The sequence below is a fragment of the Crocodylus siamensis genome, chromosome 7 (assembly GCF_052110815.1).
Source record: "Crocodylus siamensis isolate JL-2025a chromosome 7, ASM5211081v1, whole genome shotgun sequence".
NCBI lineage: Eukaryota > Metazoa > Chordata > Crocodylia > Crocodylidae > Crocodylus > Crocodylus siamensis.
This window is the reverse complement of record NC_143401.1, coordinates 13429879-13550959: the sequence shown is the minus strand read 5'-3', so window position 1 is coordinate 13550959 and position 121081 is coordinate 13429879. Positions and strand designations below refer to the sequence as shown.

Below are 121081 nucleotides of genomic sequence, written 5' to 3'. Positions count from 1 at the left end.
CTGCTCCTGTTACAAAGGCAATGCATGAGAAATGAACTAGGACTGGTCCCAGAGCAGAAGCCTGGGAGTTAAATATCCATAAAACTCCTGCTGTTGCCACTCCATTGTTCTCAGAAGTCAAAGGTATGCCATGTCTGCTCATCAACCCCTTGGCTGCAGAGCTCCAGCACATTACAAAACCGTTGAGTTGGGAAGGGACTGTACGCTTGTATAGTACTGAAGTGCTCTGAATTAGGAGGAAGGCAGGATTTTAAGCCTGTATGTTTGTCCAGACCCTTACAGTGTCAGTGCTATAAACAGCACAGAAGATAATGTCTTCACCCAATGCCCTGAATAGTAAGCACCTTATTATCAGAGAGTTATTCCTTCACACTGAGTGCACTGACCTCCGATATGAGGACAGCAGCCATTAAAAACTCCAGGCAAAAGAAACATTAGTTGTGAAGGTCAAGAACTACAACCTCCCCTTGAAAAGTGAACGGTCTCCTCCAGCACACCCTGCTTTGGTCCTTCTCTTGTTGATCAGGCTGGGGCTTTAAGGAGTCCAAGGGCCATTGCACTAAATTGCCTTTTCAACTGTCCTCTCTTTCTTCCTCTCCCAGTGCTTCTCATTCAGGCGTCATCTCGTCTCATTCTCCGTCTTTTCATCTTTTTTAATCTCTTCTCCTCTTCACTTGTCTTGCTTTGTCCATCCCACGTGTGCTCTATCTTCTACTTTCATCTCATCAGTCACCTTCTTCACCAACATTTGGTCATAGGAAAGCAGGCCTGGAAAGGATCTTACAAGGTCATCCCCCTGCTCAAGGCAGGAACATTTCCAACTAAACCATCCCAGTCAAGCGTCTGTCCGGCCTGCCCTCGAAAATCTCTGGGGCTGGAGTATTCCACAGCTTCTCCAGATAGCCTGCTCCAGTGCTTGACCACCCTCATAGTCAAAAAGTACTTCCTAATCCCCAACCTAAATTTCCTCTGCTCTGGTCTGAAGCCATTGTTCCTAGACCTGTTCCCTACAGCCACAGAGAAAGTGCTGTCTTCATCCTCTTTGTAATCCTCCTTCAGGTATTTGAAGAGTGTTATCAAATTCCTGCTCGGTCTTCTTTTCTCCATACTGAATAGCCCTAATTCTTTCAGCCTTTCCTCATAAATCATGTGTCCCAAACCCTAATAATTTGTATTGCTCTCTGCCAGGCTCTTTCCAATCTGTCTGCAGATTTCTTGAAAAGTGGGACACCAAACCAGACACAGGAGTTCAGGTGAAGCTTCACCAAAGCCTCATCTCATCATCCAACTACCCATCCTCTTTTGTCTTGTGTAACAAGGCTCAGCCCTGTTACTATGGGTGTGGAGGAGCCCGAATGGCCCCACACCCTGGAAACATTCCCCATGCCCACCCCAGGCCTGGAGAGACTCACCTTGTTGGGGAACCGGGGGGGGAGGGAGGAAATAAGAGACACTAAAAGCAGCCTCTGGGGGATGGCTGCACCAGCAAAGGGGCAGAGGACGCAGCTGCCCTGAGCCTGGGGTAAGATGAAGTCAAATAGCCCTGGAAAGGGCCATAAGCAAGGCTTCTCTTTTGTTTATTTTGTCTGTACGGACCCCATGTGGGCTTTGTTCAAAGCCTCTGAACAGCAAGAGGCAACTGGGGAGTGAAGCATGGGAAGAGCCTAGCAAGCCAGAGACATGGAGTCAGCACCAAAGCTAAGTAAGCAGGGGTTGGTTGGGGGGGGGGGGGTTTGTTTTTTTAATCTTTCTTTGTTTCTTTTGCATTTCTTACAAACCCTCATGGCAGTATAGACTAACTCAGCTGCAGGAGAGGGGAAGACACTGAGCAGTGGGTCCTTAGCTAAAGCCAGCAGCAAAAGTACATGTGGTCAGCTCAGGATGCCTGAGCAAACATGCCTTGCTCTGCTCTGCCTGAAAGCTCTCTGTAAGAGCTTGTCCAACCCAACCATTTATCTTCTTCATATCTTGTCCTATTTTCTCTTATCCTGTCTCATCTCAACCGCTTCTTTCAATCTGTCATGCCATCCTCTCTTATCTCCCTTTTCCATTCCATGCCATCTCACTTTACCAAATCCAGTCACATCCAAGTCTCTTATCATCCCATCTCGCATCGTCTTCTGGTCTGCACTGGTGCCATTTCATCTTGTCCTCTGCCCGCTCTTCCTCCCTTGAATTGTCACATCTTTTCTCATCCTGTCTCATATTGTCTTTTCCTGTTAAACTCCAGTACCTCCAGATTCTTCTTTATGTAACCCTTCTGCCAGGCACTGGTCAGCAGCAAAGAAGGCTGGGATCACATTTTGGGGTACCAGATAAATTATACTAGTGGCTCAAGCCCCAACCCAGAAATCTGGGAATGCTAAATTTGCTGGGGTGTCTTGTGTAAACAAAACCCCCTCCTCACAAGTAGTATAAACACAAAAACCCAATTTAATTACAGAGAATAAAATAAACAAAAACACTAAATATAATTTTAAAAACACAATTAACTACAGAACAAAGTTGGCTTCACCCATACCCAGGCAATCTAGTAGTTCCAGGGGCCTGAACCCTTATACCTGCCCTTTAGCAATGGGCTGGAGAGGGGGACCCACACTGGAGAGTCCTATGAGCTGCTCCTTGGGTTCACTGCACTGTGGGGAGCTGCTTGAGAGCATGGGTCTTTCTGTGTTGCAAGGGGCTTCATTGCTCATGGAGAAATAGTAGAGCACTAACCTCCACTTCTGCGTGTTGGCTTTGAGAGGTTAACTGTGGCTTTCATCAGCATACCACACCCCAAAACTCTTAGTCCCAATCCCAGCTCTGTTGGGCAGAAAACAACAGAACTCAAAGGAAAGGTCAGGACCATCTCACTGGGCCTGAACTGGGCAGCAAAACCCATCCAGGTCTATACTGCACTGAGGACTAGCTAAACAAGTGCCAGATCTCACCCTGGCTCAAACTGTGCAAGGCTTCACCCTGGCCCAAGTCTGCCAGTCAAACATATGGCTGAAATGAAATAGCTGTGAAACAGCACCAAGAGCCCAGGCCTATGGCTGCATCCTGGACATCCAGATCTCCTGCTGGGAAGAGCCCGGCACAGCCCTGGCCCCAGCCTGCCCCACCCCACCCCATCCCACACAGATCCAGAGGCACATGCCCCCCCCATGCCCTCCCAGACTAGTGGCAGGACCAGCAGCAGGAGCTACCAGATAAGCAGATGAGCACCAGATGAATGGTACCCAGACAAGCGGCATGCAGCAGCAGAAACCACCCCGTTCCCTCCCCTTGCCTCCTGGATGAGCCACAGCTCCATCCTGCACCTGCCCCATCCCAGCTGAGCAGCGCTTGCCCCAGCCCTGCCCCAGCCCCACTCCCTTCCTTACCATGGGGGCCTTGATTTGTCCCACGACACCCTTCCCTCCCCTCCCCCCACACCAGACTTACCAGCTGCATGCAGTTCTCCAAGCTGCCCAGCTCTGCTCCTCACTGCCTACATGCTGCACACATGCACTGGCCATTTATCAGCCAAATTATCATCCATATCAGGCCAATGTCCAATACAGACAATTTTCTTTACAACAGTTGTGATCTGATATCGGACTGATGTATCAGTGCACCTCTACAAAACACAATACACAACCAAAAGACACACACTTTAGCATACACAAACCAAGTGTGGGTGTGCAGGTATTACATTTACAAGAAGACATACAGAATTAAAAAAAAGAGAAAGGGTAACAGTTGTTCTCATGTGCAATTATACATAAAAAGGGATAAACTCTGCAGCAGAAAGAAGGAGAGAAAGAAAGAAGTTTGTAAGAAATAATTCAAGCCTGGTAGTTATACAAATGTCAGTTCTTCGTCTGTTAGATGAATAATGATAGTGAGGGAACAGCACATTAAAAAGGTACTCTGTACAAATACATCTGTCCACTTCATGCACAGTAAGTAAACACTTCTCTAATATTATTGCAAGTTCAAGGCATTGATTGTCTAGAAGATGTACTTATCATTTCTCCACTTTCTTTTCTGTGTCAGGTTATGTTACTATCAATAGCCATAGGGCAGTGCTTTTCACCTTCCAAGTGCTTTACAAAACATTCAAAGCAATTACCCCAATCACAGGTGTATTAGTAGATGGGCTGCTGATAAAAGAGGCAAAAGACAGGCCTATGGCTAAGATTGTTTTCATGCACATCCCCAACATACAAGATATACACTTATTCTAGTTTACATCTGGCTACTTGCAGCCACACAGTATAAATTATCACCTGTGCTGCCAGGAGAGACTTGACAGAAGAGAATAGTAGCCAGACTGGTAGCAGATTGTCTTAGATCCACTGGATTCATTGATTTTTTTCCTTTTTCTCCACTCCACTATATTTTTACATAGCTTACTTTAGCAAACAGTCTCCAACACTCTCCAGCTGGGAATAATCACTTCCCTCAATCTGCTGGCAACACTCCTACTAATGCAGCTGTGGAAGTCATTAGCCTTGTTGGCAACAAGGGCACACTGTTGGTACATATTTAGCTTATTGTCTACTGTAACCCCCTGGTCCTTTTCTGCAGAGCTGCTGCCCAGCCAATCAGCCCCCAGCCCATACTGGTGCTGAGGAAACAGAATAGGACAGCTCCTAGGCACTAGGTGATGATCACATCAGAGTTAGTCACAAACTACACTCTGGCTGTCTACTGGGTGAAATAATGACTATGAGCAAAGCACAAAATCCTATTTCCTTTCCTGGAGATTATTTTACATTTTACTCTGTTGTTTAGTATTTTATACCCGTGTCCTGAAAAGCAGAGATTATCTACAACTTTTGTTGCTTCTAGAGCTGGCACCCCCATTGCTTCTTCCCTTAATGCAGGACTGAACACAGGACCTGCTCCCAGGGAGCCATGGCACAGCCTAGTCCTGCCCCAGTCCAGTCTAAGACACTGCCCTCTCTCTCTTTTGCCTGCTGTCTCGGTGTTATCAATCTGCTAATCAGGGAGGCAATCCCCAGAGTCTGTATGTGGGCTTAATGAGTCCTGGCTTGGCCTAGCTCACCGGTTCTGTTGGTACCCTGTTTCTGCATGTGCTTCAGTGCCCTGCCTCCAGCAGCTCTTCTTCTGTACCTCACTGGCACTGGTGCCCCAAGTGTATGAATTGGGGCCCTACCAATTCAAACTGTGCCTTAGGAACACTAGTTGTAGCCTCCAGCCACACCTATGCTTTACAGATATTGCACCAACTTTATTTTCTGGGTCCCCTGGCTCTGTCTTTAAAACATCTTACCCCTACTCTGGGCCCTGCAGAACTGTCCCTTTATTTCCTCTCCCTCTTGTAGAGCTCACAGCATTAGGTGCCTTCTAGGCACCTCTTGTGGCCTCCAAACCACCCCCATAGCCACAACCCAAGCCTTTGGTAGAAAGAGAACACAAAACATCAATCAGCTGATGTCCAACTCAACACAACCCCCATCTTGGGTCTTTAACTGCTAGAAAACAAACCTTTCCCCACAAACTACAAAAGCTCGCTTTGAGGCATTCAAGCACAGCTACATGTCTGCAGCCCCAGAAATGGCTGAGGCTGGCAACAACAGCTAGCTCTCTTCCAGCCCTTTAGGATACCTTCCCAGGTTTGCTTTCTTGCTCACAACTTCAGCTAGCAGAAGCTCCTCTCTCTGTCTAGGTCAAGGCCAGATTGCCTGCTCTGGCTCCAGCACTGGGTTTATCTACTGCACTGACTCCACCTCCTTCCTGTCACCTGTCTTCCTGTGCCTGGTTAAAAGGACTGATTTTCTATACAACTAGCTTCTTCTTCCAAGTATCCTTTTGCAGTCTCACAGCATTTGACTCTGGGCTACAAAAGTCTAAGCCTTAAAGGGTTTCTGCTCTATTCTTTTGTCTTCATCCCTCTGGAGGTGATAGGGCTAGGGTTCCCTGTTACAAGGACAGTTAGCCTTTCAATGGGGAAGTAAGAGAACATATGCTATGTGTTTGCAGACCGGCTAAACTGAAAGTGGGGCTTTATCAACTTCAGTGATATTTATTCAGCTCAGCCTATTGGCCAGCTATAGCAATACATTTACTGGGTAGACATATCTCAGGCTTTTAGGCAGAGTATTTTTCAGCTGGCTGTAGCATTCTTTCCCTTGGTGAATCAGGGGAAGTCAAAGTCAATTGGGATCAATAAGTATACATTTGGCACCCTGGATAAAAGGTCCATGTGTTTTCAGTCTTAATTCTCTTTTCAAGGATACCTGGGCTAATGGCCTGGGGAAGCAAAACCAGGCCAGGAATATGAGTGGGCCCTTCCAGGGATGGCTTTGGTGGGTGCTGGATGTAATGAATGCCAAGACTTGAGGCTTGTGCAGAAAGGAGTCCCACCAGTCAGCCTGGGAGACTGGAACCAACTGGAGTCACCCCCTGTCTAATGCCCATAAATGAGAGTCTATAACAACCTGAGAATGGACTTCAACACTGTCTGGGCATTTACCTTCTGCCACCCATCCCTTTCCTTTGGTCATCTGGTCTGAGCTGAAGGCCAGGGTGTCTGGCTAATTGCAGAAATGGGTGGAGATATTGTAGTTCCTTCTCCTTTGGGAGAGGGATCTAGTCGTTAATCGGCTGGTCAAGTCCAAGTTCTGGTACTGCGTTAACCCAGTGTACCTGTTCCTAGTGATCCTGAGTAAGTTCCAGAGGAAGATCCTGGAGATCTTCTGGGCAGGTCTGCACTGGCTCTCTGAACAGGAGGGAAAGCTGAGAGTGAGGCATGTTTCTGGCCTCTATTCACAGTGTACAACCATCTGAGTGCAGTAGAGAAAGAAAGACTGTTTCTACAGAAGACAGGAAAGAGAAGGCATACCAGCAAAATGACATCTCTAGCAGTTTATGAAGGAGAGTCAGAAAAGAAATGGAGTGCATAGGGCATTTAGAGTCTCATTCCTTCTACAACTGTTGAGAGGGGTGTTCCACCTTCAAGAAGTACAAAGCACAAGTCTAGCTGTCACAAGTTTCTGATGTGTTAATGATGATAAAAGAACCCGGTCCCAAACTACAGATCTATAGGAAGCCTGGATGGGAAAGGAACTTCCAGGTAGAGCGGCGGGAAGTCTTGTAAAAGAGAATGGGAAATAGGAAATGCCATGATGGTAAGAAGAGAGGAGGAAAAAGTGCCTTTGGGTGAAGTGTCTCTTACATTCTGCTCTAGGCAGCTGAATGCCCTGCTTTAATAAGGATACTCTATTGCAACTAGTCTGTGAATGTGAACCCTTAGTAAAGTACCTTGCTGTTGTAACAGCTATGTTGAATTGTGGGAGGAATGTGATAATGAGCCCTTACAGGAGCCCTTATGAAGCTTCTTTGCTTGTGAGGGTATAAGAGCTGGCACTATGGCAGGGGCAGGGGTATGGGCAGGGGGGAAGCATAGAGGACTCCTCGGGAACTTCTAGTTCTGGAGGTACCAGCATACATGGGTGGACGGACATGCTCAGCCCCACACGCCCAGGGCCATGCATAATTGCAGTATAGAGAAGTGGCGAGTGCTAAAGTGTTACACTCAGGCTAGGGACAGGAATTACACATAAACTGGTATAAGTGATGGGAAACTGGTTCAAGTGTGTAGCACAACAGAAGTTTAGTGCACATAAACCATTTTCAAAATGGCCAAAACTGGTTTAAACCTGGAGAGATGAAGTATCAGACAAGTGATTTAGGTTAAATCCATTTATTGAACTTTTGTCCCAGATCTCTGCCAGATCTCCTCCAGATTGAAGTTAACTCACTCCACCAGCATCCCAGGATGCATTGCACCTCCCATAAACTCCCCCCCCCCCCTTGCACGGTGGGCAGGCTAGCCTTGGCCCAAGCTGTCTGCTCTAGGCAGGCGTGCTCTAGTGCCCCTGGCCTGGGCCACTGCAGGAATATGGCTGCATTTCTAGAATCAAAAGTGAATATCTGTTTACTTGCTTTTCGGGTCAATTTATGCAGCTTAGGCTAACCTGCAAAGATTGAATTGATTCAGCCTTGGGCTTTTTGACTGCCTGTACTTAGCCCTAGGGCTAGGTCTTACCTGCTTGCTCTTCCAATTTCCAGCTGAAAGCATGCATTTCAACTCTACTTGTTGCACTCCTTTCTGAGTAAAGAGACTTCCTTCTCACTGCGTATCTTTTCCTTAGTAGTGCTTCCTGCTCCTTAATCGGGCAAGGTGGTAGGAAATTAGATCCTCTTATGAGTTTGTACATTTAGGTCTATTTGAAACTTCCAATTAGTTTGATAAATTCACATTGCTTCTAGATATCTGGTAGGGGTCCAGCTGATACCTCCTTAATTGAGGTCAGAAACAACAGACAAATGTTTCCCTACACTAGCTATTTGTGGAGACTTCTCCAGTTGTCTGGAAAATTGTAACACCAAGTTTTTTTAAGGGATCATCTGTCCCTTTGTGGAAACTGGGGATCGTCATCTTCCATTAATGAAGTCAGAGTTTTTTCCAAAGACAAAGGGAGAAGAATAGGGAAAAGGGCTAGAGGTGAGACACAGACAAATGTTGAATCCTTCTGCTGAGCTATTTCTGTTTGTGAAAAGGTTTACTAACTAGAAACAGCTTCCCAGAAACTTCAGATATGATGCAGAGCACTTTTGTCGCAGAGACCTGTATTCATGCCATAGCAGGGATGTTCTTTTCCTCCTCCTTCTCCCCTCAAAAGAAAGTTCTGAACATCTGATAATGACCCTCTCAACATCCCATGCTGAATCTGGAAACATTTTCTTGTGGCAAAAGTCTAATAGCACCGATTATTCATAAAAGAGCATTCAGAAAAAAACACCTGTAGTAAAATAGCTCTGCCATTTGGTAGAGATCTAGTTTTATGTTTCCAAATTCCTTTCCTAAAAACAGAAAAACCTTTATTTCCCTTCTTACAGGAACAATGAGATGAAAAAAATTGGTATTTTCTTTAGTGTTGCAAATGCCCTGTTTCTTCTTCATTATCAGAAGATATTGAATTGACTTCCGAGAATTAACTTTCAGAGTTTACCCTGCACACCACAGCATGGAGAACATCTGAAAGTGTGTAAGGTAACATGAAGAAGAATGGTAATGTTATTTGCTACATAAGACAAACTTTTGCTAAGGAGAAAAAAAAGAAGAGGTTGGATTTATTTGAATCCAACATGCAAACCTTGTAACTGTTTCAGAGATGATTTTATTTCCCTGTTAGGAAGGAGGAAATATCTTGTCCAATTAGTTCCTAATAATCCCCCCTTCCCCCTGCCAAAATAGTATCATACTATAGTGCTTAGGGTCGGAAGGGACCTAAACAGATCATCAGTTCCGACCCCCTGCCCCGGGCAGGAACAGGTGCCAGGGTCATATCACCCCAGCCAAATATCTGTCCAGCCCTCTCTTGAAGACCCCCAAGGTAGGAGAGAGCACCACCTCCCTTGGGAGCCCATTCCAGAGCCTGGCAGCCCTAACTGCAAAGTAGGGCACTTAAAGGAAATGAAAATAGCTATTTTGTCTTCAGATATGGAAGACATGAAGGAAGCATATCAATTTTGTTTCAAGAAAGCTAGCATTCTTTTTTCTTTCTTTTACTGATTTCAGTGCAAGCTTAGATAACTGTAGTCTGCCCTTTCACAAGTGCATCCCTATTTCCCAGCTTTTAGCAATTATTTTCCCTCCTTGCAATGACATTAGTCATATAGTTCTTTATGAAAGAAGAGGGCTTTTTATTAATTCATTCCACCTACTTACAGAAAGCAAAATACAGATGTGCTTTTTATCCAAAATATGACTCATGAGTTGTATGTTGAGCTAAAAGATAGAGTAGTAGTACTCAGCTTACAGACCTGTGGGGTGGATTTGGCCTCCAGGGCTGCCCATGGGTCTGCAAATTTGGTGATCAGGGAGAGGTAGACGAATTAATGTTGCCACTGTTCCTCCCCCCCCCCACACACACACATTTCTGGATGCATGGGGACCCCCATCAGCCAGATGGCATTGCCCCATGTGCCAGATGGGGTCATGCCATGACTAGATCTAGGGCATGGGGGCAGCCAAGGCTGGAAAGGTTGAGCACCACTGACATAAAGCAAGAAATCTGCATTGCTTCCCTTTGCCATGACTCTGAATGAAAGAGGCACTTTTTCTCCAGGGAGAGAGAATCCAGGAAAAACATGTGACTATGTTTGTGAAAGAGAGAGATTTGTTTCTGCCCACTTTCAAACAGGGACATTTCACACGAGACAAATATAATAACTATGACACTGCTTTGCTGTTTCCCAAAAATGAGCTAGTGAGAATGGATCTCATATTACAAACCCTTGCCACCACTTCCTGCCGCTCTCCATCATTAATAATGAACCTAGATGTGGCAGGAAAAAAAACCCACTTAATCTACATACGCTTTCAAAAGAAAACTTGAATTCTCAGTAAAAACATTTAGTGATCATCACATACTGACCTAGACCCACAGTGCCCAGTCCATTTAACCCTAGCCTCATGTGGGATCTTGGCCCCATGTGCTGGATCCAGGTCATGGGCAGTAGATTGTGAGCCACTGACATAGATGATAGAGAGAGAGAACCATTCTCTGTCCCTTGCCATGTCTCTGAATGAAAGGACCCTCCTAATTAGGAAAAATAAAGAATCTAGGAACACTGATTGACTCTGTACAAAAATCAGAGAAGCTGTAGAAGGGCTGTAGTGTATAAAAGATTGCAGGATCTGAAAGAGATATTGGCCCATCACTTAAATTAAGAAGTTTGTTAGGATTTCTCCTTTGGCTTCCAGGCTGTGTTGGGGTGGTGAAGTGGTGTAAGCGGTCAGACGCAAACCTGGTCTTCTCCTCTTGCAGTAGAGCAATTCCATTTCTCATTGCAGCGCAGCAGCGCACCAGGGTAGAACAGCTCTGGTTTAGCACCGTACTCTGAAGTAGCTAGAAGACAAATGGGAGGCAAATTATCTACATTTCTGAGACCCTGTAAATACAGGTGTAAGGGCTATGCCATGCCAAATGTACAACCCAGCTGTGTTTGCTTCACACACACACACACACACACACACACACACACACACACACACACATATGTGTGTGTGTGTATATATATATATACATATATGTGTGTGTGTGTGTGTGTGTGTGTGTTTTTTTTTTATATATATATATATATATATATATAAAAACCCAACAGCACCTAGTGTGGGTACCTGGCATCAAATTTTTCTCAGTGAATAAGAATGAATATACAAAAATATTTCTTATTATAGTAAAAGATAAACTCATAACAACCGAACAACAAATGAAAACCTGACAAAGAAAATAAAATATTAAAAAGCACAATATATACACATATACATTATATTGCTCTTTGGTAGAAAATTAGCTGGTAGAATAAAATAAGCTTGGTAGACAATAAGCTTCGCTGTCCCTGATTGATATTCTTCATATTCTGAGTCTGGTGAGCAGCACACTGTGAATCCACTTTCTCTGGAGCCTCTGGATGGGTCCAACATGCTTGCGTTATTCCTTCTTCCCAGCAGGTGCCCAGGTCAGGATGCACATCTCTGGCTGAGAGAGAAGTCATCCAAATACCCCCACAACCTCCTTCAGTTCCTGGGACATTGGACAGATTTCCTTCTACCTCTACCAGTGGGATCCAGAGCTCACCCAGCTCTGACCAGTCAGTGTTTTCAATAAGACAGCTTATTACAGTCTCCTTTGTCTTGCCCCGGTTCACAGAGAGTTCTCCCACAACCCTCCCCTCTGAGCCACGTGCCACACAGACTCCCCCCCTTGACCTCAGTGCTACACCCAACATGGCCCACAGACACCCCATATCCCCATTAAGCATGTTCAAGAGGTTCATACTGACTTTCTCAGGATGGGTGCATCAGGAAAGTTCCCTTCTACAGTACAAGTGGGGTTACACTCATATATGCCAGCTTCTCCTTGGAGGCCAGTTGGGTAATTTGCTTCCCAAAAGCAAGACAAGGGAGCAAAATGGCAGTAAGACATGGGGCCTTTGCTTGCAGCCTTGTCCCCTGCCACCGAAGTCAGAGCTGGGGGTAGGAAGGTTCTTCCGAAGTCTAGCACCTCGAATTGCGAAGAATCCTAACAAACTTCCTAAAGAAGAGAGATGGTTTCCCCTCCATGAAAACCAGGTTGGAAGAAAATGCAAACACACCAAAACACAGGAAGTCTTGCCTCGCCCTCACATTAGTGCGGCAGCTCTCATGTGATTGTGTGTCCGAGTAGCGAGCTCCCACAGGGATGCAGGACACCGGACTCTCACAGCCTTTGCCAAATGTTGTATGGTGGACAAAGCAGTGTGGTCTAGCTTCTGCTCATACTTCAGGAACAGAGTTGCAAAGGTGGCACCCTGCCATTCCTTCTGCCAGCCTTCAGATGATAATCCTCTTTGAATGATCCCTTTGAATAAACACTTCAGCAGAGAATGGAGCGGGCAGGTTCAAACATCTTCTTTATTTGTTTTGTTTCATTGGATGGTGCTTTGTTTCTGAACGTCCTTTTATGTGAGCAATACAGGACTACTTCCTTCAGAATAGCACCACTCTTTCTTCATTACAACTGGCGTGCCCACAACGGGTTCTTCTTAAAGGCAGCTGGAGTATTGTGTCCAGTTCTGGGCACTGCACTTCAACAAAGACATGCTAAAGCTTGAGAGGGTCCAGAGGAGGGTGACCCGCATGATCAGGGACTTGCATGGCAAGCCATACGAGGAGAGGCTGAGGGATCTCGGACTCTTCGGCCTACAGAAAAGAAGGCTGAGAGGGGACCTGCTTGCGGCTTACCGCTATATCAGAGGCGTACATCAGTGGCTTGGTGAACCCTGGGGGAAAACTAGAAGCAATGGCCACAAACTCCTGGAAGATAGTTTCAGGCTGAACATTAGGAAAAACTTCCTTACAACTAGGGTGTCCAGACTGTGGAACAAGCTCCCCGCAGAGGTGGTGCAATCATCTACCCTAGAGGTCTTCAAGAGAAGACTGGACAGCCACCTGGCTGAGGTCGTCTGACCCCAGATGTCTTTCCCACTCATGCAGGGGGCTGGACCCGATGATCCTTCGGGGTCCCTTCCAGCCCTGTGGTTCTATGACCCTATGTATATTCATTCCAGCCTCTAAACTTGGTAGGGTAATATCATCAAGGGAATATTCCCATCAGGGAGCATTCTGAGAGCCAGTCCAGCCAGAAGTTTTCCAAAACTGGAGACAGTTATGGCCTGAGGCTACTAAAGAAGCAAGAGGGACTAAAGCTTTTGAGAGCTTCTGGTCTCAGATCAGGCGGCAGTTGTAGAGCTCTTCTGAGTATCTATATAGTCCTCAGGTTCTCAGGAAACAGCAGCTGGACTTGGAGGCAGGGGTAGTCAGAGTGTAGCACTGAAGAACACTGGGCCAATAAACTGCTTTAGAGATGTTAAGGTACCTAAACCAGGCCTCTGCCTGATTAATTCAGGAGTTCAACACTTTGCTTCAGACAGTAGAGGATACTAATTGGGATTGGACATGGTACACAAATAAGTCTTCTGCTTAGCTACTCATACTGGCAGCAACCCAACTAGCTTAGTTGGTAGCAGCTGGGACTCATGCCCAGAGTCCCTCCTTCTGGCGCCAGGTGTGATTTTTCGTATTCTTAGTTAGTTCATTGTTGTATTAATTAAATCTTTGAGCCTCTTACAATTCTGCTCTCTTTATCTGAATCTGGAAACATGATATTCCTACAAACCCATGGAAGCATTGGTTATTCATAAGAGAGAGTTCCAAGGGCAGAATCCGCATTCAAGTTGCTATGAGATGTGCTACAGCTCCAGATTTGTATTTCTGAATGCCAGTTCAAAAGCCAGGCAGATTCACATTCCCGTCTCACCGTGGCAATGGAAAAGGAAAATCCCAAGTGTTTTTTTTTCTTTTTTGAAGTGGTACAGATGCCCTGTTTGCCTGAAGGGGGAACTAAATGGAATGGGGAATTGTATGTACTACATTTATGGGTAAGTCCTAGACGAGGAGGAAAGATGAGTTCGGAGAATGGATTTCCTCTAAGCTGAATGTGCAGTCCCTTGATATTGTCACTGTGACATCGGAGTTGATGTAATATTTTTTTTTCTGCTAGGGAAGTTAAGAACACGCCTATGCAAGTGTTTTTGTTCTAGTGCAAGCTAAGCGTAGAGGCCATCAGGGAAGAAGTCTTGCGAACACTCGGGGACTAATGGCCAAAGGAGGGACTTGGTCCTTTGTGGCTGAAGGGGGATTTGTCTGCCAAAGGTTGAGCTGGAGGACATTTCCAGGTTAGGTTCGGCTTCCTGCTGTCTTCCTTGCCACTGGTTGAAAGAAGCACTGGAGAAGGGCAGATGTTGCCTGATGTCACAGAGGAGACTAGACAGTCACCTTGCTGGGGTTGCCTGACTCCTAGGTATCTTTCCTGCTTGGTGCAGGGGGCTGGACCCGGTGGTTGTCTGAGGTCCCTTCTGGCCTTACAGTCTGTGAATCTATGAATCTAACAGCAGCCTATCCCACCAGTGTGAGAGGAGCTGGAAGGCAGAGCCATACCTGGTGTATTGAATGATAAAGTTGGACTTTTGAAAAAAGGGAGACAACAAGAAAAAGCATAAGAAAAGTACTGAGTTAAAGACATGGTTGGGGAACACCTGGCATTGTCCTTTGAATTTTGGATATGAAACACCAACCTAACTTTTCCATCTCGGCTGCATTTGGTGGTAAGCCACGTGTTGACATCCGTCATCAGCTCCAGGCAAGGAGATGACAGGGATGCTGTGCCTCTAATACAGTTGCTAGCATGTTCCCATGATGCAGCTAAGTCGCCTTCTTCAAAATCCTGCCTCAAGGAACGGGGCATTTTCCCAATGCTTCAAAATACATGTCGAGGATTTGAGCATCCAAATTAATTGGCCACAAAATATCTCATTTGAATGTCGGTGTTAGACCAGACATTTATAATTCTCTACATATTGCCTAACCAGCTTCTCCCTGTAAATCTCCAGTGAAGGAGATGCCAAGGTTTCCCTGGGCAGCTTGTCCCAATGTCCTGTTGTTCTAACAGCCAGGACGTTTCCCCTGAGGTTGAATCTAAATCTCTTTTGCTGCCATTTAAAACTATTGTCTTGTGCCCTGCCATCTGTGGCAAGGGAAAACAATTGTTCTCTCTTTTTACAGCAGCCTTTCAGCCACCTGAAAACTGCTGTCCTGCCCTCCCCTCACCTTGCTCTCTTTTTCCCCCCAGATTCATCAGATTTTGTTACTTCAACCCTTCCTTAGAGAGCTTGCTTTCCAGCTCCTTTATTACTTCTTTCATTTGTCTTTGAATTTCCAGTTTCTTGATGTCCTGCTTAAAATACAGTACCCAGACTCAAAAACAATACTTCACCTGTGGCCTACTCAGTGCCACAGGTAGCATAATACTATCATGTACCATGCCTTATATACAATACCTCTGTTAATGCAGCCCCAATTTAGATTTTCTGTCACTGTATCTCATGCCCCCAGATCGTTCTAGGCAGCACTGTTGCCTAGGCAATTATCCCCTGCCCTGGATTTGTGCACTCAGTACTGGTATTTCTTCACTAGATGTCTCACCTTACAGGTGTCTTGGCTGAATTTCATTTTGTTTTTTAGTAATTAACCCTCCTATTTATCAAGATCATTCTACTTCCACCCTCCAGACCACTTGAAACTCCTCCGAGTTTTGGGGCATCTGCAAACTTAATCGGCACATTCTCTATTCCTGCATCTGAACTGTTAATACAAATGTTAAGCACCAGACCCAGAAGAGACCCGTGAGAAGCCCCACTTGAGATTTCCTGCCATTCAGACAGTGGTTCGTTTATAGTTCAGTGTTGTTTGGAATTATTCAATCCATTAAATATCCACCTCATTGTCATTCTTTCTAATTCACACTTCTCTCATTCACTTGCGAGAATATCACAAGCCTTACCAAAGACCATATATATAATGTCCTTTGCATTCCCTCATCCATCCATCAAACTAGTTATTCATGTAATAGTAGGAAATCAAGTTGGTTTAGCATGCTTTGTTCTTAACAACTCTGTTGGCTGCTAGTGATCACCGCTTCCTCCTCCAAGTGTTTGCAAATGACTGTAGAGTTTGCTGCACTCACTTCCCAGGTATTGAAGACAGACTGGCCAGCCTATAATTCCCCAGGTCCTCCTTTTCCCCCTTTTTAAAGATGTTATACCTATGTTAGCTGTACTCCAACCCTTTGGGACCTTTTCTGTCATCCATGACCTTGCAAACATTATCAGTGGCTCCATGATTTCTTCATCCAGTTCCTTCAGCAACCTGGGATGAATTCTGTCAGCTCCGCTGACTTCAGTACATCCATATTTGTCAAAAGCCCTCAGGCTGTCTTTAGTTTTTATGACCTGCAGTGTTTCCTATTTTTATATTCATTTTGTTAGTTGTCTGATCTAAGGCTCGTGGTATTTCTTTATTTGTAGAGACTGAAGCAAAGCGGTCCTTGAGGAGCTTTAACTTCCTTGCATCTTCTGTTTGTAGCTCACTGTCACTATTTGAAAGTGAACTCACAGCTCTGCTGGTCTTTCTTTTGCGTCAGACTTATTTGTAAGAGTCCTTCTTGTGGTCTTCAATAGCTCTTGCCAATTTTACCTCATTTTTCACTTTTACTTTTCTCATTTTACTCCTAGATTTTTTTTTGCTATTCATGGAATCGTAGAAAAATAAGGTCGGAGGGATCCCGAGGAGGCCATCTAGTCCAACCGCCTCCTAAAGACAGGATCTTTCCTGTCTAAAATATTCCTAGCCAAGTGTTTGTCTAACCCACTCGTAAAGACTTTCAGGGATGGAAAGTCTACAACTCTCTCTGTGGTTTAGCTGAATGCTTAGCTACTCTCATAATGAAAAAGTTCTAATATCCAACCTAATTTTTCCTTGTTTGACTGGTGCTCCCTGTCCTGTACCCTACAGCCACAAGGAATAAACACTCTTCTTTATAACACCCTTTAGGTATTTGAAGCCTGTTATCAAATCTCCCCTCAATCTTGTCTCCTCCAGACTAAGTAATCCTAGTTCTTTCAGCCAGTTCTTTCTTAGTGACTCGCCCTTTTTTCCCCACTATCAGTTTTCACCGCTGTTATTTCTTTAGCATTTTAACCTGATAGAAAAAAAGAAACTGATAAGCGTAACCTATAATATTACTGTAGATTCAAATGTGAGTTGTAAAATGTCGAGCCTAAATCAAACGACACAAATTACCAACAAATTCCTGCATTTGGGATGAAAGTTTGGGTACTGTCAGTGAGCAATTTTTGGAAAAAAACAATGGAAATGGATTCTGAAAATATCTTTGCCTGACAGGGGTTTCAAGGAAAACAAAAGATGAATTGTACTTAGTGTGGGACTCAAAGCCTGACTGTGACTTTAAGAGGCTCGTGCTTTATGGACTGAGCTAGGCAGGCTCCCAGCAATTAAAATCTTGCTGAGCAAGTCTACCCATGCTCTCTCTCTTGCTCCCCACCCCTTCCTTTCTTTCACTTTGTTAAATGGGAGAGAAACACAGCAGCGTTTGTCTACTGCACACATCAAGGTGAATTACATATAGAAATAAATGCACATCATGTACAAGTAAATATGGACTTTCTTTGAAAGGATACATGTGATTCATGAAATCATTGTGCCATAAAGTACCGGTATCAAGCTCAGAGAACAGCAGTAGGTTATGGAGAAGAGCTGCAAGATAGGGCTCTCACTTTTAATTCTTGAACACAGCAGGGTAGTAAACAACCACCATATTGCATTTCCTCAAAGTAATGGTGACTAATAAAAAAATAGAGATAATACAGCTGTGTTTGTAAAAGTGTCTCAGCCATAGAAGGCCCATGAAGGGAGACGAGAAAGAAAAGCTGATATATATTTCTGCTGGATTCGAATAAAGGACCTGCCAAGTTTGAGATGAACATGATATCCACTACATTTCAGAAACAAATTGCTTGCTTTTCTTTCTTCCAACACCTCCTCCCTCCCCACCTTGCACAGTTCATATAGTCATAGAATTATAGAAAATTTGGGTTGGAACAGAGCTCAGGAGATCATCTAGTCCAACGCCTGCTCAAAGTTGAACCGTCCCCAACCATATCCCAGCCAGGACTTTGTCGAGCCGGGCCTTAAAAACCTCCAAGGATGGAGATTGCACCACTGCTCTGGCTAACCCGTTCCAGTGCTTCACCACCCTGCAAGTGAAAAAGCTTTTCCTAATATCCAACCTAAACTTCCCTTGCTGCAATTTGAGACCGTTGCTCCTTGTTTTGTCATCTGCCAACACTGAGAACAGTCCAGCTCCATCCTCTTTTGAACCCCCCTTTAGGTAGTTGAAGGCTGCTATTAAATCCCCTCAGTCTTCTCTTCTCTAGACTAAATATGCCCAGTTTCCTCAGGCTTTCTCAGAAATGTTCCCCAGCCCCCTAACCATTTCTATTGCCCTCCACTAGACTCTCTCCAATTTGTCCACTTCCTTTCTGTAGTGGGGGGGCCCAGAACTGGACACAGTACTCCAGATGTGGCCTCACCAGTGTAGAATAGCGGGGAATAATTACTACCCTTGATCTGCTGGCAACTCCCCTACTAATGCAGCCCAGGATGCCGTTAGCCCTCTTGGCAACAAGGGCACACTGTTGACTCATATCCAGCTTATTTGTTGACTGTAACCCCCAGGTCCTTTTCTGCAGAGCTGCTGCCCAGCCAGTCAGCCCCCAGCCTGTCCTGGTGCATGGGATTGCTCCATCCTAAGTGCAGGACTTTGCACTTGTCCTTGTTGAACTTCATGAGATTTCTTTTGGCTCAATCCTCCAATTTGCCTAAGTCTCTCTGAATCCTGTCTCTACTCTCCAGTGTAGCTACTGCTCCCCTCAGCTTGGTGTTATCTGCAAGCTTGCTGAGAGTACACTACATCCCATTTTCCAGATCGTTAATGAAGATCCTGAACAAAACCACCCCGAGGACTGACCCCTGGGGCCCTCCACTTGATACTGGCTGCCAACTAGACCTCAAGGCATTAATCAATACCCGTTAAGCCTGACAATCCAGCTAGCTTTCTATCTACCTTACAGTCCATTCATCCAACCCATACTTCCTTAGTTTGCTTGCAAGAATGCTGTAGGAGACCATATCAAAAACCTTGCTAAAATCAAGGTATATCATGTCCACTGCTTTCCCTACATCCCCAGAGCCAGTCATCTCATCATAGAAGGCAATCAGGTTGGTCATGAATGACTTGCCCTTGGTGAATCCATGCTGCCTGTTCCTGATGACTTTCTTCTCCTCCAGGATATCATCTCAGTAGCATAATTAAGGTGTGGCAACTGGGACAGCACCAGCTTTGGCAATGGAGCAGAAAAATTACAACTGTCTCTGCAGACGTATGGCTGCATTGATGGGATGGTAGCTGGAAGTCACCACGGCCTCTGTGCATTGTCACTGCCCTGGGTGCCCAGCTGCTGTGTATTATCTGGGTGTAACACTTTAGAACATAGCATTCACCCCCTAACTGAAGGTTTATATCTTTCTGAGGGAAAGAAACTTTAAACCAAGTCTATATATCTGTTTGTACACACTATTTTGGAAGGAAACCAACTCTGCTTCAGAAATCACTATCTGCAATCTTCTTCCTCACCTAAGAAAAAGCTACCTTGAAAAAAATCTCTTGGGAGAAAGTGTTTTACTAGACAGTGGAGCTGGTCAATTCACAAAACACGTGCTAGTTCCATAAATTCAATTGATTCCCATTATTTCTAAGATATCCTCAAGAGGAAAGCAGGGATTGTATAATTCATATATGAAGACAGAAAAGTATCGTGGGGGAGACTTTAGGCAGAATAGTAGCATAAATAAGGGTGGGTGAGCAGGGCACAAACTCCAGGTACCGGCTTAGGGAAGTCACCAAAATGGGGGCCCCCAAGGGAGTTCATACTGCAGCAGCAGCAGCCAGGGGCTTTGAGTTCCAAGAGACGGTAAAGACTCACACCCTCTTCCCACCAGCTGTCTGGCAGAGTTTGCCTAGAGTGAAAAACTTGCTAAGTTTAAAACTGCTGGGACAGAATCCTTTTTCCTGAGTATAAGTAGGGTATAAGTAGGGTGTCCATAAGGAAAACCATGACATCTGGGACACCATCTCCTCCCCAAGTCAACAGTGCTGCTGCAGGCAGTGGCAGAAGCCAGTGGACAGGGGCACAGGCACAGTCCAGGATGAATCAGTGGGATGGAAGTTGATGTAGCCAGTGCTTGTCAATATAGCTTCCAGATAGCTCAGCTCACCAGATGAGCAGCATCCTTTCCAGGTTTGGAGGCCTAAAGAAGAGGAAGTCTGTCTGACGGGGGGCGGGGAAACTACTTGGCAAGGCAAATTGTACATACACCTGGTGGGCTCAATCCATCTTCCAGTGAAATCAAGGGTAGGTGCTTATGGACTTCCCTGAGAGGCAAATGAGGACTCAGAGGGTTAAGCATAATCCTTAAAGTGCCTGAACACCTTTAAATCCTAATGCGATGAATGGGCATGGAGAGGGCCCAACCGCTTGCAGAATCAGGCCCTTCTGTCTGATTCCAGATACTCTAGTTTGGAAGGGGGCAATGGAAGATCAGGTCATTGGAATTAAGGTGGCAAATTGGACTAGCCAGTCTCTTCTGTGCACCTAAACCAGTGTAAACTCGGGTTCAGCTGGAGCCACTTTTAATGTAAGCTTTCTCATTACCTGGGACTGGTAGGGATGAGACACTGAGAGGAGAAATCTGCATGTGTTTGGGAGCCTGGGCACTTCTCCAGACTCAACCTGTGAACTGCAGCCTCATTCATTGATTCACAAAGGGGTCCCTGCCAAGTGCCCTGCAGTCATCACAGTTATTAGCTGTCATTGAAATACACAGCACTTGTAGAATAGGATCAATAACATGCAATCAATAAAGCTCTCTTCTAGGTTGGCAGATCCCCTCCGGTGGGCTTTAAATTAGGCTTGTCAGGGGAAGGGGAAAACGAGGGAGGAGGAAGCCTTGGACTGCTAAACCAAGCAGCACTCACAAATACAGCCCAGCCTAAACCGACGAGCGGAACAAATACCCAGGTAAGCAACAGGGGCCAGGGCAATGCTGTGATTAGGGGGCCAGTGCACACATCCACAGGAGGCCTCAAATGCCTCTACACAAACGCTCATAGTATGGGAAACAAGCAGGAGGAACTTACCCTCCTGCTAGCTGACACCAACCCAGACATAGGGGGGCTCACTGAAACATGGTGGGATCCAACACATGACTGGGCAGTGAATATCAAGGGCTATAGGCTGTACAGGAGGGACAGGACAGGGAGGAGAGGCGGGGGTGTGACAGTCTACATTAAGGAGGAATACACATCCTCATCAGGTAGCACAGAGTCAGAGGAGGGGCACACTGAAGTGCTCTGGGTCTGAATACAAGGCAGTCGCGGGGAAAGAAACTTAATGGTGGGGGTCTACTACAGACCTCCCAACCAAGGGGAAGAGCTAGACCAGGAATTCTTCAGTCAGCTCACGGAGGTAGTTAAGTCAAAGGACGTGGTCATCATGGGTGACCTGAACTTTCCAGACATCTGCTGGGAGGAGCAGTCAGCCAGGTCTGACCACTCACGTAGGTTCCTAGCCCAAATGCAGGATCTCCATCTAACCGAGGAGATGCACAGCCCCACCAGGGGAGACGCCTTGTTGGACCTGGTCCTGGCCATGGGTGATGACCTGGTGAGGGGGCTGCAGGTGCTCGACCACCTGGGTGACAGCGATCATCGCCTGCTGGAATTCACCATCCAGAGCAAGATGGCAAAGGCCTGCAGCAAGGCAGCAGCCCTAGATTTCAGGAGGGTGGACTTCAATGAGCTAAGGAGAATAGTCGGGGAAGCACTGAGGTCCCAGAGGGGAGGGGAGCCAGGTGTCCAAGAAGAGTGGTTGCTCCCTAAGGAGATGATCCTCCAAGCCTAAAGGGAGATAATCCCAACACGGATCAAAGCGAGCAGGAGGGCACATAAGCCCCCATGGCTCACCAAAAGCATCTGGGAATGTCTCCTAGCTAAAAGGGAGGCGCACACCCAATGTTAGGGAGGGGCCATCACCAGGGAGGACTATACTGCAGTTGCTCGGAGCTCCTAGGGGGCAGTCAGGAAGGCCAAGGCGGAGATGGGACTGGGACTAGCTGCCCAGATCAAAGACAACAAGAAGTCCTTTTTTAAATACATAGGGGGCAAAAAGAAGGTTTTGGGTAACGTGGGGACCCTACAAGATATGCTAGGAAATTTGGTCGTCACACCAGATGACAAAGCTAACATATTTAACAACTTCCTTGCGTCCATTTTCCTGAGCAGGGACCAGATCAGCCCCCCCCACCGGGCTCCCCTCAGGCCCCAGGGGAGGCACACCTAGGCCATGGGTCAGTGAGGACCTAGTCAGGGAACTTCTGGAGGAACTGGACGTATTTAAATCAGCAGGTCTGGACGATCTCCACCCCAGAGTGCTGAGAGAATTGGCTGAGGTCATTGCGGGACCCCTGGCACAGCTGTACGAGCACTCATGGTGCTCTGGTGTGGTGCCAGAGGACTGGAAGAGGGCCAATGTGGTTCCCATCTTCAAAAAGGGGAGGAAGGAGGACCTGGGAAACTATAGGCCAGTTAGTCTTACCTCAATCCTGGGCAAGTTTTTTGAGAGAATTATTCTGTTGCATATCCACAAGGGGCCAGCAGGGGAGATTATGCTGAGGGGCAACCAACACGGGTTCATCAGAGGCAGGTCCTGTCAGACCAACCTGGTGGCCTTCTACGACCAGGTCACCAAATCCTTAGATGCAGGGGTAGCAGTGGACATAGTCTTTCTGGACTTTTGGAAGGCCTTCGACACTGTCTCTCACCCCGTTCTCATTAAAAAACTGGGGGACTGTGGTGTCGACACCTACACAGTCAAATGGGTCACCAACTGGCTGGAGGGTCGCACCAAAGAGTGGTGGTGGATGGGTAATTTTCGACCTGGAGTGATGTGGGCAGTGGGGTCCCCCAGGGCTCGGTCCTCAGGCCCGCACTGTTCAACATCTTCATCGGTGATTTGGACAAGGGGGTAAAAAGCACCCTGTTCAAATTTTCTGATGACACTAAGATGTTGGGGGATTTGAGCACATTAGAAGGAAGGAACATGCTACAATCAGACCTAGACAGGTTACAGGGGTGGGTGGACGAGAATAGGATGAGATCAACACTGACAACTGCAAAGTGATGCACCTGGGGAGGAAGAACCAGCACCACACCTACAGGCTGGGGAACTCCCTTCTCATCAGTGCAAAGGCAGAAAAGGAACTTGGAGTCATCATTGATGCCGAGATGAATATGGGCCGACAGTGTGGGGATGCAGTCAGGCAGGCCAACTGCACCTTGTCATGCACCCACAGATGCATCTCAAGCAGGTCCAAGGAGGTGATCCTCCCCCTCTATGCAGCATTCGTCAGGCCGCAGCTGGAGTACTACATCCAGTTCTGGGTGCCGCACTTCAAGAGAGATGTGGACAGCATGGAGAGGGTCCAGAGGAGGGTCACTCGCATGGTCAGGAGGCAGCAGGGCAGGCCCTACAAGGAGAGGCTATGGGACCTGAACAAGAGAAGGCTGAGGGGGGATCTAATGGCCTGTTACAAACTAGTCAGGGGGGACCAGCAGGCATTGGAGGAATCCCTGTTCCCCTGAGCACTGCCAGGAGTGACCAGGAATAATAGTCACAAGCTGGCAGAAGGTAAATGCAGATTAGACATCAGGAGGCGCTACTTCACTGTCAGGGTGGCTAGGGTCTGGAATCAACTTCCAAGAGAAGTGGTGCTGGCTCCTACCCTGGGGGTCTTTAAGAGGAGGCTAGACGAACACCTTTCTGGGGTTGTTTGACCCCACTACTCTTTTCTGCCATGGCAGGGGGTCAGACTTGATGATCTGCTCAGGTCCCTTCTGACCCTACTAACTATGAAACTATGAAGTGCGCACTGTGGATAGGGAAAAGGCCACAGATAAGCACTCCAAGAGATAGATGATTTGCAGCACCTGAGACCATGTTAGTAACCACCAGTTACCTCTTGGAAAAAGCTGCTGAGCCCAAGGCCTCCATAGTCATCAGCGGCAATGGCAATCCTTCATGGTTAAGGATGATCATTCCCACAGGTCAAATAAAGGGTTATAGATGAGTCCGTTGATGACTAAGAAGGGCAGTCCTAGAGCCACAGATGCTCTGGCAGATGCCACAGGTGGTGGTTAAAGGGAGAGTCAGACCAATGATTTCTCAGTCTTGTTTCCTTTCATTTCTGTTGTTTTTCTGCCTCCAGGGCGAGATCATTGACAGGCACTTCCGGTGACACCGGAGCGCCTGATTGGTGGGTAAGGCAGCGGCGGGTAATTCAAACCGCCTCCTTTATAAACGGCGGTTTGACGTAGCTTCCGCCACTTGGAGGTCAGGAGCAGGGGGGAGAAGAGGGACACAGGCGCACGTGTGTCCTTCCCACACGTGTGCCTCCTTTCTGGACCCGGAGCGGAGGAGAGTGCAGCAGTAGCAGCGGCGGCGGCGAGCGGAGCAGCTGAGGGGGCAGCAGCAGCTGATCCCCCTAAGGTAAGTGGGGCTGAGGGACTGAGGGGCCGGCGCAGCTGAGCCGGATCCGGAGGGGAAGCCCCCCGGGTCCCTCTTAGCCGAGCCGGTAGGGATTAGATATTTGGAGGCGCTACTTCACAGTCAGGGCGGCTAGGGCCTGGAACCAGCTTCCAGGGGAAGTGGTGCAGGCTCCTAGCCTGGGGATTTTTAAAAGGAAGTTAGATGAGCACCTTGCCGGGGTCATCTGACCCCGGTGCTCTTTCCTGCCAAGGCAGGGGGTCGGACTAGATGATCTACCTAGGTCCCTTCCTACTCTAGCTACTATGAAACTATGAAAGGAAGTTGTACCTTCTCTCACAAGGCATCACCATGTACCCCTGTCCTGAGCTAGTTTTTCCCAATTTGTGATGTCAATGCCACACTTCTTAAGGTTCACCTTGAGGGCATCCTTGAAGTGTTTCCTCTGGCCCCTGTGTGTCCTTTGTCCTTGGCTGAGTTGGGAGTATAGCAGTTGTTCTGGTAAGTGCATGTCAGACATGCGCACACAATGCCCTGTCCACCGCAGTTGAAGTTGAATAGTCAATGCTTCCATAATGGTGGTGTTAGCATGAGTGAGGACACTGGCATCTGTGTGATGAATGATCCTTCCACTTTATGCCAAGGATCTTATGAAGATCCTTGTAGTGCTGGCGTTCTAGGCTTTTCAGGTAGTCCCTGTAGGTCACCCAAGCTTTACAACGAGAGAGAAGAGCTGGGATTACCACAGCCTTGTATACAGTAGGGGCTTTGTTCGAGTCCTGATGTGATGATCATTGAACACGTGATAATTCAATCTTCCAAAGGCAGAGCTGGCACATCAGATCCTATACTGGATGTTCTCATCAATGTTGGTCTTCTTAGAGGGATGACTGCCAAGGTGTCCCAAGTGTTCAACATTCATCCAGCTCCTGCCCATCAATGAGGAACTTTGCTGGGAGAGTTGATTAGCCCAGAGTAGGCTGGTAAAGCATCTTTGTTTTTCCGATGTTAAGGGTCAGTCCTAGGCTTTTGTATGCCTGAAAGATGCAGTTAAGGGCATTTTGTACATCCTTCTCAGTATGTGCAATGATGAAACAATCATCTGTGTATTGAAGTTCCACAATCAAGGCCAAAGTAACTTTGGTTTTGGCATGGAGACAGGAAAGATTGAAAAGGGTCCTGTACATCCTGTACTTAGTGTTGATGCCATGTAGTAGATGGTCACAGATGAACATCTTGACTGCAAGAAAGATGGAAAACTAAATTGGTGCAATCATGCAGCCCTGCTTGATGTCAGTTTGAATGGCAAAAAGCTCCATATTGGAGCCACTAAATAGGGTGGAGGCAGTCTTCTGGTCATGAAGGAGTCTTAGAACGGTGATACTTTTCCTTGGGCAGCCAAATTTTGATAAGATCTTCCATACAGTCTCATGATTAATAATAGAGTTGAAGGCTTTGGTCAAATAGATAACAGCTATAGACAGTTCCTGGTGTTGTTCTTGGCATTTTTCCTGGATTTGCCAGGCCACAAAAATCATGCCCATGGTACCTCTCAATAGTCTGAAGCCACTTTGAGACTCAGGAAGGATTTCCTTGGGAAGAAGGAGCGGTCGGTTCAGCAGAATTTGAGCAAGGATCTTCCCAGCAATGAAGAGGAGAGTGATACCTTGATAGTTTCCACAGTCAGATTTATTTTCCTTTTTAAAAAGGATAACAATATTGGACTCTGTAGGTCCGTGGGAATTTCTTCAATGTTCCAGATTTTGAGAAACAATCTGCAGAGCTTGTTGGTCATAGTTTCCCTGCCAGCCTTGGAGAGCTCAGAGTCCTGGCTTATAAGAACCCAGGACTCTCTCTCCTCTCTTTACTTTAAAGGCAGCTGCTGCTGCACTAATAGCATGAGCTTCTGTGACTGCTCTCCAGGCTCTCCAGCGGTTGCTCCTGGTGCCACATTCCCCTTCCCACCCCCCTCACCCCCAATCTCTGGGGGTAGGACTGTACTTCCCACGGCAAAGTCTTGGGGGAAATCATTCCACCCCCTCCTGCTGCCCAGATATGGGGCATGGGACTGTGCAGGGCTTCTTGGGCTGGACAGGAGTTGTGCTGGGATCCCCCTGCCTTAGCAAAGATTCCGGGGGGGGGGAGGGGCATCTGGTGCCCCCTTCTAGTCAGCACATGGGGCTGGGCACTTGCCCCTCAATAGCTATATGATGTCCTTGAAGGGAGATGTCATCTCCATACAATATAGGGTAATGTGGGCACTAGCCAGACCAGCTTTACCTGCAATGCCCCTACAAATGGACTTCAGCCCTGCCCTGGACTGGATAGGAAGCTGCAGAGGTGGTTCTGCCTTGTGACTCATCCAGCTTGTGGTATCTCTGCTGAACAAGCCACTTAATGAATATCAGTTGTGGTGGGGACCTTTTGTGGTGTGGGCACCTGTCTGCTAACAACTGGGCTGAGAACCCACCTCTTCATCCTCATGGAGCACATTTCATCAGCTGTCTGACTTCTGAGGAGCTGGCTGCCACAGGCCCCACACCATGTAACAGATGCCTCCATGTTGCACCACACCAGTATACTTCCACTGCATCGGGTCCCCAAGTACTCTCGAATCATAGAATCATAGAAGTTGGGTCAGAAGGGACCTTGTAGATCTTCAAGTCCAACTCCCCGCCTGGGCGGGAGAAGAAACTGGACTCAAATGAGTCCAGCCAGGTAGGCATCAAGCCTCTTCTTAAAGACCCCCAGGGTAGGAGCCAGCACCACTTCCCTAGGAAGTTGGTTCCAGCTCCTAGCCGCCCTAACTGTGAAGTAGTTCTTGCAGATGTCTAATCTAAATCTACTCTCCAATAATTTGTGTCCATTATTCCTTGTCATGCCAGGGGGCGCTAGGGGAAACAGTGTCTCCCCCAAACCCTTCTGGTCCCCTCTAGTGAATTTATAGACAGTCACCAGGTCCCCCCTCAGCCTTCTCTTGTGAAGGCTGAACAGGTTTAGGTCCTGCAGTCTTTCATGGTAGGGTCTGCTCTGTCTTCCCTGGATCATGCGGGTGGCTCTCCTCTGGACTCTTTCAATGTTGTCCACATCCCTCCTGAAGTGCATGCACAGAACTGGACACAGTACTCCAGCTGTGGCCTGACCAGTATCGCATAGAGGGGGAGGATCACCTCCTTGGCTTTACTTGAGATGCACCTGTGGATGCACGACAAGGTCCGGTTAGCCCTGCCAACCATGACCTCGCATTGTCAGCCCATGTTCATCGTGGAGTCAGTAATGACTCCAAGATCCCTTTCCACCTCCATGCTCTCAAGAAGGGAGTTTCCCATCTTATAAGTGTGCTGTTGGTTTCTACTGCCCAAGTGCAGCACCCTGCACCTGTCAGTATTGAAGCGCATCCTGTTTATGTCAGCCCACTCCTGTAACCTGTCCAGGTCTTGTTGCAGCCTTTCCCTCCCTACTAGCATGCTCACCTCACCCCAAATTTTGGTATCATCAGCAAATTTAAACAAGTTGCTTTTCACCCCGTCGTCCAAATCGCTGATGAAGAAATTGAATAGTGCAGGCCCAAGGACCGAGCCCTGGGGGACTCCGCTGCCCACTTCTCCCCAGGTCGAATATGACCCGTCCACCACCACCCTCTGAGTACGACCCTTGATCCAATCTGCAATCCATCTGACTGTGTAGGCATCAATGCCACAGTCGCCTAGTTTTTTAATGAGGATGGGGTGGAAGATGGTGTCAAAGGCCTTGCTGAAGTCTAGAAAGACTACATCCACAGTGACACCTGCATCCATTGCCTTTGTGACCTGATCATAAAAGGCAATCAGGTTGGTCTGACATGACCTGTCCCTAATGAAACCGTGCTGGTTGCCCTTAAGCATCATCCCTGAAGGCGGCCCATCACAGATGTGCTTCTTGAGGATCTTCTCAAAGAGTTTCCCTAGGATTGAGGTAAGACTGACGGGCCTATAGTTGCCCGGGTCCTCTCTCTTCCCTTTTTTGAAGATGGGGACCACATTAGCTATCTTCCAGTCATCCAGCACCTGGCCGGAGCACCACGAGCACTTGTAAAGCCGTGCCAAGGGCCCTGCAATAATTCCAGCTTGGGGTTATTGGGTATATGGGTTCCCTTGGCCCCAGGAGCTGCTTCCCTCTGCCCTGCCCTGCGCTGCTTCTGGGAGAAAGGAGTAGGAAGTGGAAGCTGGAGGAGGGAGGGAAAGCCTAGAGACCCTGGGGGCAGCAGCAGAAGAGTTATAGGAGAGCCCAGGGGCCTCAGATTAACCCCTTGGGAGCTGCATCTGACCTGCAGATCACCAGTTGCACAAGGCCCTGCCCTGTCCCTAGAGACAAATCCAGGTGTAATAGAGTGATTCTCTTTTCCTGAATATGATTATTCCAGTCACTGGAGGAATTAAAGCTGCCTGCTTGCCACTTGCTTACATGGCATCTAGAACAAAAGGATTAGAATAGCTACAGCCCTCTGAGTTTGTTACCAAACTGCAGCAAAGAACAAACTGCACGTCTTTAAATGCCTCTGACTTATTAATGTACTTAATCAAGGGGGGTAAATTGAAGTTTTCCAACCAATCACTCAGACTTTCAGGGATCTGGGTTTTCTGTTCATCAAAGCAGAACTTGGATTTTTCCCTTTTACAGGGAAAAACAAAGGTTTTCCTCTTTTATGGGGAAAGACATGAGAAAATGAGGGTTCCCCCTTGAGTTCCAGCCTGCAAGGGATTGCTTGGGGCTCGGGGGGAGCAGGAGGGCAATCAGAGGCAGGGGATGCTATGTACGTGTATGTGCTCACACATGCACGTGGCAGCCTGGCAGCATGGAGAGCAGCTCCCTCCAGGTAAGTCTGTGGTGGAGGGGAGGGCAGATAGAGGCCCCTATGGGAAGGGAGGGAGTAGGGCAGGGCTGGGGCTAGGACTTGGGGCACTGCCCAGCTGGGGCGATGCATGGCGCCTGGGGCCAGGGTGGGAATGTGAGCTGCAGGGCCCAGGCGAGGAGTGGGAGGGAGCCATGGGTGGCTGGTCTGGGGAGCAGTGGGGGGACAAACTTCCTGCTGCTGTGTGCACTCTTGGGGAGGGAGGAATGGGGGGAGGCATGTGCCCCCAGATTTGTGTATGGGTCAGGGGCAGATGCAAGTCGCCCACTGCAGGCTTGGGGTTCCTTGCCATGCTGTCTTTCCCCCAGGGCCTCTGTCAGAGCAGGTTGGGGAGGCTTTTTGTCACTGCTGGGAGCCCCACAATGGCCATGCCACCTGGTAACAGTGGGGGGCACAATTCTGTGCTGCCACTGCTGGATGGGCAGGGGGTGCCTCTCCACGGCAGCCAGTGTGGGGCTCCCAGCAGCAGCACTGAGCCTCTGCACCCCGCTTTGCTGCGGAGGCCCCAGGGGAAGGGCAGCAGGGCAGGGAGTCCCAAACCCACACCGGGCAGCTCACACCCCCTACAACAGGCTCTGCTCTGGCTGTGCCACCTACGGGGGGAGTGAGCTGGGCTCCTTGCTCCACTTCAGCCACGGCAGCCACCACCTTGCACTGCCCCAATGATGTTGGGGTTTGGGCACTGCTGGGGGGGTGGGGGCAGGGGGCTGTGGGCTCTGGTCCCTAGTCCTGCAGTCCTGGCAGCTGGGGGCTCCCTCCAGCAGGGCAGGGGGTGGTATAGTGATGCAGGTCATTTGCAGGGCTGGGGGGTGGGGGCTGCGAGTGGGGGGTGAGGGGCACCAGGAGGGCCAGAGGCCTGTGGGTGAGGGGTGAGGGGTACTGGCATATCAGGGCTGCTCGGCACCACAAAACAGAGCGGAGGTGAGAGGGGACAACCACAGCTTGATCTGTGTCCTGGTGAATGAAGAGGGTAGGAGAGCTGCGATTTTTCTATCATAAAAAACCCCCCAAAATCAAATGTCAAAATATATAGGTATTTAGAATTTGTTTTATAATAATGATTGAGGCAATGGTAAGCTTCCAATTGTTTTAAAATTGTAAATATATCAATAAAACTTGTGTTCACCTGATACCTATGTATACATAGTGGTGTTTCATTTTAATTGTGGAAAAACACTGATGGGGGGGTTAATCAGAGAATTTGGGGGTTTTCTTAGAGAATTTGCAATTTTTAAACAGAAAAAATCAGGGTCATCGCTAATAGTGAGCAACTTAGGGCTGCAGTGATCTCTTTTGGTCAACAGGTGGTGCAGGATCTTTAAAACTGTGAGAAGCAGCTCTGGAGCTTGCTCCCCCTTATTCTGGTGCACATTGCACAGCGCCGGCGTTCAGGGAAACGCAGTTGCACTATGAATTACTCCGTTGTCCTCAGCATCGTTCCACCGGGACGTCTGTCTGGTGGCGACAGCAGAGGATTGACGTTCAGGGCTCCCGAGTTCGAGCGCAGCTTTTGTTTTTACCAGTTCACTGTTCTTACCCTAACTTTCCTCCCAGTTGGATGCACAAATCCAGTTGCAGAGCTGAGGCCTTATACTTTGTCTGTATCCTACAGGGTGTGTCTACATGAAACTCGGATTGCGCAGTAGCCCAATACTACTGCACAGTAGCAGCACGTGGCGAAAACTGACATGACGCTACTATGCAGTAGTATTAAGTTGCTGCGCAGCAGCATCGCAAAGAAAGGTGTTTGCCGGCACTACTGTGCAGTAACTCAGGTTACTGACCACTTATTTATTACTCGCTTATACAAGTACTAAATAAGTGTGCAGTAACCACTGCATAGTAGCATCTTGTGTAGACGTGGCCACTGTACTTAAGGTATAGAGCTGGGGGTCTTATAGCTGTGTGAGAGAATGTCTCCCCCTTTCACAGAAGCCCTGCCACCTTGGACGGTGGGCCTCTTAGCTCTTGCAGGCTGAGCGGTGTTGAGCTTTGACAGTAGCTGCATAGGAGACCTCTAAAGAACCTCTCTGCTATACTGAACGGTGCCTTACTACCAAGCCAGTCCTGTTAGACAGACAGTGCCTCCGCCCGCCTGCCAGAGGAGATCGAAGCCTGAGCTCATGGCTATTTTTGGCATTTAAATGTGTGTTCTGATTCCTCTGGGGCCAGAGGGTGTCAGACTCTCCTATCTGGAGCAGTTCCACTCTGTATGACACTCCTCAGAGCCAACGTGAGTGCCCAGTGGAGCGTGCTATCCACTAAAGCAGTGCCGCTCAACCTTTTGGCCCATGGGCCAGATGAATGGCATGGGGCCAGGCCATAGGCTGGATCAGATCTGCACTATCTCCACCCAGCCATTTCTGCCAGGATCAGGCCCCAGGCTACCTCCACCCATCTGCATGTGCTGGAACCAAACCCTGTGCGCCTGATCTAGCATGCAGGGTCATGAGCCGCAGATGGCATGGCACTGGGGGCCAAGCACCCTTGCACTAAAAAGTCATTCTTGTATATTGTCCTGACAGCATTAAGAGTGAAATCCTATTTCTCTTTGTACATCTAAATGGCAGCCTTGTATCTGCATACATGCCAAAAATGCCACTATTGCACAGGTACTATTCTATTTCTCCTGTAGTATTGATACATACACATACGTGCATTGACTGAGCATATTCAGCAGGATGCTTTGTACTGGCTGGGTACCTGTGTGGCTATGTATGCAAGCCCGTTGTAGACATGTATTTGTGTCTAAGTCTGGAAAATGTAGCCAGCCAGAAACCCATGATTAGTGTGTATTGTACTCTGAAGTCATAGGGCCCTCCTATATTTCATCTCCAGGAATGAAGCAGTTTATACATTCACCCAGGCAGCTGAAGACAGATTACAAGGCTCTCCCATGCCCAGAAGGGGTTTGAACCTGCACCCCTGACTTTTGAGCACAATGCACTTAACCCCACACCACAGGTCTGGCATCACCCAGGCTTCTCTGTTGCTCCTTTTAAACGTGGCCTCTTGGACAACCAAGAAAGGGAGATATGTGGAGCTAGGAGGGACACTCCAGTTCCCTGGGTAAGTGCCATAACCACTCAGCTACAGAGGCTACAGCATAGAAGTACCCTTCCCCAAACTTTTTCCAGCATTTACACTCAGGTATGTGCATATGTAGTGGCATACATGCCCAGCCAGTGTCTAGCTCTACTGAGTATGCTTAATCTACACTCGCAGACTTACCTGTCCAGAGTAAAAAGTAAAGCCCCAAATGGCTGTGATGCAGCTAGAAAACTGTGGTTGAATGCACAAAGGGAAATAAAATCCTGCCCTAAATGTGCACGTGAATGGGGACCGGCTTTCTGACAGTTATAATGTACACTGCTACAAGCATGTTACTGTCCTGACTGGAAACACAGTTGTGTGGCAATGACAGTCGAAGGGGCTGTGCTGCTAGGGTCCTGGCATCATGCCGAATAGGGTCAGGAATGCTCTGGATTGCCTGACTCGATTTACAGCACCCTGGGGGCTTGTCCCACCAGCAAAAAGGGCAGTCCCAGATTCCCTTTAGCACAGGGGTGAGCAATATTTAGCCTGGAGGGCTACTTAAGGGGTTGCTGTGAGCTGTTGGGAAGAGGGTTGCACTATGTATTGTGGGCCCAGGCACTGCAGGCCAGATCAGATCCCTGGTGGGCCAGATCCAGTCTGCGGGCTGTATTTTGCCCACCCCTGCTTTAGTGGCTTCAGTTGCTCACTAGGACGAGCTTGTAGATAGAATGGGAGCAGTGCAAAGAGATAAGATCCAGAGTGTGAGCAACTCAGCATGAGGTTAAGCCATGTGCAGCAGTGGTCAAAAAGGCCAATAATGCATTAGAAATCATTAGGAAAGAATTGGATACAAAACAGCAGATGGCATTATGTAAACCCACACTGCACCCATGTCTTGAGTACTGCGGGCAGTTCTGGGCACCCTGTCTCAAAAGGGAAATAGTAGAACTAGAGAAGGGCACCCAAGTGGGTTGGAGGTATGAGATGGCTCCATGTGAAGGGAGCAGAAGAAGGCTAGGAAAAGAGCAACCTGCTCCAGCCAAAATGAAGGTGGCTGGGGCCTCCCAGCACTACAGCTTTTTGTTCTCTCTGCTTTTTGCTGCACCTGGCACTGGACACTGCCCCCTCAGGGCTTCTCTACTGCCAGTCAGCACTGCTGGGTGTTACTGTAATGATCCTCTGCAATGATAATTTGTGAAGCCTCCATTCAGTCGTTCGATATTAAAACAAAGGGCTCGTTTACACTACAAGCATGTGGCCATGTCATAAAGGCAGGACAACAGAAGGAGACTTCTGCTGTGCCACTGAACAAAAAGGAACCAACCCTCCAGCATGCAGAATCCAGGACAAGGAGGATCTGCAGATGCCTCTTCTGCAGGTAGCTGCTACCTAGTGAGTCAGCCCCTGCCCTCTCATCAAAGAGCCTGTTGGATTTGCAGAGGATAGGGGTCCTGAGCCTGCTCCTATAGATGAACTGGTAGTGAAAACAGAAGCAAAAGCAAGTAATGTAATCCCTGTGGTACTCAGCAGCACTTGTACCTTTCTATGGGTCAGTCTGAAATTATACAGCCTTGCAGGGCTGACTGACTAGCATAGGCAGGGAACAAGGTCCATTCCTGTCTGCTCAGAAGACTCTGGGAACACTGTGTAGCAGCACAGGTGTGTAATGAACACTAGATGGGGCCACGAGCTGTTTTCTTTTCATGTGACCTTACCATTGTGTAGCTGCTCACTGCTAAACCCTGCCCCTCCCAAAAAAGCCATGCTGGTGCCATGGACATGGGTGCCAAGCCTGACCTGGCTGCTCATTTGGTGCTTAAGGTGTAAGGAGCATGGGTGTCCCACTTCCACTCCTGCAGCGTGTCTCATCCGCCTGAAAAGCAGTGAGGCGGAGCACCCCTTTTACGCTTAGCTATGCTATGATCTGTGCAGGGTGTTTCAGGCTTTATCACCTGATTCCCTTGGAACAAGAGCCCAGTGAGAGGAAAGGTTAGGGACTGATTTTCCTATCAGCTGGTGACACATGTGAGTTGCTATTTTAACCAGTTTCTTGTCTGTCCTCTCCCAGCACTAGATCCCCCCTGCCTGTGTGCTGCAAGGTGGTGGGGGGGGGAGGATCCATTTCTCAAAGGCACGGACAGTACTGAGTACAGTCATGACCACTACACTGCTCGGTTGACTGAGACGGGGTGTGTGACGTAAGCAGGGCAGGCTGGGGAGGAAAGTACAGCCTGCCCTCCTGTGCCCTGGAGTGCTCCTGCCCTGGTCACCCACATCCTGGGGCTAGGGTGTACTGCAGTGTGTTTTGGTTTCTGCTGTAGTTAAACAATGACTGGGCGGCTGTGGGCTGTGTAAGGAAGCATGTCAGCCTCCGCCCCATGCCCTTGGGGCTCCTTGAGTTCCCTTGTTGCCACTGTCCTGACATGTTGCTGGCGGGGCTAAGTTCACCCAAAGCCACTTTAATTGCTGCTCAAGCTGCTATTCTGCCTAATCAGCTTGTTCAAGTCACAAATTTGTGTTAAACAGTAACTCCATGAGGGAGCAGCAAGGTGCCCTGTCCTCCCAGAGGTGCAGCAGTCCCCCAGCCTGAGCCTGTGAGCTTCTCACGCAGCAGGAGGGGTATATACTGCAAATGGTGGAGGGAAGGCATCCCTGAGGGACTCCACCAGCCTCCCTGCAGCAGTGGAGGCCAAACGGCCCTAAATGACCATGAGTCCTTATATTGAGGCACTCCCTGATGATGCCAGACCCAGACCTGAGCCACCACAGGGTCAAGAGAACTACTATTACAACCTCACTGGGCACATCTACATGAGACACTTAATGCTCAGTAGACTGATTGCAAATTACAGCATCACAGCAAAAACCGTGCTATTACACTAATATGCAGTAGTATTAGTCTACTGCGTATTAACTCTTATGGAAAAAGGGTATGATCACACTAATGTGCAGTAGGGCAGTCTACTACGCATTTATTTAGTACTTCCTTTTGCAAGTGCTAAGTGTAATGTGCGATAGGCACTGTGCATTAATGAATGTGCAGATGTGCCCGTTGCCATCCTAACTGGGGAGGGATGGGGATTTTACCCTGGCTCCTAGGGCCCGTGGGAGTGCCAAGGATGAGAGACAAAGACCTGTGCCGTGGGGGCTGAAAGCTTCCACGTACAATGGGAAGAGGACCTAGCGCTTTGAGTTAAATAACTATGGCACATCCACAGCATCCCAGGGTCCTCAGGTAATGGATCCAGGACTGCAAACAAGGGCCCCATATCCTTCTGCCCCATAAATGTAGGAGACCCCCCCAGTTGGAGCCAAGGGAGGGTGGGAAGGCAGAAGGAAAGCTTGTCGCTGCTGTGGACCTCCAGACATTATGGGCAACATTGCAGTGGACACTGCAGCAGGACCAAGAGGTCATCTGGGGGGAGGCTGGGGCGCAGCATCAGGTAGTGGGTAGAGCCAGGGACAGAAAATCAGTATGCCTGGGTTTTGCCAGCTTTCTGGCTTAGTGTGTGACCTTAGGAAAGCCTCTCAGGTCCACTGCCTCAGTTTCTCATCTCTCAGCGATGATAGTTTTCTGGATGAAGCGGTGGTATATTCCATGGCAGCAGCATGCCATGCCTGATTGCACAGCTGTGCTGGCTAAGGCCTGTCCTTCTCTGGAAGAAGGAATGGAGGCACAGGTTGATGCTGATGACCTTCAGAAGAAATACCATGCAGGCCTACAAGTTTTGTACCAATGAGATAGGGCTTTCAGCAGGAAACACATAGTTCTCTATCCAGGAAGGGGGAGTGGACAATCAGCAACCAGGCCAAGTGTGGAAGGAATTGTGGTCTTCCATACCCACATTGCCTCTCCATTGGCCCATCAGTGCTAGCTGGATGTGCAGGGTTTCTAGAGTAAGTGAAGAGCATGGGCTCTGCAGCAATCAGCATGTGCTGGCTTGTCTCCAGCTTGCTGCTTCAGGCACCTGCCGCTCTATCCATCCATGGCCAGGTGCCAGTGCTTGGGCAGCTGTTACCTCAGGCATTGGGTCAGCACAGGACACCTTTCTGGGGAAAAGAACATGGCTACAAGCAAACAGCCCTTGACAGCTTGTTTGTGGGAGAGGCTTTCTGGACAAACCCACCCCTTTCCAGACAGCCAGACTTTCCAGAGCAGATATGCTAGTGCAGTGGTGCTCAACCTTTTGCTTGCGTGGGCCAGATGAGTGACTTGAAGCCAGTCCGTGAGCCAGATCAGGCCCCATGCCACCTCCCTCAGCCCCACAACCCTTCCTGCATGTGAAACAGACCTTATGATGAGAGGCTGGGAGCAATGGGGCTATTCAGCGTGGAAAAGCGCAGGCTCAGGGGCGATCTGATGGCCACCTATAAGTTTATCAGGGGTGTTCACCAGGATCTGGGGGACTGTCTGTTCACCAGAGCACCCCAAAGGATGACAAGGTTGAATGGTTATAAACTCCTCTAAGACCGTTTCAGGCTGGACATAAGGAAGAATTTCTTTACTGTCCAAGCCCCCAAGGCCTGCAACAGCCTGCCATTGGAGGTGGTTCAAGCACCTACATTGAACACCTTCAAGAGACCTACATTCTGCCTACGTCTCCCCACAAAACTCAGCTGCCCCCTAATCCTGGCAGTGGCTAAGCCCCAGAGACACCAGTGTTTTACCATAAAATCCCCTTGGTGCCTAATGTCTTGCTCCTGCCTATACCCAGAAGCAACTCAGTCTCAACAGGGCTGAACGTCCTGTTGCCTAGCTCATGCCTCAGCATCTTTGGGATGCAGAAACTTGGTGTTCCCCTCTGCCTAAATCCTCTGTAAAGCTCAATTCAGCAGGCACCCTCTGAAAACACTCTCTGAATTGGGTTTCATACAAAATACAGTAGTGGTTGCTAAATAATCTTGGGAAGAGCTATCCTACTTCTAGCCAATAGGGCAGTGGTTACAACATTTGCCAGGATGTAGGAAATTGGGCTTTAATTTTTGTCTCTGAGGGAATTTAAACCCACACCTCTTGCCTCCTTAGAAAGTACCTCTTCCCCCCCCCCCCGCCCCCATAAATAGCCTCTATCCTTATGGCTAGGGTACTTTCAAAGGCAGGGGGAGATGTGGGTTGAATCCCTTCAGGACTGAGGAAATGTAACCCTTCTCACATCCCTGGTGAGTGCTCTAATTGCCAAGTTGTTGGATAAAAAGGGAGGGGGAATGGCAGCAGCCACCACTAATATATTGTAAAAGAAGAATGTCCCTGGACAGTTTTTGAAAGAAAGGGCACAGGGCTTACCTTCAGGAGGGCGCTCAGGCCCGCGGAGCCTGCATAGAGAGGAGACTACCTGTGGAGCTCCTAAAAGTCCTAAGCCTTGGAGAGGGTGGGGTTTAAAACACAGCCTTTCTTCAGTGATTCCCTGCTAAGCAGCTTTGGAAGTTCCCCCTTAGTGTGTTGTTTCCTGTGTGTCCCATTTTGAGGTGTCTTACTCCCCTTGTCCACCTAACACGGGTATGGATTCCAGCTGTGGAGCCAGGCACTGAAAAGTTTAGGTGCATCATTTCTTACATCTCATCTGGGGTCTGGGCCTAAGTGACCAGGCCAAGGTTTCAGAAGGCAACTGTGGCTGAGCCAGGCTGTGCTTTCACCACTGACCACAGACCAGTCAAACACCCTCTTGGGTGAGATTCTCATCACCTTTCCAGGGACATAGACCCAAGTAACTCCAAAGCCAACATAGCTGCTCTTGCTTTCCCAAGCATCTGGGAGATAAGAGCCCTGCTTTCTGGACCTTGCTTATCCGAGGAGGGCATCACAACACCCGAGGTCTTTGGCAACCTTGACAGAAGCAGCTGGAAGTCCTGAGCTTCCCCTTCCTGAGGGTAACAGCTGAGCCAAAGCTTTTCACCTATGAAAAAGAATGGTTTTTATAGAGCAACAACTAGCACCAGCAACAGGGCACAGCCTCTAGAGCTCACATAGCGGATCTGGATCTCTAGAAGCAACACAGGAGTAAGCTGAACTGGAGTCAGGAGTAAGAAAACAGGTCTGCAGGGAGAATCCAGAGGCTGAAATGCAGGAGCAAACTGAAGCAGGGTCAGAAACCAGGGAAGTCAGAGATATTGCTGGGACAGGAGCTGCTCAGAGACTGAAGACCAGTGTGTTGTACAACAAGGCTCAAGTGCTGAAGGAGTTCCTTAAATGCAGTTCTAGAGCCAAACAGAGGGAAGCAGTCTGGGGGTGAGCTGGCCTTGATCAGTAGTAACCGGGTCAGCACACTTAGCATGGGCTGCAGGGCAGGAGCCTGCCTGAGCCTTACAGAGCAGACCAAGGCTAGTTTTATACTCCTATATCCCCTGCTGCACTTACTTGCTTTGGTAAATCATGTCTAAGAGTGCCTTTCACCAACTCCATCTGGTGAGAAGGCTGCAACCATTTTTTTTTTCAGACTCTGATCTGGCTACCATCATTCGTGCTTTTGTAACCTCAAGGCCAGACTACTGCAGTGTGCTGTACATAGGGCTGCTCTTGAAAACTGCCAGGCAGCTGCTGGTGCAGAACGCAGTAGTCTGACTCCTGACGGGGTGGGTTGCCAGGAACACATAATTCCAGTGCTCCAGAGTCTGTACTGGCTGCCAATAACTTTCTGGCTGCAGTTCAAGGTGATGGTTTTGATCTATAAGGCCCTAAATTGGTCTGGACTCTATGTACTAAAGGGACTGCTTTCTCCATTACACCCTGTTATGATTCCTGATGGCAGCTGAGAGCAACTTTCTACAAGTACCACCAGTACGTCGAATCCGCTTGGTGAAAACTCATGCAAGGTCATTCTCCACAGCTGCTCCTCAGCTCTCGAACTGCCTCCTCAGGGCTTGCCAAGCCTGGATGTCTTTTTGGAAATGCTGCGAGACCTTCCTATTTGAGCAGGCATCACCAAACGAAACCAGGTTGAGGTGTTGCTTATGGGGTCTCTGTTATATCTTGATGTTCTTTTTCCCTTTTAAGTTGTTTTGGTTTTCTTATCACCCTCCTGTTTTTAATTGAATCTGTTTTTTCTATTGTAGGCTGTCCTGAGCCTTCAACTGGAAGGGCCCAGACCATTTAGTGCCTGATGGGTCAAAACCAGCACCCTGAACTGCACCCAGAAAGCTAATGGGAGCCAGTACAGATTCTAGAGAGACTGAAAATGAGAAAAGGGCATAGAGCCCAGGACCCCCGAGTCCTTTGCCTAAATGCTGTAGGCATATATGGTAAATCACATCAATAACTACAGTGCTGCATTCCAGCAGCGTTGGGGAAAACCTTTAATCAGCACTGGGGGCAAAAAGCAGGCTTCTTCCCATGGGGCAGGTATGAATGCTTGGACTGCATTGCTTAGAAAGCCTTGGAGTGGCAATTTTTATCAGTGCTTCATGCAGGACAGGCTTCTTAGAAGATGTGACCCAGAACCCATTACTTGAAGGAGCCTGCCTGTGTGCCTTGGGAACAGGGGCCAAAACCCAGGCTCCTTCCCTTACAGATCAGGGCTGAGCCCACTTTCTCAGGCTATAATGGGAGAATACCTCTTTCTTACTTGCCTTTTGGTCCCAGGAGTGTTTCCCTCTTAGCTGCTCAGTGGGCCAGGTTCAAGAGGACATGGGTGGAATATGCTCACAGCTATGCCTGCTCCACAGCAAGGGGGTTAGGGCTTTCTGCTGCGACATTGGAGGTCAAAACTTCTAAAAATGAGAGGAGGGCCTAGAGCCCAGGTCCTTTGCCTAAATGCTGTAACCACAAAGCTATTTATGTAGGATTTTTATGCCACTGCCCACATAAGTGTCTAGCTGCTGAGGTCAGGAGTCCTGCTAAGATGTGTGTAGCTTATGTGTTTGGGGGAAATAGGATTGTGAGCAGGTAAAGGCTTCTTAGATCCACTTAAAATTCTGTGATTGAATAGCTATAGAGCCATATACCTCTTGGACAACTAAGGATCCATGTGTGGAGGCATCTATGCAAAAGTGCTGCCCATGACACCAGGAATGGGAAATCTCTGTGCCCCTGCACTTTCAAAAGTATGTGAGCTGAGCACCAGCTGCCCACTGAAAATATAGAAGAACTACGTGTCTATACAGGTAGAGTAAACCGTCTCCCTGACCCTGCTTATGCACGTCACGATATTTCATAGACATCAGGGCTGGAAGGGACCTCAGGAGATCATCGAGTCCAGCCCCCTGCCCAAAGGACAGGAAGTCAGCTGGGGTCATAGGATCCCAGCAAGATAAGCATCCAATTTACTCTTGAAGGTGTTCAGTGTAGGTGCTTGAACCACCTCTGATGGCAGGCTGTTCCAGACCTTGGGGGCTTGGACAGTAAAGAAATTCTTCCTTATGTCCAGCCTGAAATGGTCTTGCAGGAGTTTGTGACCGATCGACCTCATCATCCCTCGGGGCGCTCTGGTGAACAAACGTTCCCCCAGATCCTGGTGGTCACCCCGATAAACTTATAGGTGGCCATCAGATCACCCCTGAGCCTGCGCTTTTCCAGGCTAAAGAGTCCCATGGCTCTCAGCCTGTCGTCGTAAGATCTGTTTTCCTGACCTCTGATCATGCGCGTGGCTCTCCTCTGGACTCTCTCAAGTTTCTCCACATCCTTTTTGAATTCTGAAGCCCAAAACTGGACGCAGTACTCCAGCTGCGGCCTCACCAAGGCCGAGTACAAGGGGAGAATGACGTCCCGGGATTTGCTCGAGAAGCATCTATGGATGCACGCCAGCGTTTTGGTCACTTTACTAGCCACAGCATCGCATTGCAGGCTCATGTTCATCTTGTGGTCAATGATGACCCCCAAGTCTTTTTCTTCTGTAGTGCTAACCAACGTAGCACTGCCGAGCCTATAAGGGTGCTGCAGGTTTTTCCTCCCAAGGTGGAGAACCTTGCATTTTTCGGTGTTAAACACCATGAGGTTCTCGTCCGCCCATTTGCTGAGCTTGTCCAGGTCAGCCTGGATCACCCGCCTATCTTCTGGCGTGGATGCTTTGCCCCAAAGTTTGGCATCATCGGCGAACTCGGCCAGTCCACTCCTGACTCCAATGTCCACATCATTAATGAAGATGTTGAACAGTATGGGTCCAAGGACAGGGCCTTGAGGGACCCCACTGGTCACAGGGCACCATGATGAGTGACTGCCATCAATCACAACCCTCTGGGTCTGACCACGGAGCCAATTTCCCAGCCAGTGGATCGTGGTGGAGCCAAGGCCACAACTGGCCAGTTTGGCCAAGAGGTGATCATGGGATACCAGATCAAAAGCTTTTTTGAAGTCAAGATATATGACATCAATCTCTTCTCCCTCGTCCAGGTGATAGGTCACCTGGTTGTAGAAGGAAATGAGATTGGTCAAACAAGACCTACCCTCAACAAACCCATGCTGGCTATCCCTTAGGATGTTAGCCTGGGTGAGTCCATCAAGGATGGCCTCCTTAATAAACTTTTCTAAGATCTTCCCCAGGATAGAAGTCAGGCTAATGGGCCTGTAGTTAGCCGGATCCACTCTCCTCCCTTTCTTGAAGATCGGCACCACATTGGCCTTCTTCCAGTCTTCGGGCACTACACCAGAGCGCCAGGAGTTTTCAAAGATCCGTGCCAGGGGCTGGGCTATGACGGTCGCCAGCTCCTTGAGTACCCTGGGGTGCAGATTGTCGGGGCCGACTGACTTGAAGGTATCCAGCTTCTCAAGGTGTTCCTTCACAAGGTCAGCATTTATGGAGGGTAGGGGATCCCCATCACCCGGATCTCCCTGTCCCATAGCAGGCATGGGCGTCCCATGGGACTGATGAAAGACTGACGCAAAGTACCTATTTAATAGGTTGGCTTTTTCCTGGGCGTCAGTTGCCAGTTGCCCCATCTGGTTTAGCAGGGGTCCAACATTGCCCTTGCTTTTCCTCTGGCTCCCCACATATCTGAAAAAGGACTTTTTATTGTCCTTGATGCTTGAAGCTAGTTGAAGTTCAGTTGCAGCCTTGGCTTTCCTGGTTTGCTCCCTGCAGGACCGGACCAGTGCAGAATAATCCTCCTTGGAGGTGAATCCCGTTCTCCATCCTTTGTAGGCTTTCCTTTTTAGCCGTAGGAGGTCCGCTAGGTCCCTGGAGAGCCAGGAGGGCTGCTGTGCCTTCTTGCTGCCTTTCCTCCGTGTTGGAATAGATTTAGCTTGTGCACTGAGGATCGCTTCCTTGAGAAGCAACCGCTCTTCTTGAACTCCCATCTCCCTGGGGTCATGGTCCCTGAGGGCCTGACTGACAAGCCTCTTGAGCTTGTCAAAGTCGGCTTTTCTGAAGTCAAGGACTTCTGTGTTGCTGACTGACTTGCCAGCTTTACGGCGGATGGTGAAGGTGATCAGCTCGTGGTCGCTGTCACCCAGCTTCCCATCGATCACTAGGTCGCCGATTAGGTCGTCCCCCATAGCCAGTACCAGGTCGAGCAGCACTTTGCCTCTTGTCAGCCCATAGACTTCTTGAGTCAGGTAGAGGTCATCCATGCACGAGAGAAAGCTTTGCGACCACTCGGATTTTGCTGAGTGATCTTCCCACGAGATGTCCGGGTAACTGAAGTCACCCATGACAACCAAGGTCCTGCAGCAAGCGGCCTCAGTCAGTTCCGGATGAACTCCTGGTCAAGCTCGGGACTTTGAGTGGGAGGTCTGTAGTAGACTCCCACCGTTGTGTCCCCTGTGCCGTATTCCCCACGAATTTTTACCCAGAGGGTCTCTAGCTGTCCATGCCGGTCGCCAACATCAGCTTGCAGGGACACGTAGCTTTCCTTCACATAGAGAGCTACACCCCCGCCCCTTTTGTCAACACGATCCCTCCTGTACAGGGTATAGCCCTCTATCCCCGTGGTCCAGTCATGGGTGGAGTCCCACCAGGTCTCCCTTATCCCAATGACATCACAATTCTTTGCACTGAGCAGGAGGACAAGCTCCTCCTGCTTGTTGCCCAGGCTCCTGGCATTAGTGTACAGGCAGGCAAGTGTGCCCTTGGGGGCTCTTGCCTTGCCCACAGATTGTGCCAGGGCTGGGGCAAGGGTGGGCTCCCTTAAGTGCCTTGGCCTGCTGGCTTTACAAGGGTTGCTCTGCGGGCCAGCAGTGGCAGTAGTCCCCCCATCCCCCAGCGGGCTTAGTTTAAAGCCCGGTGGAGCAGGTCAGCCAGCCTGGTTGAGAAGAGCCTCCTCCCCAGGGGAGAGAGGTGGAGGCCATCTCTTCCCAGCAGCTCGCTGCCTCTCTCGCCAAAGAGCGGGCTGTGGTCATGGAAGCCAAAGCCTTCCCGGTGACACCAGCGCCACAGTCTTTGGTTCACTACGTGGATCCTCTTCTCCCTCCTCAGCCCATAGCCCGAGACTGGGAGGATCGACGAAAACACCACCTGAGCTCCCAGACCCCTAAGCCCCGCAATATTGCTAATAGCCATGCATTTGATCTAGCTGATTTAGCTCTAAGTGACTTGCCCAGTCATGCAGAAAGTATGTCAGAGCAAGGTAGTGAATTGGGCACTCCCAACACTAGACCAGGCTTCATATGGCCTGATTATGATTCTTTGCTTGGCCTCTGCAGCAAGGAGGCATTTTGTTTCAAGGTGAAAACTAAGTGGATTGTAACTAGAAAAGGTGAAGTAGAGACAATGCTAAAGTTATCAGTTAGCTAGAAATGCAACGGCAGGGACGGGTTATTTGCAAATATTAGCTGCAAATTGCTAGTATTTTTCAGGCCTCTTTCCAACTTGCTCTTTGTGAGCACCTGAGAGGAAATGTTTGGTGGCAGGGATCTGATAGCGTTAGCACACTCTAAGTGAACATTTGGAGCACGTTCACAGAAAGCGGTCCGTTTGAACTTAGAAACAGGAGTATTTACACAGGAAACTTCTCACAGCCACCTCCCTCCAATCATGGAACAGAAACACCTCAGGCCATCTCATACAATCAAGGCTAAGCTAAGCTGTTCTAATTTCAGATGTCATGTACTAACAAGCTGCTTACAATTGAGTTATGGTGCAACAGGTATTCACAGAATTTGCTAACAAAGGTTGGCTGGTAAATAATTTCCCAGTAGAAAAATCACAAGCTATAGATGACCACCCTGGGGAAAAAAGGAGGAATTCATTTTAAAATTTGTCTGGCCTAGGGAAGGTATGGTCTAACTGACTGAGCATCAGCTGGGAACTTAGGCAGTTCTGAGTTCTGGTCCAGGTTCTACTGCTGGGTTAAAATTTGTACTGCGGTAGCACTGAGACCCTCGGGTCACAAACCAGGACCCTATGGTGCTAGACTTTGTACAGACACAGAACAAAAAATCAGTCCTTTCCCCAGAGCACTTACAGCAAATCTTCAAATGATAGAAAATTAGGGTTGGAAGGGACCTCAGGAGGTCATCTAGTCCAACTCCCTGCTTAGGACCACCCCCAACTATATCATCCTGGCTAAGGCTTTGCCTAACCAATCTCGGACTGTGTGACCTTGGGCACGTTTCTTTGCCCTTCTGCCTAAGCGTACCGATCTTTCAAATAGAAATGATAACGCTCACCAATGTCCCTCCCATCGGTGCCACAAGGATTCATTAGTTACCATCTGTGCAATGTTTTGAACATCAAAAGCACTATAAAAATGCCAAGTATTGTTTAAGGGTTTTGGAGAAAGAAGCACTAGAAATCCAGGCAATGTTTGTTTAAGATGCCCTACAAAGCATTTAAAAAAATTATCCTTTGCAGTCTTCAGGTGTGGAGATGAATGAGGCTCTCAGAGCAAGGCATATGGGGTGAAATGCAGTTCTCAGGGAAGCCAAGAGGAGTTTTGCTGTTGACATTAATCTTGGCTTCTACCCAATGAATCTGAAAGTGTCCTTAGTCAGTAGAGTTTGTGGTCACCAGGGCAGAATGAAAATTAGATATCAGCTATGTACCACTGCCATGTATACCATGCATGAAAGGTGCCCAGGCTGGTAGTGGGATTATGGTGGTAGCAGTGGGACTCTTATCTATTTTCCTCTATATAAGTGCTTGGTGTTAAGTGCTTGCTGCTAAGATCTTCTGGACTTGCTGCATTGGGTTGCATGTGCTCCTTATGTCTTGCATGAAACAGGCATATTCTGTTTAATGCACAGGGCCCCTGTGTGTTTTGTATAAAGCACCTGCGGTATAAGCGTGTGGTGGCATCCACTAATATCTCCGCTGGTAATAAGAAGCACTGCTCTCTATCCATCCAGGGTAGTGGAACGACACTCACTCAGAGCTACATGCCAGCCTACTTTGGAGCTCTGCCATTTCAGAGGAATGGGAGAAGGACTGGATTGAATGCGAAGCCCTCATTTTTCTATTTCACAGGTAGAAACAAGAGGCTTGACTGACCTGAAATGTGATCGACATTATCCTAGCAGCAGATCAGCCCAGAGACTCTCCGTCAGCATCAGTTTGCAGCTGTTCCAGTGGAGCGTGGGGACAGATCAGGCCTGGAATGGGATGTGAATTAAAACCTTAATCCCAAAACAAGTATCTTCAGTAATAAGGATGGCCCCAGTGGACCCACCTCAAGTCATGGCATTCCAGCCCAGCCCAGCCGTGCTTACACCAGGCTGGCAGCAGGTGCACAAGGCTCTCCAGATAGCTTTCACAAGTAATGCATAGCCTGGTGCAGAGCGGAGCCAGCATTTCCTTGCTTGCTACTGCTATGACTTCGCTGCAGAAACAAGCTATGTTCTGTCTTGTTGGTGCTGCCATTGACTCACCACCTGGCCTTGAGTACACTATGTCTTTGCTGCATGCCTCAGTTTGCCCAGTTGTCAGGATGAGGGTATACCACTGAGGCACATGGAAGCAAAGCACCATATAAGCACTAAGTATTAGCACTGGCATTACAACAGTGATCTAGGGGCAACATCCTGATTTATGAGTTATATTCAAGCTGGTACTACATCTCTCTAGGAATCACTCCTCTATATATCCCTTGACCTAAGGGTGAAGAACCTCTCTGTGCAGGCTGTAATCATTGATGAATGCCTTGGCACAATCGGGCTGTTGTGCTGTGTGTATGCTGCACCACTGGTGGGTGACCTTGCTAATAGCTTGGTCAGGATGGGGATGTGAATCCTCTTAGGCTCCTCTGTACAGGCCAGTTCTGGCATAGCTTCCCTGATGGGCCTGTCAGACTGGTTTCACTGGGAAGGGAAAATCCCTGAGGAGGAGGGAGGTGGAATCCATTATTTCAGGAGGGTGAAGGACATGCACTTTCTCATTAGGAGGGCTTGATGGTTAAGGTGGAAAAACTGACCCCCTGAGGTTTGAAGCGTTGCAAAGGAATGCAGCCTGCCAAGGCCCCCGGTTTGGGACAATCAGACTGTGAGCGAGATAGTCACACAACTGGGCATTTTCTTGTCTCGTATTGTTTTTCCTCCTGTTCAGATTAAACAATATTCTGGTCCAGGCTGTGTGGAGTTACTGTACCCACCACTGGTCACAGGCCTCTGAAGAGAACGTCTGCTGCAACTTGTACGTGTGCAGAGGGGACTGGAGAGTCTTATACTGGAGCCTGGGATAAGAGTGGGATTTCATGCCAGGGTGGTGCCAGCATGAGCCCAAGACATGAGGAGATGCACCAAACAGGGGGCTGGAAACCAAACAAGGGGCTGGAGGAGCAGCTGGCCCTGGATGAGGACACCAGCTCACTACTGAATGCTGCACTGAGACTCTGGGGTGGAAGATGCTAAAGAAGGACCACGCAGATTCACAGATGTTTAAGGTTGGAAGGGACCTGGTGAGATCATTGGGTCCACCCTCCTGCTCAGGGCAGGAAAGACTAAAAATATAGAATTTGCTCCTGCCATCCTCTCCCCAGAGATAAGAAGCAGGTGTGTCCAAGGGCAAAGTTCAGCCGCAGAAATAACAATAATGAAATGAATTTATATCAGATTTGCTGAAGTCTGCTGGAACTGATGGAAACTCATTTGATTCTAACTAGCCCAGGTGGGTTGTCCATTAAACACCAGCCCAGCAGTTGGCCTGAGCTCTGTTCCTGGTTTTGCCACTGACCGTGGCCAAGACCATGCTCCAATCTATGCCTCAAGTTTCCCCACTATGAATTGGGAACCATTACACCAACTTGTCTGTAGCAGAGTACCTTCCTATCTTGCCCATTATTCTGTGAGCTCTTTGGCGCAGGAACCAGGTCTGTGTCTCAGTATGTCTTTCCACAGGACTACAGTGGGCCCCTGATCTCAGCTGGCAATAATGCACATCGCAGCAGTACAAGTAGTAACAGCTCACAGACAGACTTTCTGTCACATTTTAAAAGAAAGAAGTCTGAAGGCGATGGGAACAAAGCCAAATGGCCTGATGCCTGACCTGCATCCCTGCAGTTCTGTGAATGGGAAATGTTAATTCAAGCATGAGATTTTATTAGAGACTGGAGGAGGTTTGATGAGCTGTGCAGAGTGGTGCATGCAGGACACAGCCGGCTGGAGGATGCAGATGATTTGCTTGTAACAAGAGCCAGGAACAGGCAGCTCCTCTGCCTTGTCAAGACAATCTATAACCAGGAGAGTTTGCATTAAACTGCCCTCTGCCAGTCCAGCAGTGTTCCAGTTTTCTCCACCAGGCCAAGGGAAGTATTTCTGGAGCTTGCCTCTCTCCTTCCAGTCATGTGATTAGAACAGTTATTTAAAGAGGCAGAATACAGCTGGAATAGAGAGCAGTCTGTCTCTCCTCCCAGCACAGTACTGTAGCTAGCACATTCACAGGGATCAGCATGGTTGAAGCTTTTGCAGGCACCTGGAAACTGGTGGAGAGCGTTAATTTTGATGAATACATGAAAGCAATTGGTGAGTGATCAAATGCTTAAAAGGGACTGAGGGGTGGGACCCAGGTGGTATCGTGCATGAGTCTTTATCGTAAAAGTGAATGATGGTTGGTGGCTTATTCTTTTCTCTGGATATACAGGCAGAGCTGTGGGCTGGCCAAGGATAAAAAGCAGATACCTCAGCAGAGAGCTAAGGCAGCAAAATCTTTGTGTTAAGAGCTCAGCCACAGGAACACTCCCATTTCATCCACTACAGGCAGGGAAATGTCCCTTCTGCATGATGTGTAGCATGTGGTTTTAATTTAATGGGGATATTTTAGGTGATGTTTAAAACAATGTGATCTCTTTTCTCTATTTTACACTGAAATTTCAGAGCCTCGGAAGATGGTTTCTGCTCAGCCACGTTTCAGAAATAGAAAGGATGGGCTCAGCAGTTGCTTTGTAGGGAAACCAGGTCATTTTTTCTAATGGGGAAAATGCCGTTTTTAGAGCTAAACAAACAACAGCCAGGATGTCATGATGGATTTAAAATGCACAAGCTCATGTCTGCCGCAGCCCCTCTAACCTTGATGTGTGTGGCATGGAGGTAGCAGGGTTAATCTTCCTATTGCCTGATTTCTCTCCCAGCAGCTTGGTATTTAAGGAGGTTGTTCTGCACGTTTCACAGCTGGATTGGAGTGGTAGGGGGGAAATGGCCACACAGCAAAGTCAGGGATTTGGACTAAAGCCAAGGCCAGCACTGATATTACTAGGATCAGAGACAGAAAGAAAAGTCTGCCTTGCTCAGCATCTGTCTGTAGATAGGCAACCAAGACATGGCTGCTAGCAGGGATCCTGTCTCAGTGAAACTATCTAGGAGAGGTCAGGTTATCAGCCACACCCAAGCATTGCCCTCTGTGTGAAGGTGAGGGGTGTGGATGACCCTTGCATCCAATGCAAGATGCCTCCTGGTCTTTGCCTGGTCGCTCTGCAGTTAGAGGTCCACTTCTCTTATTTGCTCTCTGTGCTGGTTACTCGGCGCCATACAGCATCTGCAGATAGATGCCGGTATATGGCTGGACCTATGCTAAAAACCATCCATGCTTTAGTAAGTGCAGCAGCACCTGAAGGGTGCCAGTGGGCAGAGTCCAGTTATACCCGTGCAGTTTTGGCATATTTGCAAGGATGGAATTGAGAGCAGAGCCAGCCCTACCCCAGGCTCTGCACCAAAGGAAAGCGTTTGTGTTATTGCACTGGAGAGCCTGGCCACCCTCTGCAAATGAAACCCTGAAGGGCTGAGTTGGGGGAGCACTGGACAGATACCCATCTGGAACTGCAGGCAGTTGCTAGTGCCGGTAAAGCATCCAAGAGGAGCTGTTGGACTCCCCTGCCCCGGCCAGCTTGCTTGGCTGTGAGAGACTGCACTGAATAAAAGATGATTAGCTGATGCTCCAGCCCTCTCGCAATCTGATGGAGATGTGCCACCTAAAATGGCTGCTCTCTCCTAGTGAACTCACTACCCCTGCAGCCAGCTCCCAGGCACTTGCCATCAAATGAGAAGGGCAGGGACATTTTTTCCCAATTGGGGTATAGGGGGAATGGGACCCTGAAATGAAGACCTTGTATGGAGAGAACCGTTTTGGACAAGGCTTCTCCCAGAGGGAGGCCCTCTAGTTCCACCCAGATTGTTCAAGGCTAGATTTGCCCCGGATTCTGTTGGAGAGTGATATTCTGCTTCTCAAGGGATGTCTGGCTTTGGACTCTACTGGATGACGTCAGACAACATTGGCCAAGGTTTTCCAAAAGGAATTAGTTACAGATGTGCTGAAGTAGAGATCCTGAAAGGGGTTAGAGTCTCAGATGTGGGGCCCCAGGGCCCTTCTGTGCATCTCCAATTGGGCTTCCAAAATCAGGAATCATTTCTTGGCAAGGTTTTCCCTGTTCTCCACTTAGGATATAGCCTCACACCCCACACAGATGAGCCCTAAGGAGGGCTCGGCTCCTAGCCGGGCTTGCGGATGACACAGTGCTGTGCCTCCAAGCTTCAGTGTCCAGAAAGAAGAAAAACCAGTTCTGTGCTGTTACGGGTTAATTATTGGGCCAATTAGTGTCTCCCTGGGGTCCATGAGTTAGTGAGCTGCTGGTATGTTGCGTATTTGCTTCTCATAAGCTTGAAACAATGGCGTCACATCAGCAGTTCCACAGCATTTTCCACTGAGTCTCAGTTTTTATGTTAGGCTTCAGGCTTGGTGCCTCAGTCCTGCAGCGTTTTCCTGCCTGCCTGCTGAGCATCATGGACTGCAGCCAGTTGCTCTAAAAATGGATCTTTCATGTGCTTGAGAAGAGCAGCGATGCTGTGCGCCCCGTGCACAGATCCCAGAATACGGGGCAAAGGTCTACTCCACGGTGCCTTGGCAGTCCTGTTAAAAATGGCAGAGGGCAGGTGGGGCCACAGAAAGCAGGATCTGGGAGTGTGCAAGCAGGGTGTAGAGAGAGAACTCAGCAGGGCCGCACCCATTTAGCAAAGCACTGAAACACGTAGAAATTTAAGTACCTTTTCAAGTCCCTGACTGTACCAGATCCTGGCTTTGTGGGCACGTCCCATTGCTTTTTAGTTATGCAAACCAAAACATTGTGTGTAGCACATCTTCGACATGCATGCAATACTAGGCCTGTGTGGGGATTGTATGGCATGATATGTTGGCAGTGGAGTTTGCTTATCAACCAAAGCTGTCTTTCTCTTTCCTTCTCCCTCTCAGTAGCTGCTGTAGGGTTCCTCTTCATTTCCACCTCTGTACCCACTGGCACCCATGGCTACCCCTGAGGAAATGTGTCCCTGTAAGCTTGTCAGATTTCTTTCCCAGCTATATAGGTTGTCCAAAAATGATAGCACGAAATACCCTTACCTCTCCTGAACTATCACGATTGCAAACACTACTCCAACCCTACTACAACATGCCTCCTTCATCTGACCTGGTCCATGGCAACTGCTCGTTTCTCTAGGCAGACCTGTGATCTTAAATCTAGTTCTGTATATATCTAATTGCAGGAAATGGGGGGTGGGGGGGTCTGTGCCCCTACTTCACACAGAAGGTCAGATCTTAGCTGGGCTAACCTGAATGGGACTTTGCTGCTTTATCTCAGCTAAAGAGTCTGCGGGCTACTACTTTGCTCACTTGTGTATTTAGGATTTTAAAATATTTGTAGTCAAGCTATTCAGGGAATGCATTGATATTGATACTTTTCAGAGATCTGTTCCTCTCTGGACTCTGTTAACTGCTTGGTTGCTATGATTTGTTGTCAGTCGGCCAAGTTCAGCTCACAATTACCCAGGAAGAACTCCCAGCAAGGGCAAATCCTCATAAAACTGCAACAAGAGCAGTTGCTCATTGCAACTGAGAGCTCAACTGATATAAAATGAAGACAAGAAGCAACAGTGCTGTAATCGATGGAGAAATTATACAGTGCTAGCTTAACAGTGATAGAAAACGATCTATTAGTTCAGCCAGTCCATGCATGGAAGATTTGAAAGCACCCTGCCATAAATCTAATTAGATTGTGGAGGGCAGGATTATAAACCATTTTATGAGTTAGAAATGAACCTGTACAAGTTTGTCCATACTAGCCACTGTGGAGGACTTACCCATGTGGAAGACCAAGAATAGGAGACTACCGGTAATCTAGGCACTGCTTTGTTATGCTGCAGTGCTGTTACACGGACAGGGTGAATGCCGCTTGCCTCTTGCGTCACATGAGAAGTTAAAGGCAGTGAGAGGGCCTAGTCCTGGTCTTGCTCCTGCAGGTGCAGAATAGCAGATGAGAAGTGGCAGACATGAGTGAGGGGGTGATTGGGACTTATAGTTCTTGCTGAAATCACTGGTACCTGCTCCTCAGTCAGTGAATGGTTAAATTGGCAACACCAGGAAGAATGGGAGAAGCAGTGACGGCCAAGTGAGGCGTCAAGCGCAGCAGCGAAAGCCTGACATAAAGACACCGTTAATGACTTTGCCTAAAGACAGCTCCCATCAGTCAAATGGGAAGAGTGGTTTGGGGCCAGATCCTCTGTGGGTGTAAACTGATGTGGCTCCACATTTATGTCAGGATCCACTTGTTAGCCTTGTGGCGGTCTCCAAACCTTCTGCACATAGCTCCTGCTGAGTGGATCATGGTCCTCTTTGTCCCACAGGTGTGGGTTTTGCTATGAGGCAGATGGCAAACCTGACCAAGCCAACCACTATCATTGAGCTGGATGGCGACAAGATCATCTTGAAGACCCAGAGCACCTTCAAGAGCACAGAGATCACATTCAAACTGGGGGAGGAATTTGATGAAACAACTGCAGATGACAGGCTGGTCAAGGTAGGTCACTGGGAAGAACTATAAGGGAGGACTTGCAAGTGATGTCTGAGCCCTTGGCACGTTGCCACCTTCTCCTGCCTTCTTGTCAGCACCTGACCATCATATCAATTTTTTCTGTTTGTCTAGCTTGGGAGCTTTTTGGCTTGGGCAACGTGTCTTTGCCATGTTCTGCCAAGCCCCGAGGAAAGTTATGCAGTGTTTTCTAATAATGGCACCTCAACCATGAAATCTGGGCCTGGACTTTGTGCCTGCAGCTGATTGCCAGTGGGTGGGCTGGCACCCAGCCAGCACTAGTCAGAGGGTTTTGAAGCTGCTCAGCAGGGGGAGAAAGGGTGGGTTAGAGGTTTCCGACCTGTATAGGATGAGCCAAGGCGATCCAAGTATCATCAGGAAAGAGACTGTAATCTGTTTTGCCCTTTCTATGCTCCACTTCAGCTTCCCTAAAAATGCCTATTGGAAAGTTCAGTGCAAAGCAGGCTGGAGTGCTGCGATGACCCAGATGTTAGGAAGCAACTAATTAAAACTGAACCTCCAGCCTCAGCAGAGGGCTGAGTGGGAGGACCTCTTTATCTCTAGGAGATCCACTTCATCCATTGCTGGGTACCTGCTCAATCATTCTTGCTAGAGAGGACTTAACCCTCAGGCTCATAGAAAGTATTATTCCTTAAAAGAACAACCATAATATATGCAAGAATGTGCTATGGTGAATACTGTTCAGAGGAATGGCTATGCCTGGTTCCCCTACAGGGTCTTCACTCTACCCCATCTCCCACACATGCCCATTGAACAGCATGCTGTGCCATCCCCTATCAGATTTTCTAATGGACATGTGATGCACTGGGCTTTTGTCCTGCCCTCTCCCATCACCTTCTAATAATCCTTCCCCTCTGTGTGAAAATGGCTGATGTATCTCCATCCTGAAGCCTGATGCTCAAGCCTTACCTCATGCAAGCATCCCCAGCCCCTGAGAGAAGCTTGAGTTGATTTTGAGTTGCAGGATCATACCCTTCAAGGGCCAACTCTGAGATGAAGCCGTCTCATTCTTGGCTTCCAGGCCTGCCAGGCAGGTTGTGCAAGTGAGAAATATATACGACCAACCCCAGCTCTTACTTTGCTCTGAACGGTGACCTTGTCAGGGGAAAAAAAATACCAGGAGGTTGCAGTTGTGTTTTCACTGCTTTACAACACACAAGGAAAGTCTTGAGAGGGGTGCTTTAAACATTGTTCTTGCATTAGTTTTTTACATCATAAATTTGGTTTTCCAGACACTTTACCCACAGAGGTGCTATGGAGAATGAGTGGGATTAGCTGGTACCAAGGGAGCAAAGCTTGGTCAGTGGAGAAGGGAAGGGAGGTTTCGTTGGGCAGCATTGTTTGGTAACCCCTACTTAACTCAAACAGGAGAGCATCTCTCTTTGCGTGCGATACAAACCTGTCCATCACCATCAACCTGAATGTTCCTGCTCCAGATCGCTCATCTTCCAAAAAGCAATTTAACAAAAATCATGGAAAGCATGTCAGCTTTTTCCAAATTAAAAAAATCAGCAGGAACAAGGTTTTTTGTGGGGGGAAACACCCTCCTTTTTGAGCCTCTGTTATAGGGCTCAAAAAACCCCTCTCCCCTCCATGCCCACATATTTCCACCCTCTTCAAGTCACCAGTAGCAAGAGGGTTCCCTGCACTAGCGGTATAAAGAGATGTGGCTCTACAGAGCAGGCAGGCAGCACGCATCTGAGACCAGGGCCTCTCTCTGTCCCATCCCCCATCCCTCCCCTCCTGCCATCCTATCAATTAAGTGCGCTACGCTTCAGAGGCATAAACACCAGACAGTTTGTGTCCTTTCATTTAACAGAGGAAACATGGTCAAGGTTGTTGCAGTACAAAAATTAACAGTGGCCTGCCTAAGGGCTTATCAAACCACTGGGGCTCATAGTGAATTGAGCTTCCACACAGGCATGTTTAGGGTTTAAATGGCTTTGTCTCTGGTCAGCATGGTTTTTGGCCCTGAAAGGGACCATGCAACCTCTGGGAGGGGTGATTAAGTGTGTTTGTGAAAAAAGTCTGACCCCTACTACTTCCATTATCTTGGGGTACAGGCAGAAATGGGGCATAGACCCTATGCTGACTAGAGACTGCAGAACTTAGCATGGCTGCATTTATCCTTTAACTTTCTTTTATCACTCACTGGACATGAAGGAGCTTCATTTCTTCTTGGGTTCTGGGCAACTAGGACCAAGTTTTGATGCCATGGGCCAGGGGACAGCAATCTAGGCCCTGCAGACCAGATCTAGCCCTCAAAGAGATGTCGTCTGGCCCACAAAGTCTGTACCACTCTACAGCAGCCACCGCTTTGATTGTTTGGCAAACACTGGCCCAGAGCACAAACCTGACTAGTTACACCGCTGTTGGTGATGCTCCATGGCATGCAGCAGCCAGGCAGTTCCTGCCCCAATGTGCAGGGCTCCAGCTTCAGCTCGTGGCTGCCTTCTACCCACTCAGCCACCCAGTGTGATGAGCACCTACCTGCAGACAGCTGAGTGGGTGAAAGTCAGTCTCGCTGGGAAGGTGTGTGCTGGCCAGGGCCAGGGCAGTGTCTTGGGTGGGCGCAGGTAGGAGTGGTGCAGGCTGTCCTGGGCAGGAGCAGGTGGAGCTCTACTGCAGGTGGAGCACCACAGGGACAGCTGTGGGTAAGATGCAACCAGTTGGTGGGCTGGATCTGGCCCGTGGGCTGTATTTTGCCCACCCCTGCTCTAGCAGCTACTTCCTTGCTAGGATGACTATTGATCCCCGTATCAGGGGGCTTTTCCCAAGGCCACATAACAATCCAGGAGCAAAGAACAGAAACTGGATGCCCTGGGAACATCTGCACGTGCAGTTAATGAGAAGCAATAAACTCCAGAGCAGTTTGAGCTGGAGTAAACTACATGTATACCTGGGACAGCAGTAATTTCAGATGGGCAGACCAGGCCTGGACTGGCAGGGAGCACGTGGGGTCAGTCCAGGTTCTGGGTAGCAGTGTCAGGTGGCAGAGGGGCTGGCTGGGGCATAAGGGTGTTGACATATAACCCTATCAGGGGGTAGCAGCAGGGACTCGGGGAAAGTCTCTTCACCAGGGCCCCCCTTGGAGTCACCAGGAACAATGGCCACAAGCTGAGGGAGGACAGGTTTAGGTTAGATATTAGGAAGAACTACTTCACAGTAAAGGTGGTCAGAGCCTGGAATAGGCTTCCCAGAGAGGTGGTGCTCTCACCTTCCCTGGAAATCTTCAAGAGGAGACTGGATAGGCACCTGGCTAGGGTCTTCTGACCCCTGCCACCCCCAGTGCTCCTTCCTGCCCATGGCAGGGGGTCGGACTAGATGATCTGTCTAGGTCCTTTCCAACTCATTGATTCTATGATGCAAGCTGTGGGGCTAGGTGGCAGGTAGGAGTCTGGCCACTGGCTGGCTAGGCTGACTGGGCACAATTTACACCTGCAACCACTGTTTACACATGTGTTTAATCACAGTAAATAACTCTGCTGTAGGATAGGACTATGACTCACAGTACTATCTTATGGCAGAGTTAATTAGTTTACTGGGACTAATACCACCACATGTATAGTGACACTTCACCATGCAGCTAACTAGTTACTCTGCAGTAAAGCACACGTGTAGATGTGTCTACAGGCATGTCTACATATCCAATTAATGCACAGCAATAAATTCCAGCACATGCTGCACTGGAGTTTGTTGCTCCTGGGCACCACATTTGAATGTGCACTACGGACTACAGCATATTAAGCTAGTGCAGAGCAGCCCCAGCTGGCAGGGGCTGGGGATCAACCTGCCAGCCTAGCACTGCTTTGACCTGGTTCAGTATGCTGCAGAGGATCTGGCTGGGGCACGAGCATACTTCAGCGCAGGCCCAGCTGGCAGGCAGGCCCTGCACTGAAGAATCATCGTGCCCCAGGCAGCCCCGTCAGCATCTATACGTGTGTTGCTGTGGAGTAAAAAATTCCTACATAGGATAGTACTTGTGTTTATAAGTACTATCCTGTGGCCCAGTTAACTTGTTTACTCTGTCCTAATAATACTGCATGTGTAGAAGCTGAGATGTTTACTGTGAAGCTAATTAGGCAACTCCACAGTAAATGTCTCATGTAGATGCATTCTCTGGGTATGAATGAAGAGAGGCTTCTGCTGGGGGCCTCACGGGACTTAACTTCTCTTTCAGAAGAGTGCATTAGAAGGTCTCAAAGTAGTTACTACCACTATTAATAACACTTAGCATTTACAGACCAAATCAGGGGGCTTCAAACCTGAGCACGTATCTTCCTCCTCATTTTGCAGATGGGTAAACTGAGTGGGGAAGAGACAGTAAAAAAAGAGGTGTAGGTCACTGACTAAGTGGAGAATGACTTCTGCCTTAATAATCCAGGACTGCACCTATGTACGCGCCACCAGGCTGGTGCTGGTGGAAAGGTATAGTTACAGCCATAGCTATAGCACCAGGTATTTCATTAAATATCTGCAACATGCCTGCTAATCAACTGACTCCAGAGAGTGGGGAGAAGTACTTGGGTCAAGCTGCCAATTGTATCTCGTGATGGCACTGGAGAGCTTTGAGAAAACAGACAGGGTGACTAGGTCTGATGGAAACTATGTTAAAACCACATTGGCTTCCTATGTGGAGCAAATACACATGAACCGCTGAGGACTACTACTTGTGACTACATGCCCTTCAAATGCCCCTCGGCAGCCAGCCAGAGGGTAAACAATAGTAAAAGGAGCACAACCAGGATGCACCAAAACCTCGCAGCCTAGCCAGGAGCACAGGGCTGCAGTGAGCTTTGCAATGCATGCAGCCTCATGCAGAGACTGATCACGTAGCTGAGCCCAGCCAGCCCGATGCTGCGTGGCTGTGAGGGCTGATGGCGAACTGCACAGGGATTGGACAGAGGATGTCAGCCGAGAATGGTGAGAAACTCTGCAAGATGGCGGGGGGGAGGCTGGGGAAGGGCTACACATCAACTCAGGCTTCAGGAACCAGTGCTGACAGGCTTGGAGAGACTGGTAAAGGAAGGCCCCAGGCCCCACAGTCTGCAGCTGCTGTAGGGTGGGCACTGGTGCCTGTAGAGTCTGCATGACTGGGACTGTTTGCAGGTAGTCAGCAGATGGTATTTAGAGAACTGGCTTCCCTAGAGGCGAGATCTGCAGTACTCCCAGAAACGGGAGATGCTCAAAGCTAGGCAAGCCAGATACCCTAGCTACAGGGAAGTACTACTCGGTTTCACCCTTTCTGGAAGGACAGGCAGCAGCAGTCAATTGGCGCTTCTGCTTGGCAGCTCTCTGCCATGTCCAGATCCTGCGAGCTATAAGCTGCTCTGTAACAGCACGCTCCATTCCACCCAGCGGCTGCTGAATTTCAGACTTGTATCTTTAAAGGACCCGTCTGCACTCTGCTCCCCGCAGGGAGAACAAGGAGATGTGTACTGAACGCAGGGAGATGTCTCCTATGAAAGGGCCTGCCAACACAGACTGGGCTCTACAAGAGGGAATTTTGCCCAGGGGGAAATAGCCACAGCTGGTGGATGGCCCAAACTGGAGGAGGAAACCGATGCAGAGAAAAAGGACTGGGAGGAGGTAGCAACATTTAGACAGAAATGGCAGCTGGAGCCACACAACATTGGCAGCTCTGTGAGAAGTTGAGATCTCTGGAATCACATGGAAAGCTGAGTGGCAACCACAGGGATGGGGCTGCTGGCAAGCAGGAGCAGAGTCCTTCAGCCTCACCTCATCCCTTGAGTCACATGTAAGAGGAAGGTGATATGGCAAATGCAAGTGGGCACAGTCCCAGGGGGAAGGTGACAGGACAGTACCAGGCTGGGCAGGGGTAGTGATGGTTACAGCCTGGGCCAAGCCAGCACTCTGGCCTCCTGGGGAGGGACTTAAGTTGTCCTCACACAAACGGGTTGCTCCAGGATTCCCTGGATAAGAGAACTGGCACGCTAACCTTACCCTTGGCACCAGCCAGCCTCTCAGTCCTCAATCAGTGCAGAATACTGTGTAAACAGCCCAGGTGAGGCAGAGGCATTTCAGGGTGGGACAGGTAGAGGGAACAACAGGACTTTCATTGAAATTACTCTGAAATCTGCTTCTGACTGTTTGATCTGAATAAGGTTGTCATGGGGGGTGGTTTCAGTCTGCTCTTGTCATGGTGAATTGGCTCATCTGAGCAAGGAGCCAGCTAGCAAACTAATAATGCTTCCTCTTATTTAGTGCCCTCTGCATTGATCGGCTTTGAGGTACCAAGAGAAACATGCAATGGGTGGTAGTAATTCAAGAGGAAGAGATGCAACCACTCCAGGGTTGTATACACGCTGACACCCCAAATTGTCAGCAGAGTCAAAAAAACTGGCCCCAACTGCTTGAGCTAAAGCGTAACTGCCATGGCACAAGGCAATACCCAGGAGATGCTAAAAAAAAAAACAAACCAAAAAAAATCTCTCTGCTTCTTTGTTTCAGCCCCAAGGGGCAGCTTTGGCTGCACCATTCCCTTTTCAGATCCCAGCCACAGCAGGCTGTCAGGGCTTTGGACTCAGCCTCTTGCCAGATACAGGGCTGTCCTCACTTACCCCGAGAGCCAGAGCATGGTGGGGTGAGTAGAAAATGGAGGGAGGGGCAGGAACAAAGTTGAGAAGAGCCCTGGGAATGGGGAAGTAGGTCTCAGCATGGGGTTTGTAGTTAGTTTTCTACATTTCTGTCTGAGTCTTGCGTTAGGGCTATATTTTATCTGTGAAGCTGTAGGGAATTTGCTTGCTCATAGCATCAGACTGAGCAGACACAGCCCAACCTTCCAAAAAACTGCTGAAGCTGCCAAACTTCTACTCAAGTTTCCAGTGACCTGGGGTGGTGTGTCCTCTGAACTCCTCATATCCCAAGTGCTCACGTAAACTGGAAAAATCTCACTCCCTCCTTCCCAGCACAGCTTCTAGGCAAGGCTTGCTCTTCTTCTTTCCATTTACATTAAAAACTCGCTCCAAGTTAGAATAAAGGAGAGAGATCTTGCAGGCACACAGGCTAGGGACAGGCATTCAAAGAGCCTGAGCCTAAATTGATTCAATCTTTGCAATGTAATCTAACCTGGCTAGGTTAAATCACTTTGTAACTGTACAGGCATCCCAGAAATGGAGGCACATGCCTGCGGTGGCTCAGGCTAGAAGCCAGGGAAAGGCACTAGAGCAGCCCTCCTTTCCCTTCTACAGTATTGAGCCGAGACACGGCATAGCAAGCCCAGAAAGGGCACTCTGATTAGGGAGGAATCCCTTCCCTGCCCCCTCCAAACCAACCCAGCAGGGAACTGATAACACCGTGTTTATCACCACTAACTCAGCATTCATCACCCAATTAAGAAAACAAGAGGGACATTACCAGCTACCTGTTGATTCTGCCTTTGTCCCATCTGCTACAGCATGGACCTAACCAGTAGGCCTATGCAAAATGGCTAGCATTGAATTCAGATTTGGCCAATTTGGGGAACAGTGATTCGAGTCACTGTCATGAATTGATTTGGCCGGATCCGATTTGGAGATTTGGCTGCTGCCAAATCAGCTGAATCTCCGAATCACACGGGTCCCACCCCCCGGCCGCCCCAGCTGCCAGTTTTTTGAAAAGAAAAAAAAAAAAGACCTACTCACTGGCTCCTTCCCGGTGGGGGGAGGGGAGGGCAATCCTGACTACCCTGCACTGCCCCCACACCATGAGCCCCCCGACCCCCTCTTGCTCCTCCCACCCCTGCATGGCTGCCCTGCCCATTCCAGCTCCTGGCTCTTAAAACAAACAAACAAAAAAAGGCCCGACTCACCAGCTGCTGCCTGGCAGGGGGCAATCCCAGCTGTCCCCTTCTGCCCCATGCTGCGTGGGGGGGCTGTACACAAGCCTCCAGAAGCCCTGAGGCTGCTGCAGGAGCTAGTGAGTCCATGGGTTTTTTTGTTTTTTTTTCTTAAAGGGCCAGAAGTGGAGCAGGGTGGCTGAGAAAGTGGTGGGGGTCGGTGCATCTTGAGGCAGAGCTCCCACAGGCAGTGGGGGGTCAGTGGGGATCACGCCCAGCAGCACCCAGTGAGTAGGGGCATTTTTTTTAAAGGGCTGGGGGGGTTGGCGCAGCCATGGGGGGGGCTGGGGGAGCAAGCAGGGGATAGGGCTTGACAGGGGTCCCCCCATTGTCCCCTGCCCCCTACTTACCAGCTCAGAGTCTGGGTCCAGCTCCCTGCTGCAGCGGGCAGGGACTGCTTGAACCATCAAAGCTCTCCAAATCAATTTGGAGAGCTTCGAATCGATCCAGACCTTTTAATTGGTCCCCTGATTTGATTCAGATTTAGAGATTCTGGCCACCGAATCCGGCCAAATCTCCTCTGAATTGAATCAACACCCAAATCTTCGCACAGCCCTACTAGCCAGCATGTGGTCTGCTAGCTAATGCTGAGAGGTGTTTATGTAAGGCAGAAGGGACAGGGAGGGGATGGTGACGGGGGAGCAGGGGGAAGCCAGGCAGATGCTAGTAGTTTCTGCTGGAGCTTCAGCCAGGGAGCAGAAGGGAGGGGCCAGCCCTGCTGTGGAGCAGAGAGCCCTGCCCAACCCAGAGACCATGCAGGGTCCTGGGGGAGTCTGGTTTAACTTAAACCGGCAGAGGGTCTGGGATAAACATTGCATAAACCGATTACACCCAAATCAGTTAAGTTTGATACTACCTTCCACCAGGTTTCTCAAACTAGTTTCAGCCATTTCAAACTGGTTTATGTGCACTGAACATCTGTTCTGTTACAGATTTAAACCAGTTTCATATCACTTAAACCAGTTTGTGTGTAATGTCTGTCCCTAGCCATAGTCTCTCCCTCCCACTCACCTTTTTTAATGTTAACTCACCAAGAACATTCAAATCAAAGGTGTACAATTACTCTTTTTCTTCCGCTTTGCACCTTCCCAACCTTTGTCATTACCTTCATCCTATTCTCCCTGCATGCACCACAAAAATTCATCCATATAGCTTCCAACATGAGGATGGGAGGGAGAATGCACTGCCCCATCCCGCCTTGCAGCAGTGAACAGCCAAGCACTGGTCAGGTCTAAAAGTCCCCACCAAACTTCAGGTAATACTTTTTGCAACGCAATTCCACGCTGCTTCTTCCCATCCCTCAAAGTACCTTCTGCTTTGCCGTTCACCCATTTGATAGACACAAGAAGTCCTGCTGAGCTGGATTCAAAGGCAAAGCTCTTGGGTAATGAAGAGAAAGGAATTAACACTATTGCAGGCTAGGAAAGGCCTATTTTACTGCCTCTGTTTAAACAAGTGGCACTCATGTGTTTTGATCTCTCTTCCTCCTTACAGTCACTGATAACACTAGATGAAGGAAAACTTGTCCATAAGCAGAAGTGGGATGGAAAAGAAACAAACCTGGTCCGAGAACTGCAGGATGGGAAGTTAATTCTGGTAAGATGGCAGAAGTATCCCTACTATCAACTAACAACTGTTCCTGCTTTTCCATTCAGCCAAGATGTTTTCAATCAATAGACAAGTGTTAAGGCTTCTTGACAGCAAGAAGTTTAACTGCCTTACCACCGGGCTCATGTGGGAGCAATTGCAGCAGAAAGGAATTGCTTTCTAACAGCGTAACTGTAGCCACACTTGGGTTTACACCACTGTAATCATTTTCAGTAAAATACCATAGCCCAACTTGCAACAGCTCCAGCAAAACTTTAAAGGTTAGACCTGGCCTAGGAAGTGTTAAAGCATCCAAGCAGCAGATTAAAGCTCTGTCCTTCAGGGCTGGGGTAGAGACTGAGGGACAGGTTCTGGGCATAAGATATCAAAGACTTGCTTGGTCCAGGGAACTGCATGTTAAACCTGACTGCAGCTGGCTGAAGCCATGTGGGGGCCAGGTCAGCTGCAAGTCTCCTGACAAGGGACTCCCCCGCAAATCCTCTCTTACCTCCTTTATTCTTTCTTCCCCCAGACTTTAACCATGGGCACCACCGTCTGCACTCGCACATATGAAAAGGCGACATAGATGCCACCTCCTGCGCTCTGCCAATTGCCTGATGCCGAATTCATCACCGAATTGCCTGTTTTCTTCCCCTTGGCATTTTGTATAAAATTTAATATGACTTTGGTGCCCACTAGATCCAGCCCTCCTCTTCTATCCTGAGCTCTGTGGTATTGGGAGGTTGGTTGTTTTGTTTTTGATTTTTTTTTAATTTTGCAAGAACCCCTGTGAAAGATAATAAACAAAAGTTATTCCAGACTAGTATCCGACTTACTCTGGTAAAGACTCATCTCTACATCAGCTTCCAGCACGAGATTCAACCACATAAACCAGTGCTGTGGGGCACTACCAATGGTCCCTGCCCCAGAAACTGTGGAGCAAGGTTTCCTGTCTGCAGGAAGACTTGGACTTCCAAAACTCAGAAGGGAAAACAGAATAGCTTAACATGGCCCTCTGGAATCTCATAAGCACCTGGATGCTACTAAAGTAGCCCTGACTCCCTAGGGGAAGATAAAGGGGTAATCACAAACTGTTACATCTATTCCCAACATGTGTGCGACTGGCCACAGATACCCATTAGAAAAAGGAAAAAAAAAAAGTCTTGGCAGACCCATATCTGGACACCGCTCCACAACACAGAACCTGATTTACTTCTGTCTCTCTTGCTTATTTTACATCTCCTAGAGTTTTATCTATTTCTGCCATGGTCCCCTTTTCAATACTTGTGTGCATAGGCAGTATATATGCTGGGGTCATGCTGCTATTAGCATCCTAACCATACTCAGCAGGTCTTCTAATGTAGAAATACAAAAGCAGAATATAATCCACAAAGACAATGTACCGCAGTCCTTCTCTCAATGAACAGATAGAGAAAATCCTTCCTGGAACTACAATTCTGCACTGCCCCAATAATAGCTTCTAAGGTCCCACATCCGTATTTTGCCAGTGTTACAGTAAGAATGGCTTTATAGGACAACTTTATGATTTTACTGTTACCAAACTCTCTGCAATGCACTGGTATGCGATGTGCAGACACCAACCACAAGTTGGGCCACGTCAGGTCTGCACAACAAGCTTTACTAGGGTAGTAGAAGTTACACTGGCAAAAGTATTCTTAAGCACAGGGCACCAGTTTTGTCAGGATGGCTTACTCCTGCCCTACCAGTAAGAGTACACTTTTGCTGGTGTAACTGTGTATACTAAGAACTTTTGCTGGCATAGGTTTTGTGGGCATAAGGCACAGTTTGTTATGCCTTTGCCAGCAAAAATCCTACAGCACACCTGGCTTTCGACTTTTCTAAAGGGACATTACAGTTATTACAACAACAATCCTGCTAGGGGGAGCAGTCAGAACAGCATATGTACTAGGCCTGGGCAAAGCACCAAGTATTTGATTCAGATTGAGCCAATTCAGAGGGACAGCGATTCGATTTGCTGCTTCAAGTCACTGTCCGGATTCGATTCAGCCAAATCGGATTCAAAGATTCAGCGCTGATTCGGAAATTCGGCCAGACTAAACAGCAGTCCACCACGCTGGACACAGCTACCTCTAGCTCGGGTGGGCAAAATGTGGCCCGGGGGCTGCATATGACCTGCCAGGACATTCTGTCTGGCCAGGGGGTCCCCTAAAAAATTTAGAAAATCATCTGGCCTGGGCCGCCTGTCACGCGGCCCTCAATGGCTTGCCAAAACTCAACAAGCAGCCCTCTGCCCAAAATAACTGCCCACCCCTGCTCTAGCTGGTAAGTCTGTTGTGGTGGGCAGAGGGGAGAGGGAAGGGGTGTGTGGGGTGGGGGGGACAGATCAATGCCTCCACAGTGTGAGACGGATTGGGGCTGGGGCTAGGACAAGCTGTCCAGCTGGGGCAGGGAGAAGCAGGACTTGGGGAGGGGGGGCTGCCACTGCATACCACCACACGCCATTGGTGTGGGAGGGCATGGGAGTGGGCATGTGCCTCCAGATCTCCGCAGGGCAGACTGGGCCAGGCTGCACTACAGATGGGTGGTGGAAGACACTGGGAGCGGGGGCTATGCACTCCTGCGCCTCACCCGGCTGCAGCGGGGAGACACGGGATGGTGCTGCTGCAAACACGTGGCAGAAGCCTTCCCACGCCTTCCAGACAAGCCTCAGCTTCACCTGGTCATGCCCCAGCTGGGTAAGCAGTAGCGGGTCATGAGAGGGGAAGGTGTGCACCTGGATTAGGGAGGGACCAGCAGCAGGGGCTATGGGGAATTTTAGAGTGGCTGCCCCCCCCATAAACTCCACTCCACTGGTTTAGGTCAACTGTCAAAACCATTCTCCTGCCAAGATGGGGGAAAGAGGGAAATCACACCATGTGTCAGCATATAAGGCTGTATTGTAATTAGAAGTTTCCCTGACTTCACTGGAGAGCTGATGTAGTTCTCTCTCAGCAGTCTCTCCTTTTAATTGAGGGCTGAATTCTCACACCCTGCCCTAGCTGAGGGAGTTCAGACTATTGTAACAAGCAAACAAATCATGTCAGGACACAACTTACATTGCAAGTTTGCTGAAGCCCCAGGGAGGTGAGGGGCCCTTTAGCATGGTACAAACACTTAAAGCTCTTTCAGACAGGAGTGATTATTATAGCCCAACTAGTCCTGTAAAGCTATGTTTCCATTTCAGCCTGTTAGCAGACCTAGTTGTATCACCATACTCCCAACTTTCCACTAGTTTATGCATTTACCTTATTCTACAGTCAATTTCCTAAAGACCTTTAAAGACTGCTTCTCTCTCTAATGAGAGTTAAACAGGTGCATCAGAAAAAGTTTTAAATGAGTACAGATCACTGCCTCTCTCAGTCAGGCATTCTTTCGTCATCTGTGATAAAATTTTATGGCTTGTGTTATGCAAGATCACACTAAAGAACCCAGATGGCCATTTCTGATTTAACATCTGTGAATTCTGTTAGACCTTCAGGTGAGCTGTAGAGTTTGTTTGTTTTTTTAGCACTTGAAGCACAAGACAGCATAAATCCATTTTTAAAGGGCATCCAGAAGCTGACACTTCCTTGTGGCTCATCTCTATGAACAAGCTAGAAAAAGTAATTCAAAGCAGAGTTGGCTTCAGGACTTTGCCCCAATTTAACTAACTCTTACTTTGGTTTAATGGTAAACTACTGCCATTTACCTTCAGTTTATCTGACTCGAGTTTAAACTAACCCAAGTCATACCATTCTTAAATTAGTGCAAGTTGCACATATAGACTAGGGCCCTTATTTTGTTGACCGTGGTGAATCACGAGAAATAAAATACTGCAGTATAGCATACAACTTAGTAGTTTAGAGATTTATGTATTTTTTATAATGTACATAGCTAACGGTACCAACACAATTAACATTTACTGCAAGTCTCTCCAACATAATTTAGTTGATTGCCACCATCTCACTGCTTACAGGCAGGGGAGATGACACTGAGGGCTGGACTCACATAAAAGCCATACCATTCTTAGTAATATAGATAGTTCAACCCCTGTAGAACAGGTGCAGTTATACCAGTGCCTCCTATAAGGAAAGACGTTTCTCTATGGGAATGGAAACAAGCTTTAGCATATAAAGGACATTTATGCCAGTAAACTGTGCACACTAGCAGTTGTTCTATCAGCAGCTGAACTGGAGCCCTAACTGCACAATTATTATGATACAATCCCAGTGTGCAGAGAAGGCCTGATATGCAGAGAGGTGACTGCTATGCAAGCATCAGCAGGGAGGAGGTTCCACAACTAGACAATCAGCTCAGAGAATGTGAAATGGCTCCCGCTCAAATGCTCTGAAGGGACTGGTTGGAGAGACCAAACCTGAATGGCATAGCTCCATCTATTCACAGGCAACTGGATATAGCACTGATATCATGCATACTCCTGACAGCTGGTCCAAGGCTGTTCCAGAGAAACTGAGTATACCATTGGCAGCTAACCCAAAGGACCTTAAAGCTACAGGATGAGAGTTGCTGATGAATGGGTGTAATCAATGTATTTTGGCAGGCACACCCATTAGCCCCTCAGTGGGAGAAAATGGCAGCTCACTTCTAGCTTAATAGTGGATAATTAATTTCAAAGTCAGCATCTTTAACATCAACAACTGCATACTGCTTTGAGTAGAACAAAATTCCTTGTCCTTAGAACAAGCAGGTATCAACTAAGTTCTGCTCTCTTCTGGCAGCTTACTCCAGAAAGCTAGAGCAGGGAGACAGGGAGTTCACCGTGCCAAGGTCCCTTGCTAGAGACCACCCTCTCACTCTTTGTGTTTTTTCTTATGCTTCTTCTTTTTCTTCTTCTTCTGAGACTTGCTAGCTTTCTCTGAATGCTTGGCCCTCTTGCTGGCTGGCTGAGCCCCATCGCTGTCCGAGTCAGAGCTATTTGAACTGTTGGAATCGGAGGACTGCTTGCTCTTGTGTTTCTTTTTCTTCTTCTTTTCCTGTTGGCAAGATAGACAAAGCAGCTCATAGTGAGAAACTGGTCACCTGAGTTCACTGATTGAGGAAGTGAGCTCCTTTTCAGGAGAAGAAAGCTCAAAGGTGTTCATCACTTAGCCTGGTCTTGCCTAGCCGGGAGGAAGGATGAGGCTGCTGTTCCAGCTGCTCAGGAGTTAGCTAGTTCAACTCTGTCAACCATACCAGTAAACATGGTCTGACAGTTACTACAATAGAGCTCACTGACAGGGGACCTCCCCTTCCTGCCCAACCCCACGCAGAGGGACTGCTCCCTACAGAATATACCACAGTACTTTGGCTAGGTCAGAACACATCCCAGGTGTTTGGACATGTCTCTTGGGAGGCAATTCTGAGCCTAGATCTCACTGCCAGGACATTTTTCTAGTTATTCAGTCTGTTTTCTTGTCCATTACTCTTGTAAGTTGTTAACCCCTTGCTACCCCTCTTGGAACTTGAAAAGTGCTGTGACCAGCAGGTGAACTGGGAACTGGACATGGGTGCTGTGGTGTGGGAACGGTGGTACTATTCTACCCAAGCTCCAACTGCAATCCAAGAACACATGGGGATTTCTGCTAAAATGCCGAGAGGGAAATAATTTGTTTTGATGTTAGTGTTAAATCCCACACTCATCTGAGGTACGCACAACAGGTCTGCTTGGGGGCCCCTCCTCTTCTTGTTGGGGCACTGAAGCCTATTCATATCCTCTTAGCAAAACTCTGGAAAGCAGCACAGGGGAGGGGTCCATTTGAGAGGTTTGCTTCACAGCCAAAAAGGCCTGAAAATTCATTTATTTTTAAACAAAGCTCATATTGGCACTCATGGGGGCACTAAAGGGGAGCTGGGATAAGGAACAACCTTGCAGCAGCTGTCCAACATTTCTCACCATGCCTCCTTCATGCCACGTTAAACCATTCTTATTCCCACTCGCTACTCATTCATTATTCATCAGATTCTTCTGGTCAACAGTATCCCTGGTGGCTTCTGGTGTAGCTAGTCTACCCAGCTCTTAGTACTTCCACATAATTCATTTCCATTCAACTCAATCACTTCTAATGATCCCTATTTTTTGGCAATTCATTTCCCAGGGAATTCTTATATAAGTTATCCAAAGTAAACATTTCCTAACTCTGTGAATACAGCCACTTCAAATGTACTACTGCAGCATCCCAGAGCTTCATAAGAAGGTAGGAACCACCCAGAGTGTTTCTGAAGAAATCCTAACTCTCTCATACCTACCCAAAGTAAAACCTTATTTCCACAGAACTGTTCAAATACTTGTAGGGCAAAAAGTTCCATCATACAACCTATTTGGATGTCACCTGCCATAGACTGCAAGGGGCTGTACAAAACTACTTTTAAAAAGAGCTGCTACAGGAATCGAAACTTTCATATTCTGAGGCTTAACACAGCTTTCTGACTGCTAGGTACTGGTTCTGCCACAACTCGTACTGCAATATTTCTTCTCCTGAAACAAAGAGAAGGGGGAACAGAGGCCGTGTGTGGGGGGGGTGGAGGGAAAATAGGGAGAAGAGGCTGCAAGGGGAAATGGCAGGGTGCAGAAGCAGCATGGGGGTGGGGAGAATGGGGAGAGAGGACAGGGATAGGCAGCCCAAGCCACAGTAGCCACCAGTCCCCCTCCACCCTCATACTCAAATCTAAGACAAGGAGCTTTTCCCTCCCAGTGTTAAATGGTGGGGACAGAGGACCTTGTCTTATAAGCAAGTAACTATGGTAGCTAGCAGAAGCATAGGTAAATTAATCCAGCTGTCCCATCTGCCAGTCTCTTCCTCAATCTATCAGCTTCCACTGCCTCAGGGGAGCTAACAGATTGAGGAAACAATATCAAGACAGAGTAGACTGAGAGAAGTAATTTGAAACACAGGTTGCACCTCGAAGGAGCTGGCCGTGGATTTGGTTGGGGTCCTAGATCTGCTGTTTTTCAAGGGACTGTCCACACACACAGGGTTATCCTAGTTTAGCGAGGCTGGCTTACTTTTAGCTGTATCAGTACAATGTGGGTGGAGGCCAAGCTACCAGCTGGTGGAATAAGAAAGTTCCAAAAAGGCCCAATTCAACGCCAGTCGAGGCAACAGAAACGGAATTGCTTCCTATGGCGATGCCACCTGCTGCATGACAGCAGAGCTGGGTTAGGAGCTACCTGCTCACGCTCCTACCTGGGCTGGTCAGCTTTCTGGGCAAAACAGGTGAGCATGTGGCTGCCCTGGAACAGAGCTCTCTATTTCAACTTGCCTGCTTTCTAGTTCCCAAATTAAGCAGAATTTTAAAACAAATGGAACAGTTCCTCCCAATATGCATGAAGAAATGGTTTGTGAAAAGCCCAGTTCTTCATCTCTGCCCTACCTTTTCCCCCTCAAAAACATGGTGTTGCTTCTCTACAGCTCACAGTATACCCTTGGAGGTCAATATGGCCTGGCAGGTCTGACCTCTAGCCCAGGGGTGGGCAACTATTTCAGCTGGAGAACCGCTTAATGACTTTCGGTGACCTGTGGAGGGCTGCAAGGGTAGCCCCGCCCAATGATCACCATCTTAGGACTGGAAGTCTCATCTCTAGCCCCTGACCTTTGCCACTGGAAGGCCCACCCTGAAAATATTGCTTTTGGGACAGGGGTGATTGCCATTCGGGAACCAGAAAAAAGCCAAATTGTATATTAAAAAAAAAATAAATAAATAAAAATATCAAACATCTACTATAACATTTTTTAACTTTATTTCAAAAAATATTTTTGTTCTGATTTACGTGCGTTTGCATAGTGTATATAGAGGTGATTATATACACTAGCTTAAAAATAAAGTCTTACTCTTGTATATTGTGTATAGGGGGAGGTTTGGGGGGGGGTTGTGAAGGGGTGTGGGTGGGTGTGTGTAGGATGGGGTAGATGTAGGAGTGGAGTGTATGGGTGGATGTACCCCCCCTCCGGTGCACAGCCCTTGCTGCCGGTAGCAGCTGCAGGCCCTTGGGGTGCTCCTGGCCTGTGGCAGGCAAAGCCCCCTGGCAGCGCGCAGCCCCGGCTGAATCCTGAGAGCGGCACATGGCAGCCCAGATCCAACCCAGCCCAACAGCATGCACCTTCAAGCCACACTGGGATGGCTCTGTGCCAGCACATGGGGCTCCCAGCACTACAGGTGGGAGCTGCCCATGGAGGCAAAGCCCGCCCTGCCCAATGGTGCACGGAGCCAGTTTAGTGTGGCTTAAAAGGTGTGCACCAGCGGGCCAGGCGGGGCCAGGCCAGGCAGAGTCTGTGCCAATACGTGCAGCTCCTGGGATTCGGCCACGTGCCACTGAGGAGCTCAGCCTGCAGCGGGCCAGGAGCACCCCAAGGGCCTGCTGCTGGCAGTGGGGGCTGAGTGCCATGGTCGGTGGGGGGGGGGCTCACAAACCCCACCCTCAACCTCCTCCTCCTGCAGGCAGGAGCTCCTCTCCCCACTTACCACCTGTTCAGGTGCACACCATCATGCTCAGTGCCTCCACACGGGGCTCCCAGATGGAGTGCCAGGAACCCCATGGAGGGGGAGGCACAGAGCCTACCCAGTCCAGTGGCACACAACCTCCACAAGCCCACCCCCCACTGGCTTTCAGAGGGGCAGCCACAGGCCAGTAATAATTATTTTTTGGAGGGGCCCTGCAGGCCAGATAGAATGGCTGGCCCTGTATTTTGCCTGCCCCTGCTCTAGCCCTTCAACAACACTAACTGACTTTATCAGGATTGCAGAATTTTGTTACACTTTACAAATATCAGTTCGGAGCCCAGGTCTGTTAAATCTAGACAGTGCTTGTCCTTTATGATGCATCATCAACTTCTTCCTCTGGTTTCTCAAAATCCAGAAGTAGGGCTCGTCATATGCAAGGGAGCACTTTGAATTTTTACGTGGTTCATAGTTTAAAAAAAACAAAAAACAAAAAACAAACAACCCCCCACAAAAACAACAACATCATTGCCATTTTCTGGGATTGAAGGGACCCATCGGGCAGATCATGCTGGCAAAGTAAAAAAATCACTGCCTATTGTTTGAAACAGGTTAGAACTCCAGAGAAGAACAAGGGAGAAAAATATGGCAAACAAATCCCATCCCTTCCAGATCACAGGAAGCAGCTGACAAGCCACACTTACTCCCTAAGGATATTTGAGTGTCACAGTTCTGCTGTGGGATGGTCTCATTTATGAGCCTGAGCCTACTCTTCACAAAGCATGCTTTAGACAGGGTCTCTGACCTTCATTACAACTGCATACCCAGGGGTGAATAAGATATATACTAACAATAAACTATTGTATTGAATTTTTTTTTCAGCTGTAACCCTCTGCCCCAGCTTCCTTCTTCCCTACTCTTCGTTCATTGTCGCCAATGTATACATCTTATTTAGACTGGGGTCACACCCAGTCACTGTCATGCTCTGTAATTATTACTGTAAACAGTGTTGCATTCTGTGTGCTATTTATGATCATGTATTCCTCCATTATGAAGCATTAGAATCACAGGAAAGGAAAAAAGGGTAAGGGGAATTTGCCATCCAGTGATTAAAGCGGACCAGGGATGGCCTGGAAGAAAATGACCATTTGTAGGGAATGGGGTTGGCTTCCTCTGTTCACTGAAACTATTACTATGGTATGGGGGGTTGGGGGAAACAGTAGCAGGTTCCTCCATCATGGACTGTAGTCCACCTCCCTCCTCCTAGTGAAGAACAGGCCGTTGGTACAAGCTTGCTGCACAGAGTTCATAACTCAAGTCAGCTGAGCATATACCAACCTGGTGGAGAAGCCCTGAGGTCTTTGCATTTGCTTCTCAGTGGGTTGGATGAACAAAAGGAATCTCAATAAATCTGACAAAAAAGTCCACTTTTATTTTCCTTTTTAAATTAAACTGGATGAAAGATGGTTAACACGGCTCAAGGTCTTGTTGTGAACATGCCTCGAGGAGCGGAAGGACAGGTGAAGTGGGGCAGCAAACTAATGGTAGCCCCAAACGTAACCCTTTCATTGTTTCTGTCATATAAAGGAAGATTTACATTCCCCTGTGGAAGGACATGTACTGGAAGAAGCCAAGAGTCACCAAGCCAACAGAACATCTTCGCTAAGGTAATGAGCAGATCTCTCACAACCTCAAGCCCCTCCCTAGGCTGGGGAAGGTAATGGTGGTGAGGGCAGGGGGGTTACCGGAACAGTCTGGCTGTAAATCACTCCTCCCTTGTCACAGCTGTTAGAGCTGTGCAGTCACTTGGTGAGGACATAGAAATGAACAGCCAAACCCAAAAGGTAATTACATAATTCATGGGACTGCAGACACAACGAGTCCTAGGGGAACTAAGCAATTCCTTCCAGTTCAGCAGCCAATATGGGGCAGCATATCTACACTCTAACCAAATGAGATAGTGAAGTATTTTAAAAAAACCTGACTTGGTGAAAAGGATATGCAGCATGCACCGAGAAAACCAGCAAGGGATAACCTCAATTCAGATTTGAAAAATGCCTACATAAAATACACATTTATGGAAGTGCTCTTATTTTGCTCCATTCTGTGTCTCCATTTGACCCCCTGCATTATTACAGCGGATGTCTGGCAGTGCCCTGCTGTGCATTTATTGCTCACTAAACCCCCAAAAGTGACAACGACAACTTGCCAAGAAGCAGGTCAGACACAGTCCCTATACAGAAAGCTCACTCCACATGTACAGGGTTGCTGGTTGTAGCCATGTTGGTCTAAGGACACAGGCAGGCAAGGTCTGCATATTGAAAATTAGCTTCTTTTCTACGTTGGGGAGCACATCAGCAGAGTCTCCCTCTGTCTGAAGAAGGGCATTTGTGCCCAGCAGCTTGCAAAGAACGTTTTTCCAACTATGTAGTTGATCTAATAAAAGATAGCACTCCATACGTACAAACTTAAGACTATTTAAAATTTGTAATTAGGCCAGAGTATGTCATTATCTAGATAATGAACACAAGAGCCTGTTTCTCAAGACGAGTGCGGGCTGATAAGCAATTAGCACCTTATCAGTTAGTATGGAATGAAAAATGACACAAGCAGCAGAATGAATAAAGATGACAAAGTGGTGAAAAGAGAATGAGGTAGTGGGAAGAAAATAAGCCTAAACGGCTTTTATGGAGTGCAAGTTGTATAGCATCGCATAGGAAATCTTCAGACTTCACACTGCAGAGACAATCCAGACTTACCCTGGTTTCTGAACACCCCCTTAATAAAGTCTTTTACCCCAGGTTTGGAGATGCAAATATTTTGGTGATACCAAGGGGGAGGGAGCAGAGGGAGGAGAACTGTGACAAAAGTAACATTCCCAGTAAGTTTGAGTCCTTAAGCCAATAGTTCCCAATCTTCTTTAGATTCAAGACGTTCCTCAGAAAATGCCAGTTCTTAAACTTAAGTTTTCACTCATTTTTTTTCATTATGGAAAATAAAAACAATTCTACCGCAAAGAACAGATAGACCACAACAGGTCAAAATGCTGACACCATGGATTTCTATTCAAAATCTCTAGGTTTACCCTGCTAATCATTTATATATTTAACAGTGCTAATATTGCACAGCACCCTTAAAAGGACTTCACAGCACCCCAGGGTGCCCTGGCACCCTGGCTAAGAATCACTAGTTTAGGCAGGCACACAAAGCATCAAGTCTACTTCAAGATGACCTATATGTTTTTAAAATATTAAATAGGAAGATCCTTAGCTGTAACCACTGTCATAGGTCCACACAGGCACAATGAGTTGCTTATTTCATGCATTTTAATTTTCCATTGAATTAGTTTAAAAAAAACAAAAAACAAAAAAACACAAAACTGAAGGGAGAAGATTAAAAAACAGAGTCAGTGCATTAGAACAGTATTTCAAAGAAAACCTGAAGATTAAGAGTTAAATCTTCAGAAAAAGCGGAGGCGATAAAGAAAAGTTTCTCTATGATTGTGTTGAATCAGCATTAGCTAACCTTATGGATGAACTGTTCTTTCATTCAAGGGCTTGGGAAACATTTTCAACATGCCAAAGGCTAAAAATATTACAGGATGTCCCATCACAATCTTTTCAGTGTTAGCAATAGAACAGAGAGTACGAGGTAGTAGATATCGAGTGGCCTTACGCTGGTGAGAAATCAAAGCATTTCTTTTTCTGTGAAGGTGGAGAGGCATTAACAGACAGTCCTTGTATAACTACATTAATAGCAAACAGTTACATTCAGCAGCTCTCTCATTCATAATGAGGCAAAATGGAGACAAAATGGCTGAAGACAGCAATCTGGACACAACCAGCCTGGTTTTCTGTTTATGAAAGAACAAGTTATGAAAAATGCTAAATTTCTGCATAGCAAAGAAGTTCTATTGTGGAGAATTTGGCTTCTAAACCAGTTTCTTGGTGATAATGCAAATAAGCCAGAAGTTTAGCTAGGTGTTTGGTTTTCAGGTTGAGTCTGTAGAATCAGAAGTTAGGGGGGGACTTTCCTTTTCCTTGTTAAATGGGGTCCAGATTCAAAGATGCTCAGAGACTGAGACACACAGAACAAATGTGCAACTTGATGTATTAAGATATGTTTTTCTTCAAGCCTAATTTGGGCCTGCATCTTCCTCAAAACTGGAGCCAATCAGACTTAAATTCACCTATAAAGTACAGTTTACAGATTTTTGGAAACTGGCAAACAAGAAAACATATATGATTGAGCAAGGAACAGATCTTTGAAGTTGCAGCTTGGAAGTGTGCATATATACACACATATATATATATACACACACATATATATATATACACACACACACACACACTTATGTAATCCCATTCTAACTCTTTTGTAAAGTCACCTGTGAGCCAGTGCCACCCTGTTCTTAGGCTATTTTTTAAGAAGGTAAGACCAGCTTATTCTACTTAAATGTATTTAATTTCAGCGTGCAAGGAAACCCGCAGTTTGCCAAGTAGCTTAAACAGCCAAACAAGATGTAGTGGGGAACGAAGCTCTTATTGTAAAGACTTGGTAGTTCTTTCCATATGAGAAATCCAGGGGTCTCAACTATTATATTCAGACCGTAATACCTTTGTGGCTCTCAGCGAAAAATTAGAGTATCCCCTCTAGACTTACTCCTGATATCATTTTCAGCAAGACCTCCATTATGTAAATCCAATTATATCATTCCATTCCTTTTAAAATACTAGTTAGACCACATTTGAGTAACATAGTCCAGTGTGCTGCTCTCCATATGAAGAAAGATGTAGCAAAGCTCCAGAGAGCACAGCAGACTGAGCAGGTGAAAGGAAAGAAGCTTAAATGTGAAGAGGGATTGAAAAGAATGGGATTTAACTCTGAAACCGGAAACACTTAGGAAATGGCAGAACAAGTATTTACGCTAGCTAAGGGTTAGCACAGTTATTCCTGATGACCCCAGAGGTTATCAAACAGATGGGGATTAAGGAGGTGCAGGGTTCAGTGAAAAGGGAACATATGCAAGAAGAATTCCAGGAACTACTTCACAGAGGGGGAATTCACAGAATGAATCTGCAGACAAACGGCCTTAATGGGTCATATTTATTTACGATATAATTCCACTGAAGTCAAACACTAGGAATGAAAATGATCCAATACATTTGAGAAGAAAACTTGTTCCACTTGGATGTCCAGTTAAAGGGGATTCATTTTTGTTCCTGGGTATAGCTGACCCCTTCTAGAGGGTAAATCTGATGGTTGGGGAAGCAACACAAGATTCCCCCCCCCCTTTTTTTTTTTTTTTAAAGCATGTGTCCCTCCTACAACAGCTCAGCCTGGCTAGAATATATCATTTTTTCAGAGGAAGAAGGTTCTTTTGCCCTCCCGAGTCCAAAAAGAATTTAAGAGTTAAAGCATTTAAAACAACAACATTTTGAGGTATCTTTCATAATACTTTTTGTTATCTTTGGTGCTTTGTTACTACAATATCTACACTTTTCATAGTAAATTAAAACTGATAATATCAACTCACCCTTTTACAAACATCCCAGTTACAATGCTATGTCCCATTTCTTATACTGCATGCAGCCTGCAAACTTTGTCTCAAAGTATTGGGCATTTTACATTACATACAGTAAGAAGTGCAGATCTATCAAATCATTCAATATAGGAGGGACCCAAGGCTGACTTTTAATCTTATTCTTACGCTATTATGCCAAAAAGTAAGGATGTCCAGATATCCCTTTTAGAGACAGGAATTGTGGTTAAACCACAGCTAGGGCTATTTCATTAGATGGCAATATGGTGACATGGAACTGCTCTATATTAAATTTAAGAATGTGGATACATCCAGGTCCATAGGATAAAGGTTTCCGTGTGGTCATATACTGAATTATGAGAATACTCTGTACAAATATACTACTACAGTTTTAACAAGGGGCTTGCTGGAAAGACACACAAAAAGGCAACTCAACAGTTCCCAGAGGAGAACATCATGTGACAGACTGTAACAGGAGGCTTGGTGTTCCTGCTACTTTAAGTGAAGGCATACTGCAAGTGGAGCAGTCTAGAGGTGCTGCAAGGGGCAATCAGGAGTTACATAACCCAAAAAGGGGCTAGGCTTACAGGATACAAGCCTAGAGCCTGAGCTGGTGCATGATCTGATTCTGGCAGCCAAGATGTGAAAAACTCCTGAACAGCAGGGCTGCAGCCAGGCTCCTGGCAAACACCTACGCTGGGATAAGGTGGTGGATGGTTGTGAGATCAAGGAGGATCAGGGACCTGTAGGCTGCAAAGGGAGAGAAGCAGAGTCAGTGACTCGTAGCCCAGGAGGAGCAAGTGAGGCCAGGGAGCCCTGAAGTCTCAACTGGCCTAGAAGCGGGCCCAGGAGCAGCCAAAGGTCCAGGACAGACCATAGCCAGAGACCTACAGGGTCAGGCACCCGCAGCCCAGAGAAGGTGGAGTCAGGGCCAGGGGTCCAGTGCCTCAGGAGAGGCAGGATCAGGGTCAGGGATCCAGGGCTGCACTCGGAAGCAGCCAAGCAGAAAAAAGTGCCCAGGTGTGAGCAGAGCCAGAGACAGTTCAATAGTGAACGATGACATCTGCAAGGTATGGGCATGGTGTAAGGGGTGGTTAGAGCCACGTTATATGCCCATAAGACAAAGTAGAGACACCTGAATACCAACATAGGATTGGAGAGCCCTGGGGCAGCCTCCCTTTCAAAAAATCTAAGAACAGAAAGGCATGGTAGACCAAGAGAAATGGAGCAAGCTGGAGGAGTGAGGGCAGAGCAAGGGGCTGAGCAGCCACCGGGGGGGGGATCGTGGCCACCCGTGGAACAAGTGCTTGTTACAAAGACACCCAAGACAACTGGGAAAGCAATTAGCTGTGGGTATCCTATATCATGTATCCAATGATCAAAGGGTGATAGAGCAGTAAAAGTGATTCATTCTTGGAGACAGGAAATGACCAAAGGAACATATAACATTTAAAGGACTGCACAAAGCAAGAAGAGAAAGAGACGGACAGACCAACTGACTAACCAAACTGAAGATAAATTAAGGGAAGAGACTGATCCTGACTCCAGCTGTCTCAGAGTTGGGAGAGGTACTATAAGAAGCTTTTTTCTACTAGCTCCTCCTATAGATGGAGAGGCTATAGGCTAGATAAGCATAAAATCCCTTTTGCTGTTCTGTGATAACTAAACAACACTTTTCTGTAAGAAAGTCATTGTCACTGTCTACCACCACTGGCTCCTCTTGGACAGCAGAACTCAGGCCTGCCAAGGTAAATCTGGTTGATCATAACAGACTGCAATGTCACAGCCTGGCCTGAGAGGGAGAACCACATGACACAACCCAAACAGGAAGGCAAGAGCAAAAATTTGAGATAAGGGTGGGGAGCAAGGGGCAGAGCTGTAGTTCCCTGATAAATGAACTGTCCGTTCAATCATTTGTTTCTGAGAAGAGAATGAAAAGAACGCACAAGCCTTGGTCTCAAACGTTTCTCTTGCTAGTCTATTTTATCTGAAGAATTGTGTAAGCTAAAACTTCAAATCCAAGATGTCCTTGGTATAAGAATGCAGTGGGGAAGAGGAAGTTGAGGGGAAACAGATTAACAATATGGCTACAATATGACACATGAAAGGCACTCTACAAAATACTTCCAATGTAGTCTGACACACTGTTTTTAACTCAGATGCTCAGAACAGCAGAGGTTTCAGTAACACAATGGGGCTTACATGGCCCAGCTGTGGGAAATGAGTTACAAAGTAAATGTCAAATTAAAGCTGATATGGCGATGTAGTGGGGTCTAGAGCAGAAGGAGCTGCATTGCAGCCTAAGGCTGATACAATGGATATTACTATATACTTGATCACTGCATCAAAGCAGAAGCATCAAATAGTAGCGTGTAATAGATATAATCTCTATCTCCCGTTTGTCATAAATTAAAGTGAAACAGAAAAACAAAGAACAAGTTCTAGTTTCAGAGCTGGCAATTAAATATGATGGAATATGAGCCTGCATGTGGATGAAAATAGGTCATTTAGGTTTGGTCATGATATCAGTTCCTAAACCCTGTCCCCCACCCTAGCACTTTTTTTTTTTTTTTTTTTTTGGGGGGGGGGGAGGGAGAAAGACATGCAGAGGACAGGAAGAGAATGCTAGTTTGGTGGGGACAGGCCAGGGGACAAGAGGAGATCCACTTCAGAGAGCCAGGCAATTTAAATATGACCAGACTGGGGGCTGGACAGTAAGACATCCCCCTTCCTCACTGTAAAAACCACTCATGCTGCTGACAGACATGAAAAAAAAAATTTCTTTACTGGAAGAGGCAGTGCATTAGTTCAACTTGGCTCCGCAGCATCTGTATAGATTGTGTGCTTCAGCAGCGTTCTTTGATGCTTTTATCTAAAGCTGATTTAGTTATAACACCAAAAAAGCCCCGCTGAAGTGCATAGATCTATATAGATGTTGGGCAAGCTGGATCAAATTACCACGATGCCTCTTCTGGCTGTGTGCTGGGCTCAGCATGGAGACATGGTAGGTTTAAAGTAAAGCTCTGTTGTGGGGTGGGGGTTACGTTTGTAAGCTGTCTCAATGCCTACATACTAGGATAGCAGGGACCTTAGAAATAACCAAGGTGAATTTATGAAACTAGCTTAAGGATAACTTGAAAAGTTGCATAAAGTTTTCCTGTTTCTCCCCAGAAACTGTACAAAACCCAGCCACCGCCCTTTTCCAAACTACCGAGCTGCCTGCTCATTATTTTTCTTTATAGGTTAACATGTTCCCCGGAGTGATGTTTGTCACCTGGAACACACTTCTGCATCCAACTACAATAGGAGGAATAAACCTTGTACCTTTTTTCTTTTCTTCAAAGAACTGTCAGGCTGACTGGGCTTTTTATCTCCTTCACATTCTTCTGCTGCTTCCTCCTCTTCTGGTATCAGACTGTACTTGGTCCCTCCAGGCTGCATGAAACATTCTTTGGCAAAATGACCTGCAAAGCAATGTTTGAAAAGCGGGGGGAAGGGGGCGGGGAGAAAAAAAAAGTCAAACCCTTCCTTAGTGGGGAACTCCTTTCCAGGATCAACGTGAACATTCAAAATTAGACACCATTTCTATAGTGGTCATTTCAGTATGCCGATTTTAAAACTATAGAAATATCACTTGAAATGACATAACATCCTATCAAGACCAAAGGAATGCAGTGGGCGACTCCCCTTTATCATGGAGCTGCCTGGGCAGAACTCTTCCCTTCTCCATACTCCCTCGTCTGTCCCAACCACTCTATTATCTGGCTATTTAAAGTGTAAACTCCATAAAGCAGAGACTGTCTCACTATGCATTTATACAGTTCCCAGTCCAGTGGAGTTCTTGCAACACATCCTGACCCCAAATTCAGTCAGATGCACCTTTGAGAGAGACATTCAGGGGGTTCTCATACCTACAGAGGTGTTCTTCTGTCGCAAACTCCTCTCTGCTGTCTCTTGTTTGACCACTGAGACCAGAGTGAGATGCACATGCTTCCTGAGAATTCTTCAGATGTATGTAAATAGCTAGATAAGAAACCATACTTTAGCCTTGCTACATTAGCAAAACTTTGTCTAAAGTTTCCTGGGTGTAAAGTGCTTTAGTCTGCCAGTGACTTAGCTTAGCAATGCAGGCTGAGAGTCTGGGAAAAGATCTTGGCTTGGACAAAAATGAAAGCTGAATTCTTAGAGCTTAGAGCTAAGATGCAGAGATAAAGAAAAATAATTGCTCTGATATTTTCTTTTGTTTGTTGAACCTTATATTTCTGTCTGTATCCCAACATACAGTTACTGATTTCTTAGGAGCGCTCATTTTTACAATAAATCCCTTTCCCATTCCTTATAGCTTACTTATTGCTGGTGGTAAGCATGATTTCAGAGCATTTCACCATGCAGACAGGCCTCTTCTATGGAAGGAGGGGACGTGTAATTTCTGAGCACAAGAGCAGAAAAGGGCATGATCTTTCTAGCTGGCAAAATCTCTTCTGTCAAGAGCTCGCCGGACATGGGTGAGACAGGTAAAACTGAGATACCCTGGGCCAAAAAGTTGGCTCTGTGGCACATCTCAGTCTATTTTCAGCAGTCAAGTAGCAGACAGCTGAGGGGCCTGGAGCTGAAGGACACCCCCACTGGTGTGAGAGCTCCTTGTGAGCATCTGTCAAAAGTGCATTTGACTGAATCTAGGGTTAGGGTAAATAATGAACTACAAAATACTTGCCCAGCACTCTCTGAAACTGCTGGATACTGATGGGGGTGACCATTACATCTATTTGATTTTGTTACACCATGTGCAGAGTACAAGAGCATTTGCTCATCAGTTGGAATAGCCTGTGTTAGTAACCCCACCTTGCATCTTTTACTCAAAAGGGACAGAGGAAAGGATTAGTACCTGCAACCAACTGAGGAAAACTAGGTCTAAGCTCATCTCAATGGTGTTTCCCCATCTCACAACTTTTGAATGATATCTTAAGTTAATTCTAACTTTTCAGGGAATGTTCTAAGCACAAATGGCCAGGAACCTGTTGATTGATTAAAAATTGAAAAGAACAGGAGGAAAAACAGGTTATACCTGGTGCCCCTACCATCTGGTTAGCAAAGCCAGCAGCTTTGACCACATGTCATTGTCTGTGCAACAGCACACTGACCGGGACAACTATTAGTTCCACATCTCCATTTCAGCTCTGCTCATTCTCCTATTTTAGCAGAAAATGGTGACTCTAAAATTTCTCCCCCAGGAATAAAGGACATAAGAAAGGTGAGGAGGCAGTAGGTGAATGAGGGACCCTGGCACAAAGAACAAACAAGGTAAACAAAAGCCCCAACACATACCGAAGGGGGAAAAAACAGAAACTACAGAACTCCTGAGCACAAGGGAATAGGTCTGGGACTTGTAGCAAGTCCCTGATATATTAGGAGAGAAGCATGTAGAGAAGATGCCATAATGTACTGAGCCTCTAATATGCATACAGTGCACATAGCTTGCAGAGGCCACAACCCTCTAGTACTTCAGAATAAAATAAAATAAAGATTTAGAAACTCCATTCAGGGGTTGTTTTGTGCTCCAGAGACAGGAGAGAATTTAGATACCATGCAAATGCAGGCTTTCAGGCAGTGTGGTATAGTGGCCAGATAACTGGACAGGAACTCAGAAGACAAAAGGTCTAGTCCTGCCTCTTCACTGGCTTGTTGGATGACCCAGGGCAAGTTGTACCATCTATCTGTTTCCTCCCTTGTGAAATGAGGATAAATAGTTCATTTTTGTGAAACACTGAAACAATCAGGCCTATATGATCAACAGGCATTTAACATGTAATTTAGAAGAAAAACATGCTTTGATTCATTTAGAGATGGACAAACATATTTTAACTACTTTATAAAGGGACACCATCAGCTGTTCCAATCTAGCTATATGGCTGCTACAGGAGCATGCAGACAACAAATTAGCTAGGCCTTTGAACCTAAATGAAATAGGGCGATAGCTGGGAGCAGTTTTGCTACATTAGTAGTGCAACAGAACCAAGCATGATGAAGCTGTTACTTCATAACAGCTTATACTGGCATCCTTTGATATCTATAAAACTATTATATCTGTCTATTCTATGCTGTGAGTCAACCATAGCTCTGTTGAGTATGTTTGCATGCATGTTTATTATACATAAAACATAATGCTTGGAAACTGAACCCAAGTAGACCTGATCCACTTTACAACACTATGAAAATAGCATCTCATTTCCTCCCCTGAATTTCAGGCATTTAAATTACTGTTAGCAAAGCTTTCATTATTAAGTGCAGCAATAAGAAGTGTTACACTGCACATGTCCTTTAATATTCAATGTTTAATATTCACTCATTAAGCAACCTGGGGATAGCGAATATAAACCCTCTTAAGTCACCTGTGTTAATCAGGCAAAACAAATATCCTGGTGTCTGAACAGAAAGATATAGCAGAGACTTGCCAGGACAGGGGCTTCAAGCAACAAAGGGAGCATAAAGCAGAGGGCTTAAATCAATGTCAAGGAAGCCTCTTAAGTGACACTAAAGTCATAAAAATAACAATTGAAAACTAGCTTTGGTCTGAATCTGCCCCAGGGATAACAATTTACAGATCAATTGCTGAGCTCTAAAAACAGCTCCTGCCAACACAGATTGCCTGGCCATTAGGGATGGAACAAAACCATTGAAAATATGTATCTGAACTAGGTAGGGATGTAACATAAAAGAAGGCTTTCTAGCAGCATTTGGCTATCTTCACTGGCCAGGGATCCATCTTTATTAACAGAAAGTATGTTTAAGCCCATGCTTATTAACTTTTCCTAGCACAGCATGAAGTCCAACACAATCATTATCTAATGACCAACACGAGATAAAGTAGGGCAGGATACAAATCCCACATGTAATCAGCATCTTTAACTGAGAGCTAATGTTGCTGGACTACAGACTACATCAACAACACCACGACAAATCACAGCAAATTAAGAAAATCATCTGTTAAACCAAGATTCACTTCCTCCACAACCCCAACACAAAAACCTTCCTCTTAAACTTGCTCATTTTTTATTCTAAAGCAACCATTTACATGCATCCTGTTCTTACTAAGTGATGGAACTAAACTGTTCCATTTGTTTCCCTTGGCATAGGCATGAAGAGATGAAACAATTAAAGCAGCTAAAGGAGGAAGGGTCAGCTGAATTTGTTGTTACTGTTTTTATCTATCTGCTCTATCCTGGGAAATGGAAATCTAAACTGCAATAAAGTACTCTGTTTCTTTCAGTGGTAAATCACTGCAGTTCAGCTTCACTTACTGTGGGACAGGAGCAAACAGATGAAACTAATACCTACAAAACAGCTGATACAGGCTCATGACCTGTAAGTCCCCTCCATCATTTAAAGCAGTATAACTATGGGTGTGGACAGGTTGGTTAAGTGGTGAAGAGGGCAAAAAGTCTCATTTTCTTAACTGCACAATAAAAAAACAGTATCTTATCTGTGAAACACTGTACTATACGTGGAAGAGAAAAATGAACTTCAAAAAAAATTTAGATAAGTAGCAAATATCAAAACAGATGAAATTACAAGTGTTTTATCTGCAAGGGGTTAGGCAACATCAGATACAAAAATAATAGGAAAAAAAAAATACAGCTCTTCCCTGTTACCCAAGTTTGTAAACTACAGTCAATCTTTAAAGCAAGAAAGAAGGAAATAGTGTTTCAACTATAGTCACTTTCTGGCTATAGCAGACAAAAACAAGAGCACAATACCACAAAAATGAGTATACAAGCATACCTTTGCAACCACACTTCTTGCAAGTGGTGTTCAAAACAGCTTCAAGGGTGATCTTTTGACTAGTGTAGTCTCTGAATGAACGTTTCTTCCGTTCATCTTGTCTGGAAAAACAAGAGATTATTTTTACCTATGGTCTTGCTTATGTTCAATTTCCTGTATTATCTTGGAAACTTTTGTCTGAGTTTTCAAACAGTTGCTTAAAGACAAACATTTAAATCCATAGCTGGCATCTAAAAGGTAATGTTCTACTTAATGCAGCTGAGGAAGTACTTGGTAGGAATAAGGCACAGAAAACTAATATAATGTCCGCTTGTTTGTTTCTGGGTAAAATAGGTTACACTTCACTATTAATTTACAAAATTTAGGCAACTTGTATAGCCAGCTTGTATAAAGCCATTGTTCTCAAAGCTACCTCACAGATACTCCACCTTAACACAGTTACAGATGCATGTTAACCAGAGTGAAATAATTAAATAGAGCCACAGTAAAGAGCAAGCAAGGAGACTTTGATACATCTGTCCAATTTAGTAGGGCTGCATGTTAACAATAAAATCAAACCCAAACCCACAGTGGTAGCATGAATACAGCCTTCAGGATATGAAGAAAGATACCTCAAAAGTGTCATTAGGAAAAATAATATTTTGCTGTCAAATACAAGGTTCGGGACCTGCCTGCAGTGCTTTGTGCACAGGCTGGCAGGGACTGACAACAGGACTGAACGAACATTTTTTGGTGATGTCTCCACCTACGTCACAAATGGGCTGGAGGGATAAATTGGTCCTAACCCTTCAATGGCAGGAGAAATGGGTCACATTGTATCAGGGGAGCAGGGAACTACAGAGAGGAAAGTGTGAACAAGAGCAATCTGGCCAGCTTGTTATATCCAGCTCAGGAGATTTACCTACTCAAGGGAAACATTGTTTGGGTCTAGGTCCTTTCCTGTTCCTTGGTTGACAGCCTTCATAGAAAGAGACAGCTTCAGCTTGTCATCTTTCATCTGAAAGAAACAAACACGTAGGGAGAAAGACAGCAGTGTTAATTACCACTAGGGACCACAAAGAAATCTGTCACCTAGCACAGAAATGTGTGCTATTCTGGTACAGATCTACATCAACATGTTTATCATAACAAACGTATTTCAGTTGTACTTACAACTGGTAGCACTGTCAATATACTCAAGTCCATTAACTTATCTCAGGAAAAAAAAAACCATACGCGAATGATCAATTTTGCCATTTTTAATTATAGCCAGGGGAAAAGGTGCAAGATGACTCTTAAATGGGATATTAAATAACCTGCCCACAAGAAAAGTTGCTTCCTGGACTAGACAGTTTGTGGTTGTCTTCTTCTCTGAGACTTTATATCCCTTACACCTTTGTATACCCTTACATAACTGGGAATATTCTAATTATCTGTATTAAAGGCTTATACTTTTCCAAATCCTAATAAACTCCTGATCTTCGTATTAGCTCACAGGAGTGGGTTTCATGTAGTATGTGACCTTTTAACATATTTACTTGAATATAAGGCAAGGTGTCATACCCCACCTCCCTCCCACAATTCATCACATGGGGGGGAAAAAACCTCTCATCATACATTAGAGTACAGGCCAGGCAAGCAGCTACTGCAGTTCCAGGGGGTGGCCAGAGTGGTGCATGTGGCTATAGGGTCCATGGCAGAGCACAAGTAAGGGGTGCTTGGAGGAACATGGGGGAGGGGAAGGGCAGAGGGGGATTCCAGGGGAAGGGATAAGCACAGCAAAACAAGTAGGAACAGGGACACAAGTGCAAGGAAACAGCACAGGGGAAAGGACATGAGGAGCACCCCTTGTTCCATGGTCCCCCCACACGCATACCCTTCACCAATGCTCCTCCCTGTATCCCATATGGGGAAAGGGCTCACGGTGCAGGGGGAAACAATGGGAAACAATATGTAGTCACAGCACATGGGGAAGAGGCACATGGTCCTGGGCAGGGGTGGCAGAAGGAATATGAGTGAAGGAATGCATGGAATGAGCAGAATGCAGGGAAAGGGGTTTGTAGGGTACAGGTGAAGTGGAGTGTGGAGCAAGAGGCAGGGAAGGGGCATGCAGCACAGGGAGAGCATAGGGAAGGGGTGCAGAGAGCAACAGGGTTGCTGCTACAGCTCCACACACAACCACACTGGGCCTGGAGGCCAAAGCTGGAGCCTGGCCTGGCTGGTGCTCCATGTCCCCAGCAGAGACAGCGCAAAAGAAGCTGCAAAAGTAGGGAGGAGAAGGGCAGGCACAAAAGGGGGACACAATTGATAGGCAGGAGAAGGTGCAGGGACGAAGGGGGGCAACAAAGGGCATGGGGCAGGCTGCCTGCCCCTGCTCCTGGCTGCTGCTTTCTCTGCTACTACTTTCCCTGTTGCACCAGTAGGAAGAAATGAATTTAAGGGGACCTTCCAATAAGTAGATTCTGGACAAGAAAGATTAAACCAACTTTATAAATTTTCCGTGTCTACAACTGAATAACTGGGGGGCCGTTTTAAATTCAGGGTAATCTTAGATTCAAGTAAATATGGTAGATGCTCACCGAGGAGCATCATTAGTGTGTGATCTGTAACTGTGCAGACTACAGTGCAGCCCTGGTCGAACTAAGTTTGCAGTCAAGCCAAATCTTGGAGGTATATTTCATTATCTGTTCACAAAATGCACATTCAAACAGAATCACAATGGTAAGTAATGCTTCAGTAAGTTGTTCTACCCTTATTATCCATCTTCCCTTCACCTCCCAAAGAAAAGCAAGGAGCTCAACAATTCAGAAGGTATGTTTTATAAAGAATAAAAAAGCCGATGAGGACAAAGGTTACCATTTTCTAGAGGGGCTTACATGCCAGTAGGAAGGCTAAAAATTGTAAGAAGTGAGCTTTGAAGGATTTAACACCTTTCTTTTTTGCTTCTTTAGGACATATAAATAAGGTTTGCTGAAAAACCACTGGGGGGAAAAATGATTTTGTTCTCTGTCTGATATTCTCCAATTTCTGAAAGATCTGCAGATAGCTTAACAATGGTAGCTCTCAGGCTCTCAAAGGGAAGGGGTTGTTGAATTTGTGTAACATCCTTTTCCAAAGTGTGAACCATTTAAAATAGTCAGTTCTGCTTTAAAATTCCTTTAAAAAAAAAAAAAAAAGTCTGATTAGTGACCAAAATCCTTTCTACATAGGCTTGGTCAACACTTACTCTTTCAGTTCTTACAATATTGTCATTTTAGCAGCTCTCCAGTCAGTCTCTATGTTTTAATACAGAAGTAATATCTAACAATCTGTCACTAGACAAGCACAACCCTTAAAAAATTAACACGGCACAGATCTCTCAGCAAACTTCCTGTACAAAAAGCAGCAAAAAGGTACAAGTCATATTTTTTAAAATTCTGCAAATCACCTTTAGCAGAATTAAAGGAATATATTATTCTCTCAAGCAGAATTAAGAGAATTCTCCATTTTTGCCAGGAATGAACCCACTGTCCTTTCTAGTAGCCATATCATACCTTTTCTTCTTATAAATCCTAAAATACCTTCATAGATTATAAATTTACCATACAGAAGTAATGGAGCTACTCAGCAGGTAAAAGTTTAACCAATGAACAATAGGCTACACTTTTAACATGCAGAGAAAGAAGAGAGACATTTTTACCAAGATACGATTCCTAATCTGATGCTATACAATGCCATACAATACAGATAAAAGATTATTTATTTAGATCTCATCTGAAACAGATTATGGTTCATCTGATTTTACACCAGATCCTATCGTGAACCAGGGAAAGTTAGAGCCCTAAGCTTCTACTAACACGAATACTATTAGATTGTAGTTGTAAAATTCTTCTCAGTAACAAATTGCTTAAGACATCAGGATTGACTTTACCTCTTTGCCAATAAGTTTCACCCACACTTTGTCTCCAACATCCACCATCTCTGAGGGCTTATCCACACGGCAGGATGACATGTGGGTTTTATGAACAAGACCTATAAGTAGTTTTGAGGGAATAAAACACATTATTGGTTGAACAAATATTGTCCTCTAGGAGACAGCAACAAATCCAGGAATACACTTAAGCAGAATGAAATATCTGGCTCTTTCACCAGTGCAAACATACAGAATGAAGATTTAAGTAGGTAATCGAGTCTGATTTGATCATCTTTTAAAATTATATATAAACAAAATGCAGCTATCGAAACCCCCAAATCCATTCCAGACTCACAAAACACCATACATCTCAGAACATCTCAGAGGAGAATAGTTCTCATCAAAAGAGAATCCAACAATTTAAATATATGCTCAATTTGTCCCAATATCAAAAACGCTTAAGGTAATTTCCTCCAAGAACCTGATCTGCAGCCTGTGCGTGCATCAAGATGTATGCAGAACTTGTGTTCTGATTCAACAATGAGCTGCGTGAAGACAAGATACTTGCAGCAACCAAGAGCTGACTCATTTGATTCAGAACTCCTGATGACATCAAGAAGATATATCCTAAGGGCTGCAGGACTGGGTATCAGTTGCACTAAATAATGTCAACAACTCTTAAGTGAAAAACAAACTCTCATGGGAGAAGAAAAATAGAAGGTTATTTATTTTAGATCTTATAGTGCTACTGGTCCAAAAGATAACTCCTGGAAGCAGTGCCTTTTTACTCGTGTTATTGGGCTGCTCTATGAGAGAGTGTTCACTTAACAGACACTCATTAGCGTCCATTCTGTCAATTCAGCAGAGCCGACACAGCTGTGGAAGAACAAGCAGTTCATTTCAAGGCTCGACAGCATAATTCTTAGCTGGTAATGCCAAAGCTATTAAGAATCCCTACTGTTTGAGGACCCTCACTTAAGCTTGAAGGCTCAAAAAAAAGATCTTCCTTTAACTGGAATAAACCATATACATTTATTCTGAGACTCAAACAAATGAAACTATAACCTCACCTTGCCAGTTAAGTTATTGTACAGAGCATAAACCATACCTCAGTGGGATACCACCAATTTCTCCAGCTGAAAGTTTTCTACTTACTATCAGTATAAACAGTACCCTCTAACTCCAATTCAAAACTAGAAGGAAAAAAAATAAATCTCCTCCAGCCCCTTTTTTATTTCATGCATTTGACAGTCCTGCCTGCACAGCAAGATCCTCTATTTCCTCTGCATAGCTTATTTAATCTATTTGTGCAAGTCTTACATATTAACAGGCAGAAACAACATTCAAACTAAACAGAAAAGCCTAGACCTTTTTTTGTTTTAATTGCAGGGGCACTTGAGGCAAAAATCAATGACTGATCAACACTGTTTTCCTTCTACCTCCAAATTCCATTTCACTGGGGAAATAAACTATTCAGGATCATGAATCTGTAAGAAAGGGCTGTTTCTGCCTAGTGCCTTATAATGTCTCGCAATGACATCTTGCAATTACCAAGAAATGCACTTGTTCTTATTTGAGCAATGTTAAATGAGTGTTTTTAGCATTAATGGAAACAGTTGCACAGTACCAGCACCATAATATCTGGACTCCTAAATGCCTCTGCTTAGGCTTAAGATCTCACTTAAAAATATAAATAAATAAATAAATAAATAAATAAATAAATAATCAATCATCAGCTCTCTCTAATTGAAATCTAGTTTTCCTAGCTAACCAGTAAATCAAATAGGCAGATGCAGGCAACAGGCAGATTTTCAGTTTTCTAAAAGCTGCCAAGTCCTTCAGCAAAGAGATAATTGTATGAATTAATCAAACCAGCATGGAACTAAGTCTGGAGAAACAAACCTTGTTTTCTGCAGCCTGGAATTTTTATAAATGCTCCATATTCTGTTACAGTAGCAACCTAAAAGAAAAATCAATATAAGCACAGACTGAAAGATCTTGTTTATTACACCAATTTTCTCTTTCATTTAATAATTTCCTTCACTACCATTCTCTTTCTCCTCCTTTACTTGGTTTGTGTAGTTACTAATCTACTTTTTGCTAAACTACATCAGAGTATATGCTTTTGAAACAAGGAAAAGTATAACATTTTCTTGCATGTCCTGGAATACAATATGCACCTTGTTTGCAAAGTTAGAATATTAGGGGAAAAATGTTTTTTCCAGGGTTATGGCTACATAGAGCAAGGACATGACAATCTTAAAAGAAATGACCTGCCTTCCCTTTCCTGCTCAACTAATGCTGAAATCCTAGCTGTTCTGAAGACTGGTATCAATGCGTTGATCTGTAGTTTTAAAAAGAGCTAAAGTGTTTCCAGGGCTGTGAAACAGCCCTCCCTCCTCAAGCTCTGACAATGGCCAGAGAGGATTGACTGCAGCCCTCAGCAGCTCACCAAAACTCCTTAAATGGCCCTCCAGCTCAAATAATTGCCCACCCCTTCTTCCAATGCCAGTGGATGAAGAATACACTAAGGTTACAGACAGACATAACACTTAAACTGTTTTTAAATGTGGTTTAAACTGCAAGCATTCAGATGCACAAGCCAATTTAGAATGGTTTAAAGCTCATGGGAAAAAAAAATCAGGTACTATTCTGAATGGATCCTCTTTGAACTGGCTTGGGGTTATTTGCCGACACCAAGCTTTCTATGACTAGTGTCTGGTCAGTCCTCCAGACATCATACACTGTACCACTCCTCAGCTCCCCCACCCCAGCACTCAACCCCCACAGAGCAACTGGCTACTCTGGTATGTAGCCAGAACTTTATTGCCCTAACCAATAGTCCCTGCATTTGATCCAGTCTATGCCATCACAGGCTAATTCTGGCTGAAGGAGGGGTCAGGGATCAGGTATGTAAGGGAATACCTCTGCTCCTGGGTTTCCAGAGAGGCCATCCAATGTGTCTGCAAATTTTGAACAGTACTTTTCCTCCAAGCCACTTGTCAGTTTTATTCCATCAGTGACAACTGACCAAGTTCTGGCGGCAATCCAAGTTGATCTGGGTGTTGATGGGGAGGGAACGATGGCTAGAGGGGGTATCACTACTTCTGCATTTCCAGGGGCTGCCCAGTCTCAGTGTGTTTAACAGCACTTTCGCCCCAGGAAACTGGTCACAATTCCATTCCATTTTCAGCAACTAACATGGAAAACTTGAAAAGCCCACCAGAGCACCCAGCATCCTGGGGAACCTGCAAGCAGAGGTACCCCTTCCATCTACCTAGCCACCTCAAATCAGCCTGCAATGGCCCAAATGGAAAGAAACTGATAAGCAGGTTAGGGCAAAATTGTTGCTTCAAATCTGTGGAGAACCTGGGCAAGCCCAGAATATCCAGCTCCCTAGGACCAAGAAGCAAGGCAGACACCTCCTTCCTACCTAGCCACCCCTCAGGAAAATGTTCTTAATGCAGTATCTTGGGCCAGAGACCTTACAGCCCTCTAGATCACCCAGCCCCTGAGAGAGGAGAATAAGGCATCCTGGTATCTCCCCCTACTCCCTCTCAACTGGCCTCCCCTCCTTCCCAAAGGAACCTGTGATGTACCAAACACTGGAACAGTACCAGGAATTGAAATAAATACATGAATATCTTGGAAGAACATGCTCCTGGGAGGAAAGCAGCCAGTCAGGGTCCCACCACACAGATTTTGGTAATATGCAGGAATTATCTTTCTTGAACTCAATTGCTCTTTATTGAAACTCCATGTCAGTGAGAGAAGAATTAGAAAATTGCAGTTATGGGCAACTGAATTCTTCTTCTTCCCTGGCATCCACACAATCAGGGTCTTCCCTTCCCTACTCAGGGGATACTGGGCCACTTGCTCCAGGATGGGTATAAATTACCACCAGGAGCCATAGTGACAGCACTCATGCCTAAAAAGGTGACTGTTCCACCTGGAACCTGTGTCGGTATGTGCATGGACAATTCTAAACCAGGACAATTGTGAACAGATTCCCAAATCAGTTTGTGGAATAGACCAAGTGTTATGTCTGCCTGCACCTTAAACTCTACCCCTTCTTTTCTCTTTAGTATTTGGAGATGGGTTCTTCCAATGACAATTTTCAAACAATGTCAGGTCAGTTTTAATTTTTTTTTTTTATTAGAAAAATATGAAGGGAACTGCACGTTTTGGTGTTAAACTCAGTCACTACCAGCTGGAGCGAGCCCTTTGTAGTACACTAAAAGCCCTATTATCCAACAAGTGGGGAATGGGGGGTGCCAGGTATCTAAAAATTCAGATTACCTGAGGTTGGCAGTTTTTGGCTGGACACAGAGCAGCAGCAGCGCAGGGTGGATGTTTCGGCCAGATGCAGACTGGTGGAAGCACAGGATGGCAAGGGGTGGTGGCAGCCACCACGTGCAAGCTTTCCCCCCCCGTTCTCCCAGCCGGCTGGAAAAATCCAGTTAATACAGTATTCTGGCTAGTAGAATGCCAGATACCGGGGCTTTTACTGTACACTAGCAAGAATGACGGGGGGTGGAGGGGCAGGGGTCTGGGATGGAGTGCCACTACCTAATGCCCCATGCCACCACTGTTCTGCCTATTGCAGGGAGTGGGATGAGGGAGCCGAGGCCAGCACTGCTGGCCTCGGCTTCCCCGCCCCCTGTCCAGTCCTCGGCCCAGCTTGCAGGGAGCAGGGTGGGGTAGCAGAGGCCAGCGCTGGTGGCCTTGGCTCCCCCCAGCCCTGCTCTGTTCAGTTCTCGGAGTGGCTCCAGAATCATGGCAGCACTCCCCCATGCTTGGAACACCCCGATAGGCTGACAAACAGCCAGAGTGCAAATAAAGTATGACAGACAGACAGACTTAGGCTTTTATAATATTAGAATAGTTCAGAACTCCAGGTTGCAACAGACTGCACGCTGGATTTAATAGCTGCTATCAGCTTTTAATAGCTAAAGTCACATTGTCTCACAGCATGAGGCAAAATAGAAAGCTTTATCCCCACGCTCCAAATGGCACCAAAATTAAAACAATAACATTTTCAAGATCTCTCTCAAATTTGAGTCAAAAGATTAAAGATTTGCATGAGGAAATCATCATCTTGAAAATCTCTGGATACATATTTTCCTGCTGGATAAGAAAACTCTCATTTAGGAAAACACAATTTAGCTAATCGTCTTAAAATAGCAGTCATTACTCCTTAAGAAGAGAGGGTTTTCTATTAGCAATGCAGTTTTCTTATAGTTTTATTTGGACGATATCTAAGGAAATAAGCAAGTCAACAGCTCAAACCACCACCACAAAACATAGTATAGTAAATATTTACAATACTAAGTATTAATTAGTTCCTATATTTTTCTTCAGCTTCTGGACCTGTGAAGGTGCTGCATTGTCAGCACTGAAACTTATTTGTAAATTGAAGTCCTCTCTTTGTCCACAGTACAGGATCTTCATAAACAAATTCCCTTCACCGACATGCATTTATTCTAAACTGAGAGAGAAATCTCTCTCTCAGTATCCTGTGCCTTCCTTATCTTCATACTGAAAATGCTAAGACAAGATTCAAGTGCATATCTGTAATGGTAATAACATCCATAAATATAGCTCTCTCTTAATAAGACTAGACTGACACAAGAGCAGATGATTTTACATAGGCTATCTAGCTACTTCTACATCTGTTTGCTTTCCCACTGGTAACCAAGGATAACTCTGAACTGGAAATTTAAAAAGGGAAAGACCCATAGCTACCCCTAGTATCCCAAGTCATTCATGCCTTCCCTATTTTTGTCTAACTCTAAGCAGTGACAATACATACCTCTCCTTGGAAAATTTCATAGAGTTCAGGCAATGTCTCCATGGTCTCAAATCTCACAGACTTCATTAGGGAAGTTCTCTCAGAAGTATGCACTCCAAAATTCATTCCTATTCTTCCATCTGACTTCAGTTTCATTCAATAGATGGTATTCCTCTGTGGAGCGACCACATTCATAACTGAAATGCACAGACAACTCATGGAAAAATATTGTCCTAAATGATTAAAATAGCACATATGGAAGCCTTTTTGGAAAGTTTACATGCACACTTTGGTATGATTGCAATACAATTTGGTTTCTGAAAACCCCATCACTGTAATGGGATTACGTTGTACAATATAGCAGTAGATGTCAGTGGGTAAGGAATGAGCCCAGTGACCAGGGTTCTTTTTACTAGTGCTGTCAATAGTTTACAGCAATGGTGGTCAACCTTTTTGGAAGGCGTGCCACAAATCTGGTCTGCACCCTTCCCAATCTGCTATTGTGCTACTATCCCCTGCCCGACCTGCACTGTTGCAGCACAGGTAGCCTCTGCATGTAGAGGTTGGCCAATCCTGGTTCGCTACATGAAAAACAAGCAAATCACTAATATGCCTGCGTACCTCCTTCCTATGAAAAGGGAATACAACATTACCCTCTTCTGGGGAGCTCTCTGAAGCATCTGAACGATAAGTGTCATATACACAGGACCAAGCTAGAGTGCAGTCGTATCCCCCTTCAGCTGCGTAGTGCATGTGCAGTGAGTCAGTTCTCTGAGCTCAGCCACTTGTCAGTACAGAGGCTGGAGGAGCTTGCACTGACATGGCTCTGGAACCCAGGGATGAACACTACTGCTTACCTCCTCCACACTGCTGATTTTGGTGGCAGGCAAGGGGGTGAGTGAGGTAAGCAATGGCAGCATTCACCCCATAGGTTCTGGGGCGGTATTGATGAGCCACAGCCCCATGATCCACCCATGTACAGATATTCTAAGGTTTATTGTACACAGGGAAATGCAACATAGAGTTTATCCACAGCTGGAAAATGGATCTGGTAACTTGTATGCTTTGCCCACCTGTTTTAAAAGCCACTAGTCCCATCTATTTATAGTTTCCTACTACCTATAGCACAAGACTATCAAAGGCATATTTGGGGAATCACTGTTAAAAAACACTTACCAGGAGACACTGCAGAGACTATCTTGTAAAAAAAGGGGTGGGCAAAACGCGGGATCCAGCTGGGAGCTGAATTCTATTTCCCAGAAGCCCCCACCCATGTGGCTGGGGTCAGTTTCCATGGAGACCCCAACAGCAGCCACTCTGTAAAGGTTCCCATGGAAACTGGGCCCAGCAGTGCTGGGTGCAAAGCTGCTCTGGAGCCCAGTTAAAGACCATGGCTCTGTCCTGACTCCAGACCCCACTGTCACTGCTGCAAGATCCTAAAGCTACTCTGGAGCCCAGGTGCACCCTGCCAGCAGGGGCAGCTATAGACACCCCAAAATGCCCCATAGCGCCCCCTCCAAGATGCACAGGCAGCAGCAGCTGAGCTCGCACTGCTGCTGCCCACAGCACAGCTCCCTTCAAAAAGAGGCTGGCACTGCCATTCCTGCTAGCACTTCACGGGCTGGTCTTCCTGGAAACCTCAGCCCACCTATCTTGGCTGCTGTGGGAGTCTCCATGGAAACTGGCCCCTGCACAGGCAGGGGCTCGTGAGAAATGGAGTCCACTCCCAGGTGGAACTGGCCCAGGGGCCAGACTCGCCTGCCCACGCTGTAAAGGCATTGAAAAGACAACTGGCAGCCATATCACCCCCTCTCACTTCCCTAAATAACATTCTTCTAATATTTGATGCTTGTTCCTTACTGTTCCTTGAACTATACCTAAACCCAGGCTATCAGGGCTTTTTGTTGTGTGGGGTTTTTTTTTTTGTAATATAAGGACATTTTAATATCTTTTACTGGACCACCTGCCTAGATAGATCCGGGGCAGGGTAGTGCATGCACCTCCCTGACTCAAGGGGTGTAGCTGGGAAAGATGTTGGACAAACTTTTGGACACAAAGCGCCCTGGGGGGTGATTCAGGAGTAAGGGGCAAAGGCTGGGCACGGGCACAGAGCTGCCCTCTCCCCTCCCACAGGTGTCATCTTTTTGGTTGCTAGAAATACCGGCGGGTTTTGGAGATTATTAAAAAAAAAAAAAAAAAAAGAGTGGGGGGGAAAAAAAATCAACCCTTCCCCCACCGCTGGGACGAGAAGACGAGCTGAGTTTTAAGTCACCACCCGAGTCACAGCAACTGTGCGTCAAGCATGGAAAAGGACGTGCAGCCTGGGCTCGGGGGGGCGGGGACAGGGGCAGGAGGGGACCCCAAGCCCGCCCGCCCGCACTCACTCACTCACCCCCATGCTCCGCCGCCACCATCTTGCGCACAGCCTCAAGCTGCGCGACGCCCCCACCTATCACAACGCGGCATGGTGCAGGGCGGACCCCGGCGCATCCAATCGGCGTCCCCGTTGCTTTCCCCACCATCCGCTCTCTGCCATTGGGGGCCTGAGCGCCTTCGGCGCGCCAGGAAGGAGAGTGGAAGGGGCGGTGTGGCAGGCTCCGGGCCAATCATCGGGGGGAGCCCGGTGGCTGCGCCCAGTTGGCGCAGGGCGGAGGCGGGTCTTTCCCACGCTTCGCTTCCTGTCGCCTCCTAGGCCTGGTTGGAGCCGGCCGCAGTCATGATCGAGCAACAGAAGCGCAAGGCGCCGGGGCCGGGCCCAGGCCCAGGCCCGGAGCTCGCTGTGGTACCTGCAGCGCCCAAACGGCCCCGCCATGAGCTGCTGCTGGGGCCCGGCGCGGGCGGGGCAGCCCCGGGAGCGCTGCTGCAGGCGGTGAGTGCGGGGGGCAGGGCCCGGAGCGGGGGCGGCGTTGCCAGATCCTAAATAGGAAGTTGTCGTATTGGGAAGCCCCAAATGATCATATTTGCTGAAAAACTGTCATGCACTGAATAACAACTTACTATAGTTACTTTATACGACCAAAATTTGCTGGAGGTATTTAAGGTTGTGGCACATGTGCAGTCTGTCAGGATTTGGGTGCCACTGGTCTACAGGAAAACGCAATTGGGACTCGTAGTGGAGACGATATCTTTTTATTAGACTTTTGCAGAGACATTTTTTTGATTTTGCAAAAATTTGTTGGTCTAATAAAAGGTGTCGTCTTGATAACAAATCCTGAGCCTATATTTTGAATGCTTTTACTTGTATTTTCAACAAATATGATCATTTTGAGCTGCCCATACTTTTACTGATCGCACCTCACGCAAGGGTGGGAATTGTCATACAAATGCGATAAGTTATCGTACACCTGACAGTGCTGGATGGGGCCATGAATTGATTCCAGCTGCCTGTTGTTGAGTGGGTCACAGCCCTGTCGTGTCATCCGTCCCGTGTCATCCATCCCGTGTCCTTCCCCCCCCCACACCACGTGCAAGGAGTGAGGGCAGGGGGCCCAGCCTCACGGTGTGCACGGCAGGGGCTATGGGTAGGGGTGGCATCCTGCTCTGGCACCTTTCACAATGTGGAAGCTGCTGCCAGCACCATAAAATCCTAGTTCCACCTCCATCCTGTGGAGTTGGGTATCTCTGCATCCGTTGGGTCGTATCTGCTTCTCGGCCTGACCCCCACCACCCAGCTTTGCTTAGCTGGCACACACAACCAGTGAGAACCCACCCCAGCTGCTTTCAGATGCTTCCTTACCCCTGCCTGCCTTTCCTGTCTTCTAGGGTCCTCCCAGGTGCTCCTCACTGCAGGCTCCTATTATGCTGCTTTCAGGACACGAAGGGGAAGTTTACTGCTGCAAGTTTCACCCCAATGGAAACACCTTGGCCTCCGCAGGATTTGACAGGCTCATCTGTGAGTTGGTAGCCATGTCATACAAATGAACTTCCTAATAGCGCAGGGTGGTGAGCAAAACTGCTGCCCAGGCCAGCAGTTTGAGGCACCATCTTTAACATTAGTTAATGTAAGGGCCTTTGAGCAGCACCCCTTTCAAAGTCTAATTTCTTTATTAGTGGTTGCCTTTTGTTGAGGGGGTGGGGCAGTGGTCAGGCAAGGACCAGCCTGCACTTATCTGCTCACACCTTGTGGCACCCTTCAAAAGATCTTGTGGCACCCCAGAATGTCCTGGCACCCTTCTTGAGAACCACTGGATTATGCCTTCAAGCAGTTGTGCAGCAACTCACCTTGGCAGTGGAGCGAGCATGTCAGCACTCTCATGGCAACACCTATTACACATCAAAGAAGAAATCAAGGTGTTGTTGACCAGTTGAATGCCATTACTGATTGATCTGGGACCCCGTTATGACAAGGTGCATGGTGTGAGATATGCTGTCACAGCAGTTAGGATTGGCTGACTTGATCTTCATGTCAGGTTCCGGTACAGGAACTGAACAGAGGTAGTAGAAAGTAATTTTAGTTTCTTAAGAAAGAATTTCCCCAAACATAATATATTAATGCTTGGTAGGGCAGTAGAGTCAGTTCTTCCTATGGCAGTTAATTCATACATTCTGCTTGGTCTAAGAACATAAATATACTTTAAGTCAGGGGTGTCAAACTCCTCTGGACCCACAAGTTGGATGAGTGGTGTGGAGCCAGTCCACAAACTGGATCCCCCTCCCCCACCCCGCAGCTGCTGAGACTCATGCTACATGTAGCTGGAATGGATGGGAGCAGCAGCTGCGTTTCACACAGTTGCTGGGCTGAACCACATATGCCAACCCCAACAGCTCTTAGACTGTGCTGCACACTGCATCTGCTCTGGCCAGTCTGGGGCCTCTGCTGCACATAGTACCAACAAACATTGCATGCAGTGCAGGTCTTGGACCAGCTGAAGTGGACTGACTGTACCACATGTGGTCCCTGCTTTGGGATCCATGCCACACAGCATGGGTCCCAGACTGACTGGAGCAGCCACCAAATCAGACATGCTTGTAGAGGCAGGAAGGGGAGGGGGTCCATAGGCCTGTTCTGGCCCATGGACCAGCCTCAAGTGATGTTCCCCATGTGTGTGATTAGATCCAGGGACGACCCTGGGGACAGCCCCAAGGCCAGAAGGCAGGGCTCTGTGGGCTGCATGTTTGATGCCCCTGACTTAATATAAGAACCTTGTTGCACCTCACGCTCTGAACCACAAAAATGTTGATTACTGTTAGTGCTAGCTTGAGTTTGGAGCAGTCACATTTCAGGCCAGCAAGGGCCTAGGGGATTGTAAAGTAAGAATCTCTCCTCCCCTCCAATTCCAAGTTTGCCCCCAGGGCTCCCTCAGTTTACCACTGCCCATTAGAATTCCCTCCTGCCCTCATCTACTTGAGGCTGCTTGGCTGACTGTCCCAAGGGAGCAGGCAGGAAAGGGTTAACATACCTGCCTAGTATGCTGCTGCTGCTCTCTGTGCAGATTCATCCCAGAGGCTCTAGGTAGAGCAGGAACCCAGAGAGCAGCAGCAGCAGCAGTGTACTGCTTCCCTGCCTGGTTAACCCTTCCTTGCCTGCTCCCCATGGACAGATAGCATGGGTACATAGTCCAGGGTTTAAAGATCTAGGATCTGCCCAAAATTACTATGCCACAAGGCTCTAAGTTTTCCACCCATCTCAGCCAGATAGGGCTTGCATTAAGCCTATGCATCATTTGAAGACTTTCTAGTTGAAAACTTGTATTTGTAGAGCTCTCCAATTATTGCAGATGCTATGTTTTAGTGAGTTGTGAGAGCATTGCTTTGGGGACTTCAGCAAACTGGTATTGATCTCTCTGATCATCAGGGTTAGAGAGTAGTAATCAATGACTCAGTGTCTAGTTGGCAGCTGGTATCAAAGTGGAGTGCCACAGAGGTTGGTCCTGGGGCTAATTTTGTTCAGTGTCTTCATCAGTGACCTGGAAGATGGCATAGAGTGCACCCTCAGCAAGTTTGCAGATGACACCAAGCTGGGGGGAGTAGTAGATATGCTGGAGGGTAGGGCTAGGATTCAGAGTGACCTAGACAAATTGGAGGATTGGGCCAAAAGAAATCTCATGAGGTTCAACAAGGACAAGTGCAAAGTCCTGCACTTAAGACGGAATAGTCCTATGCTCCGGTACAGGCTGGGGGCTGACTGGCTGGGCAACATCTCTGCAGAGAACTATCTGGGGGCACATAGCTTATGAAGAAAAACTGAGGGAACTGGGTTTATTTAGTCTAGAGAAGAGAAGACAGAGGTGGGATTTAATAGAAGCCTTCAAGTACCTGTAGTAGGGTTCAAAAGAAGATGGAACTAGATTTTTCTTATTGGTGGCAGATGACAGAACAAGGAGCACCTGTCTCAAGGTAGAGCAAGGGTAGTTTAGGTTAGATCTTAGGAAGACTTTTCTCACTAGGAGGGTAGTAAAACACTGGAACAGGTAACCCAGAAAACTGGCAGAAGCTCCATCCTTAGCTATTTTTAAAACCTGGCTAGACGAAGCTTTGGCTGGGATGATTAGAATGATCTAGTTGGGGATGGTCCTGCTTTGCACTAGATGACCTCCTGAGGTCCCTTCCATCACTAACTTTTCATGATTCTCTCTTGCTTTCTCCTTAGTGTTGTGGAATGTGTATGGAGATTGTGATAACTATGCTACTCTGAAAGGGCACAGCGGCGCAGTTATGGAGTTGCACTATAATACTGATGGCAGGTAAGTTGCAAGGAACTGATTTGATTTATTATTTGCTCATTTAACTCCTGTTTTTTTAATTCTGCAAAATGTTTTAGGGGAGAGTTTTCATGAAAGGTGCTGCCACATGTACTTGTCCTTTTTTAGTCTTGGGCAGAGGTTGGAAAATACCCCAGGCAAGTAGGAACCTGTTGCTAGTAAGTGTAAGCTATTGCATACCTCCTTGGTTACCTCTTCAGTACCTATAAGCATGGGAGCTAGTTCCTCTGAATCAGAACTTCCTAGACTTTAAATGCTGTTCGCTCTCCTTTTCGGCATCTATTCTCTGCCACTGTGTGACACAGGATACTGGGCAAGATAGACGTATTGTCTGATGTAGTGAATGACCATTCTTATGTCTTCTCTACTACCCCTGCAATTATTGAAGACATTAATTAATTTGGGAAGATGACTCCCACGATCAGACACTATATCAGGTTACAGAAGATTCTTCCTTTCCACCATCAGACCAAGTAATGCTGGGAAGAGAAGAGCCAGTATATTCCCTTCTAGTAAGTGCAGAGAGGGGCGTATTCAGAGTAGGTTTTTTCACTATCAGACTAGCTCAGACCCTGCTAAAGTAACTTATAAGGCATCTTTTGTATTTGCCTCTGAGTGTTGGACTTAAGTCTACACAGCAGCATTCCTGTTGGAGTTTGGGAGTAAATGAAGAGAGTAGAGTTTCAGAATGTCATAGCTATTCCTTTTCTTTCTCTTTCTCTCCCATAGCATGCTCTTCTCAGCATCTACAGATAAAACAGTAGCTGTATGGGATAGTGAGACGGGAGAAAGAGTGAAAAGGCTGAAGGGGCATACATCATTTGTTAACTCCTGTTACCCAGCCAGGAGGGGACCCCAGCTTGTCTGCACAGGCAGTGATGATGGGACAGTAAAGGTCAGTACTATGTGTGTTTTGATGGCTGCAGTGATGAAAAGCATACTAAGAAATACTGACTAAAAAACTAAATAAAAATTTTGAATAACACACTTGAACAGCAGTGATCTTTGCACAAATAATTGAAGGAAATGCTTTTTCTTCTGACTTCTTTTATTCCAGAATGCTAGGAGACTGTGGCGTCAGCACCTACACAGTGAAATGGGTCACTAACTGTCTGGAGGGCTGCACCCAGAGAGTGGCGGTGGGATGGGTCTTATTCGACCTGGAGGGATGTGGGCAGTGGGGTTCCGCAGGACTCAGTCCTCGGGCCCACGCTTGTTCAACATCTTCATCAACGAGTTGGACGAGGGGGTAAAAAGCACCCTGTTCAAATTCACAGACGACACTAAGATGTGGGGAGAAGTGGGCACGCTTGACGGGAGAAACAGGCTGCAGTCGGATCTAGACAGGTTACGGGATGGGCGGACAAGAACAGGATGGGTTTCAACACTGGCAAGTGCAAGGTGATGCACCTGGGGAGGAAGAACCAGCAGCATACCTGCAAGCTGGGGAACTCTCTTCTCATCAGTGCAGAGGCAGAAAAGGATCTTGGAGTCATTATTGATGCCAGAATGAACATGGGCCGACAGTGTGGAGATGCGGTCAGGAACGCCAACCTTACCTTGTCATGCATCCACAGATGCATCTCAGGCAGGTCCAAGGAGGTGATCCTCCCCCTCTATGCAACACTGGTCAGGCCACAGTTGGAGTACTGCATCCAGTTCTTGGCGCTACACTTCCAGAGGGATGTGAACAACATGGAGAGGGTCCAGAGGAGGGCCACCCACATAATCGGGGCAGCAGGGCAGGCCCTACAAGGAGAGGCTAAGGAACCTGAACCTATTCAGCCTCTACAAGAGAAGGCTGAGGGGGGATCTATAAATGCTGACCTCATGAAGGAACACCTTGAGAAGTCAGCCGGCCCTGACAGTCTGCACCCCAGGGTACTCAAGGAGCTGGCGAGCGTCATAGCCCAGCCGCTGGCACGGATCTTTGAAAACTCCTGGTGCTCTGGTGTAGTGCCCGAAGACTGGAGGAAGGCCAATGTGGTGCCGATCTTCAAGAAAGGGAGGAGAGTGGATCCGGCTAACTACAGGCCCATTAGCCTGACTTCTATCCTGGGGAAGATCTTAGAAAAGTTTATTAAGGAGGCCATCCTTGATGGACTGGCCCAGGCTAACATCCTAAGGGATAGCCAGCATGGGTTTGTTATGGGTAGGTCTTGTTTGACCAATCTCATTTCCTTCTACAACCAGGTGACCTATCACCTGGACAAGGGAGCAGAGATTGATGTCATATATCTTGACATCAAAAAAGCTTTTGATCTGGTATCCCATGATCACCTCTTGGCCAAACTGGCCAGTTGTGGCCTTGGCTCCACCATGATCTGCTGGCTGGGAAATTGGCTCCGTGGTCGGACCCAGAGGGTTGTAATTGATGGCAGTCACTCATCGTGGTGCCCTGTGACCAGCGGGGTCCCTCAAGGCCCTGTCCTTGGACCCATACTGTTCAACATCTTCATTAATGATGTGGACATTGGAGTCAGGAGTGGACTGGCCGAGTTCGCCGATGACACCAAACTTTGGGGCAAAGCATCCACGCCAGAAGATAGGCGGGTGATCCAGGCTGACCTGGACAAGCTCAGCAAATGGGCAGACGAGAACCTCATGGTGTTTCACACCGAAAAATGCAAGGTTCTCCACCTTGGGAGGAAAAACCTGCAGCATCCTTATAGGCTTGGCAGTGCTACGTTGGATAGCACTACAGAAGAAAGAGACTTGGGGGTCATCATTGACCACAAGATGAACATGAGCCTCCAATGTGATGCTGCGGCTAGTAAAGCGACCAAAACGCTGGCTTGCATCCATAGATGCTTCTCGGTCATTCTCCCCTTGTACTCGGCCTTGGTGAGGCCGCAGCTGGAGTACTGCGTCCAGTCTTGGGCTCCACAATTCAAAAAGGATGTGGAGAAGCTTGAGAGTCCAGAGGAGAGCCACGCGCATGATCAGAGGTCAGGAAAACAGATCTTACGATGCTAGGCTGAGAGACATGGGACTCTTTAGCCTGGAAAAGCGTAGGCTCAGGGGTGATCTGATGGCCACCTATAAGTTTATCAAGGGGTGACCACCAGGATCTGGGGGAACGATTGTTCACCAGAGCGCCCCAAGGGATGACGAGGTCGAACGGTCACAAGCTCCTGCAAGACCGTTTCAGGCTGGACATAAGGAAGAATTTCTTTACTGTCCGAGCCCCCAAGGTCTGGAACAGTCTGCCAGCGGAGGTGGTTCAAGCACCTACATTGAACACCTTCAGGAATAAATTGGATGCTTATCTTGCTGGGATCCTATGACCCCAGCTGACTTCCTACCCTTTGGGCAGGGGGCTGGACTCGATGATCTCTTGCGGTCCCTTCCAGCCCTGATGTCTATGAAATCTAGTGGCTGTTTACAAACTAGTCAGGGGGGACCAGCAGGCATTGGGGGAGTCCCTGTTCCCCCAAGCACTCCCAGGAGTGACAAGAAATAACGGTCACAAGCTGGCAGAGGATAGATTCAGGTTAGATATCAGGAGGCACTACTTCACAGTCAGGGCGGCTAGGATCTGGAACCAACTTCCAAGAGAAGTGGTGCTGGCTCCTACCCTGGGGGTCTTTAAGAGGAGGCTAGGGGAACACCTTGCTGGGGTCATTTGACCCCAGTACTGTTTCCTGCCATGGCAGGGGGTCGGACTTGATCAGCTCAGGTCCCTTCTGACCCTACCAACTGAAACTATAAATTCCAACTTGATTCAGCTCAGTAACTTCCCTAATTATTTTTACGCATTAGTCATGAAATGATTTGGAGAAATAGGACTCACCCATTTAAAAACACATATAGTAAAAGCTTTCTTATCCAGCACCCGTGGGGAATGGTGGGTGCCAGATAACAAAATACGCCAGTTAATGGAGAGGCCTGAACAGGCGTCTTTGTCGGTTTGGGCTGCTGTCCCTTCCATGGGCCCTGAGGGGCAGGGAGGTGGTCCCTGCGCAGAATGCTATGCCCTGGGCCTTAGGGGCTTGCCAGCTCAGGCTGCTTTGCCCTGGGCCATGGGGGCTGGCGAAACTGGAAGTGCCACCGTGGGCACTTATGGTTTCGCTTTTACCTTACACGCCAGCATGCCGGTTAATGGAGCATGCCGGCTTGTAAGGTGCCGGACAGCGCAGCTTTTACTGTATTAGGAAAGAACATGAGAATACAATTGGAAAAAGGATTTCTATCTTTCTTTCCTTTTTTCCTAGAACAAAACAACTAAATAGATCAGGTTCTGCCCTTAGTCTTGCTCTTATAGATTCATTAGTTAGCAGCTTAAATAGCAAGCATGTAAAATAGAAATGTATAGTTCATCATACATCCTGCAACTCATGCGCAAGTCTAAGGGGGAAGAAGAAAATGCTACAGAAAAGTGCATGTATCCATTTAACCCAAGAAATTAATAATTTAAGGTTGGGTCTCTGAATCTGTACAGTGCCAATAATGTGTGTAGTGCTTTATAATTAACTTTGTGCTAGGAATACTAAATAAAGAAATGTATCCAAGTTAGTTTCATGTTTATTTCCAAATGTAGCCCAAATCATACCCCCTCCCTTTCAGAACATTTCCCCCCTTCCTCCCCCAAAAAGAAAATACATTTTAAAAAGTCTAACGTGATGTTAGGACCATAGGCTTTGTTGAGGTCCTTCAAGAGTTCTCACCCAGATTGAATCCTTTAGCACTTTGGTTTGTGAGCATCTTACTGTAGTTGTACTATGAAATATGCATTATAATTTAAATTGTCGTTTCCCTTGTTCTTTCAGCTGTGGGATATCAGGAAAAAAGCTGCTGTCCAGACATTTCAAAATACTTATCAGGTATTGGCAGTAACCTTCAATGACACCAGTGACCAAATTATCTCAGGAGGCATAGACAATGATATCAAGGTATGCTGTCTCTTTTATCTTACTTGTCCGTTGTAATCATCACAAAATTAGATTCCCAAAACCTTTTGGGGAGAACATTCATATTATATTGGGTATAATGGACACAACTTGGTGGTGACTGAAGTCTGACACTTGATTATAATTGTGTGGATTGGAGAACTAGGTTGACTTGTCCTCTGTAAGTTTACACTGTTTCCAGGCTTTGCTTTAGTTTTTACAAGGATATGTTTTATCTTCAATTAAGTAAGAAAAGAGTTGGTATATGTTTACGGTCAACTTTAGTGATTTCATTTTAAACTAATTGGCTATTCCTGAATCAGTACAACAATTCTAACATGCTTATTTGGTCAGACAGCAGTACTGTCTCAGAGACATAGGTTTCATTCTCATCTGAGACTTGGGCACATTGGTTCAGGGCATGGGGAGTCCCACCCTTGTGAAATACATTGCTTAAAGGTAGTGCTGAAATGACAACCTCTCCTTGACAGGTAAAAGCATAAAGGCTCCATTATAGCTATTTAAGTAAGAACAGAGCATAACACCTGGCTACCACCTCCTCTCTGTCAAATCTATCTGTTTTGTGGATTCAGGTTCCAGAGTCATCAGGCTGCTCCTTCCACCAGTCTGTATTTACTTGCACTTACTGCTATTTTGCTCTCCATTAATGTAACATGTATGTATGCTTTTCCTAAAGGTATGGGATCTTCGCCAGAACAAACTAACATACACAATGAGAGGGCACGCAGACTCAGTAACTGGCCTCAGTCTCAGTTCAGAAGGCTCTTACTTGCTTTCCAATGCAATGGACAACACAGGTAATTTCCACTGTTTCTGTCTTTCAGTAAAAACACAGGCAGGGAGGCAGACATCACAGAGAGATTCAGCTGGTTTAGAAGTGGAATTGCATTGTGTTCTGGGAGGAGTACTGTAACTTGATGCAACTGTCCAGCTGAACACAGAAAGAGCTGGGCTAGTCTTCTGATACACAGATGATGGCCTGGGGTCCTGCATGAGTTGTAGTTTCAGTGTTAGAGAATCTTTGCATACAGTTACGCTCTTTTGCAGCCAGTAGGGCTCATCATCTCTTCATCTCAAAGAGAAATGAAAGCAGCTCCTCATAAGTTACTTTGGAACAGATGAGAAAGTGCTTGGGAATGTTCAGTGGGGGAGTAACCCCACTTCTGTTCAGGTCAAAACAAATTTGTCTGTCTCCCAGTTCCATGATTTTTGGCAAAAGCCAGTTGATTCAGCAGCAACCCAAACACAATAAATCTGAATGTGAGTCTCAGGGTTTGGGATCAGAAATGCCTTCCTGTGCTGAAGTGTGACACGGTTCTCTGAAATATGTACTGAATGAAGGATGGAAATTCAAACTTAATTCCAATTTCCCTACTTGTGATAGGGGGAGGGGGACAGGGAAGGGATTTGACTTAGATAAAATTGCTTGAATGTAACTGATAATTTAATTCATTTTTGATAGTATATATGCTTAAAACAGAAAAGAGCTAAAAGCCCTCCCCAACAAATATGGCTTACTTTGTGTAATAGTTTTTTGAATGAGTAGTTTTGATATGAGTATTAATTTTAAAAATAGCACTTAAATATTGCAGTTGTTCTATAACTCTCAAAGCACTTAACCAAGGTTTTTTTAAAAGCAATTGGATATATGATTTGCCTGAACTGATGTGGTAGGTCAGGGACAGAGCCGGCCATAGAACCCAGGAGTTCCAGTAAAGTCTCAGTTCATTAGAAAATGCTTGTAAAAGAAAATAAATAATTTCTGGAGGCTTGCTAATCCCATCGTCTCTGGTGTGCAGAGGTTGCTGGCACCCAGTTTTATGGTGGCCTTTAGCTAATTGCTGATAGCTGTGCTCTGTTACAGTTCGTATCTGGGATGTGCGTCCATTTGCCCCTAAAGAGAGGTGTGTAAAGATATTCCAGGGGAATGTACATAACTTTGAGAAGGTGAGTACACTACCAAGTGTAGTAGTGCTTGCTTATGAAGCACTACCACTGTCCATTAACTTGTCTGTAAATTGTTTTTAAGATCAAAATATAAACCAGAAAAGCTTTAATAAGGACGAAGGATAAGATTAATGTGTAAAGTGGGATTCCAATTAAAGTCACAGTAACAAGATTTCTTTGCTCGGTTCAGCTATAATTAGCTGTAAATTAGACATTTTCCACATTTAGTATCTAGTTTGTGTAAAATAACAAGACACTGGATATTTCCAGCAATAAAATACAACCTGTAATTACAGGCACATCTTCCAAAGGGAGATCATTAAAGTGGGGTATGTGATATTTAAAGTCTCTTGTGGTGACTTTATTTCAAGTAAAAGGGAAAACTAAATCTTGTTTCATAAGTGGAAACATGTATTCTTGGTTTTGTTCAGAATCTTCTGAGATGTTCATGGTCACCAGATGGGAGTAAAATTGCAGGCGGGTCAGCAGACCGGTAAGTTAATCATCCTGCGTCACCTTCCACCCCAAAGTATTTTAGAGGCATCAGCACAGCTTAACCCTGGGAATCCTATACTAGTAAACTAGTTTTCCAAATGAGGAAGGAGAGGCACATACAGTTCACAAGATCAGAGGCAGGACTGGGAATGAAATTACTAGTCCAAACACAGCAGGCCATCAATGCAATAATATAGAGGTATTTTGTGTTGCCATGATATCTGTGACAGATTGATTATATTCTCTGCCCGTTAACCTTAAGGGTGGTAAGCCTTCAAGAATAAACAGAACCAGGTTTAGAAGCAACTTTACGGTGCCAGCTAAAATGTGGTTGAAAAGGAATGTTCTGTAGCATATCTGAGTCTCTTGGAGCACTAGATGTACGCTGCGGTAGAAGCACCATAATCAGATGGCTTGTGTATCACTACGTTCAGCTGAACTGAAAATGAACCAAAGGATCAGAAGCAGAGCTAGATTGCTGTGTGTTGAGCTGTGTGAGCAATGTTCAGTGGAGTACTCAAGGGGTCTCTGCTAGCTTTATTTCAATTTTATATTATTGCTAATGATTTTGAAAGAGTAAAAATGTGTATAAATTAGCCTCCTCTGGGATTTGAAATAGGAAGGTGCTGTAAACAAAGGACAACCAAGGAGGAGAACAGAGTAATCCAAAAAAGTCAGATTGCGGCATGGGATAAGATGAAGTTGGATGCTAACACAGCTGGAAGGAACTCCTCTAAATGCACATTGAGTGGTATACAGATCCTTGGCAAGTACAGATTCAAAATGGGCATAAGGGCAGGTGCAGTCAGCAGAAAAACAAGCTTATAATAATGTGTAAGGGGAGGAATTCTTGATTTTGTTGTCTAGTTACGTAAGGACCAGCTGGTGGACCAAGTGACCTTGGTATGACACCTTCTCCAAGTGCATGTAATGGTAATTCGTTACTACTTATACAGTAGAGCTACTATTATTTGTTAGTGCTGTGGCTGGTCCTGAACTGAGGATTCGATATAAAAGTCAGAGGTATTAAGTTAGTTCCCTAGGTGCTCGGTGCAGTCCCACAACCTGAAGTAAACTCAACAGTGGCAGGAGATATGAGGCCAGTATCTAATATTTCTGCCTATGTGTCTGCCAAGAGTCTTTTTGTTAAAGCCCTGGTAGGAAAGCAAAATGAAAATAATTGTTCTGCTTCTTTTGAGGTGTAAAAGTTGGTTGCCAACTATTGATTGGCTTCCTGCAGTATTGCATGGACCTTACACTGGCTAAATTTAGATAGTTATTTTATACATATTAGACTCTCTGTCTGCTGAGCCTTGAAGAGCTTGTTGTGGTGAAAAGATCCAATTAGAAGTGCCATCCCTCTCCCCCACAACATTAAAGAAAATATACAGCAGGAGGAAATGTTTTAGAGCAAAGATTTGTCACAGTTCTCACCTTCTGAGTTTAAATAGCCTGACTCTGGTTTAAATAGATACTCCATGAAGTAAGCATTCACACCTAAGTCACATGCTTGTTTTCAGCATATATTTCCCTCTTACTTGTTTCATTAAAACAATTTATAGACTGCTTCCAGCCTCAAAAGGGAGTACTTTTTACAGAGCAGATCTACTCTGTACCTCTTCAAACGGACCTACTTGATTGACAAAGATGAGTTAGCCCAGTAGAGTCAGCAAGGAGAGAGCTGGATTCTGTTTCAGCTAAATGTTAATAAAATTTTAAATGCTGGGAAAATTCTACCTTCAGTTAGCTCTGTAAACCCCTACTGCAGACTGTAAGATTGAACAGGTGCTACTGGGCACATCGACACGTGCATATTAATGTGACTCAGTAAATTCAAGTGCATATTGCACCAGAGTCTATTGTTCTCAGATGCTGCATTTATACATGTACCCAGGACCACAGCAAGTTGAGCTGGGTTGGAGCAGCCCCAGGTGGTAGAGGGCTCAAGGATCAACCAGGCCAGGGCTGTTCCAACCTGGCTCAGTGTGCTGCGTAGAAGCTGGTTTGGGCATAAGGGTTTTCCATTGCAAGACTAGCTGCCAGGCAGCTCCTGCACTGAAGCACCCTTGTGCCCCAGCCAGCCGTATCAGCGTTTATATATGCAGTGCTGCAGAGTAAAAAAACACAACAGAATAGTACTTGCATCTACAAGTACTACCCTGCTGCGGAATTTATTAGTTTCCTGCAGCCTAATAGGACCACACATATAGCCTCAGAGACATTTACCGGGGAGCTAATTAGCCCTTCAGCAGCAAACGTCTCGTGTAGATATGCCTGCTGAGGAATTGGTCTGCAAAGTCTCAATTTCTGATAATAATGCATAAGTAAGTGGCATCCAGATTTGTTGGCATAGCCAGTGAAAAGAGTTTAATGCAGAGGATGTTGGCTGCAAGGTTGAGACTAGAAACATGGAGCTGCCCAGTTCCATTTACAGAAACATCTTTTTTCAGTGGCATAGCATGGTAGCTGGCTTTTACTCACTATTTTTTGGTTGTCGTTCTTGTCTGATTATCTTTTGTGTTCCCATTCTTTGCAGTGTCCCCTTTGGACCCAGCAATGCCTTTTGCCTTGAGTGCAGCAGATCCAGTATCCACAGTTAGACAAGCCAATTACTAGACTGTCAAAAATCTTTTCCTACCTAATAGAATTAGTCTTAGATGCTGGTCACTTCCATGAACAATTCTTCTTTCTTCTAATGTTTCCAAGGCAAAGCAAAATGAGACGGCAGTCTAAATGTAGTCCATAATTGGCAGCCTTCCTAAACCCATGTCACTGGTTTTTTATTTTTTTTTTTTAAAGAGATGTGAACTTTGTTACAAGTAGTGTTTCATGTGGTAAAGCACTTATGGTATATTTGAAAGGAAGTGGTTCAAGCAGGATATAATGTAGCCTTGCCCAGTTCATAATGCTTCTTTCAGAATAGCTCTTTCCATTCTGATAGACAAAAAGTACTCCTATAAAATCTCACTGTAGCTGAGGTCAAAACACCACCTTGTTTTTCAGTAAAATGTGTGTTAACAAATTGGCTAATGACATACAAAGTGAAGAGCATTTCCAACAAGGAAAAAATGTTTCTGCACAAATTTGCATTCTGGAGTGTTGATATGTAATGGGTTTTTATCCCTCTTTAAATGCAGACTGTTTATAAACATAATGTCCTTAAAAGTTGAACTTCTCATAGTGTCAGCAGTTTATTTTTGAACCATTATATGAAGTGTTTGAGCATCTCTTTCACAGTGTCCTTTAAGCAAGGTGATGGAGCCAGGAAAGGTGGAAGCAGGAGAGGTAGAGGGAGATATGTGGAAAGGGTGATCAGATGGGCTTTGTGAAAATCTGGTCAACTCTAATAATTTTATAGTGCTTAGTAGTAAATTGTGGCTTTGTAGCTGCATGGGAAATGGCCTTTTTCTATGAAGGGGGTATGTAGAGGAATTAAACTAGTTTTGGCTGGTTGTTTCTTGCCCTTCTCCTGTAAAAGATCTCTGACTCAGTAGACGTGCATGTTCCGTGCCCACATGTGAGAACTCGAACTGGTAAGGCTTGGTATTGTGCTCTTCTCAGTATGGGAGTAATGCCTTCTGTTAGCCAGATTTTAAGTCCCACTTAGTCCCAGAAGCGTGTAAAACTCAGTAGGTGTCTCCTGGTTTCTCCTGAGTATTTTCTAGGTGCCTGTGATGTAATAACTTAGCGGTTAGGAAACAGGACACCTGGGCTCTAGGCTCTCCTCATCCAGGAGAGGTTCAGCACTACTTCTCCCAAGTCTCGGGAGAGCACACTAACCACCAAGCTGTAGGCTAGGCTATGTGTGAGCCCCCTTCCCTGATTCCTATTGAAGATGTGCTGCTGTTCAGCTAGGATTTCAAGATTCAGAGGCCAGGAAGACAGAGCACAAGGGGTAGCCTGACTCTCCAGCCTGGCATTAGGACACTGTCCTTTGAGGTTGGGGTAGTCCTGGGCTCATCATTCTAGGATTATTTCTGTGGGATTTGTAATTAAATTGAGTGATGGTAACATGCAGTAGGAACAGAACTAGAAGTCAGGATTCCCTCTTTCCAAATGAGTGTCCCAGGCTACAGTATCTGGGTCCTGTTCTGACCCTATAAATATTGCATTTCCCTATTGCACGGTGGTAACTCCCACCTTATCTATAGCTGGGTGGTTAGGACACTCCTTGGAGGTTGGAATTTGATTTGACAACCTCTTCCCTCCCAAAGCTGAGGACTTTTTCTCAAATCCAAGTTTCCCATGTCCTCGGCAGTCCTACCCATAAGAGCACAGGTATTAAGTCCCTGGCCCATGAGGCCCCCCATAGGCTGTGACCCTGTGCACTAGACTGGGGCAGTGTGGGGACCCAGAGCCCAATCCCAAAATTTGGGGGCTGATCTGGCCCTGCACCATTAATCTGGATTAAGAGGCCAAAATGTTGAGCACTACTGCACTAAACTATGTAACATGGTAAATTGTTCCTTCTCCTCCCTCTTCCCCAGCTGGGTCTTTAAAGGAAAACACTGTATGCTCATCTCCACTCCTGAAACAAACAGTTGTGGGTCCTTGTTCGGAGTCCAGAGTCCGTCGTACGCTTGGCTTTCTCAGGAAAGAAAGCTCCTGCTTGGAGCCTGGGTGCCTAAGGGCTTCAAGGAGAGTGTATGCATTCATATAAACCCTTTGGCTTAGCATTTCCTATAGGCTAGGTTTAGGTGGCTTCCCATTAAGTGTGCATGTTTTGGATCACCCTTCTGGGGTACTGAACCCTCCTTGTGCCCCATAGATGGAGTCTAGCTTCTTGATCTTCATTACTGCATTCCACTTTGGAAAACAGGTGCCTGAAAGTTAGGCACTGCAGCACCTCATTTGTAAGCACATAAGTCTCTTTTTATTGGATTTAATCCTTACTTCCCAGCCTGAAAGTTATCCAGTCCTTGTGGTTTCCTGAACCCAGTGATGTGGTTTAATTTCAGAAAATCCACAGTTTGTAAAATTGGAAAACAGAATTGTAATTATTAAAGTGTAACTGGAGAAGTGTTACAAAATTCAGGCAGGTTAGGGGCAGTTGCTTTCCTTTTCTATGTCTTACCATTGGGAAGTTTCACACTCTTAATGATTGTATCTTGCAGGTTTGTTTATGTGTGGGACACAACCTCCAGGAGAATTCTCTACAAATTGCCAGGCCATGCTGGCTCAGTAAATGAGGTGGCTTTCCATCCAGAGGAACCAATTAGTAAGTCTTGTTGAATTGTCAATAAGCTAAAGTCTCCTGGGGAAATGGGACTAACTACTGAAACATTTCTGGACCTAGTAGTACTGGAATGACTTCCCAAGAGCCCCAAAGAAGGGCTTTTTGTTGTAGGATTTGTATAAGCAGCAGTGCTGCATTGAGCAAACAGCATAACTCAGCCATATTTACTTTCATTTATTCTACCTGGGATGAGTTGCATTGCTCTGGTGATGTTTGATTTCCCCCTAGCATAAACCCATCACACCCGGAAGTTGTGCCGTCTTGATTTCAGGGTCTGAGTGTGTTAGGAAGAATTAGTTTTGACCTTGAGAGTTGTTGGTTCTTGAAATGCCCTGTTCCAAGAACTAGTAACAGAATTCACAATACTAGGATTCACATGAGGACAGGGGAAGATTTAACCCAGTCAGCATTGATAACATTTCCATAGCCATGTTAACCATGCTGTGCATTAGCTGAAACCATTCTGAACATCAGTTTCTTAGGACTATCTTCTGTAGTGCAGAGAGGGCTGCAGTGACATTTGTTTCCATGGAAACAAAGACCTGTTGGCTGTAGGATAGGTCACTACATTACACTGGTCAGGAGGCTGACATAAGTAGCCCTTGTAAGAGTAACTGGAAGCTGCTTTTTCCCAAAAATGAAAATACGAGGAGAGGTTTGGGTGCATGAATTGAGTGCAATGAGTTATGAGTTTCTATCTTGGTTATTCACTGCTCTGCATTTGGATCAGAGAGTGCTAAAGAAAAGAAGCAATCTTGACCCTTTGGTGCAGAACAAATAATTGTAATTGCAACCAGCTAAGCTCCTCGGTGAATCGTCATTCATCTCAAAAAAAGAAATCTGTCCTCTCATTGCACAGAGGTTTATACAGCTGACGCCTGGTAAACGTCAAAGAGAATTCATCTTGTAAATTGCTCTGCTTGCCCCAAAATTCAGACTTCTTCATAGTGAGGAGCTTAGTTTTTCAAACCATAATGAGATTGTGGACCTAACTGTAAAGTCCATATGCAAGAGAAAAGAACATCTCCCATTGACTTGCCTGGAAGACTGGCTTTTGTATGGGGGGGAGGTATCATGTCTGGATAGAGAGTTCTCAAATGTGATAATGCACTGAATCCAGAGAACATCCACTTCTGAATTAAAGGTAGAGCAGTGTTTCATTATGCTTGAATGATAGCTGCATTGTACTTTTATGACTTGCGGTAAACAAGAATAATGGCCCTTAGAGGCTTTTTTATAAAAGCATTGCTCCCTCTAGTGGCCTGCAACCTGAATTATAGTACTTAATTCTTGCAATCTGAAGTCATTTTTCTTTGGAAAAAAGCATTTTTTGTGACATTTCATTGCTATTTTATTGCCTTAAAAAAAACCAGCAAGGAGATTAATACAGGCAGGCAATAACTGTATAAGCAGCATTATAACTTAATAGGAAATACACTCCCAAATATACCTTGGGGTAGAAAAATAACAATGAGAACATGGAAAACTTGGTAAGCTGCCAGTAAATTGATAATTATGCCAAGCATTTCTGAGGAGAAAATAAGTTTGGTTCAAAATTTACTTTATGTAGTCAAGTGAAATAAGTGCTCAGGATCCATTTGTCTTTAATTTAGTAGCTAAGCTCTCCTGTGACTCCTAACTTTCTGTGTTTCCTCCTTCCCAGTACTCTCTGCCTCCAGTGACAAAAGACTGTACATGGGAGAGATCCAGTGAAGCAGAAGAACAGATGACTTCATGTCTGCCCTCAACACCTTTGGGTTGCAGAAGTAGAAATGAGTTGCCTCTAACCACTGCTGGCCCATTCAGACAATGCAGTAACCAAAAATATTGAGCCATCTTCATTTGCAGAGTGATATTTATTATCTCTTCTCCAACAAGACATCAGATAAGCACTATTTGGATACTCCTACCACACAGAAAAATAGACTTCTTGGTGGGAAGAGAGTCAGAAAATGGAGTGTAGTCTAAGTCTTTTACAATTTTCAAGACATGTTTTTCAGTACCAGGTGCAGAAGATGCTGTTGGGCTGTTCCCAAATAACTCAAAATTTGTTGTAATATGTGTTAAAATTCAGTGGCTTGTATATTTCCTGGCCAGGATTTCTTTGTTTTTATACAGAAAAACTGAATAGACAACTTTTTACAAGAATTGGATGATGGAATTTGTTGCTATGTTTGTTTTCTATTGTGTAGCTCTGAACTGGGGAAACTTGTGTTAAGGTAATGGGAAACTTTAGAGGAGCAGCCTCTTTTTTTAGAGCAATAAGAGTGACCACACTGGAAACAGCTTATTTCCACTCAAAATGAAAACAGGATTCAGCAGTTGCCAAATCACTATGTGCCATAAATAACCTTTACAAAGGACAGAAATATCTAGTAAAAGTGCAGAGAACTTAATAATCAGCAGTTAAAGGTGTCAGCCCAGTCACTCTTGCTCTCTCTCCATATGCTTGGTCTTTGAGAGTAATGTCAAGCATCCTGAGCTGGATGAGAGTGACTAGTAGCAAGGTTTTCAAGCAGATTAGACTGTGCGTGTGTCAGCTTGGCCCACGTCAGGGTTGTTACTGTTATGTCAGCAGACTTCCTCTCAAGCTGATAAGAGTGCCTTCCCAACCAACTACAGTTCCTGTTGCTGGAAGTCTGCATCAGGGCAGCTATGGCCAAGGGGTACAGTTAGAGCTCTTTTCCCTCTGGTCTCATCCTTGACTACGAGTTCAAATTTTGTCCATCACCCTCCTTTAGCACTTAAAATAGCTCTCCCTAAGGTACAGTAAATGGGATTAGGGAGTGAAAGTGAGCCCATGGAAGTTTTCCAGGGATGCCTCTTGCCATTCTTCGTCTGACATTGCTTCTCTCCATGGTTGCATTGGTGCCTGTGTGTAGGTGTTTGGGTGAGAGCTCTGTTCTGTTGTGGTTTCTTTTAACAAGGTACCTACTTCATTTGAATGGAAGGATTTTGTGTGTGCATGCTGGTCACAAATACTGTTGTAGCCTGCCTTACTGTCTTAGCCTGTCCTTTCCAAAAAGTGCTGTCATTAGCTTTCTATCATACTACTGACTCTTGTGTGTCTAGATTTACTTGTCTGCTCCCCTGGGCTGCCTGATAGTGGTTGTAGATGAGAAACTGTAAAGATTGGTTTTATTTTTCTGGCAGGCATTTGGGTCTATAAATCAAAAGTTAAGTTCTTCTCATTCCATACAACATAAACTTGTCCTGTGGCCACAACATTCTTAAAGGGAGTGATGGAACTTACGTTTTTGGTGACATGCTCCTGAATGTGCCCATGTGTTACCAAAGCAACACTGGGCATCTTTAATTTAGGCAGCTGACCCTATTACTGTGGCTTCTTACGATTCCTCCAAAACAGCCACTGTCTGGAAGCTTCTGCTGTAGCTTTCCCTTCAATGACTTTGGTGAACTTCAGTGCTGCATCCTGTCATTTGAAATCCCTACCAACTTCCAAGTCTCTCTCCCTTTATCCAGAGCATTGAAGGTCAGAAAGGACCATTATAATGAGCAGTCTGACCTCCTGTGTTGCACTGACTTATACCCTGCTGTTCCTGCACTGAGCCCATAAGTTATGTTATGGGCTATAACATCTGCTTGAACCACAATTGAGGTATCATTTTGATTTGAAGAATGCAAATGAGCAAATCCACCATGGCTCTGGTGGCTGATTACCGAAGGGTAAGCTTGGTAAATTGTTCCAATGGTTAAATACCTTCCTATTAGAAATCCAGGCTTCAGTTGTACTCTGAATTTGTCCAGCTTTAGCTTCCAGCCAGGAGATCGCCTTTATCTTCCTCTTCATTTTATTTCCTGCCTGAGCTTGGAGGGTCTCAGCTGTTTCTTATCTCTCCTGTCTTGCTATGATTTCTCCCACATCCTTCCCACTAGCACGTGTGATCTTTGCTAGATCCCCAGGACCTCCTTTGGAGTCTTATCAACACTGAACTTTAATTGGGCATAGCCACTTAGCTTGTTGTAGTTACATAATATGTGAAGGGCGTCAGGCTCTGGGGACTCTGTGCATTCAAAACTAGCACATTTTGAGATGGGTGCAATCAGTTCCCGGCCATCAGGTGTTTAAGAGTCGGGAAAAGCTATAATTGATGCAATTTGTGCATCGGAAAGGGAAGGAAGGAAAATAACCCCCTTTTCCTTCAAAAGGTTTGCTGGCTGATTGCTTTAGCATCACTCTCTTCTGCAAAGGCTCTTTGTGCCTCACTTCCCTGTGAGCATTTTTTGCCTAGGGAAGTAAAAAGAGTTTGAGCAAACTGCCCCAACATGAGCACTGCATTCCACACAATGAAACTGGTCAATTAGTGTTCACATGGAGAGGGCAATTTCCTGGTTGCCATGTCACCAAGCATCAAGCCCTTCCCTGAGAATGGAGGCTTATCCATCAAATCTAACCCTCCTTCCCAGTGGACAGGTCTGAGGCAATCAGCAGACAGGCCTGCCAGCCCAGCCCCCCATCTGCTTATCCCAGTCTGCAGAAACAGGATGCCTTACAGCACTTAGACTCGGTTACAAATTTTAATGGGAGTGTGTCTGAGAGGCACCTAAAATCCCTTGAAAAATACAGTACATAAAAGTCCTTACTGCGGTATTCTCTGGTAATCAATGGAGCTAAAGGCAGGATAGGGCTTAGCTCAACAATCTAGGTCCTTTCATTCAAATCAAGTTGAAGCCTAGAAGAGAGCCTGGATGAGCTTAAGTGCATGAAAACAGAAACGTTCAGTGCAGCTTTAACTGACTTCATTTTCAAGTAGCTTGATGGAGTGGCTTATGCTATAATCATCAGGGGTTTTGGTTTTGGTTTGGTTTTTTTTTAAAGACTTCTCTAGAAACCAGTTCTAATTTAAATCCAGGTTCAAATGTAGGAGGATCCCTTCCGTCTGTCTTCAGTAGGAAAGTAGATCTGAGTCTGATCCCTTACTGACTGCTGCAAATCTATCCACTTCTCCCAGAAAAGCTGGAAGTAGTGAGGATGCAAGCAAATTTGGTTAAGCTAGTCTTAGAAACCTACATTTTACCTGCACTGGAGCAGGGGCGCTGGGGAGAGCACAGAGCGGATATTGGCTGTAATACACATGGTAAATGTGTTCCCCTTGCACGCTCTTCTGTGCCACGCTGTGAACCTGACTTCATCTCAGAAGTGGGTGCATTCCCCTGCTGGCATATGTGCATGACCTTGAAAATTTCCCCCCTCACCCTGCAGTGAAAATCAGGTGCGACTTGGTTGAAATCTAGGATTTTGAGGTGGAGGAAGGGGGGAAGAGAACTTGGCCCGTAGTCATCTGAGTTTGTTGGTTTGGGATGAAATGTTCTATATAAAGTAAAACTAATAATCTGTCAACTGGAGGAATTGGAAGGGAGGGAAGCATGAGGTAAAAGCAAGGGAAGATTTATTTTTAACTCTGTGTAGTATTAAAAAACTTGCTCTGAAATGCATGTAAATTAGGGTTATGAATCCATCCTGGGCATGTGGTGATTTCAGCCAGAGACCCTGGTCTGGAATTACAGCTGTATTATAGTCGGTGGCAGGGACATTCATCCCTGGGTGATGTACTTTGCAGATGCCTCTCACTTAATAGATTGTTGCAACAGCAAGAAGAATGCAAGCACTTGCATTTGAGTATTTAATAAGTCCTATTATAAGCTTCAGGGGATTATTGGTTTTTTTTAATATATGTATTTCCAAGCATCAGGGGAAGAAAGAGACTCTCCTGAGCTGAGCTGCTACTTCTCCAGGCTTATCTGGGTGATGATATGATAATCCTCTAGGTTTCTGAATCATCTGGGGGGCGGGGGGGTGTTAATAAAATATAAAACAAAAATTTGTCATAAATGCCCGTGCAGGTGCCTGTGGAGCTTGCTAGAACTAAAGCAAATGGAGCTGAGCTGGGCAGTGCTGAAAGGTGGGGCTCTGTCCCTGATGCTCTTGGCTTGGTGCTTTCATCATCCAGCTAGATTTTTTTTTTTTTTTTTTTTCCCTAGTGAGTTCGTAAGTGTTTCTTCCTTTTTCTGTCTGGTGTCAGAAACTGCTGGTCCAGCGACCTTTCCCCCTGAGCAATTCAGAAGTTGTGTTTTGGCTTGACTGAGATGATACAGTCTGTTTCTTTTCTGTCCCTGTATCAGCAAGCCTATTTTAGTTGGTGAGCTTCTGAGAGAGTGAGGTATGGAATCTGGGGCACTCGACTCAGTAGGCACCTGAGGCTCTGCTGCAGGCCAGAGCTGGGGGGACCCAGGACTGGGGCTGCAGGGCAGGAGGGAAGTACTGAGTTATGGCTGTGTACATGGAGCACAGGGAGCAGCTGGTCATACTGTAGCTGGAACTGAAGCTAGTTCTGCTTCCAAATAACACACATGGGTGAATATGGTGATCATAGAAGAGCAGCAAAAAGAAAAGCAGCCATAGCTCAAAGTGAAATGGGGCAAAGTCACTGTTTTATAGTTTGCTACTTAAGTCAGTATGGATCTCCAGCTCCATTGCTGTCCTGTCAGGGGAGAAGTGGCACTGAGCTTTGCTAAAGGACATTTAGAGAACACAAAGCAACCCTGCTTATTGCCCAGCAGCTGTAAGGGGTGGTGCAATGTGCTCAGATCCTTCCTTACCCCTTACTGTATAGGCTCTGTGGCCTGTAGTGAAACTAAGCATGGATAGCTCTGACTGCTGAAGGTCCCAAATACACAGCATTGCTAAGGCAAGCAAAGGCAGACCAGCCTGGGAGGAGGGACCTCAATTTGTGCCGGTCTCTACAAACTCCTGGAAGTGCTTGTGGCTAGGTGGAGAATCGGGTCTCCCAAATTCCTCAGGTCCTTTTGTACATGGCTGTGGACAAATTACTAGGTTTGGAGGAAGCTGAAAAAGTATCAACTCTTTGCTTCCTCCTGTTCTGCAGGTTGCCTCTCCCTCTGTGCTCCTGCTATGTGTGTTATACAGACCATAGGACCCTGGCTGGGAGGCAGTTTTAAGGCTTAGAAGCCAGCACAAACAGCATCCATGATCCTATATTTGAACCTTTATTGGCTCAAGTGTCCACTCTCTCCTTACGCAGCCCTACTGCCCAAAAGTCCCTCACTTGAAACCTACTGAGCCCAAACCCAGGCTGGGCTGGTTATTGTGCGTGTGGGGCATTCACTTTCCCACCACAGACTAGCCCTTTCATAATTTTTAGACGCCACTGATTCCAGGTTGAGTTGGGGTTGTGTTGTGTGCTATTTCATGACTTTAGTGACAGCATATCTGCTTGCGAGAGGCTGGTCTCTGCTGTCTTAGTTTCTGTTCTCAGCTTTCCTACCAATTTCTTGTCTAGCCTTGAGAAGAGTTCAAGGCCCCGTGCCTCAGTTTACACATCTCTAACTGGGGATAATAATCATTTCCTACAGCGCAGAAAGATGAGGTGCATAAGGGAACATAAGCTGGGTTCCTTGTGAGGAAGGAGCTGTACTCTGTTCTGTGCTCTGAGACTGGTACAAAGCCTGCTAAAAAAAAAAAAAGCAGCAGGCTGGTTGGCCATGCTCTGGATGGAGCTGTCACGTCTGATGGGAAGCAGCATCTGAGCTTCAGATGTCTCCCTCCATCGCTTATCTCAGCAAAGGACGGACATTATCCCTGCCAGGAGATGTGAAATCTGATCAAAGTTTATTGAAAGTGACTGCATTAGCTAGATGTGTCCAAATCCTGTGTTTCTGCTGGAGAAGCAGATGGTCATGTTAAGAGGAAAATCTGGTGACAAGGAGAACACAACTTCCCTGTGATCTCTGTTGTTCCCCATTGTCCCTGCCACCTTGGGAACTGCTGCAAGGAGAGCATCTAGAGGAGAGGGAAGCCCCAGTTTGGGGGATATGGATTCAGATCCTGCCTGCAGCTGGGCTAGATGAAATGAGCTGGTGAGTCTTATGCCAGACCCTAGCTGCCAGGTATCCACATCCAAGCAAGTCAGGTCAGCACAAGCCAACAGCCCTCAATCCAAAGTTAAGGAGTGATCACCTCACCAAGGAACCTGCATCCTCTGTGCTGAGGAAGTGAACTGAGGCTGGTCACTCATCAGGTCCTGTGGGCACAGTTGTAATTACTGTCTTTCTAAAGCCCTAAGACCAGGGGCAGGCAAAATGTGGCCCATGGTCCAGATGAGGCATGCCAGGCCATTCTATCCAGCCCGTTGAGCCCCTAAAAATTTTTTTTAATTAATATTTATCTGCCCCTGGCTGCCTGTCATG

General features: G+C 46.5%; 3 protein-coding genes across 6 annotated transcripts; 2 read left to right on the top strand and 1 right to left on the bottom strand.

The window, feature by feature from the left end:
* Positions 1–1760: 1760 nt before the first annotated feature.
* On the bottom strand, positions 1761–96079 carry ZCCHC17 (zinc finger CCHC-type containing 17). Of its 3 annotated transcripts, none has more exons than XM_090058012.1 (8): positions 95956–96079; positions 93585–93737; positions 89675–89732; positions 87791–87891; positions 84807–84898; positions 83902–84002; positions 79447–79586; positions 1761–10913 (listed from the first exon to the last, which is right to left on the bottom strand). In XM_090058012.1, the coding sequence occupies exons 2-8, from the start codon at positions 93717–93719 to the stop codon at positions 10605–10607; spliced, it is 936 nt and encodes a 311-aa protein (XP_089914138.1). In that variant the 5' UTR covers positions 93720–93737; positions 95956–96079; the 3' UTR covers positions 1761–10604. The 3 variants fall into 3 exon arrangements, with proteins under 3 accessions (XP_089914138.1, XP_089914137.1, XP_089914139.1); XM_090058011.1 differs by having other exon boundaries at positions 93585–93760; positions 95956–96028; XM_090058013.1 differs by lacking the exon at positions 1761–10913 and adding an exon at positions 66001–67138 and having other exon boundaries at positions 93585–93760; positions 95956–96026.
* FABP3 (fatty acid binding protein 3) lies at positions 48078–62967 on the top strand. Of its 2 annotated transcripts, XR_016443563.1 has the most exons (5): positions 48078–48371; positions 52515–52687; positions 59192–59324; positions 62052–62153; positions 62677–62967. XR_016443563.1 is itself a non-coding variant. In XM_090058014.1 (4 exons), the coding sequence occupies exons 1-4, from the start codon at positions 48299–48301 to the stop codon at positions 62728–62730; spliced, it is 402 nt and encodes a 133-aa protein (XP_089914140.1). In that variant the 5' UTR covers positions 48119–48298; the 3' UTR covers positions 62731–62967. The 2 variants fall into 2 exon arrangements, 1 of the variants encoding a protein (XP_089914140.1); XM_090058014.1 differs by lacking the exon at positions 59192–59324 and having other exon boundaries at positions 48119–48371.
* Positions 96080–96203: 124 nt separating the features above from the next.
* On the top strand, positions 96204–115003 carry SNRNP40 (small nuclear ribonucleoprotein U5 subunit 40). The gene is made up of 10 exons (XM_090058010.1): positions 96204–96432; positions 97326–97455; positions 100153–100246; positions 100994–101159; positions 105034–105156; positions 105851–105971; positions 107039–107121; positions 107553–107614; positions 112731–112834; positions 114516–115003. The coding sequence occupies exons 1-10, from the start codon at positions 96280–96282 to the stop codon at positions 114563–114565; spliced, it is 1086 nt and encodes a 361-aa protein (XP_089914136.1). The 5' UTR covers positions 96204–96279; the 3' UTR covers positions 114566–115003.
* Positions 115004–121081: the final 6078 nt, after the last annotated feature.

Excerpts from the sequence above, each read along its gene's own strand:
- FABP3 (XM_090058014.1), top strand. The coding sequence starts at position 48,299 with ATGGTTGAAGCTTTTGCAGGCACCTGGAAACTGGTGGAGAGCGTTAAT. Across the intron at positions 48,372-52,514 it reads TGAATACATGAAAGCAATTG|GTGTGGGTTTTGCTATGAGG; the intron begins GTGAGTGATCAA and ends TTTGTCCCACAG. Across the intron at positions 62,154-62,676 it reads AGGATGGGAAGTTAATTCTG|ACTTTAACCATGGGCACCAC; the intron begins GTAAGATGGCAG and ends TTCTTCCCCCAG.
- ZCCHC17 (XM_090058012.1), bottom strand. The coding sequence starts at position 93,719 with ATGAAACTGAAGTCAGATGGAAGAATAGGAATGAATTTTGGAGTGCAT. Across the intron at positions 84,003-84,806 it reads CCAAACAATGTTTCCCTTGA|ACAAGATGAACGGAAGAAAC; the intron begins GTAGGTAAATCT and ends TTGTTTTTCCAG. Across the intron at positions 79,587-83,901 it reads CAAGAAGTGTGGTTGCAAAG|GTCATTTTGCCAAAGAATGT; the intron begins GTATGCTTGTAT and ends ATTGCTTTGCAG.
- SNRNP40 (XM_090058010.1), top strand. The coding sequence starts at position 96,280 with ATGATCGAGCAACAGAAGCGCAAGGCGCCGGGGCCGGGCCCAGGCCCA. Across the intron at positions 107,122-107,552 it reads ATGTACATAACTTTGAGAAG|AATCTTCTGAGATGTTCATG; the intron begins GTGAGTACACTA and ends GGTTTTGTTCAG. Across the intron at positions 112,835-114,515 it reads CCATCCAGAGGAACCAATTA|TACTCTCTGCCTCCAGTGAC; the intron begins GTAAGTCTTGTT and ends CCTCCTTCCCAG.